At 40.1% G+C, this 144,179-nt stretch overlaps 1 protein-coding gene across 1 annotated transcript; it reads left to right on the plus strand.

Annotated features, from left to right (window-relative positions):
• Window positions 1–10,834: 10,834 nt before the first annotated feature.
• Window positions 10,835–54,370, plus strand: LOC149230638 (uncharacterized). Its single transcript, XM_089381374.1, has 3 exons — window positions 10,835–11,035; window positions 51,994–52,462; window positions 52,548–54,370. The coding sequence occupies exons 1-3, from the start codon at window positions 10,835–10,837 to the stop codon at window positions 54,368–54,370; spliced, it is 2,493 nt and encodes an 830-aa protein (XP_089237500.1).
• Window positions 54,371–144,179: the final 89,809 nt, after the last annotated feature.

The raw sequence follows: 144,179 nt of genomic DNA on the forward strand, positions 1-144,179 counted from the left end.
GATGGGTAGCTATCTTAGAAACAAACAATGAAAACTTTTTAAGAGTTCCTTTAAGTGTGATAGATGGAAGAGAAGAAAAGAGGACCAACCTGGATCTTCCGCTTTGATCCTAGCTTGATTTTCTCCTTTCCTTGATAGAATTTGCCACTCTCCTACTTGTCTTGCTTCAAAGAGTACCTGTAGAGTCAAAGCAACAACAAAATATCAAAGCATATCTATCTATAACATCATAAACAACGTAGAATCAGAAACACATTGACCATACAATTGCATTCATAAACAATAAGATTCACAAATACAAGATCATATGGAGGAAAACTCAAAGAACTTTATTAATAGTAATGTAAGAGAGGATTACAACCCAGCTGTCTAATTGAGCATCATCCTCCCAGTTGTAGAAGCCGTCTTCACCTCATGAATAAGCAAATCATCCAACAATGCAATGTCTCTTCTCACCAACAAACCAACAACACTTCCTTACAAAATATAAAATTCCAGCCTCTAGAGCTCTCAGATGAGGGATCCATTTATAGATGTCTTGCAAGGGTGTGAGTTAGCTCTGTGTTTTTTATTAGTGTCATTCCACTGATAGTTCTTGGTTCCACTTGGAGATTTCATGATCTCTTACTCATCCCTAGGTGAATTCAGAGAGGCAAGTGTCACAAGAGAAGTTTCTGGAAGATTCCATGATCATCCACCTTGCAAACTGTCTCTTCCATTTGTCTATTCTTGCTCATCACACCCCACAGAAAGCCATTTCAGTATGCATCGCACCTGGCCAGTTAGGCAGTCAGTATGCATCACACCTTGTCCATGGAGCAGCCTGTATGGTCCAGTTTTGGCCAGTTCTGAGTAGTTTTTTAGGTGGAACTTCTGGGAAATGATGTAATCAGTTGACCATGATCCTTTAGGGTATGAAGCAACACTTTTAGGGACTTAAGGAGTCCTTATTTTATGGACATATGAGTTTGGGGTTGCAGTGCCCAATATGTCTATAACAGTTAGGCCATGGAATGTAGGAATATGTTGAAGAGGAATCGCCTTCATAGGTGCATTAGCTGCAGTATGTACAATGGGATATTGTAGTGTGGAGGTTTGGGGGGTTTGCTGGTTGTGGGCCATTTGATCAAATATGTGCCAATATCCTTCCAGGATTTCTAGGAGGGTATTCCTAGGTTGATTAGAAGGAGCAGGAATGGTCTTAACAGGAATGGCCTTAATAGCACTTCCTTTGTCTGGGATGATGAGAGTTCCTTGCTGAACTAATGTCTGGGGGGACCTTAGCTCTTTAGGTACTTCAACTTGATTCTGGATGATTTTGATAGCACTTCCCTTATCTAGGCTGCTTAATGGCTAAACTATTCCAAGAGGAGATCTTGGTTCTTTGGTTTCCCCTGTTTCTCCTCCTCCTTCGCAGAGATTACTAAGGTTCCCTTCTTGTAATAGTTTTGGGCTAGAATTCTCAATTTCTTGAAAATGTTGCTCCTCTATTTGGCTGTGCACCTCAGCAAAGGCTACAGATGGTGATTCTGTGGCTTGAAGGGAACTAGTAGGTTGTCTAGAAGCAGCTTTTCTGGGTCCTACGAACGGCTAAGATTCTACTTTTTTAAGGATTTCGTCTAGAAAGGTCGATCAGCGAAGGGTCACCAGCCCCTTAGCTTTATCAGGCTTGGGTAGTGGTTTAAGATTCTTTTCAGGCTTTTTCTGCTTAGTCATGCACACAAATCAAATACTTATTTCTACCCAAAATAACAACAAATCTGCAGGAAAGCAGGTAGGGAACAGGGCTGTTACATGCTCCGTACGCAGGTTCTTACCTTCCATTTTTAAAACCCAATTCTCTCCTAGCAGGTTCTTACACTACTCTCTTTTCAAAAGAAACAAATGGCTACACTTTCCCCAGCAACGGTGCCAAAATGTTGAGCAATAAAAAGGGTCTTTCTAACCTCTATTTACCCTACATTAATTATCAATCTAGGTACGATTTTTTATCTCAAGAGTGTACTTAGTCTGAGGTAGTTACTTGTTCAAGAGAAATGCTAGTAGTCTAGTGCTTCACAATGGTAAATAAATGCTGGAAACAAACTCTAATTGTAACGTCAAGAAACTTAAATCCTTTGTAACTAAATCAAGAAACTACAACAATCATCAGTCAAGGATGCAATAATGATAACTCTTTCCTTTGTAAACTGATGTAAATGAAAATCAATCAAAGACAAGATTTCCAATTTGAGAACTAGACAGCAATAGTCAATGTTCGTTATAGTTGTAGATCTTTCTATTCACACCAAAGCAAACAATTCAAGGAACAGTAATCAATCTATTGACAAGATTGAATAGCAAAGCTTAATCTACATAACTCAATTAAGCAGCAACATTAACGAAAGGAATAGCTAATAAAGGAATTTGAATAGCAATCTAGAAAGGAACAACAAACCTAAGTAAGTCTACGAAATATTAAACAACAAACTTAATCAAATGTAAACACACAGCGACTGTAGAATCAGTAATCTTATTCTTGCATAATGAGTATTAACCACAGTTATAAAGGGATGGAAAATGCAATTATAATGGAACAATAATCAAAGGAACAATAATCACAATTGTAAGTGAACCATAGCTAAATGAACAGCAATACCAATCTGTAGATGAACAACAATGTCAATCTGTAAATGAACAGCAATATCAATCTGTAACAACATAAAAATATTAGACAATGCGATACTATTTCAGAATGAACAACATAACATTTCCAGTTGCAAATAATAGTCCTGCTATTCCAATTACGAATTCGATATAACAGAGCAAGTCAATGAAATGTTAAGGAACAAAAGATTACTGAAGAAAGTGAATTTAAAGGAATGCAAAGGAAATCAAACCACACATGATTGTAATCGAAATATAATGATACAAAAAGCAAGTGATCCACTAGGGCCGGGCCCTTAGCCACTAGGGACGCACTGCTGCAGTTGCTCTACGATTAGATGACGGAAAAACAACGAAGTTATATATTAATCATAAAGGCAAAGTTACAGCTATCACTCTTCAAAGAGAGTCGATGATCAAAGTTTAGATTACATCAGTAATTTCTGCAAATCAACAACAATATATTTCACCCCTTGGGCTAGTAGCATTGTCCCTTTTTATAGTGGCCAAACGGAGATATCAAAAATACAGATAAGTCTTGAGGTAGCGATCCCTCGGGATCAAACGATCCTGAGAGATTTGCCATATCTTTAATCTTCAGTTATGATTTCGTCCTCTTGCACTGATACCATGTTTCTTCTTCCTTTTCCTGGTCCATGTGCTTCGATCTTGATTTCCTCATCTGGATGCATTTTCCTGTCAAAGGGACAACAGTTGGTTTTGCTTTGTCTTTTCCTCCGAAATAGTGTTTTTCCATTTTCTTCACTTTCTGCATAGAAAAAGACAATAATTAATCATTTTACTTCAATCACAAATCCCCTTAATTCTATCATAATCCTTTAACATATGACCATCTTAGAATGTAAAGAAGTTATGAATTAAAGGAAAAGATAAAGAAATAAGTGGTAATTACATACCTTTTCCAATGCTCAACACTTACAGTCCGTGCGACCAGCCAGGTGTTCCTTTGGAACTATCCCCCAGTACACGTTCAGCCATTCGTCGTCGTTTGTTTTCAAACATGGAACCTGAAGGCGATGCTCCAGTCACATCTCTGGATGAGTCTGAAGTTTCTACTCCACACACTGTTGAGGGGGAGAATTGCAATTGAATTTCCCTCCCGAGGGTTTCACTTATTCAGAAGGTATCCCACAAGTTTGCCACCCAACTATGTGTCTTTGGGGCACTTAGTTTCAGGCACACCTAGTGCCTCATCACTCTACCATAATCCTGTATGGGCATTAGGTGTCAGGCCTACGTCAGGTCTGTTCATCACGAACATGACTTCCCAACAGGTTGTTACTTCAGTCTCGGTGTAGCCCACCATTTCGAATACCCTTGTATCATCGATCCCAGTTACACATTAGTCACAACTGGAAATTTCAATTATTATCTCTGTCAGTTCTTCTGTCCCATTAGTAAGTGCCCAGATTGTGCCATTGCCTGTGGGGTAGAACTTGAATGTCTCTATGGTGTCAGGTGCCACTAATGTGAGTGGCTCATAAGCTCACATGCTTGGTATAAACCAGCCCTCTTCTGGTATTATTTACAGCCTTGCTGACCCTACTAGATCAAGCAATGTCCAGTACCAATAGGTTCAGAATCCCATCGGTCCGTCTGGATCGAGCAATGTTCAGTATCAGCAGCCCTATGGGGCTCAGGTCCAATACCAAAATCCTTACGTTCCATATGGTTCTCAAGTATTGGTTAATCAACCTTACACCCTCTAATCTAGGCAGTACATCCAGCCTGGCTATGGCCAGATTAAGTTCAGTAATTTCCCGGGCACTATTCAAGTACCCTTGAAACAGCAAGGAAAACCTTTACAACAACCAGGGAAGCCTTTATTACCATAAGGGTAACCTTTGTTGCGACAAGGGCTCTCCGTGCAACACCAAGGGAAAATTATCCCACAGTAAGGTCTCCTGCAACAAACACAAGGCCAATCCCTGTAGCAATTGTAGCAAGCTGCGCAACAGCAAATGCACTATGCTCCGCATACCTCTCAACCCATACCCTCACAGGGCCAACCTCTGCAAACCCAGGGACACATTTTTCAACTGCAAGGTCAGCCCTTGCAACAACAAAACCAACTAGGGCAATAGCAACCCTTGTATACATACCAAAAAGGTCAACCCTTGCAAGGGTAGGGTCAAGGTCAAGTCCTGCATCAGTAGGCATAGAATCCTCTTGTCCTAGGTCAACAGGTTCAGAATCCTGCCAGCCAAGGTCACCAGGTGTTAGTGTCAGTATCTTCATCCCTCCGTCAGAGATCAAATTCTCTTGTTGCATTGCATATTAGGTGTCTTGCTCAGTCAGCTGCATTCCATTAGGAGCATGGATCATCTAATGGTACTAGCTTGTTGTACATTTTCCCTCATGTCCTTTACCTGCTGGCTCATTTCCATTCATCAAGATCATTTGCAGTCACTTTTTGTCTTTAAAATTGCAAAATTCATTTCTAGGGTTTTAGTTTCATTAGGTCTAGGGTTTCATCAAAGAGGTCTTCAAAATGTCCAATAACAACCAACATGCACTTGAGGAGGTTGAATAAAGTTCCAGTACCAAGAAATTTCATAATCAATTACTCAGAAATGTACTTTTCCTCAAAACTTTGTTTTGAGGAAAAACAGAGTATTTTAGGTTCTCATTGTATAAATTCATCTATTTTTGGTTCTCTTGTATGTAAATCACTTCAGTGGCAACCCTGGTCACCTTGCCAAGCTTTAGTAGCTCCATCCCCTGCAAGGCAAACAAAGATCAAGTCATTCATTTCATCAAAAGGCTCAAATAAAGCAAACTACTTAAAAAACAGAGGTGAAAAACAAAGTCACATGGCAAACATTATAAAAATGGGTTTTATGAATCAAAAATTAAAAGGCTCTTGTATATAAACTATTTTTAACAATTCAAAAGCTCATTGGCATTCCAAGAAGCAAGATTGAGCAAGTAGAAAGCCGTGTTGGAAAAATCGAAGCAAAGCACTCAATTTTGGAGGTGCGGCACACTGGGTGAGAGGCGCGATGCATAGGGCTGACCTCCTCAGTGTTGATTTTGAACTAGCGCGACGCACACAGGAGGTGTGGCACGTTGGGTTTGAGGCGTGGCACATAGAGCTACTAAGCCCGATTTTCTCAAAAACTTTATCAATATTGCCAAAATCACTCAAGTCTTCTAGTGTGCAAGTAAGTCAAGATCTTTTCCTTGCTAGCGAAGGAGTTTGTCTTAAAAATTTATGGTGGTTGTGTGAAGAAAATCAAACACTATTTCCTTGCAATTTCTCAAACACCATTGCCTAGGGTTTGCACTGTCATTTTGCTACCAAATTCATTCTACCACTCCCTCACTTTTTCACTCCTCCATTTATTTTCCTAGCTTATCCACCCATTCCCTAAACTCTCATATTCCTAAAAATAATTTACCCCTATCCCCAAATCCCATTTTCCCAAATCTTAATTACAAATCCCCAAACCCTAGTTGTTGTCCCTAAATCTTTCATATTGTTCCCTAATCCCCTATTTCCCACAAAACCTGTCATAATAGTCCCAAAACCCCTCATATCCTCTCCCTCCACAGTCCCTCACATATTCTTACCCTTGGTGGCAGAAAACATCAAAATCACCATAGATCTCTTAATACTCATAAAGAAAACTCACACATTAGCAAGCATGGAATCTGATCCTTCATATGACCGAGATGAAGAGACACATAGTGACTCTCCTACAGAAGTGCATGCACCAAGGAGACCTCACAAGGGTGACAAACATATAAGAGAGGAGCCTGCTTCACTTGCTGAGCTACAGAGCTGCCCTCTTGCTATTACATGCTTCCAACACCAATCCTGTTATCAGTTCTATGAGATGGTTGCTAGAGTCCAGTATCATCATGAGTTAGCTCAGTTATTTGTGCTTCATCTACATAATGGCCAAACCACTCTAGCTGGTGTGACATTTACCTTGACACTGGAGTCTATTTCTCTAGCAACCAGCATTCCTAATGTCGGAGAGCAGTGGAATAAAAGGTAGCAGATTGACAGGGAACACTATGAACCATACATCAAGCCCAGTTATTTGAGACAACTCAGCAGAGTGTTTCCCTTTCGGTACCTAAAAGACTCATATGCTCCCTTGATGAAACTCATAATGAAATATTTCAGCTGTGAGGGCTGGTTTTCTTGCCTATATGCTTATCATATCAGATTGTTGATGCACTTTACCAGGGTGAGAATGATGAATCTCCCCTACTTCATGTGCCAAAATATTGGGAAGATGACCACACTAGTACAACAGAAGGCCCCTTAGCAGTAGTTTAACAGTATATACGATTTTTCTCTCATCAAAATTGTGGTCATGCATCAGCTTGGTTTATGGGGCATCTCATGAGAGGATTTCATTTCTCATGAGTTCTTCACAACTCCTCAGGTACCTCCAAAAACTCTTCATGAGACAGGTGGACCTTCTCATTAGCAGGAGGGTCATGAGACATAGACCGCTAGTGTGCCGGTGTTTGTCACATATCAAAAGGGCACTAGACAGTTGTTTGCAGCTGCAAAGCGAGTATTATCTCCACCTGGGGTGGAAGGGGTCTCACTTCCTTCATCAGCATAGCAGGTTTAGGACAAGGGCAAGAGGCCATTGCATGATGAGGGGCCTTCAGGTAAGCAAAAGACTGATTTCATTCTCATTTAGGATGATGACACGGATTTGGGCCCACAAAGCTCAAAGCTCAAGGAAGTCATCCAAGAGCAACAGGCGGACATCAATGTTTTGTCCCTCAACTTGGAAAAAGCCGAGTGGATAATAAAGTACCTGGAACAAAGAAACAAACAACTAGAGGATAAACAAACCATAATGGAGCTTAGAAACATACGAGAAAACCAGCAAGATGCCAAATCGAGGAGAGTCAAGTTCACAACACTTGAGCAAGAAATCAATGTTGATCGTGAGCCTTGGTTGGAGAGGACTAATATCCACTTGGAGAGGAGGTTGGAGAAACCCATCAATGAGAAGAATATGTTGAGAAACATGGCATATCATTATTTGTCAAGGAATATGGTGTGCCAATCTAAAATCAGGGGCTTGAAGGCAAAATTGAAGAAGAGATCGAGGAGGAAAAAAGCGCAAGATAAAATTCAAATCTTAGCTGAGGCTTCCTTGGCCAAACACAGCACTTAATGGAGAGCACTCAACCCAAATTGAAAAAAAATTGGGACACATTTTTCATTTTTGAAATTTTTGGGTTAAAACACAGAAATTTCTGCCCAATGCGCCACGCCACCTGGCGCTTGCTTTTGATGGAGGCCTCCAAATGAAAAAAACTCAGCATATTTGGATTTTTCTTGGAAAAATATGCATGCCTACCAATGGCCAAGAAATTTTGACAGGTTTTGAGCCCCCAAAAAGGTCAAAAACACCCAAAAAATGACCTTACTGCCCCTATTTTGACACACAGGAAGCAGTGTTGGGAGAACTCAGTTTTGGAGGGGCAAATGGAGGCAAAATTCAAAAATTCCACTTGATCTGGAAAGTAGACAGGCAGAAATTTCTAACAAGCACACTTGGAGCAAATTTGGACACTGGGAAGGCCTCCAAAAGTGGCTGCAAACAGGTGCTACACATAGAGAAATCAGCGCGGCGCATAGGGGAAATTTTGCTCAGTTTGACCAAGTATACTCTGTTTTTCACCTAGTTCCTTGACAGTTTGACTTTCCTCTTTCTTAATGTCAAACTTATGATGTAATTTAATGTAAATTGATGGATCTTGATGTAATTATGTCAAATTTTCACTCATGGAGGTAGATTCATCCATAAAAAGTTAGTTTGCAACTGAATGAATCAGTTCCCTAGTTTTTAGAGGCATGTTGTTCCACTACCTAATTTGTAGTTCTTAGTTTAGAATTAGTTGGAACAGCTCCTAAACTCATGAGCTCAACCCCTGGAGGCTAGGATGAGTTGTTGTTTGCCTATATCTTATGTTTTTTCAGTCATTAGCATGGTTGGACTTTTGGGAAAGCTTGGAGCTTATTGTATACTCATTTCAGCAGTTTTGGCTAAGGAATAGACCAGTGGTTTGTAGCACTCTATGGGATTCATGTGGCATGTTTCTTTGATATTGTGTTTCCTTCTATACATGTAAGTTATATGTGTTTTATGTATGCCATTATCTCTCTTGTTTCTTCTTAACTAAAACAAACAAGGATAAAGGTAGAATCCATTGAAATTGCAATGCTCTACCTAGAGTTTGCTTAGTTATTGATGTTTTCAGCTGTTTGAAGAGGATCCTTGAGGTTTTATTGCCCTCTTCAAATCCTCACTAGTCTAAATCTCTCAATTTCATTCAATTCAAATCACTTGCATGCCTTGCCCCATTGAGACCTCTGCAAAACTGAGCCTCATTCCCAAGACCCAAAAACTGCCTTTCCATTTGAGCCAACAAACATCATCAAATTCAATCAGACCCTTTTGTACACATACCTAGCCTAAAATCAGTCTTCATTCAAGTCATCTCAAGCCTCATTGATCATTTTTGTTGAGATTGACAAGAGAGATCCCTCTCCCAACCAGGTAGGGCTAGCTACCAGGTTAAGCTTGGTTTGATGTTACCCTAGATCCTACCTTTCTTAGCCTAAGGTAGATTTAGGCCCTAACATAGTGGCGACCATACTGGGGAATATATTGTTTGTTTGTTAGTGTTCTTCATTTTGTAAACTACAGACGGAGTCTGAAGATTAGCTAGGTAGCCTTCGAAATGCTTTTGCTTTGAAATAGCGCAAGTAGGTAAATGCTACTTCAGTCAATCTCCAGTCAGTCTTATAAATGGAATATCTAACTTAATAATTGCCCCAGTGCATCTGAGAATTCTAAGCTTTTGGATGATAAGTTTAGAGTTTGATAGGCTGAACAAGTTGGTAATGTCCATTTGATTTCTTGGAAATAATAACACACTGGCTTCCAGAAGATATACCAGAGCAAATTCGGATCCTGATCCACCTCCTGTGTATGAAAATCCCAATCTTATTCTGAGAATCCTTCACCAAGAAAGTTCTATGATTCCTGTGTTCAAATCTCGTTCATGTCCTGTTGTTTTTGAGTATCTTGAAGATCTTGAGTTTGACGAGCAGTTTGAGTTGTCTTTGTTTGAAACCAAATCTAAAAGTGTTGTTGGTTCTACTGCCTTAAATCCAGAGTTTGTTAAAGATCTTGAAACTGAAAGGGCCAATAAATCAATTGACGATTATATCTTGAATCAACTCCAAACTTCAATTGTGGCTTCAAATATTGCTGATTTCTTAGAGTCTGCATCTGCAACCCTTGGGTCTTCTGCAATTGCATCTAGCTCTGGAATTCCTACCGAAACTCCCTTCATTCCCACCATTCCCGTGTAGCCTTCTATCTCTGATCAAAAATCTGTAGTGGTGTCACCTCTGTCCACTCCTTCTACCCCTCAAACATCCAAAATTTCTTCACCACCATCCCCACCTCATACACCCCATACACCAGTTGCACCCACTCCCCCAACATCCCCAAGACTGATTGCAAATCCACCGAGAGCAATGGCTGCTCGTTTTGCACCCCTTGTGCTGCCTCAAAATTTGGATGATATGCCTGCCGATTATCAAAGCAAAATTCCACTATTTGATGGCACTCCTCATGGTGTTATAGCTCAGCAACATGTGGACAAGATGACAGATTTCTTCGACCTTCATGAGATTGATGCTGAAAATGTAACAATGAGACTGTTTGTACAAACTTTTGGTGGTGAAGTGAGGAAGTGGTTTAGAGCTTTTCCGGCTGCAAGTATCACTACATTGACTAATCTTCAGAGACAATTCTTGGATCGCTGGGAAGTGAAGAAAAATCCTCTTCAGATCCTTTCCGAATATGAGAACATCAAGCGGAATGTTGGTGAGTCTGTTCAAGATTATTGTATTAGATTCAATTCAGTTTACAATGCAATTCCTGATCATATAAAGCCACCTATGGGGCTGGCTTTGATTAAGTTTCCGGATGGTTTCGATCCTGATATGGCCTATCAATTAAGAGAAAGAGATCCAACCACTTTGGAAGACATGTAGAAAATTGCAATCAGCGTTGAAGCTAATCTGCTTGCCAAGAGAGCTAGAACAAAGGCTGAAAAGAAGGTAACAATAAAGGAAGAGGTTTCCACTTCAGATCAAGTGCTCAGGAAGATGGAGAAGATGTTTGACAGATTGACAATTGACAAGTCTGAACCACAAGTCAGAAATCGCAACTTCCGTGGTAAACAGCAACCACAATTTAGAATCAAGCAAAGAGAGCAGCGAGCACAAGACCAAGCAATGCAGCAGCAGATAAAGACACCCTTACAGCAGAATTTTGTACATGGCCCGAAATCAGACGATGAGGAGAATGTAATTGGAGAAGAGAATCATTTCTTTACACCCGATGATATGCCAATTTTTATTACTGAAGATGAGGAGTATTCTGAGAATTCAACTATACAAAGGGACGAAAATTTCATCTTGGCGAATGAAACAGTTCTTGAGGAGGAGTCCGATGAATATCAAAGAGGATACATGAATGCTTTGTCAGCTCAGCAGTGACAATATTCACTCAGAAGTAGAGATGTGCCCATAAATCCAATTTAGAAAAGGAAGGAGATAATAGCACCAAAGAATGATCCTCCCATTGTGCAGAAAAAGGGAAAAGAGATAGCTGATCCTACCATCAACAAAATGCCATAATCAAATGAAAGATCTAATTAGCCAAGTGTGTCAAAGGAGAAAACTGAAAAGAAGGATGTTTCAGCAAAAGTGGTAGAAAAGATTTCAGTTTTTAACTTAGAAAATGAAATTGCTAAGTTAAAAGTATCTATTCCTTTTCCTGAGTTGATGAAAAATAGCAGCTACAAAGGTCAAGTGTCTAAAATTTTGAATTTGGATCCATCATTTGATATGGTGAACGTGGAAGATGATAGACCTGAGTTGATTTTTGGTCCAGCATTGGAAGGTCAGTCTCAAGATAGTGATGTAGCTCCTTTTTACATCAGCCTGCAGGTGCATGACTATGTATTACACAATGCTATGTTTGATTCCGGAGCCTCTCATAATCTCATGCCTAAGGCCATCATGGAGAAATTGGGGTTGGATATCACTAGAAAGTATCATGACCTCTACTCCTTTGATTCTGGTAGAGTAAGGTGCATTGGTCTTATCAAAGATTTGGTGGTTAGTTTGGATCAGATTCCGGCTAAAAATGTTTTGATGGATGTGGTTGTGGTGGATATACCTCCTAGATTTGGCATGCTTCTTTCCAGATCTTGGGGAGCAAAGATCAAAGGGACAATGCAGCTTGATTTCTCCTATGCTACCATTCCCGTGTTCGGTCAAATGAGAAAATTATACTGGGAGCAAAAGATGAAGTACATGATTACCAGCAAGGAGAAATCGGTAAATCATCCAATCAACTATGTACATACTAATTTAGAATCATTTGTTTTGTATTAAGATAGTTTTAATGATGTAAATAGCCAAGTAGTAGAAGTAGAAGACATTCTCGAGATCACTAAAAATTTCAGAGAGGTCTTAAAGCAAGAAAGACAAAGACTTGATAGTACCACTGAGCAATTAGCCTTCTGACAACAACAACATATTGATGGACAGCAAGGAAGAGTAACACAGCAAACAGAATTTCAGCATTTGGAAGAGGACGAAGCAGGCCTGTGGAGCATGGATTTTGATGGCATAGTAGGAAGGGAAGGTGCTAGAATTGGCATTTGGATACGTAGCCCTGTTTTCGCCCCAAACAAAGTGCCAAGAAATGTAAGGGTCTGTTCTTATAAACTAGCTTTTGACTGTTCAAATAATGAGGCTGAATATGAGGCTTTAATTGCTGGTTTGAAAATTCTTAGAAAGTTGAATGCTAAAAGGATTTTAGTGTATGGCGACTCTGAGTTAGTTATCAAGCAAGTGAAAGGGGAATACCAAGCTAAGCATCCTCGAATACGGGCTTACCACAATGCGGTATTAGACATCTTGAGAGTATTTTCAGAGTACACTTTGACATGTGTCCCTCGTGTTCAGAATGTCATTGCAGATTCACTTGCAACAGTAGCAAGTAATTTGAAAATTCCGATGAATTCAAACAACAAGTTTGAGATTCATGTGAAACATCGCCCAGCTATTCCCGACAATCAAAGGTATTGGCAAGTGTTTCAAGATGATGAAGAGATCGATGAATTTATGCAAAATGAAGGTAAATTCAAAGACACTTCTACTGATGTAGAGTATGATGATGGTGAGATGGATATAGAATTCAATCAGATAGAAGTTTTGCAGCTAAAGGACAACGTCATTCCTAAAGGTCTAATACCTTTAGAGGAGCTGTTCAATCAAGATGATGTGGCCCGGAAACTGAGCTTGCTGCCAACCGAGAAAGGAGTTGAGGATGTGAACATTGGATCAGCTGAAAATCCTAAAATGGTGAAGTTATCAAAGGCATTGCCTCCACAGGTAAAAGAAAAGTATATCAGTTTACTATCTTCTTTTACTGATGTATTTGCTTGGGATTATTCAGATTTGAAGGCATATGACACAAGCATCATTCAACATATCATCCCGATCAAGCCAAATCAGAAGCCTTTTCATCAGAAGCTAAGAAGAATAAATCCAAAGCTGCTACCCTCAATTGAGAAGGAAGTCAATTAGTTGTACAAAGTAGGTATCATTATTCCCATACGGTTTTCCGATTGGATTTCTAATTTTGTGCCTGTGTGCAAGAAAACAGGTGAGATTTGGTTATGTATTGATTTTAGAAATCTAAATAAAGTATCTTTGAAAGATAATTATCCATTGCCCAAGATGGATCACATACTTCAGAGGGTAGTTGGGGCTTCCCACATGTCACTACTTGATGGGTATTCCAGGTATAACCAAATTCTGGTCCATGAGGATGACAGAGACAAAACAACGTTCACCACTTTGTGGAGAAATTTTCACTATGCAAAGATGCCTTTCGGATTGAAAAATGTTGGTGCAACTTTTCAGAGGGTGATGGATATTGCATTCGATAATGAAAAAGATGTTTTTTTAGTTGTTTATCTTGATGATTTGACAGTTTTCTCTAACTTAGATGAAGAGCACCTCTATCATTTGAAAATTGTATTTCAGCGTTGTAGAAAGTATGGTATTTCTCTCAATCCAAAGAAGAGTCTGTTCGCCATGGATGAAGGCAAGCTTCTCGGTCATATCATATCAAAGGAGGGCATCCGCATTGATCTAGCTCGGGTGGAAGCCATTCAAAAGATTGATTTTCCATGAAGTAAGAAAGAAATCCAATCATTCAATGGTAAGATGAATTTCTTACGTCGCTTTGTGCCTAATCTTGCAGAACATTTAAGGGAAATCACAAACATGCTAAAAAAAGATAGTGTAGTCAAATGGACCGAGGAAGCAATTAAATCTTTCAATTTGGTGAAATTGGCCCTTTCTTCCACTCTGGTTTTGATCAGCCCGGACTATACTCAGGATTTCATTTTGTTTTCATTTGCCTCAGATCACACTATGGCAGCAGTCTTGATGCAGAAAAGAGACCAGCTTGAGAAACCAATTGCGTTTTTCAGCAGGACCATAAGGGATGCGGCATTAAAGTACAATATTATTGAAAAACAAGCTCTTGCTTTGGTAAAGGCATTGAAAGATTTTCGGGTTTATATTCTGCATTCTCACATCCTTGCTTATGTCCCTAATGTTGTTGTTAAAGATGTCTTAGTGCAAACAGATCCAGAAGGAAAAAGAGGCAAATGGATTGCTGCCTTGTTGGAATATGATGTGGAGATCAAACCGACAAAGCTCATCAAAGGACAGGGGCTGGCTAAGCTAATGGCTGAGTCAAATTTGCACGCCTTGGACATCAATCTCATTGCTGCTATGTCCAAGGAAGATGAAGAAAGTCTGCCCGCTCAGGTATCAGAAATTTTTCTTCTTTCTCCTTGGTATTCGGACATTGTTTATGTACTCCAAAATCTGTCATCACCACCTGGAATGGCTAAGAACAAAAGTAGGACACTGAAATTGAAGGCTGCCAAATTTTGTATCATGAATAATGCACTCTATTGGAAAGATCCCGGTGGTGTCTTGCTCAATTGTTTGGTTGAAGAAGAGGCAAAACAGGTTATGGAAGACTTTCACAAGGGAGATTGCGGAGGCCATCTTTTCTGGAAGACAACAGCCAATAAAATTTTGAGAGCGGGGTATTATTGGCCAACTCTTTTTGCTGATGTGTACAAAACAGTAGAAAGCTGCCACGAATGTCAAATTTTTCAAGGTAGAAGGAAGTTGCAGCCTTTACCACTCAAGCCCATTGAGGTAAGTGCTCCATTTCAGCAGCGAGGTTTGGATTTCATTGGCGAGATCCATCCTTCTTCTCCAGTGCAGCACAAATGGATCCTCACAGCGATGGATTATTTCATCAAATGGATTGAGGCGATACCCATGAGGTAGGTAACTGATTCAGTAATCATTTCATTTCTTGAAAACAACATTTTGTCTTGTTTTGACTATCCAAATAAGTTGATCACTGACAATGCAACAACCTTTAAATCTAAAAGGATGATTGACTTTTGTCATAAATATCAAATCACTTTGGGGCACTCAACTGCTTATTACCCACAAGGCAATGGATTGGTGGAATCCTCAAATAAATCTTTGGTCAACATTATCAAAAAGCTGCTGGAAACGAACAAGAAAAGTTGGCATAAAAAGCTAGTCAATGCACTTTAGGCAGACAGAGTAAGTCAAAAGAAATCTATAGGCATGTCTCCTTTTGAGCTCGTGTATGGTGTGGACACAGTTTTCCCGACCTCTCTTGTGGTCCTGGTGGTCAAACTCCTACAAGAAGCAGGCAGTGAAGATGATCATTTGCGGCAGGGAATCAATCAAATGATTCATTTGCAGCAAACTAGAGAGGAGGTATTTCAGAACACTTTCAAGCTGCAAGAGAGAATCAAGAAGATATATGACCAAAAAGCAAAAGCAGACAAGTTTTAAATAGAGGACATAATGCTGAAATGGGATGCAAGGAATGAAGAGAAAGGTAAGCATGGCAAGTTTGAAAATATTTGGAAGGGACCTTACAGGATTGCGGCATATCGGGGCCAAAATGCCTTCCTCTTGCAAGAAATGAATGGAGAAGACTATCCCGATGGGCCGGTCAACGGTCGGCTACTCAAACGGTACTATTTTTGAAGTATTTTCTATTGTCATATGTATCATTGTACATACCAGTTTGTTTAAATTCCATTGCAACTGTGTACTATTTTCATAGTTTCAGTTTGGGGCCCAAGGTGAAGGCTATAAAACTGAGGTTTGATTTCAGTTTTAGTTTGGTTTATCCGAGTCAGGTCTTTTAGTCGATTTCAGTCTTGAAATTGCGTTAGTTTTGAGTCACATTTCAGTCCTGAAATTGAGTCAAGAGTCTCATTTTGGTTTGTCAAAGTTATTGACTCCATAGCCCAATGGACGAAGGCACTGCTTGCTTTCCCAGAGATCTATAGTTCTTGGCACCTCCAAGGAGCTACCATCCTCATTGGAGCCAATGTTAGTGTTGGTATCTTCATCCCTCCGCCAGAGATCAAATTCTCTTGTTGCATTGCATATTAGGTGTCTCGCTCAGTTAGCTGCATTCCATTAGGAGCATGGATCATCTGACGGTAGTGGCTTGTTGTACATTTTCCCTCATGTCCTTTACCTACTGGCTCATTTCCATTCATCAAGATCATCTGCAGTCACTTTTTGTCTTTAAATTTGCAAAATTCATTTCTAGGGTTTTAGTTTCATTAGGTCTAGGGTTTCATCAAAGAGGTCTTCAAAATGTCCAATAACAGCCAGCAGGCACTTGAGGAGGTTGAATAAAGTTCCAGTACCAAGAAATTTCATAATCAATTACTCATAAATGTATTTTTCCTCAAAACTCTGTTTTGAGGAAAAACAGAGTATTTTAGGTTCTCATTGTATAAATTCATCTATTTTTAGTTCTCTTGTATGTAAATCACTTCAGTGGCAACCCTAGTCACCTTGCCAAGCTTTAGGAGCTCCATCCCCTACAAGGAAAACAAAGATCAAGTCATTCAGTTCATCAAAAGGCTCAAATAAAGCAAACTGCCCAAAAAATAGAGGTGAAAAACAAAGTCACATGGCAAACATTATAAAAATGGGTTTTATGAATCAAAAATTAAAAGGCTCTTGTATATAAACTATTTTTAACAATTCAAAAGCTCATTAGCATTCCAAGAAGCAAGATTGAGAAAGTAGAAAGCCGTGTTGGAAAAATCGCAGCAAAGCACTCAGTTTTGGAGGCGCGGCGCATAGGGCCGACCTCCTCAGTGTTGATTTTGAACTAGCACGACGCACACAGGAGGTGCGGCGCGTTGGGTTTGAGGCACAGCGCATAGAGCTACCGAGCCCGATTCTCTCGAAAACTTTATCAATATTGCCGAAAGAACTCAAGTCTTCTAGTGTGCAAGTAAGTCAAGATCTTTTCCTTGCTAGTGAAGGAGTTTGTCTTAAAAATTTATGGTGGTTGTGTGAAGAAAATCAAACCCTATTTCCTTGCAATTTCTCAAACACCATTGCCTAGGGTTTGCACTGTCATTTTGCTGCCAAATTCATTCTACCACTCCCTCACTTTGTCACTCCATTTATTTTCCTAGCTTATCCACCCATTCCCTAAACTCCCATATTCCTAAAAATCATTTACCCCTATCCCCAAATCCCATTTTCCCAAATCTTAATTACAAATCCCCAAACCCTAATTGCTGTCCCTAAAGCTTCCATATTGTTCCCTAATCCCCTATTTCCCACAAAACCTATCATAATAGTCCCAAAACCCCTCATATCCTCTCCCTCCACAGTCCCTCACATATTCTTACCCTTGGTGGCAGAAAACATCAAAATCACCATAAATCTCTTCATACTCATCAAGAAAACTCACACATTAGCAAGCATGGAATTTGATCCTTCATATGACCGAGATGAAGAGACACATAGTGACTCTCCTACAGAAATGCATGCACCAAGGAGACCTCACAAGGGTGGCAAACATATAAGAGAGGAGCCTACTTCACTTGCTGAGCTGCAGGCCTGCCCTCTTGCTATCACATGCTTCCAACACCAATCCTATTATCAGTTCTGTGAGATGGTTGCTAGAGTCCAGTATCATCATGAGTTAGCCCAGTTATTTGTGCTTTATCTACATAATGGCCAAACCACTCTAGCTAGTGTGACATTTACCTTGACACCAGAGTCTATTTCTCTAGCAATTGACATTCCTAATGTCAGACAGCAGTGGAATAAAAGGCAGCAGATTGACGGGGAACACTATGAACCATACATCAAGGCCGGTTATTTGAGACAACTCAGTAGAGTGTTTCCCTTTCGGTACCTTAAAGACTCATATGCTCCCTTGATGAAACTCATAATGAAATATTTCAGCTGTGAGGGCCGGTTTTCTGGCCTATATGCTTATCATATCAGATTATTGATGCACTTTACCAGGGTGAGAATGATGAATCTCCCCTACTTCATGTGCCAAAATATTGAGAAGATGACCACACTAGTACAACAAAAAACCCCTCAGCAACAGTTTAATAGTATATACCATTTTTCTCTCATCAAAATTGTGGTCATGCATTAGCTTGGTTGGCAGGGCATCTCATGGGAGGATTTCATTTCTCATGAGTTCTTCACAACTCCTCAGGTACCTCTAGAGACTTTTCATGAGACGGGTGGACCTTCTTATCAGCAGGAGGGTCATGAGACACAGACCGCTAGTGTGCCGGTGTTTGTCACATATCAAAAGGGTACTAGACAGTTGTTTGCAGCAACAAAGCGAGTATTATCTCCACCCGGGGTGGAAGGGGTCTCACTTCCTTCATCAGCATAGCAGGTTCAAGACAAGGGCAAGAGGCCATTGCATGATGAGGGGCCTTTAAGTGAGCAGGAGCTTGATTTGATTCTCATTCGGGACGATGACATGGATTTGGGCCCACAAAGCTCAAAGCTCAAGGAAGTCATCCAAGAGCAACAGGTGGACATCAATGCTTTGTCCCTCAAATTGGAAAAAGCCGAGTGGATAATAAAGTACCTGGAACAAAGAAACAAGCAACTAGAGAATCAACAAACCATAATGGAACTTAGAAACATATGAGAAAACTGACAAGCTGCCAAACGTAGGAGAGTCAAGTTCACAACACTTAAGCAAGAAATCAATGCTGATCGTGAGTCTTGGTTGGAGAGGACTAATATCCACTTGGAGAGGAGGTTGGAGAAAGCCATCAATGAAAATAATATGTTGAGAAACATGGCATATCATTATTTGTCAAGGAATATGGTGTGCCAAGCTAAAATCAGGAGCTTGAAGGCAAAATTGAAGAAGAGATTGAGGAGGAAAAAAACACAAGATAAACTTCAAATCTTGGCTGAGGCTTCCTTGGCCCAACACAACACTTGATGGAGAGCACTCAACCCAAATTTCAAAAAGTTTGGGACACTTTTTGCATTGTTGAAATTTTTGGGCTAAAACACAGAAATTTCTGCCCAATGCGCCGCAGCACCTGGCGCTCGCTTTTGATGGAGGCCTCCAAATGACAAAAACTCAACATATTTGGATTTGTCTTGGAAAAATATGCATGCCTGCCAATGGCCAAGAAATTTTGACAGGTTTTGAGCCCCCAAAAAGGTCAAAAACACCCAAAAAATGACCTTGCTGCCCCTATTTTAACACACAGGAAGTAGTGTTGGGAGAACTCAGTTTTGGAGGGGCAAAGGGAGGCCAAATTCAAAAATTCCACTTTATCTAGAAAGTAGACAGGCAGAAATTTCCAAAAATCACACTTGGAGTGAATCTAGACATCGGGAAGGCCTCCAAAAGTGGCTGCAAACAGGCGCTACACATAGAGAAATCAGCGCGGCGCATAGGGGAAATTTTGCTCAGTTTGACCAAATATACTCTGTTTTTCACCTAGTTCCTTGACAGTTTGACTTTCCTCTTTCTTAATGTCAAAATTATGATGTAATTTAATGTAAATTGATGGATCTTGATGTAATTATGTCAAATTTTCACTCATGGAGGTAGATTCATCCATAAAAAGTTAGTTTGAAACTGAATGAATTAGTTCCCTAGTTTTTAGAGGCATGTTGTTCCACTACCTAATTTGTAGTTCTTAGTTTAGAATTAGTTGAACGGCTCCTAAACTTATGAGCTCAACCCCTGGAGGCTAGGATGAGTTGTTTTTTGCCTATATCTTATGTTTTTTCAGTCATTAGCATGGTTGGACTTTTGGGAAAGCTTGGAGCTTATTGTATACTCATTTCAGCAGTTTTGGCTAAGGAATAGACTAGTGGTTTGCAGCACTCTATGGGATTCATGTGGAATGTTGATTTGATATTGTGTTTCCTTCTATAAATGTAAGTTTATATGTGTTTTATGTATGCCATTATCTCTCTTGCTTCTTCTTAACTAAAACAAACAAGGATAAAGGTAGAATCCATTGAAATTGCAGTGCTCTACCTATGGTTTGCTTAGTTATTGATGTTTTCAGCTATTTGAAGAGGATCCTTGAGGTTTTATTTCCCTCTTCAACTCCTCACCTATCTAAATCTCTCCATTTCATTCAATTTGAAGTATCAAATCACTTGCCTACCTTGCCCCATTGAGACCTCTGCAAAAAAGAGCCTCATTCCCAAGACCTAAAAACTGCCTTTCCATTTGAGCCAACAAACATCATCAAATTCAATCAAACCCTTTTGTACACATACCTAGCCTAAAATCATTCTTCATTCAAGTCATCTCAAGCCTCATTGATGTTTTTGCTGAGATTGACAGGAAAGAGCCCTCTCCCGACCTGGTAGGGCTAGCTACTAGGTTAAGCTTGGTTTGATGTTACCCTAGATCCTACCTTTCTCAGCCTGAGGTAGATTTAGGCCCTAACACTAGGTACAAAACCCCTACATCCAAGGGAAAAAATCATATCAACCTTATGACCAAGGACTGTAGGTCAAGAACCCTCTTGTTCAGTGACATCTGGCTCATCATCCCTATGTTCTAGGACAACAGGTCCCATATCCATATGTCCAAGGTCAACAGGCTCAACAACCTTTTAACCCATATGTTGCCTATCAGCAACCCATGCCTGGAAGGTTTCAAGGTGTTCAAGGTCAGAATCCTCCCTATGGTTAAAGTAATCCACAATGGGGGCAACCTCAGATGCCATATGGCCAAAATCCCCCACTGTGAGGCCAAAATCCTTACCAACAGGGATGGACTCCTCCATATGGGCCTGCCTATTGACCTCCCATGACTTTTAACACTCAATTACCTTTCTTGGCTACACTCGAGTTGCCAGACATACCGCGCCTTACAAATGATCCGATCCTTCATTCACCGTACTGACCCCTGGTGCTGTCCAAGATACCAAGTGATTGCCCAAAGTTCGATGGAAAAGCTAAAGAAGATCCTTAGGCCCATGTGATGATATATCACCTCTAGTGCTCGTCGAACTTGCACGTGGACGATTCCATTTGTATTCTTCTTTTTCCAACGAACCCTCACAGGTGTCGCTGTGAAATGGTACATCAAGCTACCTTGAAATATTTTCCGTGACTTTAATTCGTTAGCCATGGCTTTCCTCACACATTTTCAGCTGTTGGTTCATTATGAAACTGGCACCTATTTGCTCACATCGCTTAAGCAAGACACTGCAACGCACATCTTTGATCATATCCATGAATGGAGACGTAGACGTCGGCTGATAAAATTCGAGATAACTTATCATTTTCTCATTGAATGGTTTACCAAATCATTCGTAGCTCCAATTGCTCATGATATAGCTATGGGTGGATGCGTCACTAAAGAGCAAGGCATCGCTCATGCCTAGTACTTAGATCTAGTTTACTCTCAATCTGGCACTTTATACGAGTTGTTACCCAATGCTCTGTGCCCATCATCTAATCCTGCGGCATCAAAATCACTAGTTGTTCCTCCCGTCGATGGAGTTATTGGTTCAGTATCCCAGACCCTTACTAAAAATTCTTCCAAACAGAAGTCGGTCTCGAATGCTGCTCCTAATAGTTCATCTCAGAATCCACCTGGCCCTGGTAAAACCTCAGAAGTCCATGCTGTCTAGTCTACCACAGCAGAAAAATCCTCGAAAGGAAAGAATAAAGGCAAAAGCAAAGCTAAAGCTGATGCCCCAAAACAAGTTTCTCCCAAATTGTCTGCTGGCAAATCTTCACAACGAAAACCCAAGTATCCATGCCTCATTTGCGAGGAGGATCACTACACTAAAGATTGTCCTAGTCGATACGAAGTTAGTTGCTTGATCAAAGGGACCCCTACTATCCTTAAAGAGTCATTTCCATCTCAGTAGACCCAAATGGTAGACCAACCCAGTCTGCTTCCTCTGGATCTCAAGTGTTCATGATGAGCATGCCTATTAATGTGGCTACCCGATCAAAAGATTATCAAGCTCCAGCTCCGACAGCTGGGAAAGAAAAAGAAGATGCACCTTATTCTTCTTCTATCTCGAGTTCTAGACCTCTGTAAATATAGCGCCCTAACCCTAATTCCTCTACGCGGCCACCCTCTCGAGGTGTGCTGCGGAAATCCTCGTATAATCCCAATGCCCAAGCTACTCAACACTACAATATTGTTAAGGATTTGGCTCAAGCACCGTTAGCCATGTCAGCTCTCGAGGTACTCCAAAGCTGCCCATCATAGCAGAAATATTTGCTGTCAGCTATCGGGGGCATCAATCCCACCGATTCTAATTTGATATATTTCGATCTGGAGAACCATGTTCCACGACTCCCTCATCAGATTTTCTTATTCAGGTAATCATTAATGAGAATACCATCCATTGCACTATCATCGATGAAGGTGCTCCCACCTAAATCATGTCAACTGCATGTTGTAAGCCTATTGGTTCCCCTACACTGAACCAGTCTCTTAACACTTTGGAAGCTTTTGATGGGTGAGATTTGCAACCCTTCTATTTCTTACCTAACCTTTCCATCACCCTGAAAGGCAAGACAGTGCAAGTCAAAGTAGAGATTGTTGACACCAATCTCAATTATAATCTTCTACTCGACCAAAGTTGGACACATGCCATGCATGCTGTGGCCTCCTCTTTGTTTCGCGTGATCTGTTTTCCACATCAAGGTAAGATTGTCATCATTGATTAGCTGTCTTTATTTGCCTCTTCCTCCTCGGATGGCAATGTTTCGTACGTCAACCACTTTGGTGCTCCCTATGAGAGTGTGGGTGTGGGTCTCTTCAAAGATTCTACCTTAGTGGGAATTTTTCCACTTCCACCTCCTCATGTTGCCTCTTTCAACATGATCTCGGTCAAATCTGATCTCGGGGTCATACCTGCACCAGATCTTGTTGATACTTGGGGAGAAGTTATGTCGCTTAGTCCTGTCAAAGTCAATTACGTGGAAATTGTTTCGGCTTCAAACTCTGCATCCTCTGTTTCTTATATGTCGAAGACCTCTCTCGATATGTATTCTCAATCCCCCTAGCTTGGCACTTTGGAATCATCTGATCCTTTAGATGAGACTTTCCTCACTGATGAAGGTATCATGGAAATCGTGTCTCTCAAGGAACCACCATGGATCGATACTCATCATTGCTCCTCATTCCTACCTCGCCGACAGTCACGTCTACCACTTTCGAAGAGTCCTCTTCTCCATTGCTTATTGATGTGTCAGTTCATCCTAACATGATCAAGATCTTTCAACTAAGGGCACCTTTATCCCTTCATGGATTCAGGATTTTCCACCCTCCCTAAGTTTTCACTGATTGTCCTCTGACTCGCAACCCTCCCTCACCCAGGGGGTAGGGGGCAAAGCCTTATATGAGTTCTATTTTATTATTTGGCCGAGTCGATGCTTACTCATCATGACAATGGTAACACGTCGGTGTCCTTCTGTGTTGATTGATTACTCGAGTCCCAACATGGACTCATACCTCAAAAAGTACTATGCTTAAGTCATCTTGCATGGTTACTTATGTACATTAGAGTGTGATTCATTTTTGTACAACATGGTTTTGTGTGACAGTTTTCAAACGGATTTCCTATTATTATGCTTTTCTTGCTTTGTAGATGTCTATGATTCCTCATGTTGGTTTCGCCGATGGTGCTTGCCGTAGTACCCAGAACCTATCATCCATGGCATGGGCTATCTATGACCCCAACGGTGAGTTGATTGACCTTCAAAGTATCTGCCTAGGTCGTACAACCAACAACATCACTGAATACAGTGCAGTCATCGAATTGTTGTCAGAAGCCATCGCTCTGGGCATCAGAGAATTGGTTGTCAACCTGGATTCACAGCTTGTTGTCCTTCAACTCAACGGGCAATATTCCTTCAGGAAACCTCAAATATTAACAATGTATCTCCGTATCCATATTTTGGAAAGGCATTTTGATTATATCACATATCATCATATTCCTAGACGCATGAATACATTGACAAATGCATTAGCTAATTATGTGTTGGATAGACATTTACGAAACATGTAAAAGATAAGACAAACCATTTGTACCATAATAGACAGGAAAATACAACATATATATGTATGGTGAGAATGTTTGATACATTAGAACCCCAAAAAATAATATGTGTGTCTATAATAACATCAGCGGCTCACAGGCCTCATACATCCGTGGCACGCAGGCCTCAAAAAATATGTAAGTGCTGGACCTAGGAACTACTCAGCATGGTGGTCATGGTAGCATGAGATAGCTCGTGCAACATGACTCAGTAGTTAGCGGATCTAATTTGAGACTCCCACCATGTGTCTCTAGTACCGATGGGGCATGTCTCCTAGCCAAGCATACTCTGGGATACCATGAGTTAACCCCTCGAGGTTCCTCGCGATCTCCTCTTCATTGTCGCTCCCTTCCTGATAAGGGGTGATAGCATCAATAGGGCGGGGTACGATCCTAGCTATCGGGGACATCCCGGCCGGGTGCTTTGGCCCAACATCTGCATAAATGAGAGAAATGTTATAAGCACGCATATACCAAAAACATTTAAAAATCTCAAAACTAAAAATTTTGATTTTTACCTTCGTCATCAAAGTCCTCTCCATCTAGTAAGGGCATATCTAGATCTCCATGGAAATCAGTTCCATTGTATAGCCAATCCTCCATGATGATCTTCTGTCATCGTAGCCACGAGAAGAATGTAGGTCGGTATGACATATGCTGATCCCCAGTGATCCTGGGCATCAAACGACTCCAGTAGGCCATCTGTGGATCGTGTGGCATAGGAGGATTGACCTTAGTCAAATGATACTAGAAAAGTGGCACTCGCTCCAAGAGAAAGGTCACAAGTACTGATCCGAAGCCAAATTGCTTCAGATTCCCTACCTTGGCCTTGGAAAACAGGCACTTGATGTTCAACTTCATGGGCTCTATGCAGTTGAAGATTGTAGGAGTTGTACAGTCGATAGCATAAAGGAACTTTGACCTGTTAGTCTCATGTTCCGCTTAGGACCCCGCCACTCTGTTGATAGTCAACAGAAGCACCCTCAGTGTCAAATCCCACACACTGGAAATCTCTATCTTCCCACTCTTGGATTTCAGGGCCTCAGGGCAGTGTTCGGCAAGTAGGGAAGATATGCTTGCCTCGATCAGATGTGACCCATACAAGTTCACTAGCTCACCTTTGCGAGACAGTCCAGTGATGAAGTAGATATCTGAAGTTGTCAACTCTAGCTCCTGGTCCCCAATGACAAAAATCTCCCGATTAATGTCCCAAAGGCTTATCAAGTATCAAAGCAACTCGAGCTGGGCCTGCATCCCTGGTGTAAGGAAGAATTTGAGGAGCTTGCAAGCCCTCAAAGCCTCCAGGAAATTTGGATCATTCATTGCCTGGGTGTCAACATCTTCATGTTCCCTTTCCTTCCAATCCACCATTTTTGGCGATTTCTCTCCTGCAAAAGCCATTAATTTGAGTCAATAATCATCCTTGGCACATAAAATTCAAGTTTAAACGGTTAGTTTTTGAGAAAAAATGGTTTTTCCCTATCCACGACACTGATGCGCCTATTTTAAAAATAGTTGTGCTGATTGGCATGGATGGTTGTGCAAATCACCCTCGGCCGGCATGATCTCGTGCCCAGAAATCACGTCGACTGAGGGTGATTTTTTTTTCAAAAACATCCATAAAAATCCAGAAACAAAATGGCTAAAAATAGAAATGAATGGCATGAAAATGTAGCTCAGGGCTTTGGCTGTTACCTGGAACTGATGGCTCATCGATTGACCTCCTGGATCTCCCGCAATCTACTCCAGAACAACTAGGGAAAAAGTGGGTAAAAATTCTTCACTACAAATGGTAAATGGTAAAAATATATTTACTTTTCCCCTTTTTATTCATTTTTTCATGAAAATATCAGGTTTTGTAAATATTTTTGACCTATTTTGCCTCAAGGACTCGATAATACACTTTGCCTTACTTGTGCAGCAGCAGGTGATGGATGTTCGACGATGATGATGAGTCACGTTTCAGCGCTTTTCTCAACTCTTTAAATTGAGATGAAAAGATTGCCGAGTATTTTTCCTTTTTTGACTCATTAAAGAGAATAAAAACGGGGGATCCACTTTCATCTCTTTTCCAACCCTTTAAAAAGCAAAAAGATGGCCGAGCCCTTGTTGTTTCAAACTTTTTAACGAATGTGAAACGTCGTGCACCCAGTATAAGTTTTTCCAGTTTTCACGCTGGGATGCACTATTTATGAAAAAGGTACTCCTTGACTGAAATGGTCAAGAGGTTCTCTCAGGTATTGTTTTCTACCTTTTCGGACTTGAGAGAGAAAAATGTATGAAAAGGGACCATGTGGATTTTTCTTTTACAAGTCTTTTTCGAATTATCTAAACATGAAAAAGATACTGAGTTACACCTTTGTCGAACTCGTTAAATTATTAAATGACATCGGATTCATCATCATGACGAACATGAGCTTCTCCTTCCTAGGTCTCCTTAAAATTACTAGGTCGGATTCATCTAAAGGATGAACTTACAGTGCAAGCATATGCTATCCACTTCAATCTTGTGATTAAAAAATAATTGTGGTACTCGCCAGAAATGGTGGGGGAAAATTTGGAAATCTATCAGTCGTGTCAGCAACTCACTCTTGAACATGACACTCTTTGCTTCGTGTCAAGTTGGGACATCCTCCTTTGTATCGTTGACCTTCCTGGGTTTGGGCTGTTCATTTTTGTTTTCCATCTGATCTCTGATGCATCATCATGACCACCGATCCTATGGATCCAAAAGCTGCCAAACTTCTAGTTGTGTTGCCGATATGTTCAAGAGTTGTCCTTCTGCAGTTACACTTACCTCTGATTCTCTATATCATCCAAAATTATTTTGCATCCTCTCATCTTGCGTCGATGATATGGGATTCATTATGGCCCTCCTTCGACACAGTATCTTTCTGTCAACTTCAACTCATTATCCGAGAAGTTGACCGAGAGACTCCATTCCAGTACCTTAGAGATTTCATGCCCTAATGGCAAGTTCTTCACACTCGATGACAAGTTCACATCATTGGATTTCAATCAAGTGATTTCATGGGTGTTTGACTTCAGTTCCTGTATTCACATTCCGTGAATTATGTTGATAGTACCTTGAGGGCCATCGTCATTATTGGTGGTTTCTCTTGCACTTGTTAACATTTTACATCATTGACTGGTAATCAGCGACTTTCTAGCATGATTGACGTCAACACATCCATTCACACACTAGGATCTGTACTTTGATCGGGTCGTGTTGGAGCACAAGACCCTTAGCTTAGATCACACAAGTCCAGGTTGTGAAGTGGTGTGACATGATTGTGATGATATACATGTCTCTTTCAGATGGCTGGTTGCGACCAGACCATGAGTTATCATATGTGATCCTTCTTATTATTGGATGGCTGCGCCCATACCTGGATCCGTTTACATGATCATTCTCTAGATGGCTGTGTCCATGCCACGATTCATGTATCATTTGATAGAGATCGTGGTTTATATGTATGTATCTGTACTTGCTTGCAGGTTTTCTGATGGCAGACCGGTTCCTTGCACTGATTTATAAAGAATTTCATCCCTCACTCCAGCTCTATCTTCACGCTTTAGGGGGCATCTGTTACATAGCATTTTGTCACTGTCCCTGTACTCCCCATTCCTTGATCTTGGAGGACCTCTACAGTGAACCCCGCATGCTTTGCATTCATGGAGAAACTCCCATTATGCCTCTCTTCATGAGTAGATCATTTCCCTTTCGCACCATTTCCCTTGAAACTTTTGTTTTTCCAAGTTTACAAGACCAATGCTAATGGCCTTTGTCTCCCTCGTGTCAATGTGTAGAGATTATCACTACACCTCCAGTCGACCAGAGTGACTGAGCTATGTTTCAGTCGCGTCGGTCCTATTATGGAATTTTTTTTAAATTAGAGCCGAAGCTTCCAGCTTTAGAAGCTTCGTAACAGAAGTTTGGTAAATGGTTTGGTAGGATGGGGTTGAGGATGATAGTTTGGGCTGTTTTCCCCTATAATGATGGAACTACCTCAAGGGATAAGTCCTTCTCTCATAAGAAGAGGATCCATCTCCCATCCATATTTCCTATATAAACCTCCCTTCTTCCCAAGCACAAACTAGTATGTGAATGTTATAGTCACAGTTGATAGTTTTGGTACAGTTATTGTTTAGTGTTGATACTATTTTGGAGTAGATAAGCAAGCTATTACTAGTTGTAGCTACCTAGTTGTGTGAGGGAGAAGTGTGTTTTGGTTTGGAGTGAAACCTAAAGGGAAGAGCTTTAAAACTATTGTTGTTTGAAGCCATTATGGAATGCTAGAAGAAGTTTGTGGGAACCTGGTCTTGTTAGAGGAAGACTGTAGCGTCAAGACGAATGGTTGTAATCTCTCTTTGATATTAATATATGCAACTATCGATTGATTTCCTACATGTTTTGTAATATTACATATCCATGTTTTAATGCTTCTTGATTCGTTAAGTAGGTTGAATTATAATTTGTCTATTATTATGTTTGTGTGTTGTTGTTGTTTACTTGTTTTAGGAGCTTGAAGAAGGAAGCGAGAGATTGCTGGAGTGAGCAAGCGAAGACTTCATCAAATAGGATATGAGACCAAGGGGTAGGCCCTCTTGATTGATTCTAACCTAAGGAAATCTTCCATAGAATGTATCTATTGTGGCTAGACCCATTATCGAGCTAGAGAAATTCGTTCGTGTCTGCACTTATAATTTTACTTCACCATAGGCTACTTCACATTTAAAAATGGAATAGAAATGTCCTAGTACGCTGTAGAAGTCTTGTTCAACTATTTTAGATTAAGACTCCCTAATGAAATCTACTTGAAATGAATGCAACAAGCCCCCACAACATCCCAAGCCATGGAACTAACTTAATTTGGCATTCCTACTAACAACTAAAAGAATTTTCTTATTGTATAATAGAATAATCTTCTTTCCAGAGAAGCCCAAAACAATATAAGCCAAGTGAACTGATACTAAATTTGGATACTTCCAAGCATTGGAATTGTGCCTCCACCACCTTTGGCACTCGGAAGTGTACTTCCAGTTAAATTTGGAATATATAAAGGATGTTGTTGTAAAAAAAATGTTACAAAATACCACTTAAGCGAATGTGGTAGACAAAAGAGACTTGTATTAAAAATTTATGATCAACACTTGAGAAAGGAGCTATGTGACAAATGCTGATTTTGTAGCTTGGCATCAATACCATATTAAAGTTGCACATGCACATATGCAAAACACTTGTAATGAGAGGAGGGACATTTGATATAGTATTCAATGTTTAATTATCAATACAAAATGATATCTCCATGAGAGAGAGCGAGAGATGTAAGGTAGACTAGTGCCACTGGACAATGCAGCCATAAAGAAAAGAAATATGAATTAAATGCTTAAATCACTTCATAAATGATCGTAACTCAAAAGTACTCAGTATCTGCCAGTGCAATTTTGCTAGGTCATGTTGGTGGTTGGTACTAGACTTACATTCTGTGCTTCTTCAAGGACAACTTCATTAGTGTGAAACACCTCTTAGTGACTTGGAGTCCTTGTTTTAATCTCAATTCTTAGTTAGGGATTTGACCTCCTAGATGCTAATTGTGTAGCTTGGCATCATTTCCATATCAAACTTGCACTTGCACATATGCAGAACACTTGTAGAGAGAGGAGAGACATCTGATGTATTATTCAATGTGTGTAATTTATCCATACAAAATGATATATATGTGAGAGAGAGATGTATGGTAGAGAAGAAACACTACATAATGCAGCCATGAAAAAAGGACATGTGACTTTATTAAATGTTGAAATCACTTTACTTCTTTAAATGCTCATAATACAAACACACTAAGTATCTACCAATGCATTTTTGCTAGATCATGCTGGTAGATGGTGTAGGGCTGATATTATGTGTTTCTTCAAGGACAACTTCATTGGCATACAACTCTTCTTGGTGACTTGGGGTCCATGGTTTTCTCTCACTACTTGGGCATTTGGGGTTGTCTTTGGATTTCAACTTTATTTGCAATCTGGTGTTGGATGTATTTCCCCCTAAAAAAAGAAGAAAGTACCAAGTATAATACACAACATGACCTTTAAAACATTAACTCTCATTTAAGGGTTGAATAGGAAATATCACAAAAAATTGTATCTAGCTTGTGTTAGAACATTCTCTCATCTTTCGAGCTCTAGTTTTGGTTGAATAAGGAACATGTCCTGCATTGAGGCAAATTAGAAGTTGAAAGAACTATGGAGTAAAAGAGTTGGAATCTATTCATAGTTGAGAAAACTAAGCTCCTTTGGTCCTCAGTACTAAGTATAAGACATTATATGACCACTAAAGCATAAACTATATAATTTAGTGGTTGAACCAGAAATATCACTAAAAATTGTATTTGGTCTTTGTTGGAATATTTTATTGCCTTCTCAACTCCATTTTTGGTTAAATGAGGAAGATATCCTCCATCAAGGGAAACTAGAAGCTGAAATAATTATGAAGTAAAAGATTAGAATCCATTCATAGTTGAGAAAACTAAGCTCTTTTGATTCTTCGATATCTCATTTGTGTAACTTTTTGTTGTCTACCACTTAGCTTGAAATGAAATTTGAGTTTCTAATTGCTATTTTTCATCATTGGTGTCTATTGGTACTTAGGAACAATTTAAGGCTAAATTTTTCACGTTTCTACTAGCTTTTTAATTTTATTTTCCACTCTGATTACCAATTTGGCTTATACTGGTTGGCCTTTAAAAAAATCATGTCAATTTGGCAGTCAAATTTTTATATTCACAATATTTAATAGCTGAGTAGGTGCAGGCAAAAATTGCATGTGAATACATATATGTTTGGTAAAGAAATATGAAATCATTCAGCTTGTATGAAAATGAGCCAATTACCTTATGTGGGGTTTCTTGGTAAGGCATTCTTATCACTATTGGACATTTCAAGGTATAAGTTCACTGAAGAATTAACAAACATAGGAATGTTAGTATAAATTTTGAATTAGAGTATCCTAACTTCTAACTAAAGAGCATATATTAGGATCAAACTGTAAACATAATTTTCTTTTATACATTTGTGCCAAGGTTGAAGTATTTTGGTTTTCTTAGTCTATTTGGTTTATAAGTACATTACTTGGTTTAAAAAAATTATTTTTACTATTTTTTAATGTGTGGCTAGTTGCTTGAGATTTCCTCTAATAAAATATTTTCCTTGAAGGTGATAAGGCTCATCAATAGGTAAATTATATGGGCCTTAATGCCACTCTCCAGCTTATTAAAATCAACTTTTCTCACATTTATTTACATATTTTATTATATTTTTCTTAGTGAGAAGGGTAAAGGTGAGATGTTATGTCATGTGGCCTAATGTGCATTAATTGTAGGATTTGGCGCAGTTTTGGGCTAATCTAAGTGCAGGAACTCAAAGTAGAAAAGCAAGAGGGATTTTAAGAGATTTGGTCCCCTCCTTAACTTCTCAATCACTCGAAGATTCCTCCACCAGATCTCATTATCTCAGCGTTATAAGCAACCAATCCAACTGAGTTCATCGGCAACCAAGCCAGCGATAGTTGAAGACAATTCTATCTTGAGTTTGGAAGCCAAGCCTCCCTAATTTTTAGGAAGTTGTTGGTAGCTTCAGTTGTATAAATAATAAGGCCTAGGGCCTCATTAGGATTTGACTTTTTATTGTAGCCAAGAGGCAATTTCGAGCTAAGATATTATGACTATTATTCTCATGTTATTTTTGACATTTTGATGATAATGAAAAGGGTTTATTTAATCCAGCACTGAGTTGACTAAAAGGGCTGAAGATCTTGGGTTAGGGCCTGTTATAGATCCATTTGGGCACATCAACCCCAACCTACAGATCAGTACTATTAGGGCCCATCAAACCTTAATTCATCTGTTACATGCCCTAAAGAAGTCAACCATCAGAATTCCTAGCTTCCCAAGAAGTTCCATGACTGAAATCATCCAAAAACTGCCTCTAAGAAGATCAGCACATGCAAGCCTTCATTAGGGTGTGCTGCAATGTAGTCCATACGCTGATAGGGTGCTATGCAGTGCACCTAAGCTATCTTTGGACTGCACTGGGCAAATTTGAGCAAAATTCCATTGGGGTTTGGGAATATTCTTATCCATTGAATGCATCTAGAAGTTTCCCAAGTTTATCTACTTCTTTGGGCTCGAATTTGGATGAGGTAGGGAGTTAAGGAACATCAATCCCTTTATCCGTTCCTCCATGGAACTAAAACCTAAGTTTGGGTGGGCATTCATTATCACCATTTATAGCATAATTTCCTTCATTTACCTATAAAAAGACCACTCATCTAAGTGATCATGGGTTGGAAATCATTGAATTATAGGGATATGTTGTTAGTATGAGACTTGAGTCCGTTTCAAGTATTGTAATGATGTCAAATGTCTTGATTGTTATGAGGATAGGATGGGATTGAATTGGAGGAGCGATGTTGAATCAAGCAAATTGGGTTATAACTCTTCCTTTTACTAATAAAGTGTTCAAAGATTTTTCCATATGCTTGTATTGTCCATTGATGCTTTCATATGTGTATCATGTACTTGATTCCATGCTATGTTTAATCAATAGATCATTATCATATGCTTTGATCTATTTTTGTCTTCTGCCTGTGTGCAGGTACTTTTCAAGCGGATTAAGTATGGAAAGGAATGACATAATTGGTCAAGGGAGATAAGGAGTAAGTGAAAGCTACATGTAGGCTTCTTTACCTCTTATTTAATCTATTGTTCATAGAAAAGTAGAGAATGCTTTGCACTGTTGTTCTAGATTTATCTATTAGTCTAGGGGTTTAAGCGTTTATTCGTAGACACTAAAACTTCCCAAAAAAAATTGGCGACTCTGCTGGGGAGCGATCATCCATCTTAGTAGCTTATCATCCTCTTAAGACATTTCAAAATGGCTTACTGTCACCAGCACAGCCCAGTGAAGGACACAGTGCGCTGCAATGCACTTCCCGCATAGATCCAGTGTGTTTCAGCACACTGTCTCTCACGTTTGCCTGCGTTGATCCCTTGAGGGTCAGTTTCCCATCTAGGAGCTGAAGTTTTTTGTCAATTTTCTCCTATTTGAATGATTTTTTGAATGTCAACAGTGTCTTGTCTCTGAAAATAGTGTTTCATCTCCTTACATAGCCCTACTTAGACTAGGATTGATAAATGTTTCTTATGTATTTGTTTTGTCATTTTGAATCTATAGTCAAAAGTTCGTTTTTTGGTCAATTGATCTTTAGCGAAAGAAAGTGTTGTTAAATCATCTTTTCCTTCGAAAATTGAATTGCTCTCAAGTCTTCATTCATGAAAGATCGATTGATTGATGTATGCATATGATTAGTCTTTTTGTTGAAAGTGTCGTAATTCCTCATTTCTTTGAAAACGAAAGTGTCCTAAAGTCTTCCTTTCCTTGAAAAGAAATTTTCATAAAATCATCATTTTTATGAAAAGAGTTTATTGATCGATTGTGCATTAGTTTTCCTTTTGTTCATTCACATTAAGGGAAATCAAAAAGATATACATGCATGTTGCATTGAAAAAGTTTGTGTGTGCTGATAGGAATAGTGTAGGGAATTTGCATTTAGATTGTGCTCTTTTCTCTTTGATCAAAAGAAATCTAATTGCTCTATCCCTAAGTAGCTAATATTTTCATCATTAAATTGAATGGAAAGAATGCTTATCATGATAGTTACATTCCTAGGAATTTCAGAATACATCACGTGGTGAACTTGAAAGGAAAATGTTTAAGTAAGATCAACTTAAAATAAACATCAAGCTACCTAATGGAGCATTATCATTAACGAGAAAATTTAGTGGTTCTAGGCTAGAGATGTGTTTTGGCGTCATAAAACAAAGCAGTTGTTGCTAAATTGTCTGCAATACATCCCGAGTGTGATACCTCATTCCACGTACGTGAGTATATCGTTTCTCGTCCACGTACCTTCGGGTATATAGGGTGGTGTTATAGTACGTAAAGTATATGGGAATGCTCTCACTGTGCTCTTTTGCATTAGATAGCGCTTATACAGACTGGGCCCCCATGTACCTTCAGGTATATATGGGATGACAACTCTAGGTTTCTATCCATCCTTAAGTAACTGAGTTGACCACCTTGTAAACTGTGATACACCGAACACAACATTTGGGGAGATTGCCTGCCCGTACTTCTTGGTTTGCCAGGAGGTATTCTGCAGTTCATAGTTGCTTGGTAAACCTTTTTCCTAGTATACCCCTTTTTGTTTATTTCTTTTTTGATAATAAAATTAATCAGCAATCGTGGAGGAACATCAACCCATACCTCGTTGTTCGCAGAGAACAGCGAGAAAACCGCCTTTGCCTCCTGAAGTGACACCAATTCGGGCAAAGCGGTCTCGCTTAACTGAGTCTAGTACATCAAGAACTCATAGTTCTTCATCTGAGTTACCCGAATCATGTATTTCGGTAAGTACAAAGACTCCAGTTACTCCAACTATTTCTGGTACATTCGTTCCTGAAGAGAAAGTTTCACAATTACCTGAGGACATTAGCACTGATCCTAGTGAAATAGTAACCGAAGTTGTTCAACCACAAGTTTATCCTCAACTTGAAATTGCTCAAGAAGAAAGTACTTCTGAACTTGAATTAGTTCAACTAGAAGTTAATCTAGAATCTATCCCAGTTCAAACAAAATTTACATTTGAACCTGAAGTTGTTCATGAACCTCTTACTGAAACTATTGTTCATTTACCTGAACATCTAGACTTCGAATTTGAACATTCAGAAGTTGTTACTTTATCAAAATATGATCAACTGGCTACCCCTCAGACATCAATAACTATTGAAACTTCAACTTCATCAACACTAGAAAGCTTTTATGGACCTGATGGTGAAGTTCTTCCACCAGGTTTAATTGCTATAGAGGAGGAATTGGAAGAAGATTCCACACTTGGAAGCTCGTTTCACTTTGGAACTGGACTTTATTTTTACCCTAATACTCCTGATTTCTTTGTTTCATTTGATCCTGCTTCTTTTCAAGTACCCATCGAATCTTTAGGACAACTTTTGGGTCAGTTAACTATGGATGAACAATTGTCAACATCCTAGACAGTATCATATGATGCAGCTGCAGCAGAATCTTCTATTGTAACCTCTTCGATGTTTTCTACTACACCTGAGTCGCACCTGTATGGTGAATCATCTGTCCCGGTTGGTTACCAATCATTGTTTGGAACCCACTCAGGTGTTTCTTCTACACCATGGTCATCACCCATGTCCTCAACCAAAATTTTACCTGGTTCTTCTCTAATGGGAACTCAACAATTTGATCCTGCATATCAGTATCAAGCTGGGAAATCTGGTCAACAAAGACCTATGTATCCATTAAATACTGGATTGTCACCATATGGAGAGCAATACACTTATTCACTGTATCCTCCTTATTTCGGGGGACTACCATATGGTAATATCCCACAGTATTTAGGTTAATCTAGAATTAGAGTTTGTCAATGGAAACCAACAATTCCAGTTCAACCAAGGCTTGTGTATCCAACACAACCAATGCAAATTGTGTCAGCTATTCCTACTACACCTGTTGTTACTATTGTACCATAGTCACAAGTTCAAACTATTGTATCTCAACCTGTTCAAACTGATCCTTCTACCTTGCAATCACAAGTTTCAAGTCAAGAAGTTCAAGTTCCTCAAGTTGTTGTACAACAACCACTTGTTTCTGGAGTTTAGCAACAACCTTAGGTTAGTGTACCCTTATCTGGACTAACCCAGGCTTACACTGGTATAGTTTATTCACAACCTGGCCAACCTTTCATCACTGGACAGCAACAACCGTTAAATCTACAACAGTTGTACCAACAACAACAATAGTTGATTCAACAACCATGGTAGCCTCAATTTTGCCAATCCCAATTCCAGCAATTCCAACCCAAGTTTGGACTTGTTTCACAGGCTCAACTTGGTTTTGGTCAATCTCTAGCTTACCAAGGTCTTGGTCAACAAGGCTTTACAGGTTATGGACAACCACACATTCAACTTGGTTATCAACAACCACCTTATACTGGTTTTGTTCAACAACCATACCAAGGTTATCAAATGCAGATAACCTATGTCGGTATGCAAAGACCTATTTCTCAAGCAATTCCATCATATCCAAGGTATGCTCAACCTGACTTGAATCGACAGTTGCCCTTTCTAGCAACTTTAGAATTACTAGATTTAAATCGGCTCACTAATGTTCCAATCTTATATGCACCTTGGTGGCTGGTAATTCCACATAAGTTACCATCTGACATTCTGAAGTTTAACGGAAATCCTAGAGAAGACCCATCAAATCATGTTATGACCTTTCATTTGTGGTGTTCATCAAACTCCTTAAATGATGATTTGGTCAAGCTTCGTCTTTTCCAAAGAACACTTACTAGTCCAACTGCTAAATGGTACATTGAATTACCAAGAGCTTCTTTCGATAATTTCACCACTTTAGCCACTACTTTTTTGACCCACTTCTAGTTACCTATTAGATACGAGATTGGAATGGAACTCTTAACCATCTTTAAATAGACTACTGCTACCCATATGTCAAATCATATTCATGAGTGGCGGCGTCGTTGTCAAATGGTTAAGACATATGTTCCCGATCAACTTTTAGCTGAGTGGTTCATAAAATCATTGTTTCCATCAATCACCGAGGATGTGGCAAAAGGTGGAGTTGTCACAGAAGAGCAAGTCATTGCTCGTGCCCAATAATTGGATTTTATTTACACACAATTCATGATAAAATTCCCAATGCACCTAGACCAGCGTTCACTGTTCCCCCTCCTCCACAATCGAGTAAGGACTCTCATGCCGATGACGGTGTGATCGGTTCTTCAAGCACACAAACAGCTAGAAGACCATCTGGTCAAAAACTTTTTGTTTCTAATCAAACTACCAATGCATCAGAAAATACTCTTGCCTCCGAGATTAATGCTGTGTCATCTGACAAAGGAAAAAATCCAAAGCAACTAGGAGGTAAGAAAGAGGGGAAAAACAAAAAGAAACAAGAAAATTCTCCTCCAGAGAAATCATCTGATTCCTCTACTTCAGCAAGGAAACCTCATTATCCATGTCTGATATGTAATGACAAGCATTATACACGAGATTGTCCACATCGCTCTGAGGTCTCTAAACTTTTAAAGACTTCAAACACATCAACAATGTTGACTGATCCATTTCCAATCCCGGAGATACATTTGGTTGCAAAAGACCATGCTTCCACATCCCAAGTACTCATGTTATCCATCACAAAGCCAAAAAATGAAGTTTTGGTATCAACAAGAAACAAAGATTATGGAAATTCATCGTCGTAAAATAATCAAGCCACTGATCAACCTAATCCTTCGACCTCGACTTCATCTAAAGTTGTTCCACCCATTGTACCTGAATTGATAATAAAACCACCAAAGGGAGTTGTGCACAAATCGACATTCAACCCTCGGGCTCGAGTAGCCCAAAACTATAACATAGTAGAAGATCTTGCTCAATCACCTTCCGCTATGTCGACACTTGAGGTGTTGCAAAACTGCCCCTCCCAAAAACAGGCTTTACTGTCAACAATAGGCGGAATAGATCCTATGGATTCAAATCTTGTGGATTTTAATCATGCGGGATATTCACCACAGTTATTAGCGCAATTAGCTTTCCTAATCCAAGTAAAAGCTCTCAATAAGAATGTTCACCAAACTATTATTGACGAGGGGTATCTACTTGCATTATGTCCATGATCTGCTGGAAAACACTTGGTTCACCGATGTTATCACGATCACCAACGACGTTGAAAGCTTTTGATGGAAGAACATATACTCCATGTGGGATTTTGAGTAACCTGCAAAATGAACTTGGGGAAAAAATGGTTACCATTGAAGTTGAGGTAGTTGATGGACCCCTCAATTACAACATTTTACTGGGAAGGCCTTGGGTATATGCTATGGCTGCTGTGGTTTCCACGTACTTTCGTACTATTGCATTCCCTTTTAAGGGTGGAATCACAATCATTGATTAGCTAGCCTTCTTTGCCAATATTTCACAGGCTACAGGAAGCATTCTGTTGGTACACAGACCCCCGTTGTCACTTCAAAGTGTTAGAGTAGGTCTCTTTAAAGATCCTTCCCTAATGGGAACTTTTATCCTCCTGTCACCATCTGATTTGGCAGAAGTAGCAAGAGTAGAGACTTGCAACATGATTTCCTCCACCTCATCTGATTTAAGGAGGATTTCCAACCAAGTTGAAGTTGATAGTAATCTGGAAGTGTTGTCGTTAAGCCCCATTGAATCATCATAGCAATCAATCTTTCGGGCTTGTGTGGCAAACCCAAATCTACACTCAAATTTTGTATGGGTTGATAGGTCATTAGAATATGGTACCTCTTCGGATCCTTTTTCATGTATACATTCTACGGATGAAGGAATCGTCTAATCAATGATGATAGTAGAGGAGCCGTGAGAAGATTATCATCATCGTTCCCACCTTCTAGATGACATCAGATATTATTCCAATGAACTAAACCACCCATCAATCATTGATTTCTTGTCGAATTCCGTTAGAGTAGATACTGTAGATTCTAAGTGTAAATTGTCAAACATAGAAGAAACAATTTCTATAAACATTTCGACCAAGCCTAAGATTGTAGAAAACATTCATGTCAACAAATCTTGTTCTCCATTGGAACTTGATAATTACCGTGCTCTGTTTCGTGAATTTAGAGATATTTTCGCATGGTCTTACGAGGAGATGCCAAGAATTGACTCAAGCATTTTTGAACATGAGATTAAAATGTACCCTAATGTCAAACTAGTACAACAGCAGCTTCGACCTGTTCATCCTAAGAAAGTCATTGCCATTAAAGCAGAGGTTGAAAAACTTTTGCATGCTGGCTTCATTTTCCCTGTACCTCTTACCGATTGGGTATCTAACATTGTTCCAGTTATGAAAAAACAAGGGACAATTTGAGTGTGCGTTGATTATAGGGATGTAAATCAAGCATGTCCAAAAGACAATTATCCTACACCTTTTATCGACCAGATTATTGATGAATGTGCCAGATGTGAGATCTTCTCATTCATGGATGGATTTTCTGGCTACAATCAAATCAATATCCACCCATAGGACCATTCTAAAACAACTTTTATTTGTCCGTGGGGCACATTCGCCTATCGAAAGTTACCTTTTGGTTTAAGGAATGCAAGGGCTACATTTCAAAGGGCAATGAATTATGTCTTCCATGACATCAAGCACATTGTTCAACCCTATCTTGATGATTTACCTACTCATTCACGAAAGCGGGCTGATCACCCACAACATTTGAGATCAATATTTTTACAGTGTCGACACTACATATTAAGACTCAATCCACACAAGTGTGTGTTTTGTGTTATCTCTAGTTGATTGCTTGGATTTGTGGTCTCAAAAGATGGAATTCGACTCGATCCAATTAAGGTTCAAGCAATCCTTGACTTACCTACACCTTCAAACTTGTTACAGTTATGGAGACTTCAAGGGAAGGCAAACTTTCTGAGGAGGTTCATTCCAAACTATGCTGAGCTCGCTAAAGGTTTTACACATCTATTGAAGAAAGGGATACCCTTCCATTGGGATTAGGTTGTGCAAGCTTCCTTTGATGCTCTTAAAGATTTCCTGATTAGAGCATCATTAATGTATGCCCTAAACTATTAAAAAGACTATTACCTGTATCTCGCCACTGCAGATACAACCATTGGCATGGTTTTAGTCCAAGAAGAAAGTGGAATTGAACATCCTATATATTAATTGAGTCGTAATATCAACGATATGGAAAATAAGTATTCCTATGTCAAAAAGTTAGCTTTGGAAGCCATTCAAGCTGTGAAGAGATTTTGTCATTACATCCTCTTTTGTAAAACCACCATTATATCAGATTGCAACCCTATGACATACATTTTGTCACATCAATTGTTGGGGGGCAAATATTCCAAATGGATAGTTATTTTGCAGGAGTTTCATTTGGAGTTCATCAAATCTAAATCAAAGAAATCTCTTGTCTTCACCGAGTTACTTTGCAATCTTCCCTCATCCTCTAATGATTCAACATTAGAAGCAACAATCTTAGATGAGTCTATGTTTCTTATCTCGTCAAGTGATCCATGGTATGGAGATATACTGGTCTATCTCTAGACCCAAGCTTTTTGGCCTAATATCTCTCGCTCTGAACAACGACGTACTCAATACCAAGCCAAAGATTATCTGATCATTGGTGATACGCTTTATCGTCATGGTGTCGATACGATTTTACGTAGGTTCCTCACTCATGAGGAAGCCAAAAAATCTTTGAATGAATGTCATTCAGGTGCTTGTGGTGGACATTTATCTAGTTACGCTACCGCGCAGAGAATTCTCCATGCTGGTTACTTCTGGCCAACCATATTCAAAGATTGCATTATTGCTATCAGAAGTTGCCATGCTTTCCAGATATTTGACTGAAAAACTAGATTACCACCTGCACCACTGCATCCAGTCGTTGCTGTTGGCCCATTTTCCAAATGGGGCATTGACTTTATGACATGTAACCCCACCTCATCTGGGGGGCATGGGTATATTATAGTCGTCGTTGACTATTTTACCAAATGGGCCAAGGCGATGCCAACATTGAACAACAATGGCAAAATGACTGCTTTATTTTTCTTCAACCATGTGGTTTCCAGGTTTGGTGTACCACAAGCCATAGTTACAGATCATGGAACGCATTTTAGCAATCACATGATGGTTGAGTTGACCGCCAAGTTAGGATTGTCACATGATAGTTCTACTCCATACTACTCGCAAGCTAATGGACAAGTTGAGGCTATCAACAAAGTCGTTAAGCGCATGTTGAAAAGAATGATTGGAGTTCATAAAAGAAATTGGCATTTAATCTTGTACTTGTCTTTGTGGGCATATCGAACCTCGGTGAGAAATGCGACCAGATTTACACCCTTTTAGTTGGTATATGGTTTGGAAGCAGTCTTACCAATTGAATGTGAAATCTCGTCTCTCAAACTTGTGATTGACATGTTACCTGACACTTCTGAAGAAGAAGCACGTTTCTTGGAGTTAATCCATCTATATGAAACCTGTCATGATGCTACATTGGCTAACAAAGTGCACAAGAAATGTATTAAGGCGCAATATGATAAAAATGTCAAGCCTCATGTCTTCTCAGAAGGTGACTTGGTCTTGCTTTATGATCAGGAGTCTGATAAACTTAGCACAGGAAAATCTGAACCGCTTTGGATGGGCCCTTATATTGTTAAGCGTGTTTTGAAAAAAGGTGCCTACGAGTTAGTGGACTATGATGGGATTCCATTGTTGCAGCCCCGAATGGGCTGTACCTTAAATGTTACTATGCTTAGTTAAGTGTAGTAAAGTTCACTGTATATATGCTTTGATTGAATGTGTGTGTGTGTTTCTTTTAGAGTTCTTTTTTGGTTAAGTAATCTACTTTGCATTTGTTGCAGATGTCGAACTTTTCGGAACCATTTTTTCGTTACGCCGATGGGGCTAGTCGTAGTACGCAGAATCTGTCCTCTGCAACATGGGCCATTTTCGCTCCAAGCAACTAGTTAGTGAGTTTTAGAGGGATTTGTATTGGTCAATCGACGAACAATATCGTTGAGTATAGCGCGTTGATTGAACTTCTCTCTGATGCCATTTCACTTGGCATACGCTGAATCATCATTAGGCTAGACTCACAACTCGTTGTACTACAACTTACTGGCATTTATACCATTTGAAACCCAACAATTCATCGCATGTTCCTTAGAGTTCATATTTTGGGAAGGTATTTTGAGTTTATTCAATATCAGCATATTTCAAAAAATCTAAACACATTAACTGATTCTCTAGTGAATTATGTGTTAAATAGACATTTGCGACATATGTAAAGTAAATATTCTCAATTCACATCATCAGTTGAATAGAATTGCATCACATAACCATAATAAAACTTTGAAAGTAAAATAGATAGTTGTTTTAAAAGTTTTTACAAATAGTTTGTGTCCAAGACAAAAATTAGTCATCTGACCCAAAAACTCAAAATGTATGCAGAAAACATCTAAGTAAACTAGTGGTGCTCATGATAACAGGTCACAACCTATGCTATCATGCGTAAAAGTCTCATCCAACAACTCGACACACCAATGGTGTGGCGCTGCAGTTGCATAGGCAACTCCTCGATTTGGACATTCGGAATTCCTAGGGTGAAACCCTCTATGTGGTCCTGTAGCTCAGCCAATGTCTTGGCTAGATCTAAGTCTCAGAGAATTGCTGTCCCAACACGTCTCTGTGCTGGCCCACATGCCTCTTGTTGGTGTCCCACAGGTCGAACAGGTCCAACATCTGTATACATAAAAATGATTTTGTTTAGTCTTGGAGTTAATAAAAAACACAAAAAATGTAGAAACTTTAAAATCAAAAAACACTTTGGTCAAACAATTTACCTATAGCACCCCACTATGCTCCAACTGGTAACATCAAGTCTGGATCTCCATGGAAATCCATTCCTGAATATGGATACTCTGCGATGGCCATATCCTATCGATCAAACCACTCAAAGAATGCAGGGGTAAATGAGATCAATGACTGACCAGCATGCCTAGCCATAAGATCTACCCATCTCTGCATCCATGGATCCCTAGGTCTAGATACACCCAGTGAAATAAGTTGTGGCTACATGAGTGGAATTCTCTCCAAGACAAAATAAATCATGATTGACCCATAGCCAAAGTTATTTGTCTTTCCACTTTTCACCTTGATTAGTTGTTCTTTCGTGGATGAAAGTACTGCCTCGCACCAGTTGAACACTTTTGGCTCTAAACACTCTAAAGCATACTGCATGTATGATCTGTTTGCCAAGTGTAGTGTCACGCTGCCAGCCAATTTAGCAATGGTAAAGAGGATCGTCCTCAATAGTAAATCACTAACATCCTTGATCTTAGTCTTTCTGTCTCTGATAGGATGTGCACCTTCCTGGCAGAACTGTCAGATGTAGTCTCTCACTGATTCACCTCCTTTGGCAAATCCTGATAGTGAGATGGGGGCACTCTGCCTCGACAATCCAGTTAGAAAGTAGATTTCATCGATGGTAAATGGGATCACTTTGTCCCTAATGTGAAAGGCTTGATCAGTAGGATCCCATGAACGAACAAGGAACTGTAAAAGCTTAATCTGTTGTCGCATGCTAGATAGTCGGAAATACTTGAGTAACCCACAATTCCTTAGGGCCTCAACTGTACCCTAATTATTTAGGGAAATCATATCTTGTTTTTCGTGCTCTTGTTCTCTCCATATAATCACCATTTTGATCCGATGAATGTCTGTAATACAACCATTAGACAAATTAGGATCCATTTCTTGCAAAAAAATAGAGGAAAATTTGGGAGAAAATAGTTGTGTGAATTTGGGTTTTCCGCCCAACACACCCCTGCCTTAGAGACAGTGCGTTGCAATGCATGCAGCCTTCTATGTGTGTGCAATGCAGTGCACCTTTCGATGATGAAAGGGTGCACTGATCCCAGAGTTAAAAATTGAAACCCTAGGGGCCTCAAAAACTCAAATTTTTTTCTTGAAATTGAAAATGAATGGAATGAAATGAATGAGAACAGAGATAGTTCCTACCTGGTCCAGATGGCATGAGGAATGGTCAACTGAATCCTCTGCAATTAGTTCGTGAACTTCAAGGTAAAAACTGCTTCAAAGCACCAAAATCAAAGGGTAAATGTGAAATGGTAAAAATGAATGGTAAAACTTGTTTTTATGTTTATTTCTTGCACATTAATTGAGTAAACATTAGTTTTTATTCATTTTATCCATGAAACAGGTATTTTTAATCTATTTTGATGGTGTTTTGAGCAGGCTTAACAACTGAGATGAAAAATTTGACGTGCTCAAATGTAAATTGAACATCTTTGACCATAAAGCAAACTTTTATCTCTTTTTCGAGCTTTGTTAAAAACAAAAAAGGAACCCCCTTGGAGTCCTCTTTAAGCTCTTTTCAGACTCTCTAAACATGAAAATATTGTCGAGTGCTTGTCTTTTCGAGCTCGTTAACGGATTGGAAATGATATCTCTCTTGTATTATTTTACGCTTTTTCAAACTTGAGATATTATTTTACGAAAAAGAACTTTTGGAGTTTCCTTTTCGTACCTTTTGAAACTCTCTAAACATGAAAAGGACTGAGTTATCTTTGTCGTTAAACTCATTAAAAACATCAAATAGCGACAAACTTGTCCATCTAGACAAGACCGAGTTTCACCTTCACTAGACTCGTTAAAGCATCAAATAGCAATGGATTCACCCGAAGGGTGAAATTATACAAGAAGCATATGTTATCCTCAAGATTGATAAAAATAAAGAGGTATTGGTCAGCAATGACTGGGGAAAATTGGAAAAGGGGAAAACACTTTATGGTAGCAAGTTGCTCTTGAACATGACACTTTCACCTCATCACCGTGACTATGTGGGTTGGGTCATTCAGCTTGATGGTTATCACACTGTTGGTCTATCATACCATCCATTACTTTGTTTTGGGTCAATGCTACCAATTCATCTTAGTGTCGCTGACATGTTCAAGAGAAGTCATTCAGTTCAAACTTCATCCTTTGCAATACCATAAACCTTCATTTTCATGACTGCCATTCCTGAACCTTCTGTCATCAGTCAATTTTTCATCTCCAAAATCATTTACCTCATTTCGTGTCATTGATGTGGGATACATCAAGGCCCTCTTGCAATGAGTCACTTCTTGTCAACATCAACATATCATCCAAGAAGTTGACTTAGAAACACCCCTTCAGTACCTTGAGGCTTGCATACATCAATGACAAGTTTCTCGCTTTCGGCGATAGGTTGACATCATTGGCCTTCGACTGAAAGACTTTGTATGGTGTTCAACATCAAATAATTTATTCACGCCATGTGAAATGTAATGTAGTACCTTGAGGGTCATTATCATTATCGGTGATTCCTCTCGCATCTGTTAATGGCTTACATCATTGGCTGGTAATCAGATGATGTCTTCCCATGTTTGACTTCAGATCATCTATTCACATGGTTAGACTTGTACTTGAGCGAAATATTGAACAAGATTGAAGACCCTGGATCTAGTTTCATCCATCCGGGCTGCAATATTTTCAGGAGTACTAAATCAAATGTACAATGGTATTACATTCATGGTCATCCATTCATGGGTCTATATTTGTAGATGAATATATTTGTACATGTAATGAAAGTTTATAAGCTGAGCATGGGTATGCCTTCCCTCAATAAGTTCATGAGAAAAATCAAATTATCATGATATATGTATTGTAATGGATGCAGGTCACCTTCTGCGTCGAAACCTCCTCTCCACACGATAAAGCTTTTCACTCGACATAAATATTTATGAATTCATGCTTTAGGGGGAAACTGTTATAGATCCATTTGGGCACATCAACCCCAACCTACAGATCAGTACTATTAGGGCCCATCAAACCTTAATTCATCTATTACATGCCCTAAAGAAGTCAACCATCAGAATTCCTAGCTTCCCAAGAAGTTCCATGACTGAAATCATCCAAAAACTGCCTCTAAGAAGATCAACGCAGGCAAGCCTTCATTAGGGTGCGCTGCAATGCATTCCATACATTGATAGGGTGCTATGCAGTGCACCTGAGCTCTCTTTGGCCTGCGCTGGGTGAATTTTAGTGAAATTCCATTGGGGTTTGGGAATATTCTTATCCATTGGATGCATCTAGAAGTTTCCCAAGTTTATCTACTTCTTTGGGCTCGAATTTGGATGAGGTAGGGAGTTAAGGAACATCAATCCCTTTATCCGTTCCTCCATGGAACTAAAACCTAAGTTTGGGAGGGCATTCATTATCACCATTTATGGCATAACTTCCTTCATTTACCTATAAAAGACCACTCATCTAAGTGATCAGGGCCTGGAAATCATTGAATTATAGGGAGATGATGTTAGTATGAGACTTGAGTTGATTTCAAGTATTGTAATGATGTCAAAATGTCTTGCTTGTTATGAGGAGAGGATGGGATTGAACTGGAGGAGTGATGCTGAATCAAGAAAATTGGGTTGTAACTCTTCCTTTTACTAATAAAGTGTTCAAAGCTTTTTCCATATGATTGTATTGTCCATTGATGCTTTCATATGTGTTTCATGTACTTGATTCCATGTATTGTTTAATCAATAGATCATTATCATATGCTTTGATCGGTTTTTGTCTTCTGTCTATGTGCAGGTACTTTTCAAGCGGATTAAGTACAAAAATGAGCGACAGAATTGGTCAAGGGAGATAAGGAGTAAGTGAAAGCTACAGGTAGGCTTCTTTACCTCTTATTTAATCTATTGGTCATAGAAAAAGTAGAGAATCCTTTGCACTATTGTTCTAGACTTAGCTACTAGTCTAGGGGTTTAAGCGTTTATCCGTAGACACTAAAACTTCCCAAAATAGGGCCCAACCCTAGCAGTAGAGGTTCCTCATTTTGTACATGTATTCTTAGATTAGAATCATAGATTAGCTGTTGAAGTTATCTCTACTTTGGTTTCTTGAGTTTGTTGTAAATTAGAAATCATTCCATTCCATATATTTAATCCATTAGCCATCATTAAATCAATTTCTCAAATTCAACTCATCTTTTCCACATTTACATAAATTTGTGCATGAATGAAGAAAATAATATGTACTTTTGCACGAGTTGCTAATCTCCAAGGAGGAACTCATGCCACCAGCCTCATCTAAGTCTTCTCCACCTCTCACCCAATCCTACCAACCAATAATTCATATTTTTGTTTTGTAGCCACCGTGGACAACCACCTTCAGGAAATCCAACCACCCTGAAGAGTTGGGATGATCCTTGGGTAGTGTGAACCTTCCTCGTACCTTATTCCACCATCATACATCTTCCTAGCACTTCATTTCACCTTCCCTGCCTTCCTACAGCTTTCAGCTAAGTTTCCTGTAGTAAATCAGGACATCCTGTAGTAACTACAAGAAATCCTATAACAACTACAAGACCTTGTAGCAACCTATTTTAGACTGTTTTGGGCATAAATGATGATCAAAGCCTATGGTAGGCCTTCAACTTGACTTCCATACCCCTCAATTCCATTTTGGACCAGCTTTTCCATACCTTCCTCCCCTGCAAAAGATTGGATTATTAGCTTAGAATTTACATTTCTAAATTGAAAACCAAAAGACTCTTTTCTGCAATATTTAGATAATGCATGCATGTATCAATCATAGTAGCGTTAGGATAATTTCCATGGCTACTTAGTCTAGATAGCTAGATGATAGAATGTAAGGTTAAATTAGGTCTTTTCTACAAGTAATGTGTGTTAATTCTTAGCTAGGTAATTTCATGTCATTTCATAGCACTTTATATTCAACACTTTTATTTCCTTAAAATATGGAAGAATTTTCTTTCTGCATTGAAGATAGATTTACATTCACTGCCAGTAGTCAACCTCCTTCTAGTCAATAGAAAGTTGGTTTTAAAAACCCTAGTGGTCTATCGCCCCAGTTGAAAAGTGACAAGAGTAGATTGTTGCATCTAATATGCATATAGCACTGTCACCTCCAAGTTTGTATGAACCCCAAGTTGATAAAGAAAATTTGGCCGCCCTAGGATTTGCAGCATCCTTGCTGCAATACTGGGGCTCATCACTTTTTGGCACCGTTATCGGGGAGGTGTCTAGGTAGATGTAATTTCTGCTTTTATTTCTATTTGACATTTAGTAAATGGATGCGATTCCCACTTTCCTTTTATTTTTCATTCAATAGATAGTTGCAATTTATTATTTCTTTCCATTCTGCAAGTAGTTCCATTCAACAAATAGTTGCAATTTCTGCTTTCTTTCCATTTTGCAAGTAGTTCTGAAAAAAACCCTAAAAGAAAAAAAAAGAAAAAAATTTCATGCCTCGTAGGATTAGAGAAAACTTAGGAAAATTTATGCCAAATATCCCCACACCATCAAACAACCAACCTTCCCTATTCTTTGGTGGCTGTCAGCTAGAGGAATCATTAGGCAAACAACCAGATATATTTGAAGAGCCTATTGGGGAAGAAGAAGAAGAAACCATTCCACCAACCTACACCATGGCTGAAAATTGAAATGGGATTGAAAACATAAATGGAGCTAAAAAAATAACTGAGGGTTCTTTTCCCATTAAATAAAGTAATGGAGATGCTAGGATGAAAATCATAAGCCCCTCTTCCCTTACTGACTTCCATGGCTTAACCTTAGAGGACCTTGATGCCTTTTTGTTTGATTTTGATGTCATTTGCAGAACTTATGATTATACCTCTAATGACTAGAAGTTGAAATTGTTCCCATCCACCCTTAAAGGTGCAGCCTTGCACTGGTTCATGGGTTTACCTAGGGAAAACATCACTACCTAGGCTCAAATGAAACAAGCCTTCAACAACAAGTACAAGGATTATTGTAGGTCCAAAGACACCAAAGAGGAAATCTTTAGAATGACCTTGGGACATGATGAATCTTTGGAAGATTATGAGGAAAGGTTCCAACTCAGCTACAAAAAAGCCAGATGCACCCTCGATCCTAAACCACTCAAGTGAGTCCTTATTAGAGGGATCATGGAAGATCTCCTAGAAACCATAAACATGTTGTTGGGAGGGGACATCTACCAGTTATCTTATGATGATATCAAGACAATTTTCAAAAATCATTCTAGGGTAGCCAAAAAGAAGGGTAGGGCTAGTCAAGATTTGGCCAGTTCATCCTCCTCCAACACATCCATCAAAAGTGAAATTGGGAACATGTTGGAATACTTTAAGAGTGAGATGTTGCATACCCTTTCCCTACAAATGGACACCATGCAAATCAAGAGGAAGTAGGAGGAAGCAGAAAGAGCCTTAGTTGTCTTTTGCCCTAGATGCACCAGGAGGCACCCTAGAAATGAATGTCCATTGAATCTTATAGAGATATGCTCGGTCTATGAGGAAAACCACTCCACAGAAAAGTTCCCTTGTCTGCCTCGATTTAAAGTTGTGTATCAAGGAACTAAAGGTGTGACTGAACAACTTTGTTATATCAACCAAAGGAGGACTCAAGGACCTCGACCATACTAGAAGGGCATACAAGGGGCATCCTATTCATATTAAAACTCCAATAAGAATGCATCCATTCCCCCTTGGTGTCTTCCTACTCATCCTTCATGGTCCATACCTTATCCTTGGTATTTTGCACCTCAATACCATTCCCAACCTGCCAATCAATCATTTCAAGCATATCCTCCCCCACAACTTCAGTTCAATACACCATCGCAGGGGTGGAGGCCCCCATACAACCAATCTCTAACCTTACTGCGTCCACCTCCATCTTAGCCACAACTCCTTCACCCTGCTCCACCTAAGCAACTTCAGATGCCTACTCAGCCAAATTTGAAACCGAACAAGAAGTAGGCACAATAGGTCTAGAGTTGAGAGACATCCTACCCTACCTATGCTAAAATTCAATAAATCAGCCTCAGTTATGGAAGAGTGCTTCCAGATAACCAACCTCAATCTCCACCTAAGGAGATTGAAGAGGAAAAGAAGAGAGTGTTCCCCAAGCCAATCCACCTCATTTTCCTGAGAAACTAATCAATCCTAGCAAGTACACCCCCGAAGAGACTGAATTGCTGGGTGAATTGAAAAACTTGTGTGTTAAAATCAAACTCCTCCAATCTATCAAGGATCTCCCCATCTACAAAAATTTAATCAAGGAGAAATGCTTCAAACATCCCGGGAGGAGAAAGAAAGACACCCCTACCATTAATGTCATTCAATAGTTTTCTAACTTAATGTTGGGGAGAGTGATTTTCCTGAAGTATCTAGACCCTGGAAGTCTTGTGGTATATGTGCCATTGATGGTATGATTGTCCCCCATACCTTAATTGATCTTGGGGCTGCCATCAATGTGATAATGAAGGAGGCTATGCTTAAACTAAATCTCCAAGGATCATTGAGGAAGACCACAACAATCTTGCAGCTTGCAGACAGATCCATAGTAGATCCTAAAGGAGTTGTTGAGGATGTGATGGTCTCCATTGATTCCTGGGAATACCTTGCTGACTTCTTAGTTCTCCAACCTAAGACCAAGTTCAATGGTTATCCTCTCATCCTTGGAAGGCCATGGCTAGCCACTGTTGATGCTTACATAAGTTTCAAGGCTGGGAATATGACCATTAAAAATGGGCATTTGTCCAAACAATTGGTCTTGTACCCTCCTTCTCAACCATCTCTAGAGCATGACCTACTCGTATTGTTGGAAGAGGACGAGCAAGATGAAGTATACCATGCCACATCTTACCCAATGTGTACCCTAGATTCTACTATAGGAGGGGGGAAACCTGATGAAGATGACCTGATTGATCAAATCCTCTAGAATTAGCCCCACAACACCATGTCTCTTGACGAGTTAGTAAACAAATATGAAGATAAACCTTGGTATGATTTGTGCCTAGCTAACTCAAGTCCTACTCATGTCAAGATGATATAATTTGGTCCAAATAAAGCATTAAAAATCAACCCCTCTCTCTCTGCAAATCAGGAAAAGGAGTTATGTGACATGCTAAGAGAGCATCTGGATGCCTTTTCCTACAATTATAAGGAAATGAAAAGAGTGTACCCTTCGGTGTGTACTCACTGCATTTACATCAGGGAAGGTTGCAAGCCAGTGCACCAACCTCATAGGAGAATGAACCCAACCCTCAAAGACATAGTTAAAGAAGAACTGTAGAAGTTTTTGGATGCAGGTTTCATTTACCCCATCTTAGATAGTGAGTGGGCATCTCCTCTAGTTTTGGTCCCAAAGAAGAATGGAAAATTGAGGATCTATGTGGACTACAAAGAGTTAAACAAAGCCACTAAAAAAGACCATTTCCCTCTACCTTTCATTGATCAAATCTTGGATGGTCTTGCAGGGAAGAAGTTCTTCTCTTTCCTAGATGGATTCAGTGGTTATAATCATATCCAATCAGCCTAGAGGACCAAGATAAAACCACCTTCACTTGTCCATGGGGAACCTTTTCTTATAGGGCCTGTTATCACTCAAGAATTCTAATTTCAAAACCACTCACATTAGTTTGATGGTAAAAAAAAAAAAAAAAATTTCAGTGCTAGTCTAGCTTTGAGTCTTTGTTTGCCTTAGAGTCTAAGGAGTCCACTATGCATCCTCATTCTTCACTGGTCTCACAATTTACACAATTTCCATGTGTCAACTTTGTTCAAAGGTTATTATGCGCTACAAAGCTCTTTAGGCGTTTTCGTAGCGCATAAGTCAGTTTTAAGTGTTTTCGCAGCGCAACATGTTTCTGGTGATTTCGTAGCGAAACACGGTCTAAGTGATTTTGTGCTGATCCATAGCAAATCTCACCCAGCTGTCATACTTATCAGAATCCGCTGTGTTTTAGATCATTAGGTGTCGTTGTATTGGCACATGTTGCAGTTGTTGCTGAGAAGGAGACAAAGGGTTCTGTTTACTATCTGAATGCATTTAATGGAAAGTTGCTTGCTGGCATCAATCAAAAGATTCAGTTATACAAGATGAGAACTTTTGCCGATGATAAGTTACACAGCGATGCTCCCTCGAGATCACAAACATATGGTGGATCTCATTATATGCACGACTACCCACAGGAACCGGTTGGATATCAGATACAGAGCACTTAAATAACTTATGATCCCAGCTCACCCAGAAGGAGAGAAAGTTGCAAGAGTTAACTTTAGCCCTCGATGATAAGGTTCGCTTCCCACAGAAACAAGTTGACAGGCCTAGTTCTCGATCCGGGCGTTCTGACTACTCAGGGAAAGGGGCGCTTGGATCAGAACGAGTAGAAATTTCCAGAGGGTATAACTTGGAAAGGCCACATTCATCACTTGTGAGTAGAGAAATGATGAGAGAATATGATGGTGAGCGGCCTTACAGCTCGAGGGATAGGGATATTTCTCATGGGTTTGAATCTGAGAGACATGGGGGAATGCCCACAGGCTATGATCGTTTAGATGCTAGAGGACCAGGGCTTGACAGACTTGGTTCTCGGTCAGGGTCTGTTGATTTTCCTGGAGGTCATCATGTCAACAAGTCAGGTTTTCGTCCGGGACGTGGATTTACTGTAGGCTCTGATGTTGATTGCTCAGGCCCTTGTCCAGGGTTTGGTGATTTTTATGAAGGAAATGACTCTGAGAGACCACGATCCAACTCTGGTCATGTTGATGTTAATAGAGGATATGGTTCTGAAAGGGTGGACTTTCATTCTAAGCGTGGTAATGTTACTCGTTATGATTCTGAGAGGCCATGTGCAGTCTCAGGTTCATGGCATGGTGATGTCCAGTGGTATGAGTAAGCAAGACCAGGATCTAATTCAGGGCGCAACGATATATCAAGAGGTGACTATGCCAAAAAAGGGAACACGTTTGCCATTCATCCAATATTATATCTCTAAATTCTATAGGAGTCATGGAGTGTTTGTTGCTACACATCCAAGTCTTGTTTTGGGAATCTCGATTGCAGTTGTTCTGTTGTTGTGTATGGGGTTACTCCATTTAGAAGTGGAAACAAGGCCTGAAAAGCTGTGGGTTGGTCCCGGAAGCAAGGCAGCAGAAGAAAAAGAGTTCTTTGACACCCACTTGTCTCCTTTCTATAGAATAGAACAGCTTATCTTGGCTACTATTCCTCTTTCAGAAGATAATCCAGCTCCAAGTATTGTGACGGAGAAGAACATCAAGTTATTATTTGAAATGCAGAAAAAGGTGGATAGAATTCAAGGAAACTACTCTGGATCATTGGTATCTCTAAAGGATATCTGTATGAAGCCGGTTGGTAAGGAGTGTGCAGGTCAAACTGTTTTACAATACTATAAAATGAAACCAGAACTGTTTGATGATTATGAAGGGTCTTCACATGCGTTGTTTTGCTTTGAGCATTACACATCTTCGGAGCCATGCTTGAGTTCATATCATGCTCCTGTTGACCCAAGCACAATATTAGGGGGTTACAAGGGAAGCAACTATTCACAGGCTACTGCATTTGTTATCACATATCCTGTTAATAATGCTGTGGACAAGACAGGACATGAAAATGGAAAAGCTTTAGCATGGGAGAATTCTTTCATTCATTTAGTGAAAGAAGAGCTTATTCCAATGGCAAAGTTGCACAATCTTACTCTTGCATTTTCTGCAGAAAGTTCTGTGCAGGAAGAACTTAAGAGGGAGAGCACTGCTGATGTTGTAACCATATTGATCAGCTACATTGTCATGTTTGCCTACATATCAGTGACACTGGGTGATATTTCACCACACTTTTCACCTCTTTATGTTTCATCGAAGGTGTTACTTGGTTTGTCAGGGGTTCTTGTTGTTGTCCTTTCGGTACTTGGATCTATTGGGCTATTCAGTGCACTTGGAGTGAAGTCCACTTTAATTATTGTTGAAGTTATTCCATTTCTAGTGCTTGCGGTGGGAGTTGACAATATGTGCATCTTAGTGCATGCACTTAAACGCCAGCCAGTCGAATTGGCCTTGGAAGAACGAGTGGGAAACACACTTGCTGAAGTGGGGCCATCTATAACACTTTCAACCCTTTCAGAGGTTGTGGCATTTGCAGTTGGAAGTTTCATCCCTATGCCTGCGTGTCGAGTGTTCTCGATGTTTGCAGCTCTTGCGGTGTTAGTGGACTTCTTACTGCAAGTGACTGCATTTGTTTCTCTTATGACATTTGATTTGATAAGAACAGAAGGAAACAGAGTTGATTGCTTTCCTTGCATTAGAGTTAGTCCATCAACAACTGAACTTGAACATGATAATTTGGGCAGGAGGCACCAAAAACCTGGCCTTTTGGTGCAGTACATGAAGAATATCCATGCACCTGTACTAAGCATACCAGCAGTGAAAGTTGCAGTCCTATTGGTGTTCAGTGGTTTTACTTTTGCAAGCATTGCATTAACTACAAGGCTTCAACCAGGTTTAGAGCAACAAGTGGTTCTTCCAAGAGACTCTTATCTCCAGGGCTATTTCAATAACATATCTGAGTACCTTCGAGTTGGGAGTCATTTTGAAATTACATAGCAGTTTCGTAGCGCGCTACGAAACTGCTGTAGCCGCATATTACAATCCAGTTGATCAATTATGATTGACAAAGCGGCAAATCTTTTTGAAAGGTTTTGTCATCACACAGGTACATGAAAACGGTGGACGGCACATCAAGGACGTGGCAGTTTTCCATATTTTGGGTATTAAAGGCTAAAAGACATGCTTCTGTACATTCAAACATTTTGAGGAAAACTAAAGCCGAGAAGCAAGGGAAATCTCCTCATACTTCTGAGCAGTTAAAGGATTCAGCATTCAAGGTCAACATGGAGCATTAAACATCCAGCTCAGCCAAATCGAGAGAGGACCAGGTGTCAAAGAACAAGGAGAAGCCATTATGCATGGAATATAGAGTTAGAGTCATAGTTTATTTAGAACTCTAAAAAAACTCCAGTCAGCACTTTGTTGTATTAATTAGTTAGTTAAAGGGTTGATAGGTGTCATTAGAGATAGTTATCGAATTCCCCTCATGCTGGAGGAGGAATCTCGAACAGTTAGAATAGAAATTCTATATATAGCTGAAACAGCAATGTAATCAGGGTTGGAAAACTTTATGACAGAGAATTATATTTGGCTTATGTAAAGACAGAGTTTCAGTAATATAATTTGACTGCTTTACTTCTCAGGATTCATGAAGGATTTATATGTTCAGAATGTGTGTCTTTATCCTTTCCTTAATGTTTTTTACAGTTGTATAGATGCATAATCACTCAGAATTCACTGATTGTGCTCTGATTTCCTGTATGCATTTATAAACTGTGGTTCCATATGTGTTATGTTCTGAATACTCAAATGCTGAGTGCCCTGACTTCTATGTAAAGGCAATATCATTGTTTACTGAGGTGTTGTTGACTCCATAGGCCCAATGGAAACTTGTTTGATGTTTTTCCAGCATCCATATTTGTCACAGTTATTTCACACAGAGTTAGCCATCTTATCTTAATCAAAATCATTAAACTCATTTAGAGAGAGCCCTCTTAGGTTGAGGAGGCTAAGCCTCAGCCTAAAGTAGGTCTGAAATAGTTACTTGAAGTCTTCCTGGTCAACAGCCTTCCAGGGCCTGATTTTGAGATAACAGGGCCCTTCCTTTTAGATTATGTAATGCCCCTGCCACTTTTCAAATGGAAGTTCTGAGCATCTTTGTAGAGCTAGTCCATGACTCTATAGAAATCTATATCAATGATTCCATTCCCTATGGGTGTGATTTCTTGGAGACTCTCTCTAACTTGGGGAAAGTATTAAATAAGTGCATTGAAATGAACCTATCTCTTAGCCCTGAGAAGTGTGAGTTCTTGATGAATGCAGGGACTATTCTTGGTCACTCAATATCCCAGGAAGGACTACAAGTGGACCCAAATAAAATTTCTATCATCAAAAGAGTCCCTACTCCTCAGAAGAAGAGGGATGTCAAAAGTTTCTTAGGCTTAGCTGGATACTATAGGAGATTCATAAAGGACTTTAGCAAAGTACATCACCTTTTTTTGGACTATTGGCCAAGGACTCTGAATTTTGCTAGTCAGAAAGCTGCCAGGAGGCCGTAGAAAGCTTAAAGGACAAGTTGACTACTGCACCCATACTCTGAGGCCCAAATTGGGCTCTTCCTTTCCACATCCATGTTCATGGCTCTGACAAAGCTATAGGAGCAACTCTAGCCCAGATAGATGACAAGTTTCCTTATGCAATTTATTTCATTAACAAAAATCTGTCTAAGGTTGAATTGAATTATATTGTGACTGAAAAAGAGCTCCTAGTTGTTGTCCATTCCTTCAATAAATTTAGAGACTACATCACTGGTTACCATACCTTTGTACATACTGACCATGCTGTTATTAAATATTTGATGAACAAACCTGATGTGAATGCAAAAATTCATTAGGGGAATTTTGAGGTCTAAAATGGGCCTCCTAAGAAAATTATAAAATAATAGTTGAAATAATAAAATAAGATTAGGTTACATCATCAAATTTTAGAGGGAAAAAAGAAAAACCTTCTTTTTCAACTCATATTTTCAACTTATCTCCCTATGGGTTTACTCAAATTTTGAGCAGGAACACTTGTTGGATGCATAATTGGATTCTTCATCCAAAGAGTACTCATGTTGCATAATTTTGATGGACCCTGCTACACAAAATAAAATATAAATACATGAAAAATGTGATTGCAATCACGTTTTTCCATGTATTTCTCATTTTTCGAGTAGTAGGGTCCATCGAAAGTATGCAACATGGGCAATCCTTGGATGAGGAATTAAATTTTTCATCCAATGAGTACTCCTACTCGAAATTTGAGTAAAACCTTAAATAGTTAAGTTGAAAATACAAGTTTTATTATTTTTTAATCTTTTTACTTTTTTACCCCAAAAATGATGAATCATCCCCCATGGTTGACATCATCATCTTGAATCCTGTTGGTTCTTATAAATTTTATTTTGGTCGTACATTTTTCTTAGGAGGCCCATTTTAGACCTCAAAAGTTCTCTAATGATTAGATGGTTTCTTTTATTACTGTTAGAGCCTAAATCTACCTCAGGCTGAAGGAAGGCAGGTCTAGGGTAACATCAAACCACGCTTAACCTGGTAGCTAGCCCTACCAAGTCGGGAGAGGGCTCTCTCCTTGTTAATATCAATTAGAATATAGAAACTATGGCTTGAGATGACTGAAAATAATTGATGATTTCAGGCTAGGTATATTAGGTCAGAGGATTTTGTTTGATTTTGATGGTTGGTTGTTGGATCAAATGAAGAAGGCAGTTTTGGGTCCGGGAAATCAACTCAGATTTGCAGGAGGTTCTATGGGGCGAGGTAGGTAAGTGTTTTGGCACTTTGAATTGGGTGTGATGGTAAGTCTAAGACCAGTGAGGAGTTGGAGAGGGCATGCAAAGTTCATGGGTCCTCTTCAAACAACAGAAAACATTAAAAACTAAATGTATCCTCAAGGCAGAGCACTGAATATCAATGGATTCCACCTATTTATCTTGATTCATTTAGTTATGAAGAAAGAAATATATGTTGGCACATATACACATAAGAGAAACTAAATAAAAAAGGAAGAAACAATGCCAAGACACATTACTACAAGAATCCCACAAAATGCTGCAAAACCCTGGTTCATTTCCTTGCCAAACTGCAGAAGTGATTTACAATGAAAGCTCAAAGCATCCACAAGAGTCCAACCTTGACAAATGACTAAGAAAGTACAAGATATAGGCATCAAAACACCTATGCTAGCCATCAGGGGTCGAATCCATGAGTCAAGGAGCTATTTCAACAACATCTAAACTAGGAACTACAAAATAGGTAGTGGAACAGTGTGCCTCTAAAATCATGGAAATTGATTCATTCATCCTCAAACCAATTCTACTTGATGTATCTACCCCCTCAAATCACTTTTCATCATATTTACATCATAGTACATCATATTACATCATTAATTTACCAAAGAGAGAAGAAAAAGTCAACATACAGCCAAACTGGGCGAAATTCTAAACAAACAGGCAAAACTAGCAAAATTTTCTCCTATGCGCAGCGCCACTGATCCTATGCACATTGCTTTTTCAAGGCCACTTTTGGAAGGCTTCCCGAAGTCCAAATCAGGTGTAGAATAGCTCATTGGAAATTTTGGTGAGTCTACTTTCTGGAACAACTTGAATTTTTGGATTTGGAGTCCATTTGCCCCTCCAAAAATGGAATCTCCCAAGCCTGCTTCCTTTGTGGCAAAAAAGTGCAGAGAGGGCACTTTTTGAGTGTTTTTTGCCCTTTTGGAGACCCAAAACTTGTCCAAAAATATCAGCGATTCCTGAGCATGCATATTTTTTCATGCTGATTCCAAAAATGCAAACCTTTTTGCAAATGGATGCCCCCAATAAAAGCGTAGCGCCACCTGCTGAAAAAAAAAAAAAAAAAAAAAAAAAAAAAAAAAAAAAAACCTATTTTTTGCTTCAAAAAATTCAAAAATGACAAAAAATTCTCCAAATTTCTTGAAATTTGGCATGAGTGATCCTTTTTAGGTGCTTTTCTGGGCCAATGATGCTTCAGCCAATATTTTGAGTTTATCATGCTCTTTTTTTATTTCTTAAGGCCTTTTCCAACTTGGCCTTAAGCCTCTTCATCATACTATCAACATACTTTCCTTTTTTCCACTGTTCACCAACTTTTGGAATGCCTGTTGCTGCTGCAATGGTTTCAGGTGTCAAGGTGAAAGAGACACCAGCAAGGTTCACCTGGCCATTGTGAAGATGAAGAACAAACAACCTAACAAGCTCATGATGATATTTCACCCTTTCTACCATTTCACAAAATTGATAACAAGATTGGTGTTTAAAGCAAGTTACAGCAAGAGGGAAAGCAAGTAATTCTGTGAGAGTGGTGGGCTCCTCCCAGATGATTTTCCCTCCTTTATGTGGTTTTCTTGGTACATGAGCTTCTCAGGAAGAATCACTGAAAGTTTCCTCTTCCCTCTCATAGTCTGAGTCTGTCTCCATGCTTATGAATTTGGAGTGAAAACTGATGAGTATGAAGAGATTTTAAAATATGAGGGTGAATAATGTATATAGGAAGTGACTGCTAGTTTCTTTTGGGGAATGAGGGAAATAACTGGTATGATGAATGTAGTGAAGGGATAGGAAGTGTGAGTTAGGGTTTGGGAATAGAGTATAGGGTTAGGGTTTGGGAAATGGGAGTGGGGTTTGGGAAATTAGTGTTAATGATTTTGGGAAAGGGAAAGGGATTTAGGGAAATTTAGTTTAAGGGAATGGGGTATAGGAAAATAATCTAGGGGAATAGAAACAACAGAACACTTTGCAAATTTTACAAGATAATTTGGAGACAGTTAGGGTTTAGTGTTTATGACATACAAGTCACCACAACTGATGAAAAAATCCTGGCTAAATAAAATGAGAAGCTTCACTTACTTGTTGAGAGGTGAATTGAGGAGTTTGAAGCAAAGGAAGGTGATGGAAATCGTTTTAATGCTCAATAGATAGGTGTGTAGCGCTACCTCTCAGGTGCGCAGTGCCCGAAAAAATTTCAATGTAAAACCTGCACTAGGTAGGTGCGTAGTGCCAAAGCCCAGGTGCGTAGCGCCAGTAAATTTTCAGGATTTTTTCTTCAGTTTTGCCTCTTTCTCCCAAAAACATGATTTTTTTCCTTTAGCTCACTCACTTGCAAAAAATGAAGACTTCAAACACATAGATGAGGAGTTGGCAAGGTGACCAAGAGCAGCTGCTGAACTTATTACATATAGAAACATTGAAATTACATGAAATTTGTACATGAAATGGAAAAAACCCTATTTTCCTAAAAAAAGTAAAATTTATGATTTTTTTTTTTGAGGTGAAACAAATTTATGGAGCCTAAAAAAAGTAAAATTTATGATTTTATGAGTTTATTTATCCTCCTCATGTGCCTGCTGACCTTTTATTCTGTTTTGGATGACTATGATGACAAACCCTAGACCTAGTGAGACAAAGCCCTAAAACTCATTTTTATGAATGGAATGAAACTAGATGACAGTAAATGACCTAAAAAAATGTGACAACAGGCTAGTAAATGAATGTCATGAGGGAAATTGACCCGAAACCACTACCATCAGTTGATCCATGACCTAATGGAATGCAACTGATCAGATGGGACACCTAACATGCATGCAAAAAGAGAAATTTGATCACTGATGGAGGGATGAAGATACCGACACTAACAATTACAATAGTTTGATCTAACTATCATTGATAAGCCTTGTAGAGAAAATGTAGTTGCAGATTTTTTGTCTAGACTTGCTTTGCCTGCAGGTGAGGAAGGAATGGTTGATGATAAGTTTCCAGATGAGCATTTATTTTCTATTTTAGTTCTCTCTCCATGCTTTGTTGACATATCCAACTATTTAGTGGCTTCATAATTCCCTCCAAATCTATCCTCCAAAGAAAAAATCAGAATTATAAGAAAGAGCACCCCATTCAATTGGATTGGGAAAATATCTTCAAGCTAGTCCCAGATCAAATTTTGAGGAGATGTGTCAGGGAGGAGGAAGTCTTTGACATCCTTCTTGCCTGTCAAGATGGAGCTTGTGGAGGTCAACTGATAGCCAAGAGGACAACCTTCAAGGTACTACAAGTTGGCTACTACTGACCCACTCTCCACCAAGATGCAAGAAGATACACCAGTCGATGTGACCAATGCCAAAGAATGGGGGAACCTACTCCCATGTATGAAATTCCTTTGCAACCTCAAGTGACTCTTGAGCCATTTGACAAGTGGGACATGGATTTAATTAGGCCCACTGATCCACCATTAGGGTAGAAAAAGTACATAATTGTATGCACTGATTATTTGACAAAGTGGGTTGAAACCAATGCTTTCAAGGCAGCAACAGAAGAGAAAGAGGTTGAGTTCTTAAGGGAGAATATATTCTACAAGTTTGGGTACTCTGGAAAACTAGTCACTGATCATGGAGCTCAATTCACATCACACCTAATTGAGAATTTTTTGAGGCAACATAAGATCAAACACAGGAAGTTAATTGCTTATCATCCTCAGGCCAATGGACAAATAGAGGTTACTAATAGAGTGTTGGAAGGCATTCTCACCAAGATTGTGAGCTGCAGTAGAAAAGATTGGGTTGATGACCTAATGGAGGCCACTTGGGACTATAATACAACCTAGAAGACAACCACTGGCTTCACCCCTTATGACTTGGTCTACGGGAAGAAGGCTTTGCTCTCCATTGACTTTGAGTACAACACTTTGAGAATGGCAGAGCAGTTGGATTTGGATGTTACAAAGGCACAACAATAGAGGCTTCTCCATCTCAATGGTTTAGATGAATTCAGGATGCAGGTCCTCCTACACACAGAAGTTGTTCAAGTACAGAGAAAGGTTTGGCATGAAAAATACATCAAGGACAAGATTTTTCAAGAAGGAGATTGGGCTCTACTCTATGACTCCAAGTTTAAGGACTTCAAAGACAAATTGATGAGCAAGTGGCTAGGCCCATACCTAATAGAAAAGTGCCATGACATTAGGGTTGTGCAAATAAGGACCATTGATGAAGAAGGTATCCCCTTGCTTGTCAATGGATATAGATTGAAAGCCTATAAAAGACCTTTGTCAAGGGAAGAGTTCATCAGTACCATCAGTAAGGAAGTGAATGTGCTTGGAAGTGTCTCAGCATCCAAGTCACGAAATTCTTGAAGACTGTTTTTGTTTTTGGGAAAAAATGAAAAAAAAAAAGAAAAAAAGAAAAAAAATAAGGAACCTATGTGAAAACCACTATGAGGTACCTGAGGCCAACTTTTGGGTTGAAAAACTCCTTGAGGCAGCCCAAGAGTGAAAAAAGGAAAATAAAAATATCCTTGGGTGAAAACCTCCCTTGAGGCACCTAGGGAAGGAAAACAGGTTGAAAACCTCCTGTGATGTGACATGTCTATCTTTCATAAAAAAAAAAAAAAGAGAACCGAAAAAAACAAAATGTCATGGCAGGGACCTCAAAATTGCCCACTAATAAAATTCTATGATTTTTGTAGGTTTTTAAAGGTAGCAAAGGACTCAGAGTTCAAGGGTCAAAACACTAGGCACCACACCCATTCTTCCTGCATTCATTTCACATCTTCCATGCCTACCATGTCCCCATCATCCATCCTCACTTCCAGGCATCCAAAACCAATTTTTATGCAATTTTATAGCTTCTACAGGGTTTCATGTAGTTCCTACAGGAGTTTATTGTAGTACTACAGGATGTCCTAAAATGCTATAGGAATGAAGTCCTGATTAGAAAATGATGATGTTGGTCTGTTCTAGGTTGAAAAAGGGGACCATACACCTCACCACCCCTCACCCAACACTAGCTCATGACCATACCAACCTCTGTTTCCATGAAAAAACCACTGAGAAAAATGAAAAAAAAAGGAAAAGAGAGTCCAAGGGACATGCCATCATTGGCCTCACTCACCTACCATTCCATCTCCTCCATTTCCATCCTTCCACTCCTACATCACCACCCATCCCTCCTCCAAGTGAAAAAAAAAGCAACAAAAATGATGAAAAAAGGAAGCTACAAGATTTCTTGTAGTAACTACAGGAAACCTTATAATAGCCTATGTTATCACAGCAACAGTTTCTCCATGAATTTTGTTCACCATCCATGCAAGTAAAGAGCTACAACACCCTTGCAGCCATTATGACTCCTATCTAGAGTAGCAATAGCAACAGAGACCAAGCACCTGCACACAACAACAAAGAAGACAACTACATCAATTGGAAGAAATAAATAGAAAAGTGACCAAGGAAGAACACTTACCTGAACAAAAAGAAGCACGACAGAGTCACCCTCGATCATGCATCCACCAAGCGAAGGAAGGCACAGGTATGGCACCTCACCCAAATTCTTCCCTAAGTATGATATGATAAAAGTGTAGGAGTATGAAAAAGTTTGATTTTATAAGCTAGAGGTGGCCAGTTAACTTGGCCACCCTCAGCTTGAAAACAAAAAGTGAACTCCTAGTCAGCATGCCACGTTTCAATGTCACATCAAGGAGAATGAGTTGAAATGGTGGTCGAGTTAAGTTGTGTGAGAGTGGGTGATGATTACGAGGGGAGGCTGCATGATAACTAACAGTGGGCCAGTGGTCCCAAAGAGGAAATCTTGTACACTGCCAGCCAATGTAGCACTCCAATAAATAAACCATAAATATAAAACATTCCAAACTCTCATACATCATTTGTTCATTTTGAGATCAAAGAAGACTGAGACCACCTTGGAGATCCATCGAGGAAGAAAACCTATTTCAGCCACCCTACAGGAAACAGAACTACAGGAACAACTACAGGAAATGTAGGGAGCTACAGGAAGCATTGGAAATTCATAGAGAACTCTGCAAGGGGGTGCCTAGGGTCCAACTGTTCAACAATTCTCCTCATCCAAAGCATCACAGTGAAAGGTAGGTGGCCCATATCTCCTACGTTTTGAATTGATATCTAGGAAAGGAAAAAATATGAGTATTTTAAGTGATTACAGTGGGCCTGGGGTTTTAGACAAAATTGTGTAGAGTTTAAAAGTTGTGTGGATATAGAAAGAAACTACAACCATCCACCAATATTCTAAACTCTCAGTCACCCTAGAAACACTAAGGCTAGCCTACCAAACTCCCTACAGTTAGCTAACCAGAGAAGAGACATGACAGGAGGATTTAACAGAAGGGAACCCATAGAGACATCTAGGATACACCTCCATCCCCCTGTGGTAGAAATATTTAGAAGGCATAACTGGTTGGATTCTTTGAGCTGCTCAAAGGGTATGATGATGATGTAGCTCAAGAATTTTCCATGGAACTCAACCCTCGAGCTAGAACCAGTGCTACTACTGTGGTAAGGGGACTGGCAATTACAATTACTCCTGAGGTAATTAGCAGAATCACTACACTTTCTCAAGGGATGCAATGGAGAAAGGAGGATAAGGATGCAAGCACTTTTGCAAAGAAAAAAATTCTTCTTAAGGGATGAAGATCAAATCTAGGACAAAAATTGGATAAGAAGGGAAAGCCTTCCTTATCATTTGAATAAGGTGAGCTATCACATTCTCAAATATATTTCTTGTGAAGGGAGGCTCGGTATAATCTATGGATACCAATTTAGACTCCTCCATGAGTTGAGATTTGGAGAGGAGATACCCATGGACAGAAGACTTAGTGCACCCTACTTCTTATTGTAATCAATAATAGACATGAGGCTAAAGGTCTAAGAGGGACAACATCAGCAATTGGCACACCATGGACTTATTAAGCTAATACTAGAGGATTCCTTGAGCCAACTGAGAATCCCTATCCAATGGTCCACATTTAGAGACATGGACAATGAGGCTGTGATTGAAATACAAACCCTTGAATATGATAGGGACAATACCTCTAGTGGTGAAGAGGAGGAAAAAGAAGAGGAAGAAGAGGAACCAGAGGAAGAAAAGGAGGCAGAAACAAAGAAAACAGAGGAAGAAGAAACAAAAGAAGAAGAAGGAGAAGAGAAAAGTGAGGAGGAAGAACAAAAGGAAGAAGAAAGCCCTGAGCAACATACCAAGGAAGGGGAGGAATCTCTAAGGTTGTCTCCTAACCCACTAAGAAGGAGGAAATTGCTACCTTGATGACCCTAAGCACACCTGTGAAGTCAAAAGAGAAAAGACAGTGGTAGACTCCCCTCTATTTCAAAACAAGGAGGAGAACCAGGATCAAACAAGGTAAACCAAAAACACCCACCAGGACTCCAATAATAATTGAGTCACCAAAAGAGCAAGAAAATCTAGTTTACCTGAAAATAAAAGGTGAAGAGGGCACATCAAAACAAGCTTCCCCAAAGTCTCCCATCACCTATGTTAAGAATCTTGTCACCAGGTCAGCATTAGCAAATAAAGACAAGGCACCTATGACCCCATTACATAGAGGAAATATCTTTCTATAGGATTCTCAAACAATACTACAGGAAACTCTGTTAGCACTACAGGAAACACAAAAAAATCTATAGGAAGGATAGCAGGGACAGAGGGAAGGCAAGGAGGTAGCAACACAAGTGCAGGAGGGGGCAGCTTCTCCAAAGACATCTGAGGGAGAGTTCCAAAAGCTACAGAAGCCTAGCCCATATCCCAATCTGAGCTCTTATTATAGATTCACTGAGGGAGGGAGAGTAATACCACATAAGTTTTCCATCCCTTTCTTGGTTGAGCTTGAGAAAGAGAGAGGAAGGACACATCATTTTATGAAAAAATGCAAATCAAAGAAAGTAGAGGATATGGTCCATATGGAAGAGAAATTCCTAGAGATGGGTAGAGAGTTGAGTAAGATAAGAGGTAGGGAAAAAATTATGAGATCTCAACTAGAGGCAGAAAACACATGGCTAAGGAGTCAATTATAGGAAAAAGAGAGTCAATTGGCCACCATGGCAAGCCTCTCCATGGAGGCACTCCAGTGCAGGATGCCACTAAAATCATATGCCTTGTACCTCGAAGATCAATGGCTGCAATTTCATATCAAGACACTAACACAACAAGGGACTATGCATTTCCAAGACTATAGGAAGTTCATTAAACTATGTTACAAGAGCACCCTAGAGGATAAGGCCAAGATATCTGAATTCTACTTACACAACTTGGCCTTAACAGACTTGAATGTGTGGCCCCCCAGTGCAGAGTTGGGGGACTTACTACTAATGGCCGTTGCATCATGGATGAGTCATGAGGAGACCAGGGTTAAGGAGGTGAAGAGGGTGTTGGATAGAGAAGAAAGGGAGCCCCTTTACATTAGAGTAGAACAGATAAATTCAATGGTTGTCATTGGCACCCACAACATCATCTCTAATGATCCACCTCTTGCACCTATATACCTAGCTACACAAGAACAATCAATCACACGTTTTGATAACACCTTGAGATTGCTAGGGAATGAAAGCTAACAATCATGCCAGAGGATATGGAACACCATATCCTGTCAAACTAAGGATCAGAGAGTATCCTTCCCCTGAGAGGGCGATAGATGCACTAGAAAGAACCCCAATATATAAGAGTGGAATGCAGAGACTCAAAATCAATTGGATTGGTTTGAAACTTAGTCCACCCTTGTTGTTGGGTATGCTAGGAGGTAGAAAGGAGGGAGAGGAAAGAAACCAGTGGGAGGAAATACAGAAACATGCAAGGTTTTATCCATAAGAGGAAACTCCATCAATAGAGGCCTGAGATGTCAAAGAGGCCTATTACACGATATTTTGTTGTGCCTCTTGTACTTCCCTGTGACATACCCTAAAGTGCCCGAAACATGATCATCATACAGTATACTCATCCATGTATACAGTTCAGATCCCTCCTTTAACTTTTCTTGGAAAATATTTGGAGCTTTCCCTAAAGAAATAACTCTTAAAAAACTAAAATGAAGGTCATCGCCCTTATGAAGCTCAAAACTGTGATGATCGTCTATTGTGCTATGTTAGGCCAGTGATGGCATCACTCTGTTCCCTTTCATACCTGCAATGGTTTCGAAAAGGAAGTTTTCACAAATAGGATGAGAAGATTCGTGATCTAGAAACTTCCAGAGTGGCGAGTTGGAGGTGGTTTTGCATAGATGAGGTTGAATCCTCCTAATTTGACATCTTGGTCTCATCCCTATGAGCTACCTCCTTGGGATGTGGGACTAATCATATCTTTGGAGAAGTCCTAACGCCCTCTCCTAGCCTATAAATTCCTCCTCTCCCATTCCCAAATGGTTGGTCTATGTCCATTTGTACCCCTATGCTGAGCTTGTGCTTAGAGGTTATTCATTAGATTTGGAGAAGGAGAGTTTGGAGAGTGTCTTGGCTTGGACTTGGATTACCACTCGAGAAGAGCCCTTCAAAATCAAGGCTATGGTTGTATGCTTCCCTTTATTCATTTAATAATATACAAATGTTGGTTCATCTTCCCAAAATATATATGTTCATGTATGTGTTAGTTTGGCATTCCTTGATCAGTTAAGTAGGTTATTATTGGATTTGCTATTGGTTTTGGTGTGCTTTGTTGTCTCTTGATCACTTATGCAGGTACATAAGCGCTAAGAGAAGCATGAACAAGTTCGTGACACAAGCGGTTCGAGGCTCTCAACAAAGGAAATCGGAATAGCATCAGAACGAGGTAGGTTATCTCCTTCATTCTACTTTTCAATTGTAATCTAGGAAGATGCCTATTTGATTGTCACTTTAGTTGCTAGGCCCACTCATTGGGCTAGGGGGATCGTCTTTGTCTGCAAAGAGGATTAACCTTGTCAACAAGACATAATAGCTATGAAAGATATGGACATAGACTAAGTTGCTCAGAGGATGACAAACACTTTCAGTAGGGGGGTGATGATGAGGCTCATTGATAGGTAAATTTTATGGGCCTTAATTCCACTCTCCAAATTATTAAAATAAACTTTTCTCATATTTATTTACATATTTTATTATATTTTTCTTAGTGAGAAGGGTAAAGGTGGTATGTTATGTCATTTGGCCTGATGTGCATTAATTGCAGGATTTGGAGCAGGTTTGGGCTAATATGAGTGTAGGAACTCGAAGTAGACAAGAAAGAGGTATTTGAGGAGATTTGGTGTCCCTCCTTAACTCCTAAATCACTCAAATATTCCTCCACCAGATCTCATCACCTCGGAGTTACAAGCAGCCAAGCCAACATAGTTCATTGGTAGCCAAGCCAGTGATAGTTGAATACAAGTCAATATCGAGTTTGGGAGCCAAGCCTCCCTAAATTTTAGGAAGTTTTTGGTATCTTCAATTGTATAAATAAGAAGGCCTAGGGCCTCATTAGTATTTTACTTTTTATTGTAGCAAAGAGGCAATTTTGAGCTAAGATATTGTGATTGTTATTCTCATGTTATTTTTGGCATTTTGATGACAATGAAAAAGGTTTCTTTGATCTGGCACTAAGTTGACTCAGAGGGCTAAAGCTCTTGGGTTAGGGCCCAACCCTAGCAGCAGAGGTTCCTCTTTCTGTACATGTATTCTTAGATTAGAATCATAGATTAGCTGTTGAAGTTATCTCTGTTTTATTTAATTTACAAGTCTTTGAATTACTAGTTAGTTTTTCTTCCATTAGTTGGAGAAGTAGATCAGTGTTACAGTACTGCAAGAAAATACTTTAGAAAAGGTTGTAACAGTGGCCTCTTCCTCATCTCCCTCATGGGATCATGCTTTGAGGGCCCCACTCTCACAGCTACCCCAAAAACAAATTTATCTTTTGATCATTCCATAACTTAGGATTTCTTGTGGAGTAGATCATTATTTATGATTTCTTAGAAGATCTTGCAATTGTCATTTTTATTTCTTAAGTTCGTTGTAAATTAGAAAGCACTCCATTCCATAGATTTAAGCCATTAGCCATCAATAAATCGGTTTCTCAAATTCCACTCATCTTTTCCACATTTACATAAAGTTGTGCTTGAATGAAGAAAATAATATGTGTTGTTGCAAGAGTTGTTGATCTACAGGGAGGAACTCATGCCACTAGCCTCATCTAAGTCTTCTCCACCTCTCGCTCAATCCTACCAACCACTAATTCAGATTTTTGTTTAGTAGCCACTGTGGACAACCACCTTGAGAAAATCCAACCATTCTGAAGAGTTGGGTTGATCCTTGGGTAGTGTGCACCTTCCTCATACTTTATTCCACCATCATACATGTTCCCAACACTTCCTTTCACCTTCCCTACCTTCCTACATCTTTCAGCTATGTTTCCTATAGTAAATCAGGACATCCTGTAGTAACTACAAGAAATCCTATAGCAAATACATGAAACCCTGTAGTAACCTGTGTTAGACTATTTTGGGCAGAAATGATGATCAGAGCCTAGGATAGGCCTTCATATTGACTTCCATACCCCCTAATTCCATTTTGGACCAGATTTTCCATACTTTCCTCCCTTGCAAAAGATCAAATTATTAGCTTAGCATTTACATTTCTAAATTGAAAACCAAAAGACTACTTTCTGCAATATTTAGCTAATGCATACATGTATCAGTCATAGCAGTGTTAGCATAATTTCCATGCCTACTTAGTCCAGATAGCTAGATGATAGAATGAAAGGTTAAATGAGGTCTTTTCTGTAAGCAATGTGTGTTAATTATTAGCTAGGTAATTTCATGTCATTTCATATCACTTTCTATTCATCACTTTCATTTCCTTAAAATAAGCAAGCATTTACTTTTTGCATTGAAGATAGCTTTACATTCACTGTCAGTAGTCAGCCTCCTTCTAGTCAATAGAAGACTGGTTTGAAAAACCCTAGTGGTCTATCACCCCAGTTGAAAAGTGACAAAAGTATATTGTTGCATCTATTGTGCATATAGCACTGTCACCTCCAAGTTTGTACAAACCTGGGGTTGATAAAGTAAAGTTGGTCACCCTAGGAGTTGCAGCATCCTTATTGCAATATTAGGGCCTATTAGCAGCCATGCTTTCGAATGTATGGTTTCGGAGGCCTTGCTACTTCCATGCATCAGGGAGGGCATGTCACAACATTTATATTGTTGTAATTGGCAATTTTCCTGTATGAAAATATGAATATTATCTCTAGACTCAAGATTTGAGTTACAATATTGTTTCATTCTTCTTAAGCATTTGTTTGTCAGGCTAGTTATGGTATCATCAAAGACAAAAATGTCAAATAAAGTTGTTATGTTCAAACATGATCTATTTTTGTATGATTAGTTTTGTTGTGCTAATAACAATTACAGATTTATAAACATGTGCTTGCTTATTGCTTCTAGTGCTGAGGTTTCATTATCTATTTGTGCATACGATCAGGGAAATTTCCTTAAGTTTAAAGTGACATTCATGAGAAAAATAACTTAAAAAATAAATATTGAACAAAAAATATTCAGAGTACAACAAACCATCAAAGAGACACATTAACATAGTGTTTTGATGAAGGAGTTCACCCCTCCTGAGCTACATCTCGTTGGTCCAGCTTCCATGGCTTGGACCTATATGTTATAGACATTTTTGTGCCTCGCGTCAAGGAGCATGGAATGTCAATAATTACAGGGATCCTCAGTCCCTAAATATGTTGTTCTTACCCCTAAAAGAACAAGGTCATCAAACAACAGCACTTCCAATCAGTTCTCCACCTGAAAACACTTCAAAACAGGCTTATTTTGGATCATGTCAGCTGCTTAACTGAGCATCTGCGCTGTATTGCAACTGTCCCACTCTGTACCTGCGCTGGAAGTCAAAAACAATGAAGGCTACCTGCGCTGGGCAAGATTGGCCAAGTGGCACAGTCCTCCTGCAAGGTGTCAATTGCCCAGGAAGCTTCCAAACTGACACTTGGTTCATCAGATTCGCCTTGTGATGAGTAAGAGGTACTTGATCACCATGTGTAACCAAGGATCTCCAAGTGGACTCAAGAACTGAAGATTAACTGAAGAGGGAGAGGACACTAGTCAGCTCTATGCCAGCCTCAAGCTGACTCATCCTCTCTTCTTCTCTCCTATATATAGAGCTCTTCTATGAGGTCTAAAGAGGCCGGAATTTTGTATAAGCAAGGAGGTGCTGTTGGTATACTGCCAGGATTATTGGGTGATTGTTTTACTAGAGGTGAAGAAGAGAGTTCTTGCTGTCGAGGAGGTGCCGCTGGATTGGGGTCAACATCATTGGTTGTAACTTCCTCTGGAACCCTGTTACTTTCTATCAATAAAGTTTGCATGTTCTTCTATATACTTGTTTTACATAGATGCTTTTGTGTTTACATGTATATTTGATGCAACCTAATCCATGCTTCAATTATGATTGCTTGTATCTCGTAGTTTGCTCCCTTTTGTTGTGCAGATTCTGTGTGTAGCTGGATCGGCTTGGAGAGTAAAGAGCTGGGAACGGGATACAAAGCGAGAAGGACAAGGATCGACTAAGCGCAATGGTTTATAAAGTCGTTACTTCCAGCTATAACGGAAGATGTGGCCAAGGGAGGAGTCGTAACAGAGGAGCAAGTCATTGCTCGTGCTCAATATTTAGACTTAGTATATACTCAGTCGGGCACGCTCTACGACAAAATACCTGACGCCCCTAGACCTGAATTTTCAATTCCTCCCCCTCCTGGATCGAATACTAACTCTCACGCCAGTAATGGCATGACTGGCAAACGCAAAAATTCTAGTCAAAATGCAAATGAGCGACTTCTTACCTCAGAAGTAAATGCCATGTCGACCGACAAAGGCAAACAACTGAAGCAACCAGGGGGCAAGAAGAAAAAGACAGGAAGAAAAAGGAAACCCCCGATAGGGTGTCATATATGCGATGAGGATCATTGGACGAAAGATTGTCCACATATAGCTGAAGTTAAGAAACTCTTCAAGAGTTCAAAAACCCCAGCAGTATTGACTGATCCGTTTCCTAATCCAGGTCAAAATATGGTTGCTAATCAAAATGCTTCCACATCCCAAGTGCTTATGTTGTCTACCTCGAAGCAACAGAATAATGCTTTGACAAGGAGTAAAGATTACCGAAATCCACAGCGGTCGAATAACAAGGCTGATAAACAACCTAGTAGTTCGACAACAACTTTGAACGAAATTGTGCCGCCCATCGTTCCTAAGCCAATAATAAACTCGCCAAAGGGAGTAGTACACAAATCGACATTTAATCCTCGTGCAAATGTAACACAGGATTATAATATAATAGAGGACCTGGCTCAATCATCGTCCGCTATGTCGACACCTGAGGTAGTGCAAAATTGCACCTCCCAAGAGCAAGCTTTATTATCAGCTATAGGTGAGATTGGCCCAATGGATTCCAATCTTGTGGCCTTTGATCATAAAGGATATGACCCTCAGTTACCAGCTCAACTAGCTTTCCTTATTCTAGTGAAAGCCCTCAACAAAACTGTTCATCGAACAATTATTGATGAGGGGGCATCTACATGTCTTATGTCAATGAGTTGCTGGAAAGAATTAGGATCACCACCCTTGTCAAAATCGTCAACGACGTTAAAAGCATTTGATGGACGATCATACACTCCATACGGGATTTTAAGTAACTTGCAAGTTGAACTGGGGGGCAAAACAGTAGGGATTGATGTTGAAGTAATTGATGGAAACCTCGATTACAACATCCTATTAGGAAGGCCTTGGATCTATGCCATGGCCGTGGTTGTGTCGACCTATTTCAGGAGGATTGCATTTCCCTCCCAAGAAGGAATTACAATCGTCGACCAACAAACTTTTCTCCCCAACAGTTCACAAGTTACAGGAAGCATTCCAATGATCCATGCAAGGAATCATTTTTTCCAAAATATCGGAGTAGGTTTCCTAAAAGACCCTGCCTTAATGGGTACTTTCGCCCTACCGCCTCCAAGTAATCTGGCGGAAGTAGCCACAGTGGAAACCTACAAAATGAAATCTAATCCAATCTTCTGGTTGGATTCGGAAGATTCCTAGATATTTTGTCGGCGCCGAGGATAGTTCTTTCATTATGTCAACCTCATTAAAAAATGAAACAAATCCCCTTTTTCAAAATTCAAAGGTAAACCTTCATTCCAATCACCAAGTTGAATGCAATGAAGCTTGGGGGGCACCCTCCTTTGACATGCGTTATTATGATGCTGGGGGCATGCAAAGATCCGAGCACTTTTAGCATCATAGTTCATGCTCGTTAAAAAAATAAGCATAAGCTTTTGAGCAGTGTTTTGGCGCATTCAAGCTCTTTAAAAAATGAACCCAGTACCGGTAAATAACCTTTTGAGATCGTAAATTCATCAGCCATAAAAGCCTTGGTCGTGTTTGTGCACCATCACCTCCACTTTTCATTTGGCCGATCATTCACTTCCATTCGTGTGTTTACCCATTTTGAGGAACAGCTGCGAAGAGTGATTTCACTTAGCCATCCTTGTGACACTGCCGTAATTGGGAAATTCCAACCTGTACCTGGAATCTGTAGCTATCCCTGTTTATCACTCGTTCCTCAAAAGACGAGTCTTCTTTCAGCTCTTTTCACTGACTCGTAAAATATGAAAAGTTTGCCGAGTTTTGGCCTTCCAGCTCGTTAAATGACCGGAACGCTATCCCTCCTCTAAATTTTAATCTTTTTGGACTTGAGGGATTATTGCACAAAAAGATCGAGCGCTTGCCTGGTTCAGCTCGTTAAAAGTACCGAACAGCCATCCCTTCTGTATTGTTTTATACTTTTTCGGACTTAAGGGATTAGCTGACGAAAAAGGAATCATGGAGTTAACTTTCTGTACCTTTTCAGACTCTCTAAAAATGAAAAGGACCGAGTTTTCTTTGTCGTTAGACTCGTTAAAATGATTAAATAGCGACAAACTTGTCTTTAGACGAGAACGAGTTTCCCTATCGCTAGGCTCGTTAAATCATAGCGATGGGCTTGCCCGAAGGGCAGGTTATAGAACAAGCATATGTTATCCTCCTCAAGCTTGACAAAAATAAAGAGGTACTGGTCAGAAATGACTGGGGAAAAATTGGGAGAACATTCAAAGTTTAATGGTAGCAAGTCACTCTTGAACATGACACTTTTTCTCCGTATCACATCGGGTTGGGTTGTTTCATTCACCGGTCTCATCACCATGGTCCTCGCCACACCATCCACATTTGGGGTAATGCTACCGATCCATCACATCAGTGTCGTTATATGTTCAAGAGGGGTCATTCTGAAAGTGTCAACCGTGTCCCATCCACTGCCATACATTATCCTTCATCCATTCATGATCGCCACCCTGAATCATATGTCACAGTTTGTTTTCACCTCCACTAAAATCATTAGCTCCGTTCCGTGTCATTGATGTGGGATTCATTAAGGCCCTCCTTTGACGGATCGCTTCTTGTCGACTTCAGCTCATTATCCAAGAAGTTGATCTAGGAACACCCCCATCAGTACTTTGAAGCTTGCATGCCTCAATGGCAAGTTTCTCACTTCCGGCGACAGGTATACATCAATGACCTTCGACCAGAAGATTTTGCGTGGCGTTCGACGCCAAGTCCTTTTTCACGCCACGTGAATTGTACTGCAGTACCTTGAGGGTCATCGTCATTATTGGTGATTCCTCTCGCGCTTGTTAACAGTTTTCATTATTGACCGGTAATCAAGCGATGTCTTTCCATGTTCGACTTCAGCGCAATTCTCACATGGATCGACTTGTACTTAGAGTGAAGATCGAACGAGTTTGAAGACCCCGGATCTAGTTTCATCCATCCGGGCTGCGATATATATTCAGGAAATATAAAAACATTTGCCATGTACATCATTGCAGCAGATGATCATCCTATTCAAAGGATGATAGTTTCAGCAGAAAATTATCAGTCTATCTTCAGACGATCGTCTGTCATATGTACCAAAATGTATTTATAGAACGCTGAGCATGGGAATGCCCGCCTCAGCTAGATCATGAGAATAATGATGAATGAAAAATAATGTATTGTATTGTATTGTATTACAGGGCACTCTCCTCAGCACTGGAACGAACTTCGGATCCTCTAGCTAAAGCATTTCACCCGATAAACGGCCTCATACTTTAGGGGGCAACTGTTATAGACATTTTTGTGCCTCGCGTCAAGGAGCATGGAATGTCAATAATTACAGGGATCCTCAGTCCCTAAATATGTTGTTCTTACCCCTAAAAGAACAAGGTCATCAAACAACAGCACTTCCAATCAGTTCTCCACCTGAAAACACTTCAAAACAGGCTTATTTTGGATCATGTCAGCTGCTTAACTGAGCATCTGCGCTGTATTGCAACTGTCCCACTCTGTACCTGCACTGGAAGTCAAAAACAATGAAGGCTACCTGCGCTGGGCGAGATTGGCCAAGTGGCACAGTCCTCCTGCAAGGTGTCAATTGCCCAGGAAGCTTCCAAACTGACACTTGGTTCATCAGATTCGCCTTGTGATGAGTAAGAGGTACTTGATCACCATGTGTAACCAAGGATCTCCAAGTGGACTCAAGAACTGAAGATTAACTGAAGAGGGAGAGGACACTAGTCAGCTCTATGCCAGCCTCAAGCTGACTCATCCTCTCTTCTTCTCTCCTATATATAGAGCTCTTCTATGAGGTCTAAAGAGGCCGGAATTTTGTATAAGCAAGGAGGTGCTGTTGGTATACTGCCAGGATTATTGGGTGATTGTTTTACTAGAGGTGAAGAAGAGAGTTCTTGCTGCCGAGGAGGTGCCGCTGGATTGGGGCCAACATCATTGGTTGTAACTTCCTCTGGAACCCTGTTACTTTCTATCAATAAAGTTTGCATGTTCTTCTATATACTTGTTTTACATAGATGCTTTTGTGTTTACATGTATATTTGATGTAACCTAATCCATGCTTCAATTATGATTGCTTGTATCTCGTAGTTTGCTCCCTTTTGTTGTGCAGATTCTGTGTGTAGCTGGATCGGCTTGGAGAGTAAAGAGCTGGGAACGGGATACAAAGCGAGAAGGACAAGGATCGACTAAGCGCAAGACACCAGGTTGGTTGATCCTCTTTCTATTCTCTCTGTGCTTTCATAAAGATGAACATGAAAACTTTGTCATTCAGTTGTTGCTAAAGTCTGTCACCTTTAGAAAGGGTTAGTGTCATCCGCATCGGATACTTTTCCCCACAACACTATATATTAGCTCAATGTGGAAAAATGATGTTTTATAAAGCTCTATCGCTCTTGATACCTGCACCAATGTGTTCAAAATGTCCAAATTAGCTAAGAATACCTCTTTCTGAGCTCAATTTGGTCGAAAATTGACTTCTCTAGAGCTGAGTCAATCTTTTCCTACATTTTCTCCTCTAATTCTAAAATATCTCCAGTTAGCCCCACTAAATCTAGAGGCAAGCCCAAACTTGGGGGCACCAACAAATTTACTGTCGTTTTAAAATTCCATCAATTAAGTTAAACTTCACTTAATTAATATTAATCTTCATTTAGCGCTAACTGAAACCATAACATCTGATGGTTTAATAGGCCTGGTCACATGTGGAGTTAATGTCGTGTTAGCCATTGGAGTGGAACCGTCAGACGACGACCTTTGGTGGTTATGGAATTGCATTCACATGTGGTAATGCTAACCATCAGAGTGGTGGGTTGTATAGCCACTGGGGTTAACAAACTTTAATTGGTTGTGGTTTGAAGTGTTGTGTTCACATGGGGGAGGGTTGGCTTGCGGACTATCCCTCCCCTAACCGCCCAACTCCATAATGTTCAAACTTAAATAGATGCAAAGAATGTTTAGGGTAAGAACCACCTGATATCATAATTGGTAAGAAGTGTGGACGGTGTGCCAGAGGTCGTGGGTTCAACCCTGACCTCCACCATAATATTTTGTTCAAACATATATATCCAACCCGACCTTTGGGAGATGCCACATGGAAGCCTTCGGGCTTGCCACGTGGTATTCTTCCATTGGTCTAGAAATCCACCAATAAGAATGCAACAAAAAATCACCAATGCTACCCAACCAGATAATGCCACTTGTCCATCCTCGATTCGCCATTGACCAACGTTGACCATGCCTAGTCGCTTTCCATTCAACAATACAGACTACTGATTGTGCAGCGACTGGGCATTTTTTTTGCAAATTTCGCTTGTTTATCAAAGTGATCAGAACAAAATAAATTTCTCAAATGAACTTAGTTTTTGAAAAAATGAGTTTCTTTAGGATCATTTTTCTAGGACAGACATGGTCATTCAGGTTTACAAAAATTCTGAGAACTTTGATTTTTGAGCTAAATATTGAGCACCTGATCAAAACTGGGAAAGGACATGATTGTACAAAAATCCAAAGAGAATCAAATCTGGAGGGTGTGTATTTTTTATCTCTCATTCTACCAAAAGTGGATGAAAATTTAAAACCTTATATGCATGTGTTTCTCATATAAAATTAAAAAAGGGGTTAACTGGTCCCTTTCAAAATGGCTTGAAGTCAGCTAGACCAATTGGACTGAACTAGACATTATTGATTGTTCACCAATGCTTTGTTTATAGACAACAGGAGACATAAGGGAGGTCTCATAGGAAGAACTTGGAATGTCTCCTCATTGGAGTTTTACAAAGGTATGTGGTTTGAAGTGTTTGTATGTTAATTTTTTCATGGCCTCTATGTTTCATTTTGTACAAGGAATATGTATTTGGAGTCATGCTCTATTGTGTAAGATTCTGTGGAAGTGGTAGTTTTCTTGATTATGCAACTACATAGTTTTGTTGTAGTGATTTAATTGTATCTTGATTGTCAGTTCTAGATCTGCTTTTCCATATTTTTGAAAAATATTTTGTTTACAATCATATACTAAGAATGTCAAAAAAGAGTAAGATATTTGTTGCTATATATAAATTCACTTGCAATGCATTTTACTTATTCATAATTTTTCAAGGTGCACCATGAAACACTCTCACATAGGCCAAGTGGTTATGTATCATAATATCATTTCTAAGGTTTTGAAGTACTAGAATAAAAAAAATGATGACTGAAGAAACAATTTTGAGAAATGTCATTGATGCCAAAATTGTATATTGATCTATAAAAATTATGAAACATTTGAATCAAATGCGAACACAACTAAGAGACAGTGAAACACCAAGGGCATCCTTAGTCCAATCATTATAAAGTGTATCCTGGTTAGTGTGGTAAGCAGTCTAAAATTTGAAGGAAATTTCCCTTTGACCTTTAGTTTATTTAAATGTTTTGATGAGGATTTGATGTAATTGAGATTCATTTCCCAAATGTTTAGTGATAATGCATTTACATTGAGTTTTTTATTATGTTCAAAAGAACTTGGATGAGATTAGTAAATGTAATTAGTGGTTTCAATGACTCAATTAAATAATTTTAGTGGTATAGTGGGCACCCGAATTATATATTTTCTTGGAAATTCTTCTGATGGTGTGGGAACAATTCTTGTTTGTACTTTTTTTGTCAAACATGTAACCAATTTCCTCACTCTCTCACCCTAAGAAAGAGTAATATATTCTTCTTGGCTCATGAAAAGCCTCATTCTACAATTAACTCATGAATAATGAATATTATGAATATGTCACAAGTGGGATTTAAACCTAGATGGGGAAAATAACGATTCTTCCTGCCAATAACCCAAGCTACTAAACCTTATTGACAATTCTTGTTTGTAATTTATGGAGAAAACTAGTGATTTCATTAGGCACCATGATATATTTATTTGGTCATATTTATTTTGTCATTAATTCATTTTATCGGGTGATCATATAGTAGAATATTTTGTTGTGTATTGGATCATTAATTGTGGCAATTAATAACTAAATTAATGATCAAATTTATGACTAAATATAATACTTGATGATAAATTTGATACAATCAATTAATGACTAAGCTAAATACAACTAAAAGTTGGTCGCATTATAAGAGACTGTAAATTAGCCACTATTGGTCATTGACTAAAAAATGGTCATTTACATGCAAATTTTAGTCATTTTTTCAGTAACTAATTAGCAATTTTGTACGAGTGAGAAAGTAAATTGGTTGTAATTACAGCTACAACTCCCCCTGAAAATGTCATATCTATTTAGAACAATTAGCATAGTGAAGAGGCATGAATCATGCCTAATTTTTGTCTGAGATATTCAAACGAATCACGTGGAAGAGGCTTGGTAAATAAATATGCAACTTGTTCCTTTGAAGGAACATATTCCAACTTTACTTTTTGTTCAAGCTCTTTTTCTCTAAGAAAATGGTATTTGATTGGGATGTGCTTAATTTTGGAGTGCATGACAAAATTTTCAGAGATACTTATGCCACTAGTGTTGTCACAAAGAATAGGGATAGGTTGAGGGAAGGTGACTTGAATGTCTTCCAATGTTTTGATCATCCATAGAATTTGAGTATAGCAATAGGAAAAAATAACATATTATGCTTTAACATCTGATAAAGAAATAGAACTGTGCTCCTTACTAAACCAAGAAACTAAGCGAGGACCCAAATAGAATGCTCCTCCACTAGTACTTTTGCAGTCATCAACATTACTTGCCTAGTCTACATTTGTGTAAGAATGAAGCGCAATGTCTACGATTTTGGGATACCATAGACCAAAATCTTGAGTTCCTTGTAGATACTTGAATATCCTCTTGACTTCTTGTAGATGAGTTACCTTGGGATTAACTTGAAATCGTCCAACTATTCCAACTGCGTGCATAATGTCTAGTCTTGTACATGTAAGATAGATCAAGTTGTCAATCATATATTTTTATTCAGATTGATTAATTGTAGGGGAATCATCATTCTAGATTAGATTACACTATGTTACCATTGGTGTGCATACAAGTTTGCAATATTCCATTCCATATTTTTTCATAATCTTCTTGAGATACTTGGTTTGAGAGAGAAAGATACCATTTTTAGTTTGATCAACCTGAAGACCATGAAAGAATGTTAGTTCACCAAGTAAAGACATTTCAAATTCCTACTGCATAGCTGAAGCAAATCGTTGACTCATATATTCAACATTGCTTCCAAATATGATGTCATATACATAAACCACTACTATTAAAACTTTGTCTTTGACAAATTCGATATACAAAATACTATCTGTAGTTCCTTTCGTAAACCCTTGTTGATGAAGATACATGTCAAGATGATAATACCATGCACAATGAACTTGTTTTAACCCATATAATGCCTTTTTAAGTTTGAAAACAATATTTTTAGCATTTCCAAGTATGAAACCTTCAAGTTGTTTGAAAATATAAACTTCTTCTTCTAGATCCCTATTTAAAAATGCATATTTAACATCCATTTGATATACCATAAAGTTATGAAAGTTGGAAAATGCAAGGAACAATCTTATGGCTTCAAGTCTAGATAGACGTGAAAATTTCTCTTCAAAGTCTACCCCTTCCTGTTGAGCATAGCTTTTGCATACAAGTCTTTCTTTGTTTCAAATTACTTCTCCATTTTCATTTAATTTTTTTTTTAAACACCCACTTTGTCCCAATTACATTTTTATTATGTGGCCTTGGTACAAGTTTCCATGTGTAGTTATTTTCTATTTGGTCAAGTTCTTCATCCATTGCCTTAACCCAGCATTCATCTTTCCTTGCTTGATTCACATTCTGAGGTTCAATTGTGGATAGTAAGGCTAAGTGACTAGATGATCCAACAAAATTTCTTCTAGTTTGTATTCCTACTTCCTTAGCACCTAAAATTTGAGATTCGGGATGATTTTTCAGAACATACCTTGACAGAGTATTTTCCATCATACTTGTATTTTCATTTCCTTTTTCTAATGTTTCTCTTTCTTCTTATCCTACAACTTATTGGATTTTAGTAGGTAGATGTTCGTCATCTTCTTATGCTTCCATTTTGGTACCTTTAGATGCTTCATCAATCAAAACATCTATTCTATCAACAATTTTTCAAAGCCTTTTATTATAAAATTTATATCCTTTTCTTTTGGAAATGTATCCAAGTAGGATTCCTTCATTAGATATAGATTAAAATTTTCCAAGATTATCATCATTTTTCTTTATGAAACATTTTCTTCCAAATATTTTAAAGTGTTTGACAGTTGCAGGATTATCATACCAGAGATCATATGGAGTTTTATCACTATTTACTCGAACATGAGCCTTGTTAAGTATATCCACGGTTGTATGTACTCTTCTCCCCATAAGGTGTGAAATGTTTCTGACTCATCAAGAATGGTGCATGCCATTTGTTGAACTATTATGTTGATTCTTTCTGCCACTCCATTTTGTTAAGGAGTTTTGGCTGTGGAAAACTATCTTTTGATGCAATGTTGTTCACAAAAAAAATATATATATATATCTGATATAAACTCTCCTCTTCTATTAGATCTAACACATTTCATTTTTAGATCCAATTCATTTTCTACCAAAGGCTTGAATATTTTAATATTTTCAAATGCCTCATATTTATACTTTAGTAAACCAATCGAGCACATTCTTGTAAAGTCATTAATCAATAACATGAAGTATGAATAAGTTCAAGGGGTTTACTTGAAGTACCTTCTTTAGCTTTAAACTTAACTTTGGATTTCTTACCAAATTGACATGATTTGCAAATTATGTATTCAGGTTGAGAAATGTTGGTCAAGTCACGAACTTCTCCCATCCTACTTGATTTGTATAATTGGGAAAAACTGAGGTTCTCCAACCTTTTTTTCCAAAGCCATATTTCTTCATATTTGCTTAAAACACAATACTCTTTGTTGCCTTCTAAGATATAGACATTTCCTTGACTTCCAGTTCCCTTGATTATGATATTACTTGTATTCAAATTTATTACCACACAATTCTTTGATCTGAAAATAATTTCATGCCCCTGATCACACATTTAATTAACCCTTAACAAGTTATATCGTATCCCATCAACAAATTATACATTCTCAGCCTTGCCCTTTTCTTTTAAAAACACATATCCTTTTCCTTTAATGGTAGCAGGTGATTTATTACCAAAACTCACATTCTTTTATTTCTTAATTTCATTAAAAGAAACGAACTTATCTTTGTCACCTGTCATATGCTTCAAACACCCGTTGTCAATGTAGCATAAATTCTCTTGATCTCTTGCATACAACGCTAGACCACAGTTTTCAGAAGAAGTAATTTATTTTTCCATACCTTGGGTGGCATTTTATTTTGTTCATGTTGATAAGATGACTTCATCCTACTTCTGCATTCAGTTTCTTCATGACCAAATTTATTGAAAATATAACATTTAATTTCATTATGAAGAGGTGAGAAAGAATTATAAGAATATTTATTTTTCCTGATTGCATTATGTTGTTTTCTTGCTTCTCTAGTCATAATCGTTTTATAAGCAACACAATGAACTACTTTGTGACCAAAGTTGTGACAAGTGAAGCATTGACCATTGAAGTAAGAATACCTGGTAGTATAATACCTTCTTGAGTAGCTTTCCCTTTATTCATGGAAATGTTTTTTTCATGAGAAATATTTTATCCTTCATTCTTTTGCTAAGTCCTTTGATCGCTTCCTTTTACTGCATTGACATATATTTTTGTACATGTTTTAGAAGATTTCAAATGTTTTTATGTTCCACCATTTTGATTTGGATTGTATCCAAGACCTATCTTGATTAGTGGAGAACATTGCACTTTAATTATTTCTTCTAAAGTTTCATATCCTTCAGCAAATCTTCGAATTAGAGCCTTTTTTTCTCAAGTTCCTTTCTTAGACTCACAATTACAAGTTCTACGTTTTCAAAATGTCTTTCCTTTTCTTGAACTTATTTCTTCAAGGATTATTCAACTAATTTTACTTCTTCTAGATAGATCTTTAGCTAAGTTATTTCTTCAACAAGAGTGCTTTCCTTATACATACTGATTTCCTTGTCTTGATCCTTGTTTATGACCCTAAACCTATAAATTTCTTCTAGAACATGCATAAAGAAATCATAAGATTCATCTACACATTGTTCTTTAAATTCCATAAGTAATTGAAAATCCTGGTTTGATTCATCATCCTCATTATTGGAATAATATTCACTATCTTCACGAGTATAAAAAAATTTCTTGCTATCAAGATTTCTTTTAACATTGTTCTTTGGAACATTCTTCCCTTTCTCATGATTTTCTTTATAAGGACATTTAGTGGCATAATTACCTACTCTTCCACAACAAAAAAAATTTAAAAGGAAGCTTGCTTTTGAACTGGTCAATTGCTACTTAAAGCTTCCTCACAAAATTCACTTCTTCTTAGTCTAAAACATAACATGTTTCCTTGCTCTTCTTTTTGTTTCCTTTTGTTTGTGGCTTTGAATGTTGCTTCTATAATATATGATGTACCCCCTTTTCTCATCTCATAAGTTGTCAAGATCCCATGGAGTTGTTCAACAATGAGATTCTTCAAATCCTACATTTCTTCAATGGCAGAGACTTTGGAATCGAACTTTGAGGTTAGAGATCTTAAAATATTTTCAACAATAGTAGAATCCTTTATTTCGTCACCAAAGTTTTTCATTAATGTAACAAACTCGTCCACTCTAAGGAAAACGCTTGCAATACTTTCATAATCATGCATTAAAAGAGTCTCATACTGAATTCTAAATGTTTGAAGTTTAGCGTTTTTTACCATAGTGTTACCTTCATACCTTTGGATAAGATTATCCCATATTTCCTTTGTGGTATTTAGATGCATGAATTTCACAAAATTAGATTCATCCAAACTTCCCAAGATAGCATTGATGGCCTTTGTATTGATCTCATATTGTTTCTTCCCTGCATCATCTATGGGAATGGGGGAGGGGTATTGGTATCCTCCTTTAACAATTTCTGAGACATTAACTCCTAGTGCCTGCAAATTTCTCTCATTTCTACTTTCTAAAATACAAAGTTAGATTATTAAAAAAAGTGGCTTAATAGAAAATGCTCCCTCTAGACTTCTCATATTGATGGATCTCACTTTAAGCGATCAATTTTCTTCAAAGAGACCTGCTCTGGTACCAATTGTTAGGAAAATGACTTTGGGGGGGGGGGAGAATCAATATTTTAAACTTTTCTTTTCTTATTTAGAATTTTGTATGCTACTATTATTCATGCAACCAATGTATGTATGTGACTCTTGTGAATGCAAACATGGTATATCCAATTAACTGAATTTGACATATCTTTCATCAGTGAGTCAACTTAACTAATGCATTATTAATTCATTCACCATTCATAATGTAGTAAAGAACAGATAAATCATAGCACATAAGAAGCACACATAGAACACCATGATTTTAGGTGGAAACCCAATGCAGGAGAAAACCACCATTGTCTTTGTCTCTATCTTCGTTCTTATATAAATAAAACATTCATTACATTTTTTAATTGTGCAAACTTTACCAGTATGCAGGAACCTACCTGCAAGATGCTACAACCTCCACTCATTCTCCATCACCCATTGGAAGGGAGCTACAACACCCTGGTCTCGTTTACTGACTCCTACTAGAAGGGAGCTCCTAACCCCACTCTGAAGGTCCTAATCCTCAGCACCTTGTGGACCACTTTTTAGAATGTTTCAGACTGGATCCATCTATCAAAAAATCATCAAACAACCTCTAGGCCACATTTCATCAAATTTTCATACTAGACACACACAAACAATAGGCCCAAAATAATATCCCAATGGAAATATTGAAACACAAATATGAATCATTGAATCTTTACAAATCATTTGAATCTCTTAAGCATCAAGTTAATGAATTGAGAAACCAACTGGAACAAATGAACTTTATAATATATGTGCGACTATTCTTAATAGAACCTGCATATATTGTAACATCCCCTAGTTAAAAGTTCATGTAATAAAAGTTAATAATGGAAAAAATAACACCACGAGTAAGGGACACATATTCCAAGTTGAATGTTGGGTAAGAAATCATCGTGTGGGTGTTCACTTCGGCTTATTATGGCTAAGGAAATTGGAAAAGGAAATGGCTAAGGCATTAAAAAGGAAAAAGGGTATTTAGGCACATTTATTTATGAAAATAAAGGAAAAGAGGAGAAAATGAAGGTGAAAGGTCACAAGTTGCATGTGAGGAGGAAATTGAAGGAAAACAATGGAAAATGAAGAAAATAGAGGCCCCATTGATAAAAAGGCTTCTGAGGATTAGTTGGAAAAATTTTAATCAATGTTAAGCTTTGTTACAGATCCATTTGGGCACAACACTCCCATCATTTAGATCAGTACTATTAGGGCTCATCAAACCTTAATTTAGTTGCTACATGGCCTAGACAAGTCACACTTTTGAACACCTCCTTCCTCGAGAGTTTCTTGGCCTGAATCCCTCCAAAAAAGCCTCCTTGAGGGACCAGTGCAGCCTTGGACAGGGGTAAGTGCACTTCAGTGCAGGTAGGCCCATGTCAGGGTGCTCTGCAGAGCACCTAGGCCCACTTTGACCTGTGCTGGGACAGATTGAGCAAAATTCACATAGGGTTATGGGAATATTTTTATCTTCTAGAGCCATCTAGAATATTCCCACACTTATCATCTCATATGAGCTCGAAATTGGATAGGGAATGAGTTAAGTAACCTCCTATCCTCTCATCCCTTCCTCCATGGAAACTAACTCTAAGTTTGGAAGGCCATTCAATACCCTCATTTATGACCAAACTTCATCTATTTGCCTATAAATTGAGCACTCATCTAAGTGATCAAGGGTTGGACTTTGAGAATTTGTAAGGAGATATTGTTGGTGTGAAGATTTAGATTATAAGCAAGTGGTGTTATGTTGTTGGAGCGCTGTGCTATTGATGTGATGTTGGTTGGAACCCAAGCTGGAAGAGTGACAATGGATCAAACTTCATGGTTGTAATTCTTCCTTCTACTTCATAAAGTTGTTTACACCATTTTCCATATGCTTAGATTGATATATGATGTTTATATGTGTGAATGTATCTGATTCCATTTACTTATAGTCGATAGATCTCTTGCTTTGATTGGTTCTCTGTCTTCTGTTTATGCTTGCAGGTACTTTTTGAGCGAGTTAAGTTCAAGAAGGAGCGACGAGAGTCATACAAAGGAGACAAAAGGAAAGTGAAAGAACAAGTAGGTCCTTTGATTCCCTTTGTCTTATTTATCATCTATAGAGAAAGGATAAGCGTTTTAAATCTGTTGTTCTAGGTATAACTACCTACCTAGGGAATTAGTATTTATCCGTAGACGCAAAATTCCTCATAACAAATTGGCGACTCCACTAGGGAACGATCATTGTTCAAGTAGTTTATCCACATCCTAGGACACCTTACTAGACCTTGCTTGCCTTCATTGATCTTATTTCAGCCTTTTTGAAGGTTTTTGGTCAAAATTTGCACTAGAATGCCTACTTTAGGAATGTACTGGAATTAGTGACCCCTTGGTCAGGGTATCGTGCACTGATTAGTGCACCCTTGTCTTAGAGACAGTGCACTGATCAGTGCACCCTTGGATTAGGCACAGTGCATTTTAGTGCACTATCTCCCATTCAGACCTGTGTTGATCCACCTTAGGTCAAATTTCCACCTTTGGATTGGGTTTTTTTCCAAAATCTCCTTTTGTTTCTGCTTGCTAAATGATCAATGAATGTTATGTCTCTGAAATCAACATTGTATTTCCTTTGCTAGCCCTATTTGTCTTTGATTGTTTAGTGTTTCTTAAATGATTTCTTTATCACTATCAGTTCATTGTCAAAGTTAGTTTATAGTCGATTAATCTTTGTTCAAAAGAAAGTGTCATAAAAGTCTTCTTTTCTTTCAAAATGGAACTGTCGTAAAGTCTTCGTTCTTGCAAAAATATTGATTGATTGTATGTGCATTAGTTTCCTTTTGTTCATCACAACATTAAGGGAATTGAAAAGAAAAACTTGCATTGTGCATTAAAAGAGTTTGTGTGTGCTCATAGGAATAGTTTAGGGAAATTGCATTAGATGTGTTCTTTGTTCTTTGATTACAAGAATCTGATTGCTCTATCCCTACTAGCTAAGGTTTTCATTGTCAAAATTGAATGAAAAGGATGCTTATCATATTAGTTGCATTCTAGGAATTGAAAATACATCACGTGGTGAACCTTGAAAGGAAAATTCTTAATCAAGATCAACTTAAAATTAACATCAATTAACCTAATGGAGCATTGTCACCTAATGCAAAACATTTAGAGGTTCTAGGCTAGAGACGTGTTTCAGCATCATAAAACATAGCAATTGTCACTAACTTGTCTGCAATACATTCCAAGTGTGATACCTCATTACACGTACGTGAGCATATCGTAGCTTGTCCATTTACCTTCGGGTATATAGGGCAGTGTTATAGTACGTAAAGTATATGGGAATGCTCTCACCATGCGGTTTCGCATTAGACATCGCTAATATGGATTGGGCCTCCATGTACTTTCGGGTATATATGGGAGGAAAACAGTAGGTTTCTATCCATCCTTAGGTAACCGATTCGGCCACCTTGTACACTGTGATACACCGAACACAGCATTCAGGGAGATTGCATGCCCGTACTTGTCGGTTCACCAGGAGGTATTCTGCAGTTCACAGTTACTTGGTAATCCTTTTGCCTAGATCTTCCCTCTTTTGTTTTGTTTTGTTATTTTGATTAAAATAAATTTAATTGACCACGGATAACATCCTCCACGCTCACTCCTTAGTTGATCTTAGGTTAAGACATATGGCGACAAATCTAGAGTCCACCGATCAAGGAATTCCTTAGATGGGAATCCTAGTCCTTTTCCTCCTTTCGGAAATATTGTTGCTCCTTATATGGCTACATTGTCCCTTCTGGGACTTACCATTGGCTTTCCAGTATGGTTGTTTTCAACCTCCTTGGTTCAAAATGTCGTGATTTCTCTGCAATTGAGTACTCCTCCAACTAGACAAAATCAACCTCTAGTTGATCCTAAAGCTGACCCTTTGCCTTCTTCCTTGGTTGTTTCTTCCTCCCCTTCTTCCTCTTCACCCGGTGAAATTATTAGTACTAGTAACCAGGTGGCTAAGAAGAAGAAGAAAGGGAAGAAGAAGAAGAAGAAGAAAATTCAGCAGGGGGGCAACCAAGCAACCATTGCTTTGAATGCAACTTCTGATGAGAAACCGTCCGATAAGCCTCACAAAGTTCGATATCCATGCAAACTTTGTACGAGAGACCATCTTCTTCGAAATTGCCCTAATATTCCTTAGATCTTAGAAGAATGGTCTTCTCATTCACATCATCCTGTGTCATCAACCTCTGGAGATCACGCTGGTGACACACCATCAACTAGTGGTAGTAAAGTTAAGTTTCCCTGTAGGTTATGTGAAGGGAATCACCCCATTCACCTTTGTCTCTATCTCGATGAAGCCAAAAAAGTGATGGATAACTATCCTGCTTCACTGCAGTGACTTCTATCTAGTTATGGGAGACTATCCCTTAATCCTTCACTAGTTGATAAACTGACTGACCCAAATCAACCATCGGTCAAACTCACTCTCTCTGAATGTGAATCCCATGAGTCTATACCTGACCAATCACAAGTCGAGGGAACAGTTGACCCGATTTCACCTTTAGTTAATCGTACCTTTCCTGAGGAGAGTGAATATGATACCACTCAGGTTCTTTTTGTTTCTTTAGATTCCAATGAGCTTGGGGGAAATCCTCATGTTCCATCAAGACAGGAGGAAAATCCTCCCGCTCTCGTAACTCAAGGGGTTACTTCTCCCATTTCTACGGTACCCCCTCCAAGTAGTTTGGTCACTTCCTTCAATTGGAATCGACTGACAGGATGTCATCTTCCTTCTTATGTGCCTTTCCAGATCATAGTATAGGTTTGTAATATGATTATACCTAGCACTATTATAGATGAAGGTGCATTTGTGAGTATCCTTTCCTCCACTGCTTGGCAAGCGGTCGTTTCACTGCCACTTGTGCCCGTTACCCAGAATCTGTTGGCTTTTAACAGAGGAACCAATCAACCATTAAGGATCCTTCCTCAGTTGCTTATTACTTTGGGAGGAAAAATTGTTTATCTCAATGTGATGGTAGTCCCAGGCCCTTCAGATTACAATTTACTTCTTGGGCGCAAATAAGTTTATGACATGGGAGCTATTGTTTCAACACTCTTTCGAGTGATGTGTTTCCCGCATGAAGGCAAAATTGTCACCATTGACTAGCTTTCATTTCCCGATCCAAATATGGCTTCCCGTCAACCATCTTCCCTAAATGGTCCTTCTGTCCCAATGGTATCTTCCTCACCATGGGTCAATTATGTGGCAACCCATTCCATGCCTACATCGATGGAAGATCAATTCCGTGATGTTGTATATTATGTACTAGGGGCATTGGAACCAGATCTCTCTAATGATCCCTTCAAGAGCATTGTTCTCCCATCTGATGAGAACCTCTTGGAAGTCATGACCTCTTATGGGTCATGAACAAGGAATATGAGGATAGTTCCTAGTCTTGTGTCAACCTCGTTAAAAAGTGAAACAAGGAATATGAGGATAATTCCTGGTCTTGTGTCAACCTCGTTAAAAGATGAAACAAGGAATATGAAGACAGTTCCTAGTCTTGTGTCAACCTCGTTAAAAAATGAAACAAGGAATATGAGAATAGTTCCTTGTCTTGTGTCAACCTCGTTAAAAAATGAAACTAAGGATATGAGGATAGTTCCTTATCTTGTGTCAAGATCATTAAAAAATGAAACAAGGAATATGAGGATAGTTCTTTTACTGTGTCAACCTCATTAAAAAAAAATGAAACAAGTCCCAAAGCATAGTTCCTTGTCTTGTGTCAAGCTCATTAAAAAATGAAACAAGGACCCCTGGAGCAAAGTTCCAAGTCTAGTCTTTGATTAGATCTCGTAAAATCCCAGTTGAGTCTTTCACTTGATCTCGTAAATGAACCTTCATTCCATCCACCTCATAGCCATGAGTAGTCTATTTAGGTGAATGCAATGAAGCTTGGGGGGCATGCACCTAGTCTCGATTCATCATGCTAGGGGCAGGTAAACTGAATCCAAGCATAGTTTTTCCTTTTCAAGCTTGTGTAAAATGAAACTGAATCCAAAGCATAGTTTTTAGTTTCAAGCTTGTGTAAAAATGAAATTGAATCCAAGCATAGTTTTTCATTTCAAGCTTGTGTAAAGATGAAACTAAATCCAAGCATAGTTCCCTATGGTTCAAGCTTGTGTAAAAATGAACCCATCTCCATTTTAACCCTCGTGATTTCCATTCTATCAGCCTCTTCTGTCAGTGAGCCTTGGTTGTTCTCCTTCCATCTATCTACTTGGCCGATCATATGCTTTCACTTGGTTGTTTTACCCTTTTTGAGGAAAAATTTCAATGAGTGGTCTTATTAGACAACCTCTTCATAGAAATCAACATGTTTTGAGAAGTTCCAACATCATTGGAACCAGTCACTATCCTAGACACCACTTGTTCCTCAAAGCGGAGTCCTCTTTAAGCTCTTTTTAGACTCTCGAAATATGAAAAGATTGTCGAGCGCTTGCCCTTTTTAGCTTGTTAACAGATTGGAAACAACATCTACTCAGTATAGATTTAACCCTTTTCCGCACTGAGATAGATTATTTACGAAAAAGGAATACGTTGATCGAACATGGTCAACAGGTTCTCTCTTGTATTGTTTTACGCTTTTCGGGTGATCCGAATTTAAACAGGAACGCAATAGATTACAGAGATAACCATAAATACAGAGATGCGATAACCATAAAAACAGAGATGCAGCGGAAATAATACTTCATTTCATTACTGTAAAATACTGAAATATGTTTACAAACAGAAATGGAAAGAAACCAGCTAGGGCGATGGTAGCTTATCTCTGAGAAGAGATGTGGCGGCTACATGCCTCTGAACTGTTCCGAACTGTATTACAATGAGGCTCGAAGGCCTATTTATTGTTGAGAAACAATGGAAAACCCTTCACATCCCGAAACCTAACCCTAGAAGATGAAACGCCAAATTGTGGGCCCCGTTTGGGTAAATTGGTACATCAATTTCCCGGGGTCGTAACTTTGGCATACGATCTCCGTTTGACGCGTACGATAGCTCGTTAGAAAGATCTATCCGAGTACTACCACTTTGGGAAGGGCAACATCGGTCTATAGACCCATGTTGCCCCCAGATTCCCAAAAAAACGTCGTTTAGGGCCTCAAAACGGCTCCGGAAGTTCAGGACCCGCAAAACTGCTAAAAATAGTAAGTTGTGCTACAATTAAGGAAACTGAAAAGACTGAAAGAGACAGTTGTGGGGGTCCAAATGGGTTGGTGGGTGGCCACCAACATCCACCTGGATCATTCCTCCCCCCTTAGGAAGCAATGGTCCCCATTGCGTTGAGTTCCTCCATCTGCTGAACTTGTCCTGCAATCTCTGATGTGTCCAGTGATGGTGGGAAGCATGGTCGACGAAGGTCCACATTGAACACTCGGTGCAAGCCAAGGAATGGAGGAATGCTGTGCTTCGAAGCATTGTTGCCCGTAGCCTTGGTACTGGTGTAAGGACCATGTCGGAGTTGCCTGAGTTTCCGATGGGTTCTGGTAAGGCGTTCTCTCTGCAGATGTAACCAAACTTTGTCGCCCACCTGAAACTTGTGTGGTACCCCTGTGGATGAGGAGAAGTTGTTCCTGTGTTCTGTCATGACCGTATCCCTTTGCTGCTGCTGCGTGGAGGAACCCTTTGCAGGGGTCATGGATATAGCAACGATCTTCCCCTTACTTTGGGAGTGAACCAGACAGATGAATTTCCTGGTTTGTGATATGAGCTTGCTGCCTTTCTTGGTAGTGATCAAGGATGTGGCAGTAGGTGGGGCTACCTCTGGTATCCTGTATAATGAATTATTCAAAGAAATAATGACAGCACGAGGCCTTGACTCATACACAGCATGTCGCCTCCACAAGTATGGCTGGCCTAATAATACATCACAAACATCCAGAGGTGTAACGTCACACAATACCTCGTCTGTGAAGGGTTTGATGCTGTAGGGAAGGCGGCACTGCTGGCGAACTTTCAGATCTCGTCCTTCGTGAAGCCACCCGATACTGTACGGCTGTGGATGTGGTGTAGTCGGTAGGCCCAACCGCTTCACGACCTCTGCTGAAACGAGGTTCTTTTGGCTACCACTGTCGACAATGAATCGCAGCGGTGAACCCTTCACCCACATCTGTGAGTGGAAAAGACGCTCCCCCTCCTCTGGATCATCGGGCTCATTTTTCTTGATCTTGGCGGTGGCAACAGTGGCACTGGGATCTGCATCAATGATCTGCTTCCCTTTACCATTCCCCTTGTCGAGTTCTGGCTCAAGGTCGGAACATGCATCTGATTCGGAAGCCTTCAACTCAGCCACCAGCGACTGCTTGGTCCGACACTCACTTGTGTTATGAGTGGGACTCTTGTGGAACTCACACCACTTCCCTGTGTCCTTCCTCGGCTTCGTGGTGTTGTTCTTTTCTGGCGGCTTCGACGGGTTGTCTTGGGTCACCCCGCCTTGGCTTTGTCCTTTGGGCTTCGGATTTGCAGATCCAAAGTCTCGCTTCTTCTGTTTAAACTTTTGCTCGATTTTGACAGCGTATCGGTATGCTGTGCCGAGTGAGGAGATGTTCAAGAACACCATCTCTTCCTGGATGTATCTGTGTAGGCAGCCGCGGTATTTGAGTACCAGATGCAGCTCAGAATCTTTGATACCCAACTGTGTGCGAAGGGTATGAAAAATGTTTGTGAACTCCGGCACATCTTGGTCTCGTCCCTGCCGCAGTGTGGTCCATTTGATGTATTTGTCCTCATAGCTTCCGACAGGGTAATACTGCTCTTTGATGGCATCTCGGAAGTCATTCCAAGTGGGTGCGGCTGAAAATAGTGAGCCTGTACTTTCATCCTTCTGCTCGCAGTAGGTTTCCCACCAGTCTTTGACGTGGGGGGCTGCTTTGAGAAGAGCGAAAACAATCTTTTCCCGACTTGAAAATTCATGAACAGAAAAATACCCATCTAGCAGATTTAACCATTTGTCTACGGCATCTGCGTCTATTTGACCCTCGAAAATGGGGATTTCAAAATTAACTTGTACCTTGAATGGTGTGGCGTTTCCAGAGTCGCTGTTGGAAGCCGATGCGTCGCCTCTGGGTAGCCGCTGAAGGATCTGCGCAAAGCTATCCATCATCGCGTTCCTTTGCCGCTCGAGCGCTTCTTCGAGCAAGATTTTGATGGGATCTCCTGCCCCCTCGTCTTTCTTCTCGTCCGCCATGGGAGGCCGTCGGGATTTGCGAGGCTGGTCTTGCAAAGGTTCGACCAGTTCAAGCCCTAACTCCTTATATCCCGACCTCGTTGGGGACATGCAAAGAAAAACAGAGAAAAAACAGACCGCTCTGATACCACTGATCCGAATTTAAACAGGAACGCAATAGATTACAAAGATAACCATAAATACAGAGATGCGATAACCATAAAAACAGAGATGCAGCGGAAATAATACTTCATTTCATTACTGTAAAATACTGAAATATGTTTACAAACAGAAATGGAAAGAAACCAGCTAGGGCGATGGTAGCTTATCTCTGAGAAGAGATGTGGCGGCTACATGCCTCTGAACTGTTCCGAACTGTATTACAATGAGGCTCGAAGGCCTATTTATTGTTGAGAAACAATGGAAAACCCTTCACATCCCGAAACCTAACCCTAGAAGATGAAACGCCAAATTGTGGGCCCCGTTTGGGTAAATTGGTACATCAATTTCCCGGGGTCGTAACTTTGGCATACGATCTCCGTTTGACGCGTACGATAGCTCGTTAGAAAGATCTATCCGAGTACTACCACTTTGGGAAGGGCAACATCGGTCTATAGACCCATGTTGCCCCCAGATTCCCAAAAAAACGTCGTTTAGGGCCTCAAAACGGCTCCGGAAGTTCAGGACCCGCAAAACTGCTAAAAATAGTAAGTTGTGCTACAATTAAGGAAACTGAAAAGACTGAAAGAGACAGTTGTGGGGGTCCAAATGGGTTGGTGGGTGGCCACCAACATCCACCTGGATCATTCCTCCCCCCTTAGGAAGCAATGGTCCCCATTGCGTTGAGTTCCTCCATCTGCTGAACTTGTCCTGCAATCTCTGATGTGTCCAGTGATGGTGGGAAGCATGGTCGACGAAGGTCCACATTGAACACTCGGTGCAAGCCAAGGAATGGAGGAATGCTGTGCTTCGAAGCATTGTTGCCCGTAGCCTTGGTACTGGTGTAAGGACCATGTCGGAGTTGCCTGAGTTTCCGATGGGTTCTGGTAAGGCGTTCTCTCTGCAGATGTAACCAAACTTTGTCGCCCACCTGAAACTTGTGTGGTACCCCTGTGGATGAGGAGAAGTTGTTCCTGTGTTCTGTCATGACCGTATCCCTTTGCTGCTGCTGCGTGGAGGAACCCTTTGCAGGGGTCATGGATATAGCAACGATCTTCCCCTTACTTTGGGAGTGAACCAGACAGATGAATTTCCTGGTTTGTGATATGAGCTTGCTGCCTTTCTTGGTAGTGATCAAGGATGTGGCAGTAGGTGGGGCTACCTCTGGTATCCTGTATAATGAATTATTCAAAGAAATAATGACAGCACGAGGCCTTGACTCATACACAGCATGTCGCCTCCACAAGTATGGCTGGCCTAATAATACATCACAAACATCCAGAGGTGTAACGTCACACAATACCTCGTCTGTGAAGGGTTTGATGCTGTAGGGAAGGCGGCACTGCTGGCGAACTTTCAGATCTCGTCCTTCGTGAAGCCACCCGATACTGTACGGCTGTGGATGTGGTGTAGTCGGTAGGCCCAACCGCTTCACGACCTCTGCTGAAACGAGGTTCTTTTGGCTACCACTGTCGACAATGAATCGCAGCGGTGAACCCTTCACCCACATCTGTGAGTGGAAAAGACGCTCCCCCTCCTCTGGATCTTCGGGCTCATTTTTCTTGATCTTGGCGGTGGCAACAGTGGCACTGGGATCTGCATCAATGATCTGCTTCCCTTTACCATTCCCCTTGTCGAGTTCTGGCTCAAGGTCGGAACATGCATCTGATTCGGAAGCCTTCAACTCAGCCACCAGCGACTGCTTGGTCCGACACTCACTTGTGTTATGAGTGGGACTCTTGTGGAACTCACACCACTTCCCTGTGTCCTTCCTCGGCTTCGTGGTGTTGTTCTTTTCTGGCGGCTTCGACGGGTTGTCTTGGGTCACCCCGCCTTGGCTTTGTCCTTTGGGCTTCGGATTTGCAGATCCAAAGTCTCGCTTCTTCTGTTTAAACTTTTGCTCGATTTTGACAGCGTATCGGTATGCTGTGCCGAGTGAGGAGATGTTCAAGAACACCATCTCTTCCTGGATGTATCTGTGTAGGCAGCCGCGGTATTTGAGTACCAGATGCAGCTCAGAATCTTTGATACCCAACTGTGTGCGAAGGGTATGAAAAATGTTTGTGAACTCCGGCACATCTTGGTCTCGTCCCTGCCGCAGTGTGGTCCATTTGATGTATTTGTCCTCATAGCTTCCGACAGGGTAATACTGCTCTTTGATGGCATCTCGGAAGTCATTCCAAGTGGGTGCGGCTGAAAATAGTGAGCCTGTACTTTCATCCTTCTGCTCGCAGTAGGTTTCCCACCAGTCTTTGACGTGGGGGGCTGCTTTGAGAAGAGCGAAAACAATCTTTTCCCGACTTGAAAATTCATGAACAGAAAAATACCCATCTAGCAGATTTAACCATTTGTCTACGGCATCTGCGTCTATTTGACCCTCGAAAATGGGGATTTCAAAATTAACTTGTACCTTGAATGGTGTGGCGTTTCCAGAGTCGCTGTTGGAAGCCGATGCGTCGCCTCTGGGTAGCCGCTGAAGGATCTGCGCAAAGCTATCCATCATCGCGTTCCTTTGCCGCTCGAGCGCTTCTTCGAGCAAGATTTTGATGGGATCTCCTGCCCCCTCGTCTTTCTTCTCGTCCGCCATGGGAGGCCGTCGGGATTTGCGAGGCTGGTCTTGCAAAGGTTCGACCAGTTCAAGCCCTAACTCCTTATATCCCGACCTCGTTGGGGACATGCAAAGAAAAACAGAGAAAAAACAGACCGCTCTGATACCACTGATCCGAATTTAAACAGGAACGCAATAGATTACAGAGATAACCATAAATACAGAGATGCGATAACCATAAAAACAGAGATGCAGCGGAAATAATACTTCATTTCATTACTGTAAAATACTGAAATATGTTTACAAACAGAAATGGAAAGAAACCAGCTAGGGCGATGGTAGCTTATCTCTGAGAAGAGATGTGGCGGCTACATGCCTCTGAACTGTTCCGAACTGTATTACAATGAGGCTCGAAGGCCTATTTATTGTTGAGAAACAATGGAAAACCCTTCACATCCCGAAACCTAACCCTAGAAGATGAAACGCCAAATTGTGGGCCCCGTTTGGGTAAATTGGTACATCAATTTCCCGGGGTCGTAACTTTGGCATACGATCTCCGTTTGACGCGTACGATAGCTCGTTAGAAAGATCTATCCGAGTACTACCACTTTGGGAAGGGCAACATCGGTCTATAGACCCATGTTGCCCCCAGATTCCCAAAAAAACGTCGTTTAGGGCCTCAAAACGGCTCCGGAAGTTCAGGACCCGCAAAACTGCTAAAAATAGTAAGTTGTGCTACAATTAAGGAAACTGAAAAGACTGAAAGAGACAGTTGTGGGGGTCCAAATGGGTTGGTGGGTGGCCACCAACATCCACCTAGATCATTCCTCCCCCCTTAGGAAGCAATGGTCCCCATTGCGTTGAGTTCCTCCATCTGCTGAACTTGTCCTGCAATCTCTGATGTGTCCAGTGATGGTGGGAAGCATGGTCGACGAAGGTCCACATTGAACACTCGGTGCAAGCCAAGGAATGGAGGAATGCTGTGCTTCGAAGCATTGTTGCCCGTAGCCTTGGTACTGGTGTAAGGACCATGTCGGAGTTGCCTGAGTTTCCGATGGGTTCTGGTAAGGCGTTCTCTCTGCAGATGTAACCAAACTTTGTCGCCCACCTGAAACTTGTGTGGTACCCCTGTGGATGAGGAGAAGTTGTTCCTGTGTTCTGTCATGACCGTATCCCTTTGCTGCTGCTGCGTGGAGGAACCCTTTGCAGGGGTCATGGATATAGCAACGATCTTCCCCTTACTTTGGGAGTGAACCAGACAGATGAATTTCCTGGTTTGTGATATGAGCTTGCTGCCTTTCTTGGTAGTGATCAAGGATGTGGCAGTAGGTGGGGCTACCTCTGGTATCCTGTATAATGAATTATTCAAAGAAATAATGACAGCACGAGGCCTTGACTCATACACAGCATGTCGCCTCCACAAGTATGGCTGGCCTAATAATACATCACAAACATCCAGAGGTGTAACGTCACACAATACCTCGTCTGTGAAGGGTTTGATGCTGTAGGGAAGGCGGCACTGCTGGCGAACTTTCAGATCTCGTCCTTCGTGAAGCCACCCGATACTGTACGGCTGTGGATGTGGTGTAGTCGGTAGGCCCAACCGCTTCACGACCTCTGCTGAAACGAGGTTCTTTTGGCTACCACTGTCGACAATGAATCGCAGCGGTGAACCCTTCACCCACATCTGTGAGTGGAAAAGACGCTCCCCCTCCTCTGGATCTTCGGGCTCATTTTTCTTGATCTTGGCGGTGGCAACAGTGGCACTGGGATCTGCATCAATGATCTGCTTCCCTTTACCATTCCCCTTGTCGAGTTCTGGCTCAAGGTCGGAACATGCATCTGATTCGGAAGCCTTCAACTCAGCCACCAGCGACTGCTTGGTCCGACACTCACTTGTGTTATGAGTGGGACTCTTGTGGAACTCACACCACTTCCCTGTGTCCTTCCTCGGCTTCGTGGTGTTGTTCTTTTCTGGCGGCTTCGACGGGTTGTCTTGGGTCACCCCGCCTTGGCTTTGTCCTTTGGGCTTCGGATTTGCAGATCCAAAGTCTCGCTTCTTCTGTTTAAACTTTTGCTCGATTTTGACAGCGTATCGGTATGCTGTGCCGAGTGAGGAGATGTTCAAGAACACCATCTCTTCCTGGATGTATCTGTGTAGGCAGCCGCGGTATTTGAGTACCAGATGCAGCTCAGAATCTTTGATACCCAACTGTGTGCGAAGGGTATGAAAAATGTTTGTGAACTCCGGCACATCTTGGTCTCGTCCCTGCCGCAGTGTGGTCCATTTGATGTATTTGTCCTCATAGCTTCCGACAGGGTAATACTGCTCTTTGATGGCATCGCGGAAGTCATTCCAAGTGGGTGCGGCTGAAAATAGTGAGCCTGTACTTTCATCCTTCTGCTCGCAGTAGGTTTCCCACCAGTCTTTGACGTGGGGGGCTGCTTTGAGAAGAGCGAAAACAATCTTTTCCCGACTGGAAAATTCATGAACAGAAAAATACCCATCTAGCAGATTTAACCATTTGTCTACGGCATCTGCGTCTATTTGACCCTCGAAAATGGGGATTTCAAAATTAACTTGTACCTTGAATGGTGTGGCGTTTCCAGAGTCGCTGTTGGAAGCCGATGCGTCGCCTCTGGGTAGCCGCTGAAGGATCTGCGCAAAGCTATCCATCATCGCGTTCCTTTGCCGCTCGAGCGCTTCTTCGAGCAAGATTTTGATGGGATCTCCTGCCCCCTCGTCTTTCTTCTCGTCCGCCATGGGAGGCCGTCGGGATTTGCGAGGCTGGTCTTGCAAAGGTTCGACCAGTTCAAGCCCTAACTCCTTATATCCCGACCTCGTTGGGGACATGCAAAGAAAAACAGAGAAAAAACAGACCGCTCTGATACCACTGATCCGAATTTAAACAGGAACGCAATAGATTACAGAGATAACCATAAATACAGAGATGCGATAACCATAAAAACAGAGATGCAGCGGAAATAATACTTCATTTCATTACTGTAAAATACTGAAATATGTTTACAAACAGAAATGGAAAGAAACCAGCTAGGGCGATGGTAGCTTATCTCTGAGAAGAGATGTGGCGGCTACATGCCTCTGAACTGTTCCGAACTGTATTACAATGAGGCTCGAAGGCCTATTTATTGTTGAGAAACAATGGAAAACCCTTCACATCCCGAAACCTAACCCTAGAAGATGAAACGCCAAATTGTGGGCCCCGTTTGGGTAAATTGGTACATCAATTTCCCGGGGTCGTAACTTTGGCATACGATCTCCGTTTGACGCGTACGATAGCTCGTTAGAAAGATCTATCCGAGTACTACCACTTTGGGAAGGGCAACATCGGTCTATAGACCCATGTTGCCCCCAGATTCCCAAAAAAAACGTCGTTTAGGGCCTCAAAACGGCTCCGGAAGTTCAGGACCCGCAAAACTGCTAAAAATAGTAAGTTGTGCTACAATTAAGGAAACTGAAAAGACTGAAAGAGACAGTTGTGGGGGTCCAAATGGGTTGGTGGGTGGCCACCAACATCCACCTGGATCATTCCTCCCCCCTTAGGAAGCAATGGTCCCCATTGCGTTGAGTTCCTCCATCTGCTGAACTTGTCCTGCAATCTCTGATGTGTCCAGTGATGGTGGGAAGCATGGTCGACGACGGTCCACATTGAACACTCGGTGCAAGCCAAGGAATGGAGGAATGCTGTGCTTCGAAGCATTGTTGCCCGTAGCCTTGGTACTGGTGTAAGGACCATGTCGGAGTTGCCTGAGTTTCCGATGGGTTCTGGTAAGGCGTTCTCTCTGCAGATGTAACCAAACTTTGTCGCCCACCTGAAACTTGTGTGGTACCCCTGTGGATGAGGAGAAGTTGTTCCTGTGTTCTGTCATGACCGTATCCCTTTGCTGCTGCTGCGTGGAGGAACCCTTTGCAGGGGTCATGGATATAGCAACGATCTTCCCCTTACTTTGGGAGTGAACCAGACAGATGAATTTCCTGGTTTGTGATATGAGCTTGCTGCCTTTCTTGGTAGTGATCAAGGATGTGGCAGTAGGTGGGGCTACCTCTGGTATCCTGTATAATGAATTATTCAAAGAAATAATGACAGCACGAGGCCTTGACTCATACACAGCATGTCGCCTCCACAAGTATGGCTGGCCTAATAATACATCACAAACATCCAGAGGTGTAACGTCACACAATACCTCGTCTGTGAAGGGTTTGATGCTGTAGGGAAGGCGGCACTGCTGGCGAACTTTCAGATCTCGTCCTTCGTGAAGCCACCCGATACTGTACGGCTGTGGATGTGGTGTAGTCGGTAGGCCCAACCGCTTCACGACCTCTGCTGAAACGAGGTTCTTTTGGCTACCACTGTCGACAATGAATCGCAGCGGTGAACCCTTCACCCACATCTGTGAGTGGAAAAGACGCTCCCCCTCCTCTGGATCTTCGGGCTCATTTTTCTTGATCTTGGCGGTGGCAACAGTGGCACTGGGATCTGCATCAATGATCTGCTTCCCTTTACCATTCCCCTTGTCGAGTTCTGGCTCAAGGTCGGAACATGCATCTGATTCGGAAGCCTTCAACTCAGCCACCAGCGACTGCTTGGTCCGACACTCACTTGTGTTATGAGTGGGACTCTTGTGGAACTCACACCACTTCCCTGTGTCCTTCTCGGCTTCGTGGTGTTGTTCTTTTCTGGCGGCTTCGACGGGTTGTCTTGGGTCACCCCGCCTTGGCTTTGTCCTTTGGGCTTCGGATTTGCAGATCCAAAGTCTCGCTTCTTCTGTTTAAACTTTTGCTCGATTTTGACAGCGTATCGGTATGCTGTGCCGAGTGAGGAGATGTTCAAGAACACCATCTCTTCCTGGATGTATCTGTGTAGGCAGCCGCGGTATTTGAGTACCAGATGCAGCTCAGAATCTTTGATACCCAACTGTGTGCGAAGGGTATGAAAAATGTTTGTGAACTCCGGCACATCTTGGTCTCGTCCCTGCCGCAGTGTGGTCCATTTGATGTATTTGTCCTCATAGCTTCCGACAGGGTAATACTGCTCTTTGATGGCATCTCGGAAGTCATTCCAAGTGGGTGCGGCTGAAAATAGTGAGCCTGTACTTTCATCCTTCTGCTCGCAGTAGGTTTCCCACCAGTCTTTGACGTGGGGGGCTGCTTTGAGAAGAGCGAAAACAATCTTTTCCCGACTTGAAAATTCATGAACAGAAAAATACCCATCTAGCAGATTTAACCATTTGTCTACGGCATCTGCGTCTATTTGACCCTCGAAAATGGGGATTTCAAAATTAACTTGTACCTTGAATGGTGTGGCGTTTCCAGAGTCGCTGTTGGAAGCCGATGCGTCGCCTCTGGGTAGCCGCTGAAGGATCTGCGCAAAGCTATCCATCATCGCGTTCCTTTGCCGCTCGAGCGCTTCTTCGAGCAAGATTTTGATGGGATCTCCTGCCCCCTCGTCTTTCTTCTCGTCCGCCATGGGAGGCCGTCGGGATTTGCGAGGCTGGTCTTGCAAAGGTTCGACCAGTTCAAGCCCTAACTCCTTATATCCCGACCTCGTTGGGGACATGCAAAGAAAAACAGAGAAAAAACAGACCGCTCTGATACCACTGATCCGAATTTAAACAGGAACGCAATAGATTACAGAGATAACCATAAATACAGAGATGCGATAACCATAAAAACAGAGATGCAGCGGAAATAATACTTCATTTCATTACTGTAAAATACTGAAATATGTTTACAAACAGAAATGGAAAGAAACCAGCTAGGGCGATGGTAGCTTATCTCTGAGAAGAGATGTGGCGGCTACATGCCTCTGAACTGTTCCGAACTGTATTACAATGAGGCTCGAAGGCCTATTTATTGTTGAGAAACAATGGAAAACCCTTCACATCCCGAAACCTAACCCTAGAAGATGAAACGCCAAATTGTGGGCCCCGTTTGGGTAAATTGGTACATCAATTTCCCGGGGTCGTAACTTTGGCATACGATCTCCGTTTGACGCGTACGATAGCTCGTTAGAAAGATCTATCCGAGTACTACCACTTTGGGAAGGGCAACATCGGTCTATAGACCCATGTTGCCCCCAGATTCCCAAAAAAACGTCGTTTAGGGCCTCAAAACGGCTCCGGAAGTTCAGGACCCGAAAAACTGCTAAAAATAGTAAGTTGTGCTACAATTAAGGAAACTGAAAAGACTGAAAGAGACAGTTGTGGGGGTCCAAATGGGTTGGTGGGTGGCCACCAACATCCACCTGGATCATTCCTCCCCCCTTAGGAAGCAATGGTCCCCATTGCGTTGAGTTCCTCCATCTGCTGAACTTGTCCTGCAATCTCTGATGTGTCCAGTGATGGTGGGAAGCATGGTCGACGATGGTCCACATTGAACACTCGGTGCAAGCCAAGGAATGGAGGAATGCTGTGCTTCGAAGCATTGTTGCCCGTAGCCTTGGTACTGGTGTAAGGACCATGTCGGAGTTGCCTGAGTTTCTGATGGGTTCTGGTAAGGCGTTCTCTCTGCAGATGTAACCAAACTTTGTCGCCCACCTGAAACTTGTGTGGTACCCCTGTGGATGAGGAGAAGTTGTTCCTGTGTTCTGTCATGACCGTATCCCTTTGCTGCTGCTGCGTGGAGGAACCCTTTGCAGGGGTCATGGATGTAGCAACGATCTTCCCCTTACTTTGGGAGTGAACCAGACAGATGAATTTCCTGGTCTGTGATATGAGCTTGCTGCCTTTCTTGGTAGTGATCAAGGATGTGGCAGTAGGTGGGGCTACCTCTGGTATCCTGTATAATGAATTATTCAAAGAAATAATGACAGCACGAGGCCTTGACTCATACACAGCATGTCGCCTCCACAAGTATGGCTGGCCTAATAATACATCACAAACATCCAGAGGTGTAACATCACACAATACCTCGTCTGTGAAGGGTTTGATGCTGTAGGGAAGGCGGCACTGCTGGCGAACTTTCAGATCTCGTCCTTCGTGAAGCCACCCGATACTGTACGGCTGTGGATGTGGTGTAGTCGGTAGGCCCAACCGCTTCACGACCTCTGCTGAAACGAGGTTCTTTTGGCTACCACTGTCGACAATGAATCGCAGCGGTGAACCCTTCACCCACATCTGTGAGTGGAAAAGACGCTCCCCCTCCTCTGGATCTTCGGGCTCATTTTTCTTGATCTTGGCGGTGGCAACAGTGGCACTGGGATCTGCATCAATGATCTGCTTCCCTTTACCATTCCCCTTGTCGAGTTCTGGCTCAAGGTCGGAACATGCATCTGATTCGGAAGCCTTCAACTCAGCCACCAGCGACTGCTTGGTCCGACACTCACTTGTGTTATGAGTGGGACTCTTGTGGAACTCACACCACTTCCCTGTGTCCTTCCTCGGCTTCGTGGTGTTGTTCTTTTCTGGCGGCTTCGACGGGTTGTCTTGGGTCACCCCGCCTTGGCTTTGTCCTTTGGGCTTCGGATTTGCAGATCCAAAGTCTCGCTTCTTCTGTTTAAACTTTTGCTCGATTTTGACAGCGTATCGGTATGCTGTGCCGAGTGAGGAGATGTTCAAGAACACCATCTCTTCCTGGATGTATCTGTGTAGGCAGCCGCGGTATTTGAGTACCAGATGCAGCTCAGAATCTTTGATACCCAACTGTGTGCGAAGGGTATGAAAAATGTTTGTGAACTCCGGCACATCTTGGTCTCGTCCCTGCCGCAGTGTGGTCCATTTGATGTATTTGTCCTCATAGCTTCCGACAGGGTAATACTGCTCTTTGATGGCATCTCGGAAGTCATTCCAAGTGGGTGCGGCTGAAAATAGTGAGCCTGTACTTTCATCCTTCTGCTCGCAGTAGGTTTCCCACCAGTCTTTGACGTGGGGGGCTGCTTTGAGAAGAGCGAAAACAATCTTTTCCCGACTTGAAAATTCATGAACAGAAAAATACCCATCTAGCAGATTTAACCATTTGTCTACGGCATCTGCGTCTATTTGACCCTCGAAAATGGGGATTTCAAAATTAACTTGTACCTTGAATGGTGTGGCGTTTCCAGAGTCGCTGTTGGAAGCCGATGCGTCGCCTCTGGGTAGCCGCTGAAGGATCTGCGCAAAGCTATCCATCATCGCGTTCCTTTGCCGCTCGAGCGCTTCTTCGAGCAAGATTTTGATGGGATCTCCTGCCCCCTCGTCTTTCTTCTCGTCCGCCATGGGAGGCCGTCGGGATTTGCGAGGCTGGTCTTGCAAAGGTTCGACCAGTTCAAGCCCTAACTCCTTATATCCCGACCTCGTTGGGGACATGCAAAGAAAAACAGAGAAAAAACAGACCGCTCTGATACCACTGATCCGAATTTAAACAGGAACGCAATAGATTACAGAGATAACCATAAATACAGAGATGCGATAACCATAAAAACAGAGATGCAGCGGAAATAATACTTCATTTCATTACTGTAAAATACTGAAATATGTTTACAAACAGAAATGGAAAGAAACCAGCTAGGGCGATGGTAGCTTATCTCTGAGAAGAGATGTGGCGGCTACATGCCTCTGAACTGTTCCGAACTGTATTACAATGAGGCTCGAAGGCCTATTTATTGTTGAGAAACAATGGAAAACCCTTCACATCCCGAAACCTAACCCTAGAAGATGAAACGCCAAATTGTGGGCCCCGTTTGGGTAAATTGGTACATCAATTTCCCGGGGTCGTAACTTTGGCATACGATCTCCGTTTGACGCGTACGATAGCTCGTTAGAAAGATCTATCCGAGTACTACCACTTTGGGAAGGGCAACATCGGTCTATAGACCCATGTTGTCCCAGATTCCCAAAAAAACGTCGTTTAGGGCCTCAAAACGGCTCCGGAAGTTCAGGACCCGCAAAACTGCTAAAAATAGTAAGTTGTGCTACAATTAAGGAAACTGAAAAGACTGAAAGAGACAGTTGTGGGGGTCCAAATGGGTTGGTGGGTGGCCACCAACATCCACCTGGATCATTCCTCCCCCCTTAGGAAGCAATGGTCCCCATTGCGTTGAGTTCCTCCATCTGCTGAACTTGTCCTGCAATCTCTGATGTGTCCAGTGATGGTGGGAAGCATGGTCGACGACGGTCCACATTGAACACTCGGTGCAAGCCAAGGAATGGAGGAATGCTGTGCTTCGAAGCATTGTTGCCCGTAGCCTTGGTACTGGTGTAAGGACCATGTCGGAGTTGCCTGAGTTTCCGATGGGTTCTGGTAAGGCGTTCTCTCTGCAGATGTAACCAAACTTTGTCGCCCACCTGAAACTTGTGTGGTACCCCTGTGGATGAGGAGAAGTTGTTCCTGTGTTCTGTCATGACCGTATCCCTTTGCTGCTGCTGCGTGGAGGAACCCTTTGCAGGGGTCATGGATATAGCAACGATCTTCCCCTTACTTTGGGAGTGAACCAGACAGATGAATTTCCTGGTTTGTGATATGAGCTTGCTGCCTTTCTTGGTAGTGATCAAGGATGTGGCAGTAGGTGGGGCTACCTCTGGTATCCTGTATAATGAATTATTCAAAGAAATAATGACAGCACGAGGCCTTGACTCATACACAGCATGTCGCCTCCACAAGTATGGCTGGCCTAATAATACATCACAAACATCCAGAGGTGTAACGTCACACAATACCTCGTATGTGAAGGGTTTGATGCTGTAGGGAAGGCGGCACTGCTGGCGAACTTTCAGATCTCGTCCTTCGTGAAGCCACCCGATACTGTACGGCTGTGGATGTGGTGTAGTCGGTAGGCCCAACCGCTTCACGACCTCTGCTGAAACGAGGTTCTTTTGGCTACCACTGTCGACAATGAATCGCAGCGGTGAACCCTTCACCCACATCTGTGAGTGGAAAAGACGCTCCCCCTCCTCTGGATCTTCGGGCTCATTTTTCTTGATCTTGGCGGTGGCAACAGTGGCACTGGGATCTGCATCAATGATCTGCTTCCCTTTACCATTCCCCTTGTCGAGTTCTGGCTCAAGGTCGGAACATGCATCTGATTCGGAAGCCTTCAACTCAGCCACCAGCGACTGCTTGGTCCGACACTCACTTGTGTTATGAGTGGGACTCTTGTGGAACTCACACCACTTCCCTGTGTCCTTCCTCGGCTTCGTGGTGTTGTTCTTTTCTGGCGGCTTCGACGGGTTGTCTTGGGTCACCCCGCCTTGGCTTTGTCCTTTGGGCTTCGGATTTGCAGATCCAAAGTCTCGCTTCTTCTGTTTAAACTTTTGCTCGATTTTGACAGCGTATCGGTATGCTGTGCCGAGTGAGGAGATGTTCAAGAACACCATCTCTTCCTGGATGTATCTGTGTAGGCAGCCGCGGTATTTGAGTACCAGATGCAGCTCAGAATCTTTGATACCCAACTGTGTGCGAAGGGTATGAAAAATGTTTGTGAACTCCGGCACATCTTGGTCTCGTCCCTGCCGCAGTGTGGTCCATTTGATGTATTTGTCCTCATAGCTTCCGACAGGGTAATACTGCTCTTTGATGGCATCTCGGAAGTCATTCCAAGTGGGTGCGGCTGAAAATAGTGAGCCTGTACTTTCATCCTTCTACTCGCAGTAGGTTTCCCACCAGTCTTTGACGTGGGGGGCTGCTTTGAGAAGAGCGAAAACAATCTTTTCCCGACTGGAAAATTCATGAACAGAAAAATACCCATCTAGCAGATTTAACCATTTGTCTACGGCATCTGCGTCTATTTGACCCTCGAAAATGGGGATTTCAAAATTAACTTGTACCTTGAATGGTGTGGCGTTTCCAGAGTCGCTGTTGGAAGCCGATGCGTCGCCTCTGGGTAGCCGCTGAAGGATCTGCGCAAAGCTATCCATCATCGCGTTCCTTTGCCGCTCGAGCGCTTCTTCGAGCAAGATTTTGATGGGATCTCCTGCCCCCTCGTCTTTCTTCTCGTCCGCCATGGGAGGCCGTCGGGATTTGCGAGGCTGGTCTTGCAAAGGTTCGACCAGTTCAAGCCCTAACTCCTTATATCCCGACCTCGTTGGGGACATGCAAAGAAAAACAGAGAAAAAACAGACCGCTCTGATACCACTGATCCGAATTTAAACAGGAACGCAATAGATTACAGAGATAACCATAAATACAGAGATGCGATAACCATAAAAACAGAGATGCAGCGGAAATAATACTTCATTTCATTACTGTAAAATACTGAAATATGTTTACAAACAGAAATGGAAAGAAACCAGCTAGGGCGATGGTAGCTTATCTCTGAGAAGAGATGTGGCGGCTACATGCCTCTGAACTGTTCCGAACTGTATTACAATGAGGCTCGAAGGCCTATTTATTGTTGAGAAACAATGGAAAACCCTTCACATCCCGAAACCTAACCCTAGAAGATGAAACGCCAAATTGTGGGCCCCGTTTGGGTAAATTGGTACATCAATTTCCCGGGGTCGTAACTTTGGCATACGATCTCCGTTTGACGCGTACGATAGCTCGTTAGAAAGATCTATCCGAGTACTACCACTTTGGGAAGGGCAACATCGGTCTATAGACCCATGTTGCCCCCAGATTCCCAAAAAAACGTCGTTTAGGGCCTCAAAACGGCTCCGGAAGTTCAGGACCCGCAAAACTGCTAAAAATAGTAAGTTGTGCTACAATTAAGGAAACTGAAAAGACTGAAAGAGACAGTTGTGGGGGTCCAAATGGGTTGGTGGGTGGCCACCAACATCCACCTGGATCATTCCTCCCCCCTTAGGAAGCAATGGTCCCCATTGCGTTGAGTTCCTCCATCTGCTGAACTTGTCCTGCAATCTCTGATGTGTCCAGTGATGGTGGGAAGCATGGTCGACGAAGGTCCACATTGAACACTCGGTGCAAGCCAAGGAATGGAGGAATGCTGTGCTTCGAAGCATTGTTGCCCGTAGCCTTGGTACTGGTGTAAGGACCATGTCGGAGTTGCCTGAGTTTCCGATGGGTTCTGGTAAGGCGTTCTCTCTGCAGATGTAACCAAACTTTGTCGCCCACCTGAAACTTGTGTGGTACCCCTGTGGATGAGGAGAAGTTGTTCCTGTGTTCTGTCATGACCGTATCCCTTTGCTGCTGCTGCGTGGAGGAACCCTTTGCAGGGGTCATGGATATAGCAACGATCTTCCCCTTACTTTGGGAGTGAACCAGACAGATGAATTTCCTGGTTTGTGATATGAGCTTGCTGCCTTTCTTGGTAGTGATCAAGGATGTGGCAGTAGGTGGGGCTACCTCTGGTATCCTGTATAATGAATTATTCAAAGAAATAATGACAGCACGAGGCCTTGACTCATACACAGCATGTCGCCTCCACAAGTATGGCTGGCCTAATAATACATCACAAACATCCAGAGGTGTAACGTCACACAATACCTCGTCTGTGAAGGGTTTGATGCTGTAGGGAAGGCGGCACTGCTGGCGAACTTTCAGATCTCGTCCTTCGTGAAGCCACCCGATACTGTACGGCTGTGGATGTGGTGTAGTCGGTAGGCCCAACCGCTTCACGACCTCTGCTGAAACGAGGTTCTTTTGGCTACCACTGTCGACAATGAATCGCAGCGGTGAACCCTTCACCCACATCTGTGAGTGGAAAAGACGCTCCCCCTCCTCTGGATCTTCGGGCTCATTTTTCTTGATCTTGGCGGTGGCAACAGTGGCACTGGGATCTGCATCAATGATCTGCTTCCCTTTACCATTCCCCTTGTCGAGTTCTGGCTCAAGGTCGGAACATGCATCTGATTCGGAAGCCTTCAACTCAGCCACCAGCGACTGCTTGGTCCGACACTCACTTGTGTTATGAGTGGGACTCTTGTGGAACTCACACCACTTCCCTGTGTCCTTCCTCGGCTTCGTGGTGTTGTTCTTTTCTGGCGGCTTCGACGGGTTGTCTTGGGTCACCCCGCCTTGGCTTTGTCCTTTGGGCTTCGGATTTGCAGATCCAAAGTCTCGCTTCTTCTGTTTAAACTTTTGCTCGATTTTGACAGCGTATCGGTATGCTGTGCCGAGTGAGGAGATGTTCAAGAACACCATCTCTTCCTGGATGTATCTGTGTAGGCAGCCGCGGTATTTGAGTACCAGATGCAGCTCAGAATCTTTGATACCCAACTGTGTGCGAAGGGTATGAAAAATGTTTGTGAACTCCGGCACATCTTGGTCTCGTCCCTGCCGCAGTGTGGTCCATTTGATGTATTTGTCCTCATAGCTTCCGACAGGGTAATACTGCTCTTTGATGGCATCTCGGAAGTCATTCCAAGTGGGTGCGGCTGAAAATAGTGAGCCTGTACTTTCATCCTTCTGCTCGCAGTAGGTTTCCCACCAGTCTTTGACGTGGGGGGCTGCTTTGAGAAGAGCGAAAACAATCTTTTCCCGACTGGAAAATTCATGAACAGAAAAATACCCATCTAGCAGATTTAACCATTTGTCTACGGCATCTGCGTCTATTTGACCCTCGAAAATGGGGATTTCAAAATTAACTTGTACCTTGAATGGTGTGGCGTTTCCAGAGTCGCTGTTGGAAGCCGATGCGTCGCCTCTGGGTAGCCGCTGAAGGATCTGCGCAAAGCTATCCATCATCGCGTTCCTTTGCCGCTCGAGCGCTTCTTCGAGCAAGATTTTGATGGGATCTCCTGCCCCCTCGTCTTTCTTCTCGTCCGCCATGGGAGGCCGTCGGGATTTGCGAGGCTGGTCTTGCAAAGGTTCGACCAGTTCAAGCCCTAACTCCTTATATCCCGACCTCGTTGGGGACATGCAAAGAAAAACAGAGAAAAAACAGACCGCTCTGATACCACTGATCCGAATTTAAACAGGAACGCAATAGATTACAGAGATAACCATAAATACAGAGATGCGATAACCATAAAAACAGAGATGCAGCGGAAATAATACTTCATTTCATTACTGTAAAATACTGAAATATGTTTACAAACAGAAATGGAAAGAAACCAGCTAGGGCGATGGTAGCTTATCTCTGAGAAGAGATGTGGCGGCTACATGCCTCTGAACTGTTCCGAACTGTATTACAATGAGGCTCGAAGGCCTATTTATTGTTGAGAAACAATGGAAAACCCTTCACATCCCGAAACCTAACCCTAGAAGATGAAACGCCAAATTGTGGGCCCCGTTTGGGTAAATTGGTACATCAATTTCCCGGGGTCGTAACTTTGGCATACGATCTCCGTTTGACGCGTACGATAGCTCGTTAGAAAGATCTATCCGAGTACTACCACTTTGGGAAGGGCAACATCGGTCTATAGACCCATGTTGCCCCCAGATTCCCAAAAAAACGTCGTTTAGGGCCTCAAAACGGCTCCGGAAGTTCAGGACCCGCAAAACTGCTAAAAATAGTAAGTTGTGCTACAATTAAGGAAACTGAAAAGACTGAAAGAGACAGTTGTGGGGGTCCAAATGGGTTGGTGGGTGGCCACCAACATCCACCTGGATCATCGGGACTTGAGAGACAAATATGCAAAAAAGAACTTGTGGAGTTTCCTATTTGTCCCTTCTCAAACTCTCTAAACATGAAAAGGACCGAGTTCTCATTGTTGTTAAACTCATTAAAGCATCAAATAGTGACAAACCTGTCGATTATGATAAGACCAAGTTTCACCTTCGCTAGACTTGTTAAAACATCACATAGTGATGGATTCACCCGAAGGGTGGAATTATACAATAAGAGTATGTTATCCTTCTCAAGCTTGATAAAAAATAAAGAGGTACTGGTCAACAATGACTGGGGAAAATGGGAAAAAGGGGTAAACCACTTTATGGTAGCAGGTCACTCTTGAACATGACACTTTCACTTCATCATTATAACTATTTGGGTTGGATTATTTTCTTGATGGTCATCATACCTTGGTCTATCATACCATCCATTACTTTTGTTTTGGGTCAATGCTTCCAATCCATTCAGTGTCATTGACATGTTCAAGAAAAGTCACTCAGTTTAAAATTCATCCTTTGCAATAATCATAAACCTTCATTTTCATGACCGCCATTCCTGAACCTTGTGTCATTAGTCAAATTCTGTCTCCAAAATCATTACACTCGTTTTGTGTCGTTGATGTGGGATACATCAAGGCCCTCCTGTGACGAGTTACTTCTTGTCGACATTAGCACATTATCCAAGAAGTTGACTTAGAAACACCTTTCTAGTACCTTGAGGCTTGCATACATCAATGGTAGGTTTCTTACTTCTAGCGATAGGTTGACATCACTAGCCTTCGATTGAAATAATTTGTATGGTATTCGACATCAAAACATCCATTCAATCCATGCAAAATGTACTGTAGTACCTTGAGGATCATTATCATTATTAGTGATTTCTCTCGCATCTATTAATGGCTTAGATCATTGGCTAGTAATAAGATGGTGTCTTCCCATGTTCGACTTCAGATCACATATTCACATGGTTAGACTCGTACTTGATCGAACGATTGAATGAGATAGAAGAACTGGATCTAGTTTCATCCGTCCGAGCTGTGATTTCAGGAAATGTACCAAATCATTCATACAATGACTTTACATTGATGGTCATCCTATCATGGGTCTATATCTGTAGACGAATGTCTATGTACTTGTAATGAAAGTTTATATGTTGAGCATGAGTATGCCTTCCCCCAGTGATTCATGAGAAAAAATCAAAATATCATGATATTATGTATTGTAATCGATGCAGGTCACCAACCACTTCGGCACCTCCTCAACACATCGTAAAGCATATCACTCGACATCTTTATTTTCTACTTCATGCTTTAGGGGGCAGCTGTTACAGATCCATTTGGGCACATCACTACCATCATTCAGATCAGTACCATTAGGGCTCATCAAACCCTAATTCAGTTTCTACGTGCCCTAGACAAGTCACCATTTTGAATGCCTCCTTCCCTGAGAGTTTCTTGGCCTGAATCCCTTTAGAAAAGCCTCCTTGAGGGACTAGTGTAGCCTTGGACAGGGGTAAGTGCACTTCAATGCAGGTAGGCCCAAGTTAGGGTGCTCTACAGAGCACCTAAGCCCACTTTGACTTGCGTTGAGCGAGATTGAGCGAAATTCACATAGGGTTCTGGGAATATTCTTATCTTCTGGAGCCATCTAGAAGATTCCCACACTTATCATCTCCTATGAGCTTGAAATTGGATAGGGAATGAGTTAAGTAACCTCTTATCCTCTCATCCCACCCTCCATGGAAACTAACTCTAAGTTTGGAAGGCCATTCAATACCCTCATTTATGACCAAACATCCTCCATTTGCTTATAAATTGAGCACTCATCTAAGTGATCAAGGGTTGGACTTTGAGAATTTGTAAGGAGATATTGTTGGTGTGAAGATTGAGATTATAAGCAAATGTTGTTATGCTGCCGGAGCACTGTGCTATTGATGTGATGTTGGTTGGAACCTAAGCTAGAAGAGTGACAATGGATCAAACTTCATGGTTGTAATTCTTCCTTCTACTTAATAAAGTTGTTTACACCTTTTTCCATATGCTTATATTGATATATGATGTTTATATGTGTGAATGTATCTGATTCCATTCACTTATAGTCGATAGACTTCTTGCTTTGATTGGTTCTCTTTCTTCTATTTATGCTTGTAGGTACTTTTTGAGTGAGTTAAGTTTAGAAAGGAGGGATGGGAGTCATACAAAGGAGACAAAAGGAAAGTGAAAGAATAAGTAGGTCCTTTGATTCCCTTTGTCTTATTTATCATCTATATAGAAAGGATAAGCGCTTTAAATATGTTTTTCTAGGTATAGCTACCTACCTAGGGAATTAATATATATCCGTAGATGCAAAATTCCTCATAACAAGCTTTTTCTCAGCCCTGGAGTAAGGAAGGGAAAAGAAAGCAAAGGAAGGACATGGAAAAGGAAGGAAAGCAAAGATCAAGCAAGGAAGGGCAAGATGAAGTAGCCTCAGTGGGAATACTTGTAGGCAACATATTGAATGTGTGATTTCCTAGCCTTTTCTTACATGCATGGCTTTGCATGTTGGTATATGGTTCTCTTGTTGTCGAGTTCCTTGGTGTGATGGGATTATTTTCTTGGTTTTGAGCTTTGGAATTACTAGATGTCTTTAGAATCCAGGGAAGAGATGGTCTCAGGAAAATTCCCAAAGGCCTAAGAATCCCTTGACTGATTTTGGTGGGATACACAGTAAATCCTAAGGGTGGAGTCTCAGTTTAGGGCCTAGTGATCTAGTGTAGATTGTGGTAAGGCCTGAGAGACTAGTGTCTCGGTTTAGGACCTAGTGATCTGGTGTGGATTGCGGTAAATCTTGAGAGACAAGGGGACAAAAAAATCCTCAAGGATAGTGTTGGAGTCTAGAGGCATTCCAAGCTCAGTTTGGTTTTGTGATCTCGATGTCGGTTTTGATGAGATCACGGTTTGGTGAGGGTGGAGGTGGTTTAACCTTTGGATTCCCTTGGTTGTTTTTGGATTGGTTTATCCATGAGATCCCACATTCATGCTTGGAATATGTCAGGGGGGTGGATAGATGAAAGAAATATTTGGTTAAGCCATGTCTATGGTCGGGTGGTACATGGAAGTCCCGAACTTGGTCAGCTTTGCCTATGTTTAATAAAAGCTAAGTTATCTTGCTTTTGTGCTTGTTAATGTGTGGCTTTAATGGTTGTTATCTATTTTTTATTTTTACGGTTTAATTTCCATTATAAGCATGGTTATATGATTGGTTATTATCATGGTTATTTCATGTATTTACTTGTGACTGAAAGGTTAATGGATGCAAGACCTAATTGGTGTCAAAACAATCAAGGGAAGGGGGCGGTGATCCTTCTTGTAAAGTTCCATATGAGTTCTTGTAGATTGCATTGATGCCAAGTGTTTGAGAAAATGTCAGTGCTGGTTGGGGATCATCAGACCTAGTCCTGGAGTCAGTTTTTATTGGTAAGTCTTGTCATTATGTAAATTATGGATTCTGAAAGTGTCATTGAGTTATGGGCAGCGACTTGGGCTTTGGGCTTGCAAACGTGACTCAATTCCCGGAGACGTGGGAACAACAGTGGAAAGAAAAGTCCCTGGATGCATGCATACCCATGCTATGGGAGCATCCAGAGCCCCTTAGACACATGCATGCCCATATCAAGGGAAATTCATGGAGTTTAATGGTTTAAAAGCTCAGTTATTCTCAGGGGATGGTTACCTAAGTGGTTAGGATGGATCCTTGGAGTTTTTTTGATGATGTTGAAGGTTTGTATGGTGTGTTTCCTTCAATTCCACTTCCTTAACTAACACATAGGGATTCAAATCATATCATAGTAACTTCTCGTCACATGTTTACCCCGACTGGTCGGTTACATGGGTAGATGTGGGAGGAGGGTGTTACATATATACGTGCTTATTCTATATAAACATTAATATAGATCTCAAATTACTGAACACTGAATCAGTTAGCTCACTGTAACACTGAACTACTCACTGAACTTTTTAGAGTCAGTTAGTCTATTAGTAGTCGAATGCATTCGAAAATAATTTTGTTGTCATGGAAAAGGCCAAATTCATAAACATTTTCATTATCATGAGCTCGACCTTCTGCCTCTTGGAAAGTCATCATGAGATTTGCCATCACTTGGTCATTAAAGTTTAATCATGGGAAGGGGTGTATAAATTTTGAGAGCTGTCATTATGATTTTTGAGTCAGGGTTTTGAGGGTTTGTTAGGATGTCCACCTGAACGTGTGTTTATAGTCAAAGGAATGATGTCTAAACAACATGGTCACAAATATCACAATATTATCCCTCTTCTAATATCATCTATTTCCCTCATTTCCTATTCCCTGTTTGCTTCCTTAGCCCTACTAATCCTATTCCCTCATCCCCTTATTCTTTCAAAATTTCCCTATCCCCAAATATTCATGTTATCCCTTATTCCTATTTTAGGCCTAAATTCCCTTTTATCCTAAGTTTAAGTCCCCTTTTACCCTAGGCCTAAATTCCTTTAGCATCATTTCCATGATAAGTGAACATAATTCACATATCCCCTACACCCTAATCATTTCCCATACTCCCTACACTCATGCCAAGCATGGAGGGCTTCTACACTCTACAATGCAATTTCCTCTGAAATTCATTGTTTTAGTCACCATTTTTCAGAATGGTTTCTGGCCATAGCGAGGAGCAGTTTTTAGAACTAAAAGAGGTTTTTCTTAAGCATAGACCAAAGCATAATAGCCTCTTCCATATTTTTCATAGGTGTCACTGATCAGGATATTTGATTGAATCTTCAAATCCCATTTTTTGGACTGCACAAATACTCTATTTTAAGCCATTTTTTTGCAGAGTATTTTCTAGGAAGCTGGGAAATAATTTAGAGAAACAGAGAGAGGTTTATCTTCAAAAAAATATAATCTAAAATAACCTCCTTCATTTTTTATACAAGTATTAATGTTTGGGAGATATGTCCCGTTGTAAAGTCACTACACAGTCACTGTGTAGACCATGCCCACATTCTTGCACACATATTGGGAGGAAGCCACTTGTTAGGATTTTAAGGGGTTGACATGGAGCAGGTGTGACATCTAGCTCAAGTGTTCAATTTTTAGCCATGTGCCAACTTTGAAAGTGAAAAGTGCCATCATAGTTGCTACGCAGCCTTTGCATAGTCAATAGTTAGCTTTTCTACTTTTTGTTATTTTCATTTCATGATGATCATCTTCAAAGACAATATTATTTTCTTTTAGAAAAGTTTAGATTTAAAGTCAAAAAATGCTTTCTTGTTTTTGTTTTTGAGGAAAAATATTTAAAACAATAACTTTCCTCTTTTTGGTTTTGAGGATCGATCCATTGTTTGGATCAGTGATGCAATGAATTCATACTCTTATTATGCTTTGTATATGTCTATTTAAACTGTGAAATACATATGAAATGGTTTTTTTTAGTTTCATTATTGTTGGGAAACTATTGTTTTTTGTTATTGTGATCTGTGTTAATAAATTTTCTTGGATATAGAAGAGATTCAAATAGAATTGCATAGATATTTGTGATACGAATGTTTCAGAACATGTTTCTTCTTTAGTTTATATGTTATCCTCTTAGTGTTATATTCTTAAACTGATTTGAAGGTGTATGGAACAATTATACTAGAATTCATTTCACATGTTCTTGACTAGCTATCCAATATATTTCAGTTGCAATTGGAATATTTATACCTTTGAATTGTTCTATTTGTTTCTTCTTAATGGTCATTTATCTAAATTGTAGTAATGAAATGCCATTTATTCTTCCATTTTAGATGAATGACTCGATACCCATATCTCCACTATATTACAAATTGTTTTTTCATTCTAAAGTTGTGCTAGTCTAACCTCTGTACATGAGAATGGTTGGAAAATGCATCATGATGGACCAGGGAGGTCATGATCACCTACACTAGTTTTTCTAGAATTCTCTACCACCCCCATACCAAAAAATTAAATCATAACTAGACTCTATTAAAGATTATATTCCAAAGTTTTATGTCTGAGTTTGCTCAGTGAGGGAGCCCCCTTAAGTTGAATAAGACTAGTCTATCAACCAAAAGAGGTATATGGTTACGTCTGGGTTCCTCTCTTCATCCCAGAGGAATTACAAAGTGTTAAGATATTGGTGCCACTACCAAGGATAGAACGATTTCATAATCCCTGGGTTAGATTTTCAAAGTTTCAGATTTGGTTGTTGATGGTGAACAATAGTCATACATAGCAAGGCTAAACCATTCACATGGCTACTCCAATCAAGCAGAAACCAAATTTTTGAATTCCACTCGTGTCTCCAAATTTTCAAGATGAGTTCAAGAATGGAATGCTGCTATGCTCCTATGGACAGATCTAGTATTCCAGGATTTCCAAATCGCATGCCCTGTATAGATTGGCAATCATATTTTCCAAAGTTCAGAGATGAGAATGGTGATGATGCTACTTTACATATTATCAAAATTCAAATGCATTTATGTAGACTTGTGGTTTATTTTCATGAGGATTTCCTAATGAAAATGTTCATGGCTACTTTGGAGAACAACGCAAGATCATGGTATGAAGGATTGCCTACTGCTTGTTTATGTTCACTTAAGGATTTTTATGCAGAATTTTGTAAAAATTATAAGCAAAATTACCCTTCTATAGTGCTTATAGAAAGCTTCTGTGGAAAGTTTGATGATCTTATTCAGCATATGGGAATTGACATTTATGATCAGGATTTAATGTATAGTGAAATTGAAGAAGCTTTGTTTGAGTTATCTTTTCATCAGGATGGAATAATAGAAACTAGTTGCCATCACATTCAAGAAAATTTACAGCAGACAATAGTTTCTCTTTTAGCTGAAGATGAAATCAATCAAGAACTTGATGTAGATGTTCATGTCCTTTCTCCTGAGATAGGTGAAGATTTGCAGCCAGTTTGTCAGTTGTTGTGTGATCAAGAGGAAAGTAGTGAACTAGTTCATGTTGGCAGCATTCCACATTTACAAGAGGATAATGAAGAGAAGATTGTTTTAGATTCCTTGGATAGTGAAAAATTTATTCATGATTATACACCTCTTGATTTGACATTTTCAGAATTTTTTAAAATTCAAGATGACACTCTTGTTGATGTACATGAAGGGTTAACTCTTGACACTGCCATTATACATGATCCAGTGGTTCCATCATATTCATTACAAAGCTCATAGAAAAATTTGTAGTCTTGTCAGGATAGATATAAGTTGAGGTCACTGGGAAGTACCGTTGCATATCAATATTTATCAGAATAGAATTGCAATCTATTAGTAGAGCTAGAATTCAGTGTGCATTCCTATGAGAATCATTTTGAACCATTCTTGAAGTCAACTAGTGGGTTCGTGTTCTTTAATCTCATCACAGTTGAAATTGTTTGCGAGTTTTTATGGGAGTGGTCATTCATTAGTTTTCCTTTTTTGATTGGGAGAAAGCAAAAGCAGAGAATTCAACCAGTGGATAAGGTGCTCGCATGGTTGCACTTGTTCTTTGAATCAAGTAACTTGTGGATTAGTTAAGCAAGCAATATAGTAGGCCTGGGCAACTATCATTAGAGTTTGAAGCCTGAGGAGAAGGCCCTGAGATTCCAATGATTTTATTCCATATATAAGTCAATTAGTTAATTAAGTTCATTCAGTCTGTAGTCATCTTCATTCAGTTCAGTCAATAAATGTTTCCAGTTTGTTAGTCCTTTTATCAATTTTGTACATTGTTTCTGTTGCCCAATGGATAGGCTTCTGGTATGCAATGCTCTTGGCACCTCACAAGGAGGTTGTCATCCCCAATGGAGACAATGTTAGAGTAAATTAGCCTATTAGTAGTCGAATGTCTTCGAAAATAATTTTTTTGTCATGGAAAAGGCCAAATTCATAAACATTTTCACTGTCACGAGTTTGGCCTTATGTTTCCTGGAAAGACATCATGAGCTTGGTCATTAAATTTTAATCATGGGAATGGGATTATAAGTTTTGAGAGCTTTAATTATGATTTTTGAGTCAGGGTTTTAAGGGTTTGTTAGGATGTCCACCTAAACATGTGTTTACAGTCAAAGGAATGATGTCTAAACAGCATGGTCACAAATATCACAATACTCTCCCTCTTCTAATATCATCTATTTCCCTCATTTCCTATTCCATGTTTTCTTCCTTAGCCCTACTAATCCTATTCCCCCATCCCATTAATCTTTCAAAATTTCCCTCTCCCCAAATATTCATGTTATCCCTTATTCCTATTTTATGCCTAAATTCCCTTTTATCCTAAGTTTAAGTCCCCTTTTTCCCTAGGCCTAAATTCATTTAGCATAATTTCCATGATAAGTGAACATCATTCACACATCCCCTACACCCTAATCATTTCCCACACTCCCTACACTCATGCCAAGCATGGAGGGATTCTACACTCTGAAATGCAATTTCCTCTAAAATTCACTATTTTAGTCACCATGTTTTAGAACAATTTTTGACCGCATGGAGGAGAATTTTGGGAAACATAAACAGTTTTTCCTTAAGCACAGAATAGAGCACAATAAAATCTTCCATATGTTTCACAGGTGTCACGGATTGAGATATTTGATTGCATCTTCAAAGCCTATTTTGTGGACTGCACAAATACTCTATTTTAAGTCATTCTTTTGTAGAGTATTTTCTAGGAATCTGGGAAATAATTTAGAGAAACGGAGAGAGGTTTATCTTCAAAAACTATCATATACAATAATCTCCTTCTATTTTTACATAGGTATTATGGTTTGGGATATACGGCCCACTGTAACAGCACTACACAATCACTGTGAAGACCATGCCCACACTCTTGCATGCATATTGGGAGGAAGCCACCTATCAAGATTTTAAGGGGTTGACATGGAGCAGATGTGGCAGCTAGCTCAAGCCTTCAGTTTTCAGCCACGTGCCAGCTTTGAAAGAAAAAAGTTCCATCATAGTTGCTACGCAGCCTTTGCACAGTCAACAGTCAGCTTTTGTGCTTTTTTCTATTTTCATTTCATGATGATCATCTTCGAAGACAATATTATTTTCTTTTAGAAAAAATTTAGTTTTAAAGTCAAAAAACACTTTATTGTTTTTGTTTTTGAGGAAAAACATTTAAAACAACAACTTTCCTCTTTTTGGTTTTGGGATCGATCCATTGTTTGGATCAGTGATGCAGTGAATTCAAACTCTTATTATGCTTTGTATATGTCTATTTAAACTGTGAATTGCATATGAAATGGTTGTTGTTGGTTTCATTATTGCTGGGAAACTATTGCAGTTTATTATAATGATCCGTGTTAATAGATTTGCTTGGATGTTGAAGAGATTCCAGTAGAATTGCATAGATATTTATGGTATGAATGTTTCAAAACATGTTTCTTCTTCAGTTTATATGTTTCTTCTTTAGTTTATATATTATCCTCTTAGTTTTATCTTCTTAAACTGATTTGAAGGTGTATAGAATAGTGATACTAGAATTCATTTCACATGCTCTTGTCTAGTTGTACCAAGACATTTTAGTTGCAAATGGAATATTTATACCTTTGAAATGTTCTGCCTGTTTATTCCTGATAGTCATTTATCCAAATTGCAGTAATGAAATGTCATTTATTCTTCCATTTTAGATGAATGTCTTGATACCCCTATTTCCACTATACTACAAATTGTTTTTTCATTCTGAAGTTGTGCTAGTAGAACCTCTGTACATGAAACTAGTTGGAAAATGCATCATGATGGACCAGGGATGTCATGATCACCTATGCTAGTTTTCCTAGAATCGTCTACCACCCCCATATCAAAAAATTAAACATTTTCTGAACTAGTCTCTGTTAAATATTATATTCCAAAGTTTTATCTTTGAGTTTTCTCAGTGAGGGAGCTCCCTCAAGTTGAAGAAGACCAATCTATCAACCAGAAGAGGTATGTGGTTACCTCTGGGTTCCTCTCTTCACCCTAGAGGAATTATGGAGTGTTAACATATTGGAACCACTGCAGGGGATCGAACGGTTTCATATTCCTTGGGCCAGATTTTCAAAGTTTCATATTTGGCTGTTGATGGTGAACAACAGTCAGGCATCGGAAGGCTGAACCATTCACATGGTGACTCCAATCAAGCAGAAACCAAATTTTTTAGTTCCACTGGTGTCTCCACATTTTCAATATGAATTCAAGAATGGAATGCAGGTATGCTCCTATGAACAAATCTAGTATTCCAGGATTTCCAAATCATATGCCCTATTTAGATTGGCAATCATATTTGCCAAAGTTTAGAGAGGAGAATGTTGATGATGTTGCTTTACATATTATCAAATTTCACATGCTTGTGTGTAGACTTAGGGTTGATTTTCATGAGGATTTCTTAATGAAAATGTTCATGGCTACTTTGGATAACAACGCAAGATCATGCTAGGAAGGATTGTGTGTTGCTTGTTTATGTTCGCTTAAGGATTTTTACGCAATTTTTTTTAAAAATTATAAAAAAAATTACCCTTCTATAGTTCTTATAGAAAGCTTCTGTGGAAATTTTGATGATGTTATTCAGCATATGGGAATTGACATTTATGATCAGGATTTGAAGTGTAGTGAAATTGAAGAATCTTTGTTTGAGTTATCTTTTCATCAGGATGGAATAACAAAAACTAGTCACCATCACATTCAAGAAAATTTACAGCAGACATTAGTTTCTCTTTTAGTTGAAGATGAAATCAATCAAGAACTTGATGTAGTTGTTCATGTCCTTTCTCTTCAAATAAGTGAAGTTTTGCAGCTAGTTTGTCAGTTGTTGTGTGATCAAGAGGTAAGTAGTGAACTAGTTCATGTTGGCAGCGTTCCACATTTACAAGAGGATAATGAAGAGAATATTGTTTTAGATTCCTTAGATAGTGCAAAATTTATTCATGATTATACACTTGTTGATTTGACATTTTTAGAATTTTTCAAAAGCTGAGATGACACTCTTGTTGATGTACATGAAGAATTAACTCTTGACACTACCATTATACATGATGCAGCAGTTCCATCATATTCATTACAAAGCTCACAAAAAAATTTGCAGCCCTGTCAGGACAGATATAAGTTGAGGTTGCAGGGAAGTAATGTTGCAGATCAAGATTTATCAGAACAAAATTGCAATCTACCAGTGGAGCTAGAATTCAGTGTGCATTCCTATGAGGATCCTTTTGCAGCATTCTTGAAGTCAACTAGTGGGCTCATGTTCTTTAATCTCATCATAGTTGAAATTGTTTGTGAGTTTTTATGGGAGTGGTCATTCATTAGTTTTCCTTTTTTGATTGGGAGAAAGCACAGGCAGAGAATTCAACCAGTGGATAAGGTGCTTGCATGGTTACACTGGTTGTTTGAATCAAGTAACTTGTGGATTAGTTAAGCAAGAAATATAGTAGGTGTGGGAAGCTATCATCAGAGTTTGAAGCCCGAGGAGAAGGCCCTGAGATTCCAGTGATATGCTTCCATATATAAGTCAATTAGTTAATTAGGTTCAGTTAGTCAGTAGTCATCTTCAGTCAGTTCAGTCAATAAATTTTTCCAGTTTGTTAGTCTTTTTATCAGTTTTGTACATTTTTTTTGTTGCCCAATGGATAGGCTTCTGGTCTGTAGTGTTCTTGGCACCTCACAAGGAGGCTTCCATCCCCAATGGAGCCAATGTTAGAGTCAATTAGTCTATTAGTAGTCGAATGTCTTCAAAAATAATTTTGTTGTCATGGAAAAGGTCAAATTCATAAACATTTTCACTATCATGAGTTCAACCTTTTGCTGCCTGGAAATTCATCATGAGATTGGTCATCACTTGGTCATTAAAGTTTAATCATGGGAAGGGGTGTATAATTTTTAAGAGTTTTCATTATGATTTTTGAGTCAGGGTTTTGACGGTTTGTTAGGATGTCCACCTTAATGTGTGTTTACAGTCAAAGGAATGATGTCTAAACAACATGGTCACAAATATCACAATATTCTCCCTCTTCTAATATCATATATTCCCCTCATTTCCTCTTCCCTATTTTCTTCCTTATCCCTACTAATCATATTCCCTCATCCCCTTATTCTTTCAAAATTTCCCTATCCTCAAATATGCATGTTATCCCTTATTCCTATTTTAGGCCTAAATTCTTTTTTATCCTAAGTTTAAGTCCCATTTTACCCAAGGCCTAAATTCCTTTATCATCATTTCCATGATAAGTGAACATCATTCACATATCCCCTACACTCTAATAATTTCCCATACTTCCTACACTCATGCAAAGCATGGAGGGCTGCTACACTTTGCAATGCAATTTCCTCTGAAATTGACTGTTTTAATCATGATTTTTCAGAACCCTTTCTGACCACATGGAGGAGAATTTTGGAAAATGGAAAGAGGTTTTTCTTAAGCACGGAACAAAACATAATAACCACTTCCATATTTTGTACATATGTCACGGATCGAGAGATTCTATTGCATTGTTAAAGCCTATTTTTCGGACTGCACAAATACTCTGTTTTAAGCCATTGTTTTGCAAAGTATTTTATGGGAAGCTTGGAAAGAATTTATAGAAACAGAGAGAGGTTTATCTTAAAAAAACTATCATATAAAATAACCCCCTTTAATTTTTACACAGGTATTACTTTTTTGGAGATATGGTATGTGTTAAAGGCACTACATAGATGATGTGCAGAACATGCCCACCCTTTTGCATGCATATTGGGAGGAAGTCGCCTATCAGGATTTTAAGGGGTTGACATGGAGCAAGTGTGGCAACTAGCTCAAGCCTTCAGTTTTCAGCCACATGTCAGCTTTGAAAGTGAAAAGTTCCATCATAAGTGCTATGCAGCCTTTGACAAGTTGGCAGTCAACTTTTGTGCTTTTTGCTATTTTCATTTCATGATGATCATCTTCGAAGACAATATTATTTTCTTTTAGAAAAATTTTAGTTTTAAAGTCAAAAAACACTTTTTTTTGTTTTTTTTTTGTTTTTGAGGAAAAACATTTAGAATGACAACTTTCCTCTTTTTGGTTTTAGGATCGATTCATTGTTTGGATCAGTGATACAATTAATTCAGACTCTTATTATGCTTTGTATATGTCTATTTAAACTGTGAAATACATATGAAATGGTTTTTGTTGGTTTCATTATCGCTGGGAAACTATCGCAGTTTGTTATTGTGATCTATGTTAATAAATCTGCTTGGATGCTGAGGAGATTCCAGTAGAATTGCAGAGATATTTGTGGTACGAATGTTTCAGAACATGTTTCTTCTTTAGTTTATATGTTTCTTCTTTAGTTTATATGTTATCCTCTTAGAGTTATCTTCTTAAACTGATTTGAAGGTGTATGGAACAATTATACTAGAATTTATTTCACATGCTCTTGTCTAGTTGTACCAAGATATTTCAGTTGCAAATGGAATATTTATACCTTTGAATGTTTTGTTTGTTTCTTCTTTATAGTAATTTATCCAAATTTGAGTAATGAAATGTCATTTATTCTATCATTTTAGATGAATGTCTTGATACCCCTATTTCCACTATACTACAAATTGTTTTTTCATTCCGAAGTTGTGTTAGTCGAACATCTATACATGAAACTGGTTGGAAAATGCATCATGATGGACTAGGGAGGTCATGATCACCTACACTAGTTTTCCTAGAATCCTCTACCACCCCCATACCAAAAAATTAAACATTTTTAGAATTGGTCTTTGTTAAAGATTATATTCCAAAGTTTTATCTCTAGGTTTTCTCAGTGAGGGAGCCCCCTTAGGTTGAAGAAGACCAGTCTAACAACCAAAAGAGGTAAGTGGTTACCTTTGGGTTCCTCTCTTTAGCCTAGAGGAATTACAGAGTGCTAAAAAAATTAATCACAGATCACCATATGGTGGCATATTACCAATCAATGTTTCAATCCATAATCAACCAAACCAACACTGTAAGACATGTTAGTTTTTGTAGCATCGCAAGTTTTTGAGTCATGAAACTTTATGGAGAGGCTAAGATAGATGAGATCTCGATAACCCAGAAATAGTTTCTAGAAATTCCACCTAGAAGTGTATCAATTAGATTATTAGCCTAATTTTTAATAATTCCTAAGTCTAAACTTAAGGAATCTGGTTAATTAATCATAATTAATTGAGATAAGTTGTGAATCATCTAGAAACACACATGGATCAACTAGGAAATAATTTCGGCCCTTTATTCAGTTTTAATATTCACTACTGGAGGTCCAACAAAGGATTATAAGAAGAATTCGATGTGTAGATGGAGAAAACATTGGAGGCACTTGTGAGAACCACAAAGAGTTTGATTTCCTTGGAGGGTTTGATTTTCCATAGAGCCAACAGTCTTGGAAGAGTTTGAGCTTCAATAAGGAAGAAGAGACAGAGAGGGGTAGGGACAATGATTTAGAGGAAGTTTTCCATATCTGGAGAGGCACCAATAAGAGGCCGAGTTATTCCTAGTAAGGCAACGCAGAGGAATACGCAGTGAGCTTCAAAGGGGAATTCAATTTATCCGGAGGAAAATTTGATTCAACTTCCAAAGGACTAGAAAGTCTTCCAAAAGGCTCGAGAATCATTTTCCTCAACTGAGACAGGAAAAATGACTTGATTAGAAGTAGTTATGGGCCAAAAATTAAAGGGTATGCACAAGAAATGTGCAAAGGGTCTGGGAGGAGGATGTTTCTGAGGAAAGGTTGTGTAAGGGTTGCTTGTGGAGGAATGGAAATTCCCTTAGCTAATTTTGGCCAAATCTTCTTGTTGTTTGGATTTCCAATTGGGAATCCATAGATTGTACTTAGAATTTCACTGATGCATAATAATCAAAACCCTCAGTTGTTGCACCAGTTTCCCCATGTTGGGTTTTTTTGGGGACAATTGTCGAAAAAATAACTATGTTAATTTTGATGCATGCATGCTAGTGTATTTCTTAGTTTCCAACGCTATTATTTTCTGCACTTTTATTTGTGAAGGTTACGGTGTGATTTATTCAATATTTGTTGTAGCAAATGAATTGTTAAATTAATTAACAATTAGAAAAATAATTTTTAGTTGTTGCAATAGGATTTCAAGACTTGAAATTTTCACATGGTATATCAGAGGGTGATTGATCAATCAGGAAGGTTAGAGGTGGAAGAAGAAAAATTTATTGTTTAGAGGGAGTGGTAGGCCAAGATTTTCTGGTGTTGTGCAGTGCCTAGGCAAGCAGGTCGAGTTTCTTAGGGGAAATTTGATTTTTTCAGTGCAAAGTGCTAGAAAATTTTGACTTTACAAATTGAGTAATTCCAATACGTAGATGGAGCAACAATAACTCAGATTTTCGCTAAGGAGATTCCTTGGTTGGACGTAGAGGGTTTTGGAATAGTTGTAGTAGCTGATGAGCATCATCATTGGGTAATTATATGGGCCTTAATCCACCTCCTAGCTTAGTCAAACCAACTTTTCTCACAACTTATTACATGTTTTTTATTATATTTTGTTTATGAGATGAGTTAGAATTGGATATTATGCCTAGTGGACTGATATGCATTGAATGCAGGATTGAAGGAGAAAATTAAGGAATTTTTTCAAATATTAAGGTTAAAACTCGAATGGGACAAGGGAGAGGGATTGTAGGAGGTAAATCCTCCCCGTTTACTTATCCCCCATTCTAATATTCCTCCATCCCTCACACCAGCTCGGAGTGCAAGCAACCAAGCCATGAGGATTAGAAGGCAGTTGATCAAGTGAGAGACAAAGAGACAATTTATCTCGAGTTTGGGAGCCGAGCCTCCCTAATTTTAAGAAAGTCGTTGGGGACTTCAGTTGTATAAGTAGAGAGGCCTAGAGTCTCATTAGGATTGGGATTTTTGTTGTAAAACTCTAAGCTATTTTCGAGCTCCATACTGGTGAAAGTTTTATTGATGTAATTTTCTGTTATGGTAATAAGAATAAGTTTTGTTTTGAGACAACACTGCGTTAACTCATAGGGCTGAAGCTCTTGGGTTAGGGCCCAACCCTAGCAGCCAAGGATCCTCTTTCTTGTATATGTATGTTTAGTGTAGTTTCATAGCTTCATTGTTAATTTGCTTTTAGATACATTTCCATTGCAGGGAGTGTAGATTGGATTGGTTGTTTATTAGTTTGCTTCCATTTGTACCTTACTTCAGTAGCAGGTTAGTAGGGATAAAAGGAGCACCATAAGGTTTTCAGCATGTGCCTCGGCATTACTTCCTCCCTCTAAGATCATGACTTGAGGAAGGGACCCTTAAGCAACCCCAAAAACATAGATTTCTATTTCTTTTATGATCTTTGGAGTTTGTTGTCTTTAAATTAGTATTTGGTTAATTTTGCAAGGTAGGACTCCATTGTCACCTTTTTCATCTTCATTTTTGTAGTAGATCTCATCCATACTTTCATTCCTTTCAACAACTTTCCTCATACATTATGTAGGTAGTTAGTTCATTAATTTTGCTTTTCTAGTTTATGAGAATGTTTCTTGTTTACATAGCTTTTTGGAAGATATACATGTTTTATGCAGAGAAGGTGCTTCAGGAGGAGACTAAGACTTCATAGCCAGCAGCCACCTTCCACTCCATCCACCTTAGCCATCCCTTGTTTTCACCATCACCTTCACTAGTTTTCATCATTTTTCATAGAAATTCTTCCAAGCACATTGAGCAAATCCAACCATCTCCTATCTTTGTTGTTGACTTCTGAGTGATCCTAGACCTTCTCCCACTCCATTCCACCCATCAAAAACCTTTCCTAAGCCTTCCATCACCTCCAACACCTCACATTTTTCTCTCGGCTGTATCCTGTAGGTTTACAGGGAATCCTGTAGATTTCTAGTACATCCTGTAGGTTTTCCTGAAATGGCTTGTTTTGAGGCCGAACTGAGGGAAAACCTCTTGCAAGTCACCAAAATCCTCCCAAAGGTCTCCCACACCATCCAACCATTTCCTAACCCTTCCAGCCATCCTTAAACATCCTTAATTCACCTTCCACATCACTAGAACAAATTAGTTTGCACACTTGATTTTGCATGAAAAGACAAAAAGGCAAAAAAATAGATTAGTTCAGTCTCTTTACTTGAACATTAGTGATGTTTGATGCTTCTTACTTCTATAACTTAGATAGTAGCATTTTGTTCATGTTGATTTAGAATTTATGCAAAGCATAGTTTCTTAGCAGTTAATTAGGAAATGGTGTGATTTAGCATTGAATTTTGGTCTTCTCCATTATTGATGAAGAGTAGCTCTCTCTTAGAGTAGATTTACCTTTCTTCCATCAAGAAATAAAGCTTATTCTGACTCCATAGAAGTTTGGCTTGAAAACCCCAGTGGTCTCTCGTCAGCTAAACAGTGACAACACGCAGAACCATCACTTTTACTTGTGTATACAACACTATCACCTCCAAGTTTGTATGAACCTCGGGTTGATAAAGTTAAGTTGGTAGCCTAGGAGTTGCAGCATTCTTGCTGCAATACGTGCGCTCATCACTTTTTGGCATTGTTGTCGGGGCGGTGTCTAAGTAAAATGTGATTACTGCTTTCTTTTCTTCTATTTCTTGTCTCCAATATTCTACCATTAGTTTATTTCTGCAAAAGTAATTTAGTTGTTTCCTTCTTTTTCCATTTTGCATTTTTTTCTTTCCTTTCCATTTTGTAAGAAAGATTTCAATTCAGTTAGTAGTTTTCATTCAATCAGCAATTTCAATTCTGCAATGTAATTTCCAAGTTTGAAAAAAAAATACAAAACCAAACCAAAAACATTTCCTTTCATGCCTCGTAAGAATAGGGATAACTTAGGGAAATTTTTGCCAAATACCCCCACTGCATCAAATAGCCAACCTTCCCTCTTCTTTGATGGTTGTGAGGAACCCTTAGGTGAGAAACCTGAGATATTTGAAGAACCTACAGGGGAATAAGAAGAAGAAGAACCCATTCGTACTGAACCAATGGCTGAAAATAGAAATGAAAGAGGGAATAGAGAGAGAGTTGAGGGTGCCTTCCCCATCAGGGAAACCAATGGGGACACTAAGATGAAAAATATAAGCCCCTCTACCCCACCTCATTTCCATGGCTTGAGCACAGAAGACCCTGACACTTTCCTATTTGAGTTTGTTGTTATATGTCGAACCTATGACCATACAGAGGATGAGAAAAAGTTAAAGCTATTTCCATCTACTTTCAAGGATGCAACATTCGCTGGTTCATGGGTTTACCTGGGGATATCATCACAAATTGGGCTCAGATGCAGCAAGCCTTTAACAAAAAATATTGAGACTACTGTCGGTCAAAGGATACTAAAGAGGAAATTTTAGGATGATCATAGGCAATGATGAATCCCTAGAGGATTACGAAGAAAGATTCCAGCTTAGTTACAAAAAGGGCCAGGTGCACACTTGACCTTGAGTCACTAAAGTTGGTCTTGCTTAGGGAAGTAAGGGAATATCTTCTGGATACCCTACACTTGTTAGCAGGAGGAGACATCTACCAATTACCCTATGAGGATATCAAGACTGTCTTTAGAAACCATTCTAGGGAAGCTAGGAAAAAGGGTAGGGGTAGTCAACCTATGGTGAGTACATCCTCTTCCAACTCATCTATCAAGGGTAAAATTGGAAACATGCCAGAAGATTTCAAAAGTGATACGCTGCAAACCCTTTCCTTGCAAATGGACACTATGCACATTAAGAGAAAGCAGGAGGAAGCAAAGAGAGCCTTGGCCATTTTTTGTCCTAGATGCACCAGGAGGCATCCTAGGAATGAATGTCCATTGAATTCTATTGAAATTTGCTCAGTCTGTGAAGAAAACCACTCCACAAACAAGTGTCCTTCTTTGCCTGGAATCAAAGCTATATATCAAGGGGCTGAAGGGGTCACTGAGAAACTCTGCTACATAAACCAGAGGAGACCTCATGGGCCTAGACCATACTAGTAGGGCATGCAAGGGTCCTCCCATCATATTACAAACCCAACCAGACCACAACCATACCTTCTTGGGGACCCCCTACTCATCCTTCCTGGTCTACACCCCCTCCTTGGTCCTTTGCATCTCAGTATCACTCCCAGCCAGTGATTTCAACCATATGCTCCACCATAACCTCAGTGGAATGCACTGCCCCAGGGGTGGAGGCCCCAATACAACAATTCTCTAGCCTTATTGCCTCCACCACCTGCCCAACCATAGTTGCTACACTTTTCTCCACCAAAGCAACCCCAGATGCCTACCCAGCCAAATCCAAACCCGAACAACAGACAGGCTCAGCAAGTATATAGTGGAGAGACATCATATCCAGCTTATGCTATGGAAATCCAAGAGATTAACCTGAGATCTGGGAGAGTTCTCCCGGATAACCAACCTCCACATCCACCTAGGGAGGTTGAGGAAGGAAGAGAGGAAATCATTCTTAAAGTGAATCCACCCTCTCTTGAGAGATTAACCCAACCACTCCAGCCTACACCAGAAGAGACTGAACTTCTCGGGGAATTGAAAAACCTATGTGTAAAGATTCCACTTCTCCAAGTAATAAAAGATGTTCCTATTTACAATAAGTTAATTAAGGAGAAGTTCTTCAAGCATCCAGGGAGGTGAAGAAGGGATGACCCTACCATTAATGTCATTGGACAACTGTCTGACTTAATGTTGGGGCAAGTAATCTATCCAAAATATTTGGACCATGGAAACCCTGTAGTAGATGTGCACATCAATGGAACCATTGTCCCACACACTTGGATCGATCTTGGGGCTGCCATTAATGTGATGACCAAGGACACCATGCTCAAGCTCAACCTCCAAGGTTCATTGAGGAAGACCACAACAATTCTGCAACTTGTAGACCGCTCCATAGTAACCCCTAAGGGGATTGTGGAGGATGTGATGGTCTCCATTGACTCTTGGGAGTACCCTACAGATTTCCTAGTTCTCCAGCCTAAGTCTAAGCTTACTGGTTACCCTCTCATCCTTGGGAGACCATGGTTGGCCACTGTCGATGCTTACATTAGCTGTAGAGCTGGGAATATGACCATCAAGAATGGGCATATGTCTAAGCAGTTAGTCCTATACCCTCCTACTCAACCATCTCTAGAGAATGATTTGCCTTTATGGTTGGAGGAGGAGGAAGAAGATGATGTTTATTCCACCCAACTTTATACTTTAGAAATAACCATGGGAGGAGGATAGCAAGACGAAGATGATTTGATTGAACACCTACTCCAAAGTCCAACTCCCATAACATTTCGCTTAGAATATGTAGTAAATGAAACCCAGAAAAATCAACCAATTGATTTATGCTTGGCCGATTCCAACCCCCTCCATGTCAAAACCATAGAATTCGGCCCTAAGAGAATCTTGAAAATCAATCCATCTCTTTCTGCTCTCCAAGAAGAGAAGTTATGCAACATGCTGAAGGAAAACCTAGAAGCCTTCACTTGGAGTTGCAAAGAAATAAAGGGAGTACACCCCTCAGTGTGTACTCACCACATATACATCAAAGAGGGTTGCAAGCCAGTCTGGCAACCCCAAAGGAGGATGAAGCCAGCTCTTAAAGATATAGTCAAAGAAGAATTGCAAAAACTGCTAGATGCAGGATTCATTTACCCTATCTCCGACAGTGAGTGGGTCTCTCCTTTAGTGTTAGTTCCAAAGAAAAATGGTAAGTGGAGAATTTGTGCCAATTACAGGGAGTTGAACAAAGCCACAAAGAAGGACCATTTCCCTCTACCCTTCATTAACCAAGTGCTAGATGGCCTGGCAGGGAATTCTTTTTCTCTTTCCTAGATGGATTCAGCGGGTACAACCAAATCCAGATCAGCCCAGAAGACTAGGATAAAACCATCTTCACTTGTCCTTGGGGTACTTTTTCCTATAGGGTCCTTCCTTTTGGCCTATGCAATGCTCCTGCCACTTTCCAAAGAGCAGTCCTGAGTATTTTCGTCGAGTTAGTCCATGATGCGGTGGAAATTTATATGGATGATTTTACACCTTATGGCTGTGATTTTCAAGAGGCTTTGTCCAACCTAGGCAAAGTACTACACAAATGCATTGAAATGAACCTATCTCTCAGTCCCAAAAAATGTGAATTCTTGATGATTGCAGGGACCGTGCTAGGTCATTCAATATCTCAGCAAGGACTGCAGGTGGACCCAAACAAAATAGCTATCATCCAAAGGGTCCCACCTCCTCAAAAGTAGAGATATTTCAGAAGTTTCCTAGGGTTAGTTGGATACTACTAAAGGTTCATAAAGGACTTCAACAAGTTGGCCTCTCCTTTATTTGGTTTGTTGGCCAAGGACTTTGAGTTTATATGGTCAAAAAGTTGTCAAGAGGCCTTAGACACCCTAAAGGACAAGTTAACCACTGCACCGATTCTCCGAGGCCCAAATTGGGCCCTCCCCTTTCATATTCATGTTGATGCCTCACACAAAGCCATAGGAGAAGACCTAGGTCAGATAGATGAAAAATTGCCTTATGCTATCTACTTTGTTAGTAAGAATCTGTCAAAGGCTGAACTAAATTACACAGTGACTGAAAAGGAACTCCTGGCTGTTGTGCATTCATTAAAAAAATTTAGGTATTATATTACAGGCTATCAAACATTTGTGCATACTGACCATGCTGTAATCAAATATTTAATGAATAAACCAGATGTGAATGCTTGGATTATAAGATGGTTACTTTTATTACAGCAGTTTGATCTAACTATTGTTGATAAGCCTGGTAAGGAAAATGTTGTTGCGGGATTCTTGTCCAGATTGAATTTTCCTGAAGGTGAAGAAGGAATGCTTGTTGACCAGTTAATGGACGAGCACTTATTTTCTATTTCAGTTTTCTCTCCATGGTTTGCTGACATAGAAAACTATTTGGTATCAGCACAGTTCCCACAGAACTTTTCCTTCAAAGAAAAGAGCAAGATAGTAAGGAAGAGTGCCCCCTTCACTTGGATTGGGGGCAATCTCTTCAAACTTGGCCCAGATCAAATCTTGAGAAGGTGTGTCAGGGAGGAAGAAGTATTTGACATCTTTCTGACTTGTCATGATGGGCCTTGTTGAGGTCACTTTGCAGCAAAGAAGACAACATTCAAAGTGTTACAAGCAGGCTATTATTGGCCCACTCTTCAATAGGATGTGGAAATATATACTAGTTAGTGTGATTGATGCCAAAGGATGCGAAGGCCTATTCCAAGAGATGAAATGCCTCTGCAACCTCAAGTGACTTTTGATCCATTTGAAAAGTGGGGCATTGACTTCACCGGGCCTATTAACCCTCCTTCTAAGAAAAAACAATACATCATTGTATGCATTGACTACTTGACTAAGTGGGCTGAAACCACGACAATTAAGGCAGCAACAGAGGATAAGGTGGTTGAGCTTCTAAGGGAGAATGTATTCTACAAATTTGGGTACCCTAGAGAGCTGGTCATAGACCGAGGCAGCTAGTTTACCTCCAACATGATTGAAGAATTTCTCATCTAGCACAAGATCAAGCATAGAACCTCCACTCCCTATCATCCACAAGCTAATGGGCCAGTGGAGGTGACCAATAGAGCGTTGGAGGGCATCTTGAACAAAGTGGTATGTAGCAACATGAAGGATTGGGCAGATAGACTAGTTGAGGCTACCTGGGCCTATAACACCACCTGGAAGACTACCACTAGATTCACACTCTATGGGGAGAATGCCTTGATGTCCATTGAATTTGAGTATAAAACATTAAGGATGGCAGCCCAACTAGATCTAGATCTCAGCAGTGCACAAAAAGAGAGATTGATCCACTTAAATGGTTTGGATGAGTTTAGAATGTAGGCCCTCCTACATACAGAGGTAATTCAACTGCAGAGGAAGATCTGGCATGATAAGAACATCAAGGAAAATAAATTCCAAGAAGTTGATTTAGCTTTGTTATATGATTCTAGGTATAAAGACTTAAAGGGAAAGTTAAGGACAAGATGGCTAGGACCTTATGTTGTAGAAAGATGCCATGATAATGGCTCAATGTAGGTCAGAACCATAGATGAAGAGGCCATTCATTTACTAGTTAATGGACACTGATTGAAAATCTACAAGAGACCTTTATCAAGACAAGAGTTCATTGATGATATCAATAAAATAGTGATGATAATGGAGCAAGTTTCAACTCCTGCCTCATCAAATCACTGAGAGAGAGAAAAAAGACAAATAAGGGCTTAGTTGAAAACCTCCATGTGGCGCTTGAGTCCCACTATCGGGTTGAAAACCTCTTGGGGTGGCCCAACAGTGTCAATATAAAAAAAAAAGAGAGAGAAAAATGAGAATAAAAAGATCGTTGGGTGAAAATCTCTCTTGAGGCACCCAGGGAAAATAGCTAGGATGAAAACCTCTCAGAGGCAGCCTAGTTATTTTCAAAAAAAAAAAAGAAAAAGAAAGAAAAAAGAAAAGAGAAAAATCATGAAAAATTCTATTTTTGCATGTTAGCAAGAAGGACGATCAGAGAGCAAAGGAGGATCACCAAGAGAACTATTTCACTCACATTTTATTTTTCCACTCATTTTCATTCATCACTCTACCATTTCTCTCATTTTTTCCACTACTTTCCTTCAGTTTACAAGGGGATTGTGTTTTCTACAGGATCGCTTGTAAACCTACAAGATCCCCTCAAAACCTACAGGATGATCCTATAGGAATCACAGTGACCCAGAAATCCTACAGGAAGCAACCCTAAAGAAAAATGACCTGCTATGTCAATGACATAGAACCCCCTTCATCATCATTCCATCACCATACCTTACTCACCATTATTCCATCACCCCTGCATTCACCCTTAAAACAAAATTAGTTTCAAAAAAAAATTGACAGTCTTCGAAAAAAGGGAAACAGGGAGAAATAGAGAGCATCACCTGAGTATTCCTCATTCTCCACACTCCTAGTCTCTCTCTCCATCCATGTCACCATCCTCACAACCCCAAAAAAGTGTATGATTAAGAGTTCTGAGGGAGAAGCAGATACAGGACATCCTGTAGTAAATCCTGTAGCAGCCTATCCCACAGAATACAAATCATAATAGCAGCAGGCCTCCATCATGATGATAAAAGTGAAGAAGGAGCTCCAAAGCAACAGCAGCACCACCATCTTCAACAATAGGTACCTGAACAAACAAAGGGATCATCAGAAAGCAACAAGAAGGGAAGAAGAATAGCATGCAGCCAATGCACACAACAACAAGCACCTTCGGTCTTCAACAACTGCAGCAAGGTATTTGCACCATAGATAAGTATGCTGCTTGCTCTCTCATATGCATCATGTAGTAAAAAAAAAATGTAAAGGTTACGAGTAAGTTGGTTTATAAGAGAAAAGGTGGCCAGTTAACTTAGCCACCTTCGCTCAGTCAACCAAGACAAAATAGGGTGTTCTCTCACACATGGCAGCAGTCAACTCAAAAATAGAGAAGGAGAAGGACAAAAGTAGTTAAAGCTATGGATGCATAAGGTGGGAGCTGATTACGAGGAGTGGGGAGTGATGAGGTGGTAGTGGGGACCAACGGTCCAAAAATGGAAACGTACCTCGACTGCCAGCACACCACCTCACCCCAAATGACCATAAGAGGAAATAATCATTGTCCCCATGCATTCATGCATTCACTTCCTCAAGGCTCACTCTCACATGTTGCTCTCATACCCAGGAAACCTACCAAAAGAAAAACTCCATCATTTTACTGCACAGGAATTCCTACAGGATTGCACAAGAATTCCTATAAGATCGTGCATAGGAATTCCTACAGGATACACAGAGATAGTCTACAGGATAGGCCGAGAGGAGTTTCATAGGTAAATCTTAGGGTTTGACCATATCAAACATTATGAAGAGGTAAGCTCTATAATTACATTCCTCTTTCCAAGTAAATTGATCAAAAAATCCTCTAGTTTGAGTGAATTTGGTAGCTGTGCAAGAGAATTGTCCACACAGTCATAGTTTTTTACTTCTACATTATATCAACAATCTCATCTCCTCAAAACCTCACCAATCGAGATGACACGAGGGTTTAATAAGAGGGAGCCCACAAACACTGTGAGAATCCAACAACACCCTCAGGTACTAGAAATCTTCACAAGGCATAATTGGATGGGGTTTTTCGAAAAATTCAGGGGGTATGATGATGAGGTGGCCCAAGATTTTTCTCTCTCCCTCATTCCACTCACTAGAGTCCATGCCACTATTGTGGTAAGAGGCCTCTCCATAGAACTCACCCCTGAACTCATCAGCAGAGTTACCACACTTCCCCTAGGAATACCATGGAGGAAGGAAGACAAAGGAGATATCTAGGTTGCCAAAAGGAAATTCTTTTTAGAAGGTGAGGAACCCACTGAGGACAAAAATGGAGTAAGGAGAGAAAGTTTGCCATATCCTTGGAATGAGGTAAGCTACCAACTGATCAAATACATTTCATGTGAGGGTAGGTATAGTGTGGTATATGGCTATCATTTTAGGCTTCTTGAAGAATTGAGATTTGGAGCAGAAACACCCCCTCACCACAGGCTCAGCATACCATACTTCCTGCTGCAATCACTAATAGACTCAAGCATCAAAGTGCAAGAGGGAAATTCCCAACAGTTAGCTCACCATGGGTTAATTAGAATCCTTATAGAAGATGCCCTCCAAAACCTCAGAATTCCTATAACATGGTCAGTTTTCAGAGACATGTAGGCAGAGGAAGACATCAAAGCTCTCACATATGATGTTAGTCCTACTGTCAGTGAAGAGGAAGAGGAAGAGATTGAAGCAGAGGAAGAAAAAGTAAAACAGGAAGAAGAAGAAACAAAAGGAGATGAATATGAGATGGATGAAGAAGGAGAGGAAACAGAAGAAAATGAGGAAGATGAAGAAGAAGAGGAGAAAGATAAGGAGGATGATGAAGGAATAGAGGAGGATGTTAAGGAGGAAACTGATAAAGATGTTGAGGATCTACAAGATAAAGAAGGAAGGACATGGGTGAAGAAAGCAATGGAAAAGAGGGGACAAAAAACAAGGAGGAGTCACCTAGGGTGTCTCCAGAACCCACTGAGAGAGAGGTAGCAGTTGCCCTCACTGCTCTTAGAACCCCCATCAAGAAAAAAGGAAAAAGGCAGAGGTAGACCCCCTTATATTTCAGGACAAGGAAAATCACAAGAATAAGGTAGGGGAAACCCCAAACACCAACCAAAATTCCCATTGTGATTGAAGACTCCCATAAACAAAAGGAAAAAATGCCTTCCCCTAAGTCTCCTATCACCTATGTGAGGAGGCCTATGACTAGATCAACCTCCTCCAAGGGAAAAGCAATCCTACAAAATACACAACAGAATCTACGGGAATCAGAAGCAGTCTTACAGGATACTCTGCTGAACCTATAGGAGGCACAAAAATTGGAAAGGGAGGTATGAAAGCAACAAGAAACTAAATAATAGGACCCAGAGTCAAAAGAACCTAGCCCCCAACCTAAGCTTGACTCCTACTACAGGTTTATTGAAGGAGGTAGGGTCATACCTCAAAAATTTTCTATTCAATTGTTCTTCGAGCTTGAGAAGGAGAGAGCCAAAACTCACTGATGGATGCAGATCGCAAAATCCAAGGGGGTGGAAGACATTGGGCACATGGAGGAGAAGCTCAAGGAGATGGGCAGAGAGCTAAGTGCTTGAGAGACAAAAAATGCATGGTTGAGAGGACAATTGCAGGAAAAAGAGAATCAATTGGCATGTATGGCCAGTCTCTCTTTGGAAGCAATCCAATGTAGGATGCTAGCTAAATCTTATGTCTTATACCTCAAGGAAGAGTGGCTGCAATTCTATATCAAGACCTGTTGAGGGCCCGGAAATCGGGTCAACAATAAGGGGGATACCCACCCGGTCCGGAACTTGGTTGGCAGCTCCTTGTCCGTTTGGTATAGCGGGTCCGACTGGGGATAATGGGACCAGTTTCCCAATCTAGGGGGTGTGTGTGTGTGTAGAGTTGGATGATGCTGATCTAGAAGTATTTAAAGCTAATTTAATTCGAACTTCTAAACTAACTCTATGCTATTGTAATCTAAAAAAAACAACACATCTAATCTATGCTAACCCGGGGTAGATTTCCTCTATTATGCGATCTAAAAAGATTTCGAACAATAACTGGTAATAAAGATCATTCAGCTATCATAAGAATATAAATCAATTAAGATAAACCATTCTGCATAAAAAGTTAGGCAAAACAGTTGTGAACAGCATATCGCATAATAAGTTATTCATATGTCAAGCACAAATACATGACACCACCGTACAGAAGTGCCAAATGGTAACCCACACATTCATACATTAACATATAAACAACTCAGCTGCATATCACTCTAAGAATATAAGCAGAAATTGGTCAAGAGATAAAAGTACCATTTATGACTGATTTCACTCACAAACTTCAAGCAATAACGATTTATCTCTACTTGTTCTAATATCTACTAAGAGTACAGAAGTGCAACATCAATAGCAGACATTAAAATGCAAACATAAATAAATCTCGATCCATCCATTCATCAAAAACCCCCTCCGAGGGTGCAAAAGTGCATGTTCTGAGGACAAGTTTTTTGACAAATTTCCGGACCCTTCTCCAAATGCCATGAGAAGGGTTAAATACTACTAACTAATTAATCTTAATTACACAAATTTAGGAAACGGCTTCAAATGACCGCCCTTTTACTAAAACAAATTTATTTCTAAAAATTGAATCTAATTTCTAACCGTTTCTGTATCTGTTCCTTAGTGCTGTAAGCAATGCAACGTTCGCCTGGAAAGAGTCGGCTGGTTGTCTTTTCCTTTTGTTCGAGCGATAAAAGTAGAAATAACAAGAGCTGGCACCTCTTTCTAACAAACTAGAAGATATTTTCGAAAATCTTCCTCTGGCTGGGTGTATTCGCTGTGTGTATACTTAGTATAACCCAGATTTCTTTCAAACTGATTGTGCTGTTGCTATTTCGGTTTCTGGCCGTGCGAATGACTCAATGAATTAGGGATTTCGTTGTCTGAACAATCTTATGTATTGAAAATTGCTTCCATTCTTTGTTCCAGGCTTTTTTGGAGCGTCCTCCCTCTTTAGCGTTTTTCTTTTTTGCTTTACCCAGTTGAGCTTCAGGATCTTTTGTAAACATGTTGCTTTTGTGCGCCTTTGACTCTGAGTTTTGGATAGTCTATTTCCATCAGTATCTGTTGAGTGATACTCTGGAATCCGTGGTCCTGCTGCATGCGGCAACCATTTGCGAAGGCATCTCCTCTCTGTTCTCCTAGTATTGGCGCTTTCCCCTTTTCCTTAGATGTTTCCTGCATATTGATTTATATTAGTTGCTGCCTTACAGTTTACGCAAAGGAAAAGAGAAATGACGAAAAGATTGACATGAAAGCTTTAAGTTCTAATGAATGCATAATCATGACACTCATAATGACTTGACTCTTCGAAAAACGCAACACAATCATTCTTGGATACTCAGGTGTACAATCATTAATTTCCCTTAAGGTGCGCACTCAATTTTGGGTTTACAGACTATGTCGAGGAAATCTTGCGATGAGTGGTTTCTGCGATTCGCATCGCAGTATCGAGGATTGCGATGTCAAGAAGTGTCATCGCAGGAATTGATAGTCTCATTCATCGCAGATCGCAGATCGCAAGATCGCAGATTGTAAGATCGCAGATTGTAAGATCGCAGATCGCGTTTTTCATTCAATCACTGTGTGCTGCTTATGCGATGTTGCGATATGCGACGTCGCATATCGGCCGTCGGCGATTCCTTAAGATTTTTCATTTAAGAGCGCTTTCAATATATGCGATGCGATGAATTTCGCGTCGCTTCTTCGCAGCTTATTTATGTGCATAGGAAACGCTTCACTCTTTCTTCGCAATGCGATCTAGCTTTAGGGAGTTAAAATACAAAAATTTTGATAAAAAAAAATTTGGATTTTTGTTAAGGGTCCCCCTTTGCTTGGTGTTATTGCTAATATCAAACAAAGAGGGGGGTTGTTGGTGACCACAACAATGGCGATTCACTGTGAAGAACCAGTTATCTCTGCTTTTCTATTGAATTTCCACTTCCGAAACAGAAAAATTTTCATATGTCTAAATTTTGTTATGGACAGATAGAGTACATTACTCCTTATCCTGTTAATGATACTTTGTCACAACCTTTTCATATTCCAATTGTCTGCTTCCTCAGGCTTAGTTCTTGCATTCATACCAGACATTTCTCGGTCTTTTTAAAGATAAAATAAGGTCTTCTCTGCGTACTGGATTTTTTAAAATATGCTCATTTGTCGTAGGTAGAGCCTCTGCTGCCCGCAAGCGTCCATAGCCTCGATAGGGTTACCATGTTATCCAACAATGATCCTTTTTCCTGCTTGAGGTTATTTACAACATTTCAGAGAAAAATCCTTTTTGACACTTTTTCCTTTTTTATTCTCTAAAGAACAATGTCTTGGTTTGGTGGCCAAATTATGACACAGTCATTCACTTGATTTACACTTTTGCTGAACAAGCTGGCTCGTGATGAGACCCCTTGTCTTTTGATTGCAACAATCTTGAGTCGTTGCCCTATTTTGATAGACAGTATTGGCAAAGTCAGCAAGTTATAATATCTGTGATCATGATAAGCCGGCTCGTGATGAGACCTCTTATTCTTTGAGATATAGTGTTTTCTCAGATTGTTTCTCTGAATGCTGCGATTTCCTTTAGTAGGGAGGAAGTCATTGTTTTTCCTTAAGAAAGCTCTGGACGACAATAATAGAGTTTGAAAATAGCAGCTTTACAGAGAATATTTATTTTATTATTGATGATACCTTTCATTGTGTTGACATAAAACAATTTTTTACCAAAGGTTGCTTTCATCAAAGTTTTTTGAGGTTGAAACTAACATCATATTCAGGCTAAAGTTAACTCTATTTGTCAATAATAAAAATCAGATTTTTCGAAAAGTTTTGCTACTTGTACAAGCAAAATCAAAATCTGATAGAGAATTGGTGTGCTCTTTCATGAATCCTTTTTGATGATCATTTACAACCGGTTTTATTTATAAGAAAGAGAAAAACAAATAAAAACTAAAACTATCCTACAAAAATAGAAGGATGATCTTCTATGGAAAATACATTTTAAGAATCTGTCCATTCACAGGCAAAGAATCTCTTCTACCTGCCAAATCCTGCAACACAAACATCGATGGGCCTATGACTTCTACAATCTGAAAAGGACCAAGCCACAACTTCTAAAATTTCGTATGTTTGCCCTTTTCTTCATGAGCCTTATCCCATTTCAAAACTAAATCTCCCATCTGAAAGTTTTTTCTGGTCATTATGCTGAGTCAAAAGAGGATTTTATTAGCGCTTGGTGGTGAGCATGGGTTTTCTTAGCTTGTTCTCGTCGTTCTTCTAGTTTGATTATTTCCATTTGTCTCAATTGTAAGGAGGAAGTAGATACTTCATCGATGTATTGTACTAAAGACAAAGAGGGAATGACTAAGTGAGTTGGAAGAACCACTTCTTTCCCATAAACTAAATTAAAGGGAGAAGTGCCGATTGAAGCTTTCTTCGTAATTCTATCTGCCCATAAAGCATTTACCAGCGCTTTGTGCCAATTCTTTTGGTTTTGGTCGACTGTTCTTTTAATAATCCTGATTAGGTTTTTGTTTGTTGATTCAGCCAACCCATTACCTTGCGGATAGTAGTTGGCAGAATACTTCAGTTTGAACCCTCTTTTAAGTGCAAACTCAGTCATTGTATTTCCAGAAAAGTATGAGGCATTATCAAACATTAAGGCCGTTGGCAATCCAAACCTAGTGATTATAAATTGATCTATGAATTCAATATTGTTTTCAGAATTAGCTATCTTGAGAGGAACTGCTTCTACCCATTTAGTAAAATAATCTGTTGCCGTGAGGATATACCTATGCTGCTTAGAAAAGTGAGGAACGATCTCACCTATTATGTCCAAGCCCCATTGGCTGAATGGTTGCTCGATGTTAACCGGCTGTAGTGGCATGGACGATTTCTTTTGCTTCCCTGCAGCAGTCTGGCAGACTTGGCATTTCCTTACGTAATTGTATGAGTCTTTGAACAGCGTGGGCCAATAATATCCTGCACGTAAGATTTTATGTGCAGTAGCTTCTCCAACATAGTGTCCACCTGCTGGTCCATCGTGGAGTTCCTGCAAAACCTTTTCGGCTTCAGTTTTCTCAAGACACCTAAGAAGTACAGAATCGTAATTCCTTTTAAACAGAACATCATTTATGAGCTGGTATTGTTTAGCTTTCAATCTCAGAGCTCTTTTCTTGGTGTGGTCCAGGTGTGATGGAGCATACCCGTTCTTAAGATAATAAATGGTGTCAGCATATAATGATTCTGCGTCATTTAGGCTTACCTCATACGTATGTACCTCTTCAGATGAGCTCTCAGGAATTTGCGATGCTCCGGCTAACATCTTGCAGAAGCCTTGACCTCTTACGATGTTTGCTGGCTTGATCTCAAGATCGTATTCTTGTAAGGCGGTAATCCAATTTGCTCTCTTTTCGCCCACATCCTTCTGTATCAGAAGGTTTCTTACCGCTGGAAACGGTACTACGACTTTGGTATGGGCTTTAAGTAAGAAAGGTCTGAAATATTTGATTGCTTTGAAAACAGCATATGCATGTTTCTCCACGTCTAAATAATTGAGTTCAGCACCTTGTAAGTTCGAGCTAAAAAATGCGATTGGAGCTTCCGCCTTCTCTTGATTTGCTTGAGTTAAAATCGCGGCATAAGATTTCTCTGAGGAAAATGTGTATAAGATAAAAGATTCTGAAAAATTTGGGGTCGCTAAAGATGGAGCGTTGATGATAGCTTGTTTGATCAAGTTGAATGCTTCATGCTCATCTTGACCCCATTTAAAATTTGAATTCTTTTTTATCATATTTTGTAAAGGAGAAATAATACGTGAAAAATCCGGGACAAACCTTTTTACAAAATTGATTTGACCAAGGAAAGATTGCATGGACTTTTTGTTATGGGGCATGGATATTTCGGAAATTTCTTTGATTCTGTCAAGTTCAATGTGAATACCAGATTATGACACTATGAATCCTAGCAATTTCCCTTCACTTAATGCGAAAAAAGATTTCTTTGGGTTAAGTGAAATCCCATACCTTAAACATCTTTGAAAGATTTGTTTCAAGTCTTTGAGATGGTCGCTTCGCTTCTTGGAGTACACTGTTATATCATCCAGGTAAATCACTACAGATTTATTGACTAAACCTTTAAATGCGATGTCCATGGCTCTCTGAAAGGTAGCACCGGCATTGATCAGACCAAATGGCATCTTCCGATATGCGTATGTGCCCCATTTAGTTCGGAATGTGGTTTTTAACTGATCATCGGGATGTACCAGCACTTGATTGTATCCTGAAAATCCATCCAGAAAAGACATTAATTCTGAGCCCGCTACTGCCTGTAATATTTGCTCCATAGGTGGAAGGGGAAAATTGTCTTTTTGACAGGCTTTGTTGAGATTCTGGAAATCAATACAGATCCTAATATCTCCGTTTTTCTTTCTAACGGGCACCATATTGGATACCCATTTGGAATGTCTGACGGGGAAAATTATTCTGGCTCTCAACAACTTATTTAGCTCAGTCTTTATCTGATTTTCTAAGTTGGGGTGGATTTTTCTGAGTTTCTGCTGAACAGGTTTTTCATTGTCAATCATACGGATAGTGTGTTGAATGATAGAAGTGTCGTATGTCTTCAGCTCATCGTAATTCCAGGAAAAAACGTTTTTGTATTGTCTCAGAAGACGGATATATGCTGATTTTTCTTCAGGGGCTAGGCCGTGGCCTAGATTAACGTTTTGTGGCTTCTCATCGGTTCCTAGGTTCACTAATTCATAGTTCAGAGTCGAACTGTAGAGTTTAGAATTGGCAGACCTTTTAAACTGACTTTTTAAATCATATAAGTCTTCTAACTTAACCACCGATTTAGGTATAGCATTATCAGTGCTATTTTGTTGTATTTGGTGATCATGATGGTCTTCGTCAATTATTTGGTTTGAGTAGGATCCTTCAGAAGTGAGGAAATTTACAATGTCAGGATCGTTGTTGAATACTCTCCAGTTGGTGATGTTTTCAGGGATGGATGGTCTAAAGATTAATTCTATTGAGAATCTATCTGGACTAAAATCTTCGGAGGGAATAAGTCTAGAGGCTACGTTAGCTAACAGGTCTGCGCTCGCATTTTGGAGTCTTGGGATTGACGAAATATTGAATGCTATGAAATGTGCAGTCAGATCTTGTACTAAAGATTGATAGTGCTTCAAATGACCTGATAGGCAATGTATGGTGTTACGTACCTATTTGACGACAATCTCAGAATCTCCAAAAACTTGAAGATACTTAATGTTCAACCTGATTGGTTTATATAGGCCTTGCACCAAGGCCTCGTATTCCGCTGTATTGTTTGTGCAATCGAACTCAAGTCTGCACGTAAGCATGGTCTTATTTCCATCTGGGCTAATCAGAACGCATCCTGCTCCTGCTCCCTCGTTAGATTTAGAGCCATCAAAATATAATTTCCAAAACAAAGATGTATTTACAGGGTTATCTAAAAAATTAACACACTTTGAATTATCAGTTTGGGAAAAAATTTCAACTTGGGACAAAACTGAATTTTCTAAGTAAGGTGAGGTATGAGCATTGAAATTGCTGAGGAAGGAATCTACCGAGTAATTGCCTATGATACTGCTGTTGTATGCTATTGCTTCATTCTCTCCTTCCAATTCCGTCACTATGTACTTTTGGTGCAACTCTCGTTCAACCTTTATTTGATTCAGTTTACCGTTGTAGGGTAACCACATGTGCGACCAGTCGGTTGAGAAATATCCGTGGAGTTTTTCGGACCAATCCATGCTAAGAATCAAACCATAGAATTCAGGGATATCAGCTACTAGAATGTCGATAACCTGGCATACCTTCGGGTTAGACGACAATCTTATAGTCACTTGATTAAGTTCACCAATCACTTCGACTTGAGATCGATCAAGTTGAACTATGCGCACTGCGGATTTTTGTGGTTGAACATTCAATTTGGCACATATTGATCTGGGTAAAATATTCGTTGAAGCACCAGAATCAACCAAGCAATTGTGCACGTTTTTATTGAAAATTTCATAAGTGAGAAGAAAAGGAGGAGTATGAGATCTTGATCTTCCTCCAATCAAGGCGATGTCATTTGGATCAATCTTATTGATCGTGTTGGTTGGAGGTCTTCCCATGTTGTGGGAAGCTACAGCTGTAGGTAAAGATGCAGTAGGCACGGCATGTAATTCTTTCATCATTATTTTCTGTTGATGTTTCAATTTGCTCAACTCGTAAAGAGTGATATTAGCCCTAGTCTTTTTCATGTCATTGATAATGTTATACTCCATTTCATCCGACACTATCAGTGTTCTTGATGGAGGTGCTTGATCTGATTGGACTGGGCTAAATTGGGTTGCTCTAGCGGTTGTTTTCT

This window comes from Pinus tabuliformis, chromosome J (assembly GCF_031772625.1).
Source record: "Pinus tabuliformis cultivar Carrire ecotype Pingquan chromosome J, CPIR1, whole genome shotgun sequence".
In the NCBI taxonomy this organism is placed as follows: domain Eukaryota; kingdom Viridiplantae; phylum Streptophyta; class Pinopsida; order Pinales; family Pinaceae; genus Pinus; species Pinus tabuliformis.

Bases quoted from the DNA above. Each gene is read 5' to 3' on its own strand.
- LOC149230638 (XM_089381374.1), top strand. From the start codon at position 10,835: ATGGAGAAGATGTTTGACAGATTGACAATTGACAAGTCTGAACCACAA. The intron at 11,036-51,993 runs GTAATTGGAGAA...TTATGATCCCAG, and splicing joins AATCAGACGATGAGGAGAAT to CTCACCCAGAAGGAGAGAAA. The intron at 52,463-52,547 runs GTGATTTTTATG...TGGTTCTGAAAG, and splicing joins AGGCCCTTGTCCAGGGTTTG to GGTGGACTTTCATTCTAAGC.